The sequence below is a fragment of the Pteronotus mesoamericanus genome, unplaced genomic scaffold (assembly GCF_021234165.1).
Source record: "Pteronotus mesoamericanus isolate MK-2021 breed Mesoamerican mustached bat unplaced genomic scaffold, CSHL_Meso_final contig_1, whole genome shotgun sequence".
NCBI lineage: Eukaryota > Metazoa > Chordata > Mammalia > Chiroptera > Mormoopidae > Pteronotus > Pteronotus mesoamericanus.
Window position 1 is genome coordinate 1894701 of NW_026554998.1, and position 141546 is coordinate 2036246.

A 141546-nucleotide genomic window follows, 5' to 3' on the forward strand; every position below is an offset into this window, starting at 1 on the left:
TTTCTGTGGGGACGCGTGTGTACATAAGTAAATATATAGATAATATATTCTTATGTATACATATAAATATATTCATATACACATAAATATATGCATATACTTAAATATATATACATAGAATTATATACACACAAACCCAATAAATATATTTATATGTATACATTTATTTACTTACATGTGAGTACCCCCACTCAAGATATATGTATTATTCGGGGTTTCTGTTTTTGTTGTCTTACCTTATGCTGTTTTACATATTGTTCAGCAACTAGCTTTTTCTGCTGGCTCTTTGAGAGCTAGCCACCTTAAAGTGGGAGCATTCCTCTTTTTTTTTTTTTTTTCCAGTTCGCTTCACCGTGTCTCTCAATCCGCTTACTCAGAGCTGTTGGAAGAAAGGTTAGGAACCAACAGGAAATACTTTGAGATTTCTGGTAAGGGTGGATTTGTTTTTATGGGTAACATAGTACGTTTCACCTCCTGCTCATGATCCTAACTGTAAAATGACATTGTTAATGGTAAGGCTCTCCCACACTGGTTGTAGGCTGTCAGAGAATTAAAGTAGATGAATCCCATAGAAGAGGTACTTGGTCCATTGAATCTTTCAGTAAGTTTTAGTCCTTGCTAGTATTTTGTCAGAGAGCATTCTTCTGAAAGTAATTTTGTATCTTCCTCACTCATCCAGGTGAGTTTTACAATACGCCTCCCTTCTCTTCAGCTCTGCCCTCTGCTCTTCTCCTTGACACCTGCAGTGCCCTAAGAATATAAAGGGTGGATATGGTATGGTCAAGCTGGGGCGACCACAGGAGGAAACAAGACAGAGGTTTAGAAGGAAGAAGTTTATTATACTCAGAGGTCCCAGAGAGGGGCGTCACTGCATGCCATGCAGAGCCCCAGGGGAAGCACAGGGCTTGGGCCAGGTGGCCAAAGACAGGAGTGATGAGAAAGCTTGAGCCAGAGCCCATGCTGGGGTTTCCATGGAACAGGCAAGGCACGACGGAGTAAGCAATTTAGGGTTGGCTAGTTGGGATAATCCCAGCGGGTTTGGGGCTATAGGGAGGTCTCTAGTTGCCTGGTACCTGGCTCTGATACAATTGAGGGCAGGGAGTTAGATAAGGAAGTGGCTGAGTCTGTGGACTTGGGATTGGCTGGTTTACATTGCTCTATGAAGATCTTTGCTACCTCTAAGAATTGCCTAGCCCTAGGATGGACAGTCTCTCCTGGCCAGCAAACTTTTTAACCTGTCAAAACATCATAAAACATATTTACATACATTTATACATTTATATCATAAAATGTAGAAAATTAAAAACCATTAATATATGCAGATCTCGTTCCTTCTGCTCAGAACACTCTCCTGCCCAAGTCCCCACTTCACCTGACTTCCTGTTACTTCTCTCTCTGGTCTGTAATGAAATGTGACTTGTTGCATTTATATATAACATACTATCTCCCTCTATTAGTTGGCTAAGGCTGCTGCAACAAAGTACTACAGAGTCGGTGGCTTAAACAACAGAAAGGGATTTTCACACAATTTTGGAGGCTGGAAGTCCAAGACCAGTCAGGGTGCCAACAGGGTTGTTTCTTTCTGGGCTGCGAGGGAGAACCTGTCCTAGGCCTCCTACCTGGCTCCTGGTGTTTTGCTGTCAATCTCTGGTGTACTGTGGCATGTAGAAGCGTCACCCCAATCTCTGCTTTCACTTTCACGTGGCATTCTCTGTGTGTATGTGTCTGTGTCCAGATTTCCCCTTTTTAGAAGAACACCTGTAATTGCATTAAGGCTCATTTTAAGGACCTCATTTTAACTTGATTACCTCCATAAAGACCCTGTCTCCGAATAAGGTCACATTCTCGGGCAGTGGGATTAGGATGCCAACATACCTTTGGGGGAACACAATTCAACGAGAACACTCCCCTCCCAGTTTTCCCTGCACCCCTCTAAGTTAGTGCCTCCCACTGTGCAATTCCTAGCACTTCTTTCCATCCCCATAGCACTTAGCACGCTTTATTGTAGATGTTACTTTTTTTGAAACCAATTCCTTTTCCTCCCTCCATATCCTCTCCCCATAGAAACATAGTGGAAACCCCATTAGTACAAGCACTGTTGATATGTCTCTTGCTCGTCATTTTTTTTCTTCTGTATCATGCACACTCTTATGCTCAGAGGACATTCAATGGAAAATTGATGAATGAATGAGAACTGTCTGGGGGAGAAGACGGCCAGTGTGCGTCGCTGCTCTCGTGTCTTAATGTGTTTATTGCCTGGAGAGCATTTACAACGTGTTTGCTAATTTCCAGAAGGAATTCTCTTGGGATTCATTACATTACTCTTGTAACTTAATTAAAAGGCGTTATATATTTGCCCTATAAGCAATTTATTATGTTCTAGAAAGAGTCCCTCTGGAATCAGTTTCATCACAGTTGCGATCTCATTTGGGGACACATGACACCTATTCAATATTGAGCTATAGCTCCTCATTCGGCAAGCCTCCCTCGGTTACGTTTGATCGTGTTCTTCATTTAAGTTCCACAAGTTATTTCAGTTTATTAGTTATTATTTACTATTTTGTTTCAGTCACTAATTATGACATTTTCTAAGTTGTTATCGTTAATACATGGAGATCAGCTGACTTTACATACATATCTTTTTAAATCAACCTTTTACACCCTCATTGGGTTTCTATTGATTATATTGATTCTCTCTCACCTTATTTTTATTCTTGTTTATTTACACTGGCCCAAAAAACAAGAATCATGTTTAATTATTACAGTAATAACACACTTTATGGTTTTGTTTTTGAATAGAAATTATTTTAAATTTAAGATATTTTATCTTTCTTTGTGTGATTAGTCAGCCAGCTAAGTCTTTACTTTTTAGTTAACATGTTTGCACCACTATTTCTCATTCCTCATTTGAAACCTTATGCCATTATACATTGCTGCCGTTTTCTTGACTTTTGGCTTCTGACTTGTGTCATTCTTTCATGTTCGCGGGGAGGCTGTAGTCCGCAGCGCGATCGAAATTATCACTCAACTTCAGCATCTGTGTGGATAACAAAGCAAAGTTACCTTGATACATCATTTTCACCGTTTTTCCAAGAAAGTGGTGAAAATGACGTATTAGAATAACCAAGAGACTAGCGATGAGTGCTCTCTGAACTCTAAAACCCCCCAATGACGCTAATTCTCATATTTTCCACGTAATATATAAGCACCACCTATATATTACCCCAAGCCAAAATGATAGAGTTGGGACCTCCAGGGATGATGTCTTCGCAGAAACACTGAAAACCCTGGTGAAAACTGTCAGAATCAACTTTCTCAAAACTCTGGAAGGTAGTCCAAGGTTTACAGAAACGAAGCAAATACTTAACCACGAGAAAGGTCACTGAAGCAGGCTGGGAGAGGGTCCTGGCATTTAATCTTCTCCCATCCGACCCAGCACAGCGGCAGGAGGAGAGCAGACCTTGACCTGGTCTGTTGTGACTTGCCTAGAGGTTCCCTGAAGGACTGACACAAGAGGCCTGCCTTTGTCCTAACCCAGAGCTCTCTTGGGGCGGAAAACTGGCTATGGCTACATGGAGTCGTTCCTGGAAAACACTGAAAGCCACATGAACAAGCCAATACAGCATGGGGCAAAAAAAAAAAAAAAAGTTGACACAGACAATTGACATGCGTAAGGCTGGGGAGTGAGAAACTTTGAGAAAAGGGACTTTGAAAAATTCCCACATACGCTGAGGGATCCAGAAAGTCAGGTGCATAGCCAGGGAAGAGTGTATGCTCAGGAAGACTTGGTAAGACCGTAAGCTTTCCCCAGCTTTCACTGCCAGTGGCCTTTATATTCTGCAAAAGCAGGAGTGAAGGCTAAGACAGAGATGTAAACAGCCTGGCTAAGTGCAGAAGGAATGCCCAACACAGAGCCGACCTACAAAGAACTGCTTGCTCACATATATCAAGCCGTATTTCAAGTGCTCAGTTACTGTATGTGACTAGTGGTTACTATGTCAGGCAGCACAGGACTTTATCATCATTGCAGAAAGTTCTCCTTGATAGCTCTGGCTTAGAGCTTTAAAGGTATGGATTCTGGCCCTGACTAGCGTGGCTCACTTGGTGGGGTGTTGTCCCACCAGGCAAAAAGTTGCTGGTTTAATTTCTGATGAGGGCACCAGCCTGGGTTGCAGGTTCAGTCCTCTGTTGGGGCATGTACAAGAGGCAACCAATCAATGTTTGTCTCTCACATGAACGTTTCTCTCCCTTTCTTTGTCCCTCCTTTTGCCCCTCTTAAAAAAAAAAAGGAAAGAAAAAAATTTTGACCCTTTAAAACAAAAAGAACATGATTTCTGTTACTTACTAGCTTGTGTGATCTTAAACAAATTAGCCTCTCTTTGTCTCAGTTAATCACTCAGTTAAAATGGAAATGCTTATAGAACCTACCTCGCGTGGTAGTTGCAAGAATTAAACAAGTTAACATGTATAAATTTTTAGAAGTAATATCTGGCATAGAATACCTTCTATTTAACTGCTAACAATACCTCATATTTATCACCTGTAAGCTCTCCTGTGACTTGAGCCAACTATCAGACGTGGATCGTCACCTTTCAGGTCAGAGAAACTCTAAGCCTAGGGGTCGCCTGTTCCTTGACATCCTTTAGTTTGTTCGGCACCTTTGTTGTGACATTTTTCTGATAAAGGTGTGACTTGTTTCCTTCAAATACTCATCAAGGTGGGTTAGCCATTGAGTCCCCTTTTCCCCTCTCGGTTTCCGCTGCCCCTCTGTCCCCGAGTCTCCCTGAGTCATCCCAGTCCTCACCTCACCGTGCTCCTGGCCACCCCTTCCGCAGGGGTCAATCTCAAGGTGCCTCGCCCGGGGAAGCCGCCTCTGAGCATCCCCTCCTCCTTAGCTGCTGTGTAATTCCTCGCCAAGAGAGAGCCCTTCCTGCTGCACGTTCTTCACGTTTATTATTTATTCCTTGCCGTGAAGATTATTTTTTTTCTAATTGGATATTGCTGGTATGTAGATTTCAATTGACATTTTTAAAAAATACTTTATTTCTTTATTTTTAGAGAGAGGGGAAAGGAGGGAGAGAAACATCAATGTGTGAAAAAAACATCAATCAGTTGCCTCTTGCAGGCTCCCTGCTGGGGACCTGGCCTGCAACCCAGGCAGGTGCCCTGACCGGGCATCATGAACTGGCGACCTTTCAGTTCCCAGGCTGGCGCTTAGTCCACTGAGCCCCACCAGCCAGGGCTCAATTGACATTTTTGTTGTGGTAAAATATATATGAGATTTATCATTTTAACCTTTTTCAGGTGCAAGGTTCACTGGCATTAGGTAAATTCACATTCAATTGACTTTTTAAAATATTTGCCCTTTAATCAGTCATTTTCCTGAAAACTCTCAAATGGGCCTCATGTATTTTCTTTTTTCAAATAGATGTATGATAAGCAAATGAAAACAAGTTTGTCTCCATTCTGATAGAAATATCTTGTTTTGATAGTGGCGGTGGGACAAATTTCCAGGATCATATTTAATTATTATTTAGGATAGCATACATTATTGTTCATGAATTGGACAAGTACGGATTTCTGTTATTCAAATTTGGAAGTGACATTTTTCTGTACAGGCTCACCTGGCCAGTTAGATCTATATCTCTGGAGTTTCTCCTTTGAAAACCAAGTCCACTGCATCAGACTCCATCCCGAACCTCCTCCATGTTATCACCTGCATTATCAGCCTTCATTTTTGTGCACTTCTAAGGGCAACAGATTTCTAAGACTGGGACCGACTTTATTTGCTTCTAAATTTGATTTGCTCCTAAAGTCCTGGCATCCCTTTCCTATGCCTTATTTACCTGGAAAAAAATAATTCCATTCAGTCCTCAAGGACCCATTTCAAGTGTCACCACCACCTTCGTAAAATCTCTTCCTGAATGGCGTGTACTTCAGAGTTAAACCCAAACCCTGCCTCCTGAGTTTTACCTTCCTCATCTGGAACGTTGTCACAATGCGGGATAACTCTGTATTCCAAACAAAACGGTATCTGGAAACTAGGTGCAGTATCTCCAATACATGGCTTTTAGGGGGTTCCAAATTAGTATTTTGCCAATACATAAAGAAGTGACGTAGGATCTGTCACCTAAAAATAAACTAGGTCTAAGATTTGGTGGGCCGTGGTCTCAGAGTTCCTTCATAGGAGACAGTGGCCTTCAGAAAATCAAATAAATCCTTCCGGGAAGCCTTTTGGGCTTTATTTAATGCTTTATGTTGGGTTGGCGGGAAGGGGTGTCTGTTATCCCTTAGGATAGAGTTGGCTTCGATAAAGTCAACAAGCCTTTCATTTCATGAGAATCCAAAGAACAAATAGAAGCTGGGGCTCGGATTTATACCTAGTCTGTCTGTCTCCAAACAGCATGCTCTAATGCCTGCGTGTCGGCCGAAGCTGCAGGGACAGCTCTGTTGATGGTGTCACCTGGGCCCTCCCTGTGAAAGGTAGGTACTCACAATTTTTCTTTTATCCCCCTTTCCTCCTCTGTGTGAGTGTGTGTGTGTGTGTGTGTGTGGCAAAACATGGTAAGGGGCTTGATTTATGTTTGCCCAGAGGAGCTCAGAACAAAGATCGACTACAATGCCCTAAGCGCCATTCCGTCTGTGCAGGTGTAGAACTCCAAGGGCTGGAGACAGCCGTGGTGGGATGAAGCAGGTGCCAGATCAGTCCTTGTCCCTTAAGCTTGCAGTAGGCCATCACCAGGACCCGTCCGCTCTTTGCAGTGGTCAGGCTGGGGAGCTGAATGGGCACGCGACAGAGACCACAGCCCTGCATCTTCCGCAGCTCTGCGGGTGGCACTACCCTGGGGCACCCCCCCGGGCTTACTCTCGCAGCCAGGGAGGGTGGTTCTGGGGCTTCCGCCTGGCTTTCTCCACCACAACAGCTCATGGCCTGCAAGTCAAGGAGCCAATGTAAGGATTCTGCCAATGGCAGAGTAAGACCATTTGGATATCACATTTGGGAACCGGGGAAATGACCAGTATGGGCCCAACGGACACACTGAGAGACCCAAAGTACTACTTGACCCTGTGACATGTTCATACTCCCTTAGCAGGAGGGGTCGCGTTAGGCCCCCATCCGCCTGTGTCACCCTGGACTCTGTGTCCGGTGACCTGGGAATGTCTGAGCATTCCTCTTTTTCAGTGTGTGGTTACCACAGGAAGTCAAATGGCCAGAGGTGTCTTTGGGGAAGGGTTTGGAGACTCACTACTGTCCACACTCACCATGATCTCTTTCACTGAGTGAATTTGCGGACGGTCTCCGGCAGGGACACTGGCAGGAGGTCGTGACTTTCCACTGGGACGACCAACCTCAGCCTTCTGCACACCTCCGTGTTATATGCACACAGGACCATCGCTTGATTACATATACTACGCCTTTGTTGACTGCCCCTGTTCTGTTAGCCATCTCCACGCATGTCTGCAAGCCAGGGCCCCACTCTGCCACGCTGGCCCCGCTGCCCACAGCAACAGTGACGCCCACCTTGCTTCTGATGGGTGAGCGTGGGCACCAGCTCCTGTCCCCCCGGAATCCCGTCTCCCACCCCTCACCACTAGAGAGCGCAGTTCTCTGACAGCACCCCTGTTGTCGGCCCCGGCCTACCGATGACAGCCACCACTGACTTTCTCAGCAGATCTGGCAGTGCCCCCACCCCGCACGGCCTTGGTAGACAGAGCGCCTGCCAGGCCTCCTCACGGAATATGGCAGCTGGCAGTATCCACTCGAGCATGTTCCCTTCCCGGGGCCCGTTGGTCCCCTCCTCCACGTGAAGTCATGGCATCTCAACCTCATTTAATACGGCTCATTCCTTTCACCAAGTACCATCCATTGGTGTATCAGAAGCAGCCCACTCAGGGTCCTTGACAAAGTGGTAGGTTGCTATTACGGGAGAGTGTCGCTGTATCCACAAGTTCTCCTCTATTGCTTCCCCTTGATTCAGTCCCTGTGGGATCTGTTTCTGGGCTTGCTTAGAGTCCTGCTCGTGTGGATCAGCCAGATTCTGCAGCTCCCTCCAGGTGCAACTCCCTGCGCACGCCCAACACTTCTCCAGTCAGGCCACGCTGAGACCTAACCTTAAAGAATGGTTGCGTGGCCAAGAGGATTACGGGGCGGATCCCAAAGAAAGCATTGTCTTGTAGGTGCCCACCTCATTTGTGGCTTCTGTATCGTCTTCTGGTTGAGGTGGGAGTGGTCCACGTCAGCAGGCCCAGGTAGTTTGGAGGAGTCTGAAGTTCACTGTAGTTAGATTCTCACCCCCAGTCTCGGGGTCCCACCTCTTCTGTGTCACAGGCCTGATTTCAGCGTCCGAGGTGGACCATACAGAGCTGAGGAGTCAACCGTGTCTAAAGGTTGGCTCCTTTTAAAGGAACCTGAGCGTGTCCTCAGGACGGTCTGTCCTCAGACTGCGGGTGATAGTTACAACAGGCTGCCTGGGAGGCTCGTATGCTTTGCTTCCTATTGATGACTGATTCCCCCGCGTCCTCAAACACACAAGATGGAATAAGCCAATGCACCCCTTCTACCACCTCCCATCCCGGTTCCCCCGGGTGGGAGTCTTACGCTATCACACAGCTACCAGTGCCCTTCCCCCATCGCCCGACCCCTGCACTTGGACTCTGCTTCTTAGGACCACTCCTGGTAACTCTCTTAAGTCAGGCTCCCTAGAAGGAGTGAGAGAGGATTCAGGTGCACCTGGTGCGCCGAGGGAGCTCCCCGGGGAGAAACGGAATGACGGGAGAGGGCAGGGAGAGGAGGTAGGCAAGGTTGTAGCCTCCGTGGGAGAGGAGCTTCATTCTGATCCCAGTGGAGCTGGGGAGCGTGAACTGCACAGGACTAGTCCCAACTTGAGGCAAGGCCTTCCTGAACTGGTGTCAGTGAGCCATTTGCACAGGCAGTAAGGGGGAGGTGGGCATGGTTAACCTCCCCACCAAGCAGCTCCCCTGGAGCCAAGAACAGAGGTCAGGAGAAGGGGAAACACTCAGAGCAGTTGGGAGGGGAAAGATTGTGTCAGCCAATAAGGAGATCTGGGCAGGGCATTACCAGCGCCCACGATAGGCTTCCTAGGTGCCTGGAGGGCCTCGGAAAATCTAACTTATCCCTCCCTCTGTGACACCTTTTGCTCTTTGCTCCCATAGTTAACTGGATAGGAATTCACCCTTAGCATATAGACAATTTTGGTAAAGACAACTGGCTCAGTAATTTCTGTACATTACACGGCTTGTTTAGAGGCAAAGTAGAATCTTCTCCAAACAACATTCACTTTGGGTTAAGCTCTTGTCTGGAGGAAAAGGAGTTCATGGGGCAAGTTTGCTTACTATCTCAGCCAAAGGCGCGACTGTTTGAAGTCAGGGGCTTCCTAATAGCCTTTGCAATGTCTCCATTTATGCTGTCAGTTTGCTATAGTTAAGTGGCACTGAATCTCTCTAGAGGAAAAGGGCCACTACATTTGTTTTCAAGGCAGTGAGGAAGGGGGAGGAGGAGTGTGGTATGGAGGTCGAAAGGGAGTGGAGAGTCTAGAATGGGAGCGACTAGGAAGGAAGCGCCGGGAAGGAGACTGTAGGAATGGGCGTGGCGAGAGGAGAAAGGTCGCCTCGGGGAGCAGGCTCAGGATCACAGCCCTCGGGCAGGCCGGGCGGGTGTGACTTGATGTCAGGGGTTAGGCACCTGAGGCGGAAGAGAGAGGGACTCAGCTGCGCGCAGGAGAGGGCCACGTCCTTAATCAAAGCAGGGAACTCAAAAGTGAGGAGCAGGGTCTTAACGGAGAGAAGACGGAAAAAGGATGAATCAGTTCGTTTTCTGTTGGACCTCGCGGTGGAGACTTCCAATAAGTAGCTGGAAGTATGGACCTGGCACTCGGGAACCAGCGCTGACCTAGGTGCTCCCAAAGGCTGTGCTAATTTATGCTCGGATCCGAGATGAATCGTGACAGCAATGGCTCGGCCCTTTCCTGGACTCAGGTGTAATATCCTCCGCTTCTTGTAACACAGTTTGTGAGAGCACCGCTGGCGCCAGCGTGGCCGAGGAACGAGCGCCGCAGTCGTGGCGGAGAAGCGCACGAGGGAGATTTTCCCGAATTCGTGTCGGTTTGGGGAGACCCAGGAGGCCCGCGATCGGCGTGCACCCGCGCGGGCCAGACCCCAGCGCAGTCTCAGGGGTTATCGCCCGTCTGCCCTAGGGCCCCGCGGCCGCCGCCGGCCGCTCGGGGAAAGGGCTTCACCCGGCCTCTGCCCGCCAATCAGCGCGCTCCTCCCGCCGCGCCCCGGCGCTCCAGTGACGCGCGCGCCAGCCTGAGCCCGCGGCGCTTTGGCGACGTCCCCTCCCGCGCTCTCCTGGCCCGTTAAGTGCGCGCCGCGCCTCTTGTGCGACGGCCCCTGGGCGGTGGCGCGTGCGGACGCAGCCTTGGCGCGCCCCCTGGCGGCCCGGCGGGGCGCTGCGGACGCGGCGCTGACCCGGAGGCGGCGGCGGCGGTGCCCGGATGGAGGCACGTCATTGTCCCCCGCCGGGCGGCTGGGCTGTGTGCGGCGGCGGCGGCGGCGGCGGCCGAGGGGGATGGAGCGAGCGCCGAGCCGGGTCAGGTAAGCTCCCGCCTCCTTCCCGCCCGCTGCTGGCCGGCGTGGGGCCCGCAGAGCGCTCCGCTCGCCTCGGCCACAGCTGGCCCGGCCGGCCCTCTGCCGGCGCGGCCCGCCGGGGGCTGGCGCGGCCCCTCGCCCGCCGTGTCCTCCGCCGCCGCGGGCCGCCCGGGACCCCGCCGTACCGGTGGCAGCGCCGCCCCCCGCCGGCCGAGCCAGGCCGCTGGGGAGGGGGCGGCGGCCGCGACTGCGGGGTGCCCCGAGATCCGGGCTGCGCCGGGAGGCCGGACCCCCTGGTTGCCATGGACACTGCCCTCCCACCCCCACCCGGCCCCAGTCCGCCCCCTCGGCCCGGGGGCCGGGCCCGGCGGGCGGCTCCGGGGCAGCCTGGCCGGCACGGGGCTGCCCGGGGTGGGCGTGTGCCGGCCGCGGCGCCCGGCGTCCCCTGGCCGCCCGCCGCCCCCCGCGTGGCTGCCGCCTCCCGCCCCCGAGCGCCCCTCGGAGCCCGGGACTCGCCTCCCCGCCCCCATTCCACCCAAAAAGAGAGAAACTTTCCCACCCGGTAACCCCTCGGCTGGCCGCCGGCCGCACCGGTCCGCCCTCGCGGGGCCGTCCACCTGGCTCCTCCGCCGGGCGTCCGAGTCCCTCACGCCGGCCGCCGCGCGGAGCGGGCACCTCGGGAGAGGAGGGGCCGGCGGCCCGCGGCGCGTCCCCCAAAGCGTGTGTGTCCCTGGGTCGTGTTCTTTATCTTCGGGACGGGAAGAGCCCGCTTACCTGGAGGGGGTCGGGGAGGAGGAGATCAGTTTCAGATGTTTGCGATGACGACTCGACGGGACCGAAGTTTTACACTGTAGGACTTTAACCTCGTTATAATGAATGCAGTCGAGATTACTTTTGTTGAATAGCGCTTTTATATTCAGGAAGGCCTTAGGGCTTGCTTGTTTGTGGGAAAACACGTTGGTTATTTTAAAGTGAATACAGTAAAATAACAGTAAAACTCGTTCAAAAACTAGTTAACGCCTCTTTTTCAAGATAACAGCAGTGCTGTAGGCTCTCATACATTTTTGTGGCGGCTCAGATTTTTTTAAGAGTTGTAAATTTGAAACAATTCTACTCGACTGTATTCTTCATTCAAAGTGCATTAGGGGATAGGACTGATCAGTTTCACTTATTTGTTTTTATTTAAGGTCAGTTTCACTTTCTTTTCTATGTCATTGAATCGAGTCTACACTGTTCTGTAAAGGTTTAGGGCTTAGTTGTTTTGTTGTCTTAAAAATAACTAAAGTCAAGGTTGTGTCTTCCCTAAAGCTTGTCCAAGAAGGTGGATTACATTGTTTAGGAAGAAGCAGAGAGTAACAGTTTCTTTTTACACGCGCTGGTACTACCTCAATGTGTGTGGAGTGCCCCAGTGTTTAAATAGCACATACTTACGAAAAATAAAAAAAGAAAAATGCATTCTGGCATTTGGAAGGAGTACTAAGGGGGAAGGAGCATGTAAGAGACTGAGAGTTTTAAGACTTTTGAGTAACAGCAAAGGAAATGCTGGTGAAGTCAGTTTGCCTCCTTCCTCCACACACGTGCAGCCTGATTCATGTAGTACTTGGTTTTTTTCCAAACATGCTTTTGTAACTTTTTGTACATCACCAGAACATGTTGAGAGAAACGTTAACTCTTCGCTGCAGTAGATGACAGTGATGAGATTTGTGACACTGATGTTGCGAACTGGGAGTCCAGGGGATGCAGCCCAGCCTCTGCACCGCATTGCTTGGCTCCTAGAAGGGTTTTATCTCTGTAGCAGATGGAATTCCGTTTGATGCCTCATGGTTTCAGGGTAAGAATTCATTGGCGGAAGGTACACATGAAGACAAATGGATGGTTTTGGTTTGTCTTACCAAAATCAAAATGTTGTATAGTCATCGATGACTAAGTTGTATGCATTCCTTAATTTTTTTTTTTATATCAGTGCCCCTCCCTCTCCTCAAAACAGGCAGTTGAGCCAGTAAAATGGTTTTATTTGGTCATTTGTTAATGATTGTCCTGAAGGGGTGTGTATACAGGGAAAATCAAGATTTGTGGGTTTTTGGGGGGGGGAGGGGACTACTTAACATAATCATAAATAAGGCTAAATTAACCTTTCCTTATTACTGTTTTGGCCTTCATCGTTTTCCTCCTCCTTCCCTTCCTCCTCCTTCCCTTCCTCCTCCTCTTGTATTTTCTTACTCTCGTCTCCACACTGCTTTGTAATTTCTTTGGACTCTTTGATGAGGAGAGGGTAAGTTTTATTTGGATAATATGGCTCAAATTTTCTTCCTGAATAAAGGTCCAATATTTTAGATTGACTTAAAATTTCAGTTCAGTTTTTACTTTATTAAGATCTAAGTAACCTCTACGCTTCTGTTTGTATATAAGATTCCAAAAGATTTCTTAAAATTATACTATTTGGGGGGAGGTAATCGTGCCTTAATTGAAAATTGTAATAAAATTTTGAGGCTTTAAAAAAAAACCTTACTGTGAGTAGAAAGCGCATTGTAACATTTGTTGAGGTGGCATGTCCGTGAGTATTTACTGTCCTTTTACTGTATTGAATATTTTTAAAATAAGTTTTAAAGGCTATTTCTACTTCAGAATTTTTTAAGCCTTAAGTGAGATACTGTGTATAAGCCGCTCAGTACAAACTGATGCTAAAGCAAACGCTGGTCCCTTCCTGCCTCCCGAATTCATTCACTTGTTCAGCACGTGTATGGGGAGCTTTCCGTGTGCCCAGTCAGGGGCACAGAGGGATGTGACGGAAGGCAGCCCGTGACCCCGCTGCACAGTGGTTGTGCAGCGCTGCCCTATAAATCAGCACAGGGTGCTGAGGAGCCTCGGTGGGGGGGTGGGGGCCGGTTGTAACCCAGTCTTGGGGGAGGAGGTTGTCAAGGAAAGTGTCCCAGGGGAAATGGATTGTAAACTGAGCACTGGAAGTGTTCACAGGCTGGAGGTGGAAGGATGGAGGAGAGTTAGGTAAAGGGGAACCGCACGTGCAGAGCCCAGAGGGAGCAGGTGGGCGTGGACCATGAGGGGCGTTTGCAGAGGTTCCTAGGTCAGTGCCCAGGCGAGGAGGATGCTGTGCTGGGGGCGGCCGGAGCGCACCCGAGAGGTTCTCTGCAGAGCAGCGGCATTCCAGGTTTGGTTGCTACCAGACAATTTTGGAAACATTCTTAAAAGTAGTCTGTTGATCAGGTTGGTATATTCAGAAGGAACTCCAGCTGGAAAGGTTAGACCGGGTTCCTAGTCCCAGGTGTTAACTAGTTTGGGTCACAATTGGTGCATTTTATAGACTGTGTGGATTCTGTCCAATCTCTCATAGGTCCGTTACAAAATTTAAATAAGTTAATGTGTGTTCAGTGTTTAACACAGTGCCCAGCACATAGAAGATGTTCAATTAGTGGTAGCCCTAAGATTTTAAGATAGGTCTCTGAAAATTATAATTAAGTACTTTTATAAAATGCATTTGTGTTCAAGTTTGCTGTCAGTAGAGTCTTACAGGATTCATTTAATAAAAAGTCATATATACCAAATAAATGAGTCTCTTCAGAAAAAATATGCTTCAAAGGTGAGACTTCCTATACTTAAAAAACTGCAAAGTATTTTCAAACAATGTATTTTGGACTTTATGCTCAAAATTAAAGCTAGATTTTCTGTTTATGTAGTTGAGACCTCCCCCTGAGGAATTATATATGGACTGAAAATTGAGTCGCATGTGTTAGTGCTTTTCACAATCTAGTTTTAAGCAATAGAGAGAAAAATAATGAGTATTTGGCAAATGTATAACATTGGAAATTGAGGTACCTGATTATAAATTGAAATATCAGAAATTTAAGATGCACAGAATAGAATGACAAGATATCATCAAATATTTCATTGGAGGTTTTATAATTAAAAATTGTTGATATATTCAGAATAGCACAATATTAAATGTCCCAAGGAAATGACTACAAAGTGAATAAATACTGTTGCTTTTCTATTTGTATGATTTGAAAATAATTAAAAATGGCTCGAATAACTTTCCGAGATCTGATGGTAGAATAAGTAAATTGCTTTTCTAATCTTATGAAACAAATGTATGTTGTTTGTCTTTTGCAGAGTTGAACAATGACCATAGTTGACAAAGCTTCTGAATCCTCAGACCCGTCAGCCTATCAGAACCAGCCTGGCAGTTCGGAGGCAGTCTCACCTGGAGACATGGATGCGGGGTCTGCCAGCTGGGCTGCTGTGTCTTCACTAAATGATGTTTCGAATCACACACTTTCTTTAGGACCAGTACCTGGTGCTGTAGTGTATTCAAGTTCATCTGTACCTGATAAATCAAAACCATCACCACAAAAGGATCAAGGTACTTTTTAAAAGACAGGAACACTCCAAGAAACTCCTGTGTAAATGCTGTCAGTGGGTTGGTACTTTGAGAGGATGGCTTATTCTGCAAGATGTAGTGCTGCCTGGGAGGCCAGCAGAGCTCGGGGTTGCATTGTGACGGCCTTCGTTTTTCTCTGCTGCCTATTCATGATTAGCATAGGTATCATAACAAGGTAGATTAGTTTTAGTTACTTTATTTGTAGTTTCTTTTATTTCAAATTTTTTGAAGGATAAACTTTATCTTGGTGAGAATTGAGGTGAAATGGGCAGGCATTTTATTAACCTGTCAATTAACTATAGTTTCATAAGTGGATGTAAAGATGTTTTTAAAAATAGTTTAGTTTTGGGGGGTTTTTTTGGCTAGTTAAACTCATCTGTAGGAATAAAACTCTTTGAAAAAGAGCAGATAATGTAAATGTTTTATTGGTTGAAACTCACCCAGATGAATAAGACATTGACACTTTAGTTGGTACTTTCCTAAGACATTTGGATTTGGAAGCTTTGAAATGCAAAGAAAATAGGTTCGCTCCTACTTAGAACGTTGTTCAAGTTAGAATAACTTGGCCCTTACTGTTTTGAAGCCTCTTAGTAAATGTGCTATTGTGACATGAGGGTGAGGGGCGAGATCTGAGGAAGGTGTTTTGGGTGAGGGAGGGGGGAGTTTATATCGAAAAACAAGCAGTTGCATTGACCTTAACACATAGAGGCTTTAAGACCTTCACCAACGAGACTCCTCCAGGACGGCGCTTCTCCGACGGCTGCTGCCGGGCAGCTCCCTCGCTTAGGACTTGGCTGCCTCACCTCGCCGCGCTCAGGGGCCTTTGTTCTACTCTCACAGCCTCATTTCTCTTCTCCTGGCTTTGCTCTCCACCCCTCACCGAGCGGAAGCCTGTCTTTGCGTCCTTACTCATTAACCACTCTGTTAAAATGGAGACCCGTCTCTTGGGCATCTCAATCCTCCGCAGCACCAAGGAACTGGCAAACTTTTGAAAAAGTAGTCTGGCTATAGGTGATTATGAGCTAGCCTAAATAAGTTGTTTTTTGAGCTTCACCTGAGTTTTATGAAAGTATTGCCATCAACAATCTGTTTCTAGGTCTTAAAAATAGATAGAAATCTTTTTGAGACTACGTCTAGCATACACACAAGTGTGCGTCCCGGGGCCCAGCAGCCCGAGTTCACAGCCTGTGGCCTTACTGGTAACACGGGGACCACGCCACTCCCAACTCCGGTAGACAGTGGGGCTCGGCGGGGGGGGGGGGGGGGGGGGCGAGACGGCGCCAGCGGAACTGAACCTCCGCGCCCAGAGCAAATGTCGCCCAGAATCAGCTCACCTGCACTCTCTATTGGTGGTGGTATTTATTTTTTACATTTTTCATTGTGAAAAAGTTTATAGGTATAAAAGGGAGAGTGATTATAATGAATTCTCATGGACCCATCAGTCAACTTGGCCATTTATCAACTCATGGCCAATTGTATCTCCACCCACTTACTCCTTCCCCCTCTTCCCATCATTTTAAAGAAAATCTAATACTTCATATTTTATCTATAAATGTGTTACTGCGTAGATCTAAATTCTTTCTAAAAATTAAAACATCTTTATATTTAAAATCCAGGCAATGTTAAAATTTCTCTGGTTGTCATATAATTTTTTTAACAGCTGGCTGTTGAACACCCAAATGAGGTTTACACTTTGCATTTTGTGGATGTTTTTAAAGTTTCTTTTAATTTGTAAACCCTCCCCCCATTGTCCTCGCAATTTATTGAAGGAGCCAAATCATTTGGTTTCCCACATTTTGTCTTAAATTTTTACATACTGATTTTTTTGGAAAGGGAGAAGAGAGAGAAACACATTGATTCGCTGTTTCACCCATTTATGCGTGGGTCCCTTCCTGTGCGCGCCCTGACGGGTGTGAACCCACGGCCTTGGCCTGTTAGGGTGTTCTGACCAGCTGAGCTAGGGCTGGAGCTGCCCATGTTCTGAGTCCTGTCTGTATTTTTTTTTCCTTTCTTAAAAAAATTATTGATTTGCTTTTTTTGTTGTTTGGGGGGTTTTTTTTTGGTGTCTTTTTTTTCCATTTTTATTTATTTGTTTTTTTTGTTTTTGAGTTGTGTCTTTAAAAGTTTTCCTTTCCCTTCTGTATTTCTGGTTGGCTGGTAGTAAGACTTAGAATCTTGCTCAGATTCAAGTTTGGTGTATTGCTATTTATTTAGCTTAAAAATGCATACAAAGCTTTGTTTTGAAATGTTTATTCTTTATTTTTCTAGCCCTAGGTGATGGCATTGCTCCTCCACAAAAAGTTCTTTTCCCATCTGAGAAGATTTGTCTTAAGTGGCAGCAAACGCATAGAGTTGGAGCGGGGCTCCAGAATTTGGGCAATACCTGTTTTGCCAACGCAGCATTGCAGTGCTTAACTTACACGCCACCCCTCGCCAATTACATGCTGTCACACGAACACTCCAAGACATGTAAGTGTTCTGTGTTATGTTACATGTGCAGTGTTGTGGTACACGAACCTACTTTCATTTTTTTTCTCTGAAATGAAAGTGAGGAATTAAGCCAAGAATTCTATGATCACTAAGAAGTTGGTTTATTCTTTTAGAAACCATACAGGAAGACTCTTTTAAGATTTGTATTCAGAATGTATATGGAGAATTTTGTCCCTGATTTGACCTGTGAAGTTGTTTAAAGAGAAGCATTTTACCAGCATTTGGCATTTCTGAACCCTCTGCTGGGCTTTCCGTGCTTGCTAAAGAATGCGACGTAAATGTCTGCCCCTAGCAGTTTGGGACAAGCGGGATTGAAAGTCCTGCCTCTCCTGGCATCTGTCCTTCGTTGTAAGGCTTGTTCCTTTACAGGCTTATAAGCCTTAGTGGAATGGTAATGGGGAAAAAATACAATGAAGATTAAATAGAAATAAATACACAGAGAATGTGCTTTAAAGAAAAGCCTCAGCGGAGAGGCCCTCGCAGCCCTGTCCCCGGCCTCTGGCAGGTAACGCAGGACTTTCCCGCCAGCAAGTGAGAGCTCAGTTTGGAACCAAAGGGCAGGAAATCAGTTCAAACATATTATGATATCATGGTCCGTAATTAGGTGAAAGCCAACTCAGTGTCTGACTAGTGAAATTCAGAATATAGAACATACCCGTTTTTTCAGGTTTTGACCTTATACTCATATTGTAAATATCCTTCATCCTTTGTCAATGAAATCTCCCTGTTCTTTGATCTACATTAAGCCTTAGATTTGCATATGCATGTTCAGGTGGCTATTCATTAATTATCAGGGTGAAAAAAAGCCCCTTGGTTTCTTTTTGAATAGTTCTTTACAAAATGGAGAATTTAAACTGGTTCTTTTAAAACTGTTTTTCCCCCCAAAGAGCAAAAAAATGCTTATAAAGAATTTGGAAAGTACAGAAAAATTTAAAGAAACCAAAGGAAAATCACCAAGAGTCTCACCACCTAGAGTTGTTTGTTATGCCAGAAGGTTTTAAGTTACAGAACGAACGTTTCTTTTGCCCGCATTTTCTGCCTTCCTAAGGCCATAATTCATCCCCCACAGACAGCTTCCCTGTCACCTTCGTGCTTAGTGAGAGTAGGGTGCGCAGGGGAACCCAGCCCTGACAGCGGGGCAGCAGGAGGGAGGACGAGGCCAAAACGCAGACGCTTCCGGTGTTCAGAATTAGGTGCCTGTCTTTTAGACCGTTGGCAGTTTTCTCTGTTGTCTTTATTTTTCCAGCTTTATTGAGTTATAATTGATATACAGTAAAGTGTACGTATTTAAAATAGACAATTTGGTGCCTTTTGACATTTGTACACACCCATGAAACCATCACAGTTAAGATGATGAACCTATTCGTCGCCCCCAAAATTTCCCAGGGCTCCTTCGAAGTTCCTCCCTTCCACCCTTTCCTTCTCCTCATCTGCTCCGCCCAGGCAACCATTGATAGGCGTCCTGTCTACTCTATAGGTGGTATTTTCTAGAATGTCATATAAGTGGAATTAAATACTGTTTAGGTTCTCATATTGCCTGGCTTCTTTAACTCAGCAGAATTACTTCAACGTTATTTCATGTTGTTGCATGTATCAATAGTTAATCTTTATTGCTGAGTAGTATTCCGTAATAGGGAGGTACCACAATTTGTTTCTGCATTCACCTATATTGATGGACATTTGGGTTGTTTCTCATTTTGAGCCATCACAAATTAACCTGCTGTGAACATTTGTAAACAAGTCTTCATAAGGACGTGTTTTCATTTCTCTTGGGTAAATATCCAGGAGTGCAATGGCTTGGTCCTAAGGTATATGTGTGTGCTTAACTTTAAGATACTTTCAAACTGTTTCCCAAAGGGACTGTGGTATTTTACATTCCCACCAGCAGTGATTGAAAGTCTCATTTGCTCTGTATCTGCATAATACTAGGTGCGGTCAGTCTTTCCAATTTTTGCCAGGTATGGCAAAATTTTAACAGGCATGCTGTTCTGTGATGCCTGACTGCAGCGCTGAGTTTGCACTCCCCCAATGGGTAGTGTTGAACACCTCTCCACGTGTGTGCTGGGTGTCGTATATATTTGCTTTGCTGAAGCGCCTGTTCATATCTTTTGCCTGATTTAAAATTGGGTCATTTTCTAATTGTTGAGTTTCAAGGGTCTTTATATTATCTGGATGGAAGTCCTTTATCAGATATGTACTGTAATTTGCGAATATTATCTCCTAGACTGGGGAAAATACTCTTTTGGCACTGCCTTTTAAAGAGCATGTTTTTAGTTTTGAAGAATTACACTTCACGATTTTTTTCTCATGATCAGATGTGCTTTAGGTACTGTATTAAGGAATCTGCCAAACTGGAGGTCACAAAGGTATTCTCTATATTTTCTTCTGGAAGTTTTATGGTTTTACCTTTTCTATTTAGGTCACTTACCCATTTTGCGTTAATTTTTGGTTATGGTGTGAAAAATGGATTGAACTTCATATTTTTCAATATGGATGTCCAGTTGTTCCAACACTATTTGTTCAAAAGCCAGTCCTTTCTCTATTGAATTGTTTTTTTTACCTTTGTCAAAAATCACTTAGCCATACACATATGGCTCTATTTCGGGACTCTTTATTCTGTTACATTGATCCACTGTTTATCTTGACACTGTAGCACAGTGTCTTGATTACTAATATTTAAATTTTGAAATCAGACAAGTCCTTCAACGTTGCTCTTATTTTTCAAAGTTGTTTTGGCCATTCTTGGTCCTTCACATTTCCAAATGAATTTTGGAATTAACTTGTCAATTCCTACAAAGAAGTTTTTTGGACTTTTGATTGTAGTTGTGTTGAATTTGTAGATCAATTGGAATAAATTGACATCTAAACAATATTGCCTTCTGACCCACAAACAAGGGATGCCTTGCCATTTATTTAGGTGATCTTTATTTTTTTCTTAGCTATGTTGTGTACTTTTCAGTGTATAAATATAATGTGCGTGTTTTAAATTAGACTTATTCCAAAGTATTTCATTTTTTGAAAGTTACTATAAAATGGTAGTATTTTTGAATTTCAGTTTCTGATTCTTCTTGTTTATTGCTAGAATATAGAAATGAAATTGATTTTTGGATATTGATCTTCTATCCTGCAGCCTTGCTAAAACTCATTTATTGATTCCAGTAGTGTTTTTTTTTTTTAAAAAGGATTCTTTAATATTTTATATAGACAGTCATGTGGTCTGTGAATAAGGAAAATTGCACGTCTTCGTTTCTAGTCTGCATGCTCGCTCGCTCTCGCTGCGGCCGCTGGCCAGGGCCTCGGTGCTAATGGATATGGTGAGAGGAGACATCCTTGTCTCTTTCTGGGCCTTCGGGGAGAGGCACGTAGTCGCTCACCTTTAAGTGTGGTGTTAGCTGCTGTTTTTCTGTAGATACCCTTTACCATGTTCACATTTACCTGAATGTTGAACCCACTTGTATTCCTGTGACGAGTCCTACTTGGTCATGGTGCATTATCTTCTTCATGCATCGTTGGATTTGCTAAACATTTTTAGATTTTATGGGAACAAGGTATGTTAGTCTATAGTTTCTTTCCCTATCGTGCTTTCATCTGGTTTTGGCATGAGGCTAACGGTGGCATCGTTGAGTGCGCTTGGTTCTCTTCCGTTTCCTGTAGAACTGCTATTAGCTCTTCCTTAAATATTTGGTAAGTTTCATCAGTGCGGCCATCTGGCTCCTGGAGTTTTTTCCTCTGGGTAGATTTTAAACTACATATTTAATTTCCATCACAGATACAGGCTTTTTCAGGTTATCCTTTTTTTTCAGGTCATTTGACTTGAGATTTTTCATCTTTCCAATTTAAGTGTTTAATGCTAGAAATTTCCCTTTAGGTGCTACTTTAGTTTGCATTCCAAATATTTTGATATGTCATGCATTAATTTTTATTCAGTTCGGAGTATTTTGTAATTGTTCTTGTGATTATTTAGAGGTGTGTTGTTTAGTTGCCAGATGGTTGGAGATTTTCCAGAAATTGTCCTGTTATTGACTTCTAGTTTAATTCCATTATGGGTAGAGAAGGGTTTTTTTTTATTGTTTGAATCCTTTTAAACTTGAGACTTGTTTGATGCACCAGAACGTGGTCTGGCTTGCTAAACGTCCCATGTGAGTGTAATAGGATGTGCATTCTGTTAACGTTTGTGGGGGTCCCGCCGAGTGCCGGTTGTGTTCAGATCGCTGCCGCTGTCTGTCGCAGTGGTGGTCCCCTCCTCGGCTCTCTCCTGCCTGCTTGGCCTCCCAGATGTGGAGAGGGATGTTGAAATACGATACATCGGTGAAGCTGCCTGTTCCTCCTTTCTGTTCTATCAGTTTGGCTTCATTTATTTTGAAGCTCTGCCATTTAAGATTATTATGACCTCTTGATGAACTGACTTGTTTGTAATTTATGAAATGACTCTCTTTATCCCAAATAATATGCTTGGTCTGCAGTCTGCTTTGAGATAAATAGAGCTTAAGATTAATGTTAGCATGGTCTATCTTTTTCTGTCTTTTAGCTTTAACCTATCTGTGTCTATATTTAAAGTGGATTTCTTATAAGTAGCCTGTAGGTTGGTGGTGTTTTTTAATCCAGTTTTAGGGTTTTTGCCTTTTATTTGGGGATGTACATCATTTTTATTTAATGAGATTATTGACTCGATTGGGTTTCAATGTACCAGCTCGCTATTTGTTTTCTATCTTTCCCATTTATTCTTTTTCATGTAGTTTCCACATGTATCCTCTCCATCTGAGGCTTGCCTTTCAAACCCTTAACAGGGTCTTTCACAAAAGTTCCTAATTTTAGTAAAGTCCAATCTTTTCGTTTATGGATTATGCTTTTGGTATGAAGTTCAAGATCTCTTTGCCTAGCCCTGAAGATTTTCTCCCTACTTTTTTTCTTCTATAGTTTTAAAATCCATTTTAAGTTAATTTTGTATAGTGCGAGGTTTAGGTTGAGGTTAGTTTTTCTGTCTCTGGACGTCCATGTGTGGAAAAAGGCTCTTCCCCCTCATCGAACTGCGTTTGCACCTTCGTAAAAGGTCACTGGGCACTTCCGTGCGGCCCGTGTCTGGGCTGCAGGGGCCGCCCTGCCGCAGCGCCTGTCCCCGACACGGCCTCACCGCTGGGCCCGCGCAGCCGCCGTGGCGCTGCAGAGTGGGCTCCACTCAGGCCTCTTCTTCAGCGCTGTTTTAGCTGTTCTCGTTCGTCTTTCCATATAAACTAGAATAATCTTGTCTATGTTTACAGCCTGTCTTGCGGAGGTTAGGAGTCGCGTCACACCTGTGTCAGCCTGGGGAGAGCCGCCCTCTCCGCCCGTAACGATAACTGACACGTCCAGTCCGAGCGCACGGGGGTCTCCCCATCTGTTTCCGTCTCCTTCGTGCTCTTTCATCCGTGTCGTGGAGTTTTCAGCATGTTTTGTCTTGTTTTGTTAGACTTCCACCTTATTCTTTGATTTTTTGAGGGATTATAAATAGCATTGCATTTTTAATTTTGGTGTCCATGTTTATTGCTGGTATATGAAGATAGGTTTGATTTTCTGTGTTGATCTTAAGTCCTGTGACCTTACTGAATTCACTTACTGGTTCTAGACATTACTTTTTGGTAGAGTCCTTGGATTTATTTGCATAGTCATACCATATGCAAATAGGGACATTTTTCCTTATTCCTTACTGATCTGCCTGCCTTTTATTTCCTCTTCTTGCCTACTTCAGTGGCTAGAACTACCATCACTATGTAAAATAAGAGAGCAAACATCGTTGCCTTGTTTCTGATCTTGGGAAAAACTTTCATTTTTATATTAGCTGTAGGTTTTTAGGTATATGCTCTTTATTAAGTCAAGGAAGTTCCCGTCTGTTTCTGTTTTTTTAATTCCTTTGTATTGTGAATGATTGTTGATTTTGGTCAAATGCTTTCTCTGTATCAAATTGATATGATCATGTGATATTTCTTCCTTACTCTGTTAAATAAATATGGTGGATTATATTAAGGAAATTTTTCAGTATTGTGTTGTCTTTGAGTTCCTGGAATAAACTCCCTTTGGTTATGGTGTTTAATTTTTAAAAGTATTTTGCTGAATTTTATTTGCTTATATTTTGTTAGGGATTTTTATATCTCTATTCATGAGAGAGACTGGTCTCTAATTTTCTGTTTTTGTACCATTCATAGGCATCAGGCTCATAATTAGCTTTATAAAATGAATTTGGGGTGTATTGACTCCTTATTTATTTTTTGGAAGATCTGTAGAATTGATGTAAATACTTATTTAAACATTTAGTACAGTTCATCAGTGAAATTATCTTAGCTTGGAGATTTCCTTTTCAGGAGTTTTTAAATTACAAATGCAGTTTCCTTAATAGGTATAGGGCTATTAAAATTACATATTTTATATTGAGCGAGTTGTGGCAGTTTACTTTTTTGAGGAATTGGTCCCTTTTTCTAATTTGCGACACGCATGTGTGTAAGGTTACTCGGTCCATAGCGCCCCTGCCGTCCTCTGATGTCTGCAGGGCTGGGCTGCTCCCCTGGGCCCGATCCTGATGTTGACAGTTGCCATAAATCTCCTTTTCCAGCCCTGTTGTAACTGTGTCTCCACATTTTCATGTTGTCTTTTCATTTTCATTCAGTTCAGTCTATTTTTAAATTTTCCTTGAAACTTATCTTTGATCCTTGGATTATTTAGAAATGTGTTCCTTATTCCAGGTGTTTACTGATTTTCCTGTTATCGGTCTCTCGCTGACTTCTAGCATGATTCTTTCCATTGTGTCAGCGAACACACTTTTTATGATTTCAGTTCTCTTAAATTTGTTAAGGTTTGTTTTGCGGCCCAGGAGATGGTCCATCTTGGTATATGTTCTATGAGCACTTGAAATACTGTGTATTTTGCTATAGAGCGGAGTATTCTACAAATGTTGATTAGATCCCACTGGCTGAAAGTATTGTTGAGTTCAATATCTGTGCTGATTGCCTAATTGTTCAATCAGTTGTTGACAGAAAAGATGTTAGGTTTTCCGGCTCCAGTTGTGGATTTCTCTATGTCTGTTTTCAGTTCTGTCAGGGTTAGATTCATGTCTTTCACAGCTTTCTTGAGAATGGACACATTTAGTATTGCTATGTCTTTTTGATGGATTGGTCCTTTATATAATGTTCCTTTCTCACATAGCTTTCTTTGCTCTGAAGTCTACTTTATCTGCTTTAATATAGCCATTCTTGCTTTCTTTGGATTATTGTTTTCACAACTTATCTTTTTCCATTCCTTTTCTTTCAGCCTGCTTGCATCATTACATTTGAAGTGAGTTTATTATAGACAGTATATAGTTGAGTCATGTTTTTAAATCTTCTTTCCTTTTAATTAATTAATTAATTTTTTCAACTACATTTGTGTCTGCCTTCCCCCCACCACTTTCCCTTGCCCCCTCCCTCCCTCCCACCCTCCCTCAACTCTACCCCTTTGGTTTTGTCCATGAGTCCTTGCTATATGTTCCTTGACTTTCCCCCTTCCCTTCCTTTTCCCCTGCCCCCCTCCCTCCTTCCCTCTTGTCTCTGTAAATCTTCTTTCTTAACCTGGGTCTTTTTGGCATATTTGGAACATTTACAGTTAAGATGATAATTGAAATACTAGGACTGAAGTCTGCCATTTTATATTTTGCTTTCTGTTTTTCATTTGTTTTCTTATCTCTGCCTTCCCGTGGGTTACTTGAATGATTTTAAGAATTCTAATTTTATTTATTTATAACGTTTTCTGAGTGTGTCTCTTTATGTAATCTTTTTTGTGGTTGCTTTAGGTTTGCATTATACAGGGCGAGGCAAAAGTAGGTTTGTAGTTCCAGCCCTGTTGTAACTGTGTTACATACACAGCCCTGTTAGTACTACAATAATTAATAAATAATAATACAAGACTGTATTGCATGCTCACACTGTTCTGCATGCTCACACTGTAAACCTACTTTTGCCCCTCCTTGTATATATATAACTTACCAGACTTTGCGGGTGTTGTCATTTTACTGATTCAAGGGAAGTGAAGAAACCTTACCTTCTATCTCTCTCTACTTTTTCCTAGTTATCAGGTAATTCAGTCATTTTTCTACATATAGCGACATATGTTTAGAACCACACAGTGTTGTAATTTATGTTGGCACATACTGTATTTTTCCATGTATAATGCACACCCTTGGTTTTGTGTGCATTGTGCTCAGGTTTATTATACGCGTTATGATACCCATGATATGTAATCATTATACCCATGTATAATGTGCATCCTTATTTTTCCCTCAAAAATTTGGGCAAACAGCGCATATTACACATGGCAAAATATGGTGATTTAGAAAACTCAAGAGAAAGCAAGCCTGCTTCCTCTTCCTGTAAGCGGTCTGAGGTGGCCTCTGAAAATGGTTTGCTATTCACCTGACCCAGAAAACCCCACAAAACCCTGCAAATCCAGAGGTTCAAGTCCTTGTGTCCCCTTTAAGAACGCTCGGGAAACGGCCCAGGCCGTCACGGGTGTGCGCGTCTGAAAAGGTGCCGAGCACCTGAAGGCGCCGCTGGACAGAAGCAACGTGTGCCCTTCCGTCGTCGCCGTGGAGTCGGTAGGGGTGCTCAGGCCGAACAGTGGGGCTGGAAGCAGGGGTTTGGGCCCCCCAGATTGCTGGATTTTTGCTGCGCCTGCCTAAAAATGCAGAGTAATGTTCAACGTGAGGGTTTAGATGCAGAGTCTCTGGTCATTGAGCACGTCCAGGAAAGCGAAGCCCCAGCCGCGGCACAGAGCTGAGGGCGCCCCGCTGAGCCGGTCCCGCCGGGCGGCCGCAGGCGGCTCGCGAGCCAGGAGAGGCGGCGGCGTGGAGGGCACAGCTGCCCCAGGAGACACAGAAACTTGAGGCTTGGGAGCACATTCAGCATAAAATAAAGGCTAATAAAAATAGAGACGGAAAGGAAGGCTATTGTATTTGCTTATATTTCTGATTACCATGTTTTCTTCCTTCTTAATGTTCTGTCTTCTAAAAATTATTTTCTTTTTGTATAGAGGACTTGCTTTAGTCTGTTAGGTAAGTCTGTTGGTGACAAATTCTCTTAGCTTTGCTTCACCTGAGGATGGATTGACTTCACCTTTATCCCTAGAGGACGCTGTCACTGGGCATAGGATTCCGGGTTGACAGCCCTTTTCTTCCAACACTTGAAAGTTGTGCCGCTTCCCTGGCCTCCGTGGTGCTCGACGCGAAAGCCGCTGCCATTCACACTGCTTTCCTCTGCGGGGAAGGGGGTGTTTTTCTATGTCTTCAGTTTTCAGAAGTTTAATGAAGATGTGTCTTGGCATAGATTTATTTAGTATTTCCTGTTTGGTGCTTGCTCAGGTTCTGGAATCTAGAGAAGTGTACCTTCTGCCAAATTCGGGAAATTTTCACCCTGGCTGGGGTGGCTCAGTGCATTGAGTGCCACCCTGTGAGCCGGAAGGTTTCAGTCTGAACCCCAGCCAGGGCACACGTGCGGGTTGCGGGCCAGGTCCCCAGCTGGGAGCACGTGAGAGGCAACGGATGGATGTCTCTCATCAGTGCTTCTCTCCCTGTCTTTCTCCCTCCCTTCCCCTCTCTCTACAAGTACATAACAAATTTTTTAAAAAAAGCAAATTTGGGAAATTTGCAGCCTTCATTTCTTGTGATCCTTTTTCAGCTCAGCCCTTTCCTCCCCTTCTGGGGCTCTGATGGCATGTGTGTTAGGTCTTTTTTTTGTTAGAGTTTCTCAGGTCCCTGGGGCTCTGTTCATTTTTCTCCCATTCTGTTTTCTCTCTGTTGTTCAGATTAGGCAATTCCCATTGTTCTGTCTTCATGTTTGCTGCTTCTTTCCTCTGTCATCTCTGTTTTACTGTTTAGCTCATCCACTGAGCTTCTTATTTTGATTATTTTATTTTTCATTTCTAAAATTTCTATTTGATTCTTTATATCTTCTCTCTCTTTGTTGAGCCTTTCCGTATTTTTCATTTGTTTCTAATGTGCTCATAATTACCTGTGGAGGCATTGTCATGTTGGCCGCTCCAAAACCTTTGTTTGACAGTTTTGACATCCTTGTCATCTTAGTATGGGCATCTGTTCATTGTCTTTTAAACTCAGTTTGAGAATTCTTAGTATGATGAGTGATTTTCAGTTGGAACCTGGACATGTTTGTGTTATGTTATGAAACACTGGGTCCCACTGGATGTGCTTTAGCTCTTTCCCCGATACCCCTGATACTAGGTGGAGGGTAGCCTGGATCCAGGTTCCCAGGCAACCTCCAGGGACAACAGGAGCTAGTGGCTGGGGCTCCGTGTTCCTGCGGGCAGGGGCCATGGTCCCCACTGACAGTGCCATGACTTTCTGTCACTGGGTGACGGTAGAAGTCCTGATTCTGACACTACCCCAGGGGCTTTGGAGGGATGTCTCTACTCCTGGGTGGGGGTGGAAGTCTAGGCTTCTCACTTGATCTTCCCTGACACGATAGGATGGGAGTGTGGTCATCATCCCACCTTCATGGGGATAGTTTGGGACCTTTTGAGACTTTCAAAGTTGGTCAGGCAGGCTCTGAGCAGCCGTTAGTGTGAGAAGGCGTTGCTCAGCATCAGCACTATTGGGGGGTCAGGGGATTCCTTGCTGTGGGGCCATCCTGTGCTTTGTTGGATGTTCAGCAGCTGCTGGGACCTCTACCCACTGGCTGCCAGTATCGCACTTAGTCACGAGCTAAAAATGGTTTTCATACTTTGAAAAGTTTTAAAGCCCTGGCTGGTGTGGCTCAGTGGGTTGAGCTCTGGCCTGTGAACTGAAAGGTCGCCGGGTTGATTCCTGGTCAAGGCACTTGCCTGGGTTGCAGGCCAGATCCCCAGTTGGGGGTGTGCGAGAGGCAACAGATCTATGTTTCTCTTCCTATCTCTCCCTCCCTTCTCCTCCCTCTAAAAAATAAAATTTAAAAAAATTGTTTAAAAAAAAAGCAGCAGCACTGGCAACAGAGCCCACGTATGTGGCCAGCAAAGCCCAGTGTTTACAGAGAAGTGTCCAGTCCCCAGGGTGGAGGATGGCCATTCACTGTTAGAGACACGTGGGAGAGTGAGGGGAATAATCCTGATTTTTCCAGTAGAGAGAGTAGTGAAGAACACCAGCTTTGAAATTAGAGGATGATTTGATTATTACGTGTCTGCCACTTAACAAGTTTTTGACATTGAGCAAATTTTTTACTCTGAGCTTCAGTCTTCTCGTTTGTGAAACAGAGCCAGCATACTCGTATACTTATCAGTTAGGTTTTGGAAGAATTAAATGAAAATGAAAAATGAACAGAAGTGTATGGCTCAGTGCGTAACAGGTGGCAGCTGTGACCGTTGCTTCACGTCAGGAGTGTGCCCCTTATTTATAACATCCCTTGATGTGTAAATAGAGTCATATTGTGCTAACTTGGAGGGTTATGCTCTATTGTCTTTCAGGTCATGCAGAAGGGTTTTGTATGATGTGTACAATGCAAGCACATATTACCCAGGCACTCAGCAATCCCGGGGATGTTATTAAACCGATGTTTGTCATTAATGAGATGCGGCGTAAGTATCAGCTGTAGTTGTTTATATTAATATTTATTAGCTGATTGGTCTCAGTGGCCTAACTGGTAAAAGATAATAAGCCCCTTGTATATTATAAAAACAAACATTTTATCATACATGGAGATGCCTTTAATTAATAACAAATTTTTAGTAACATTTACTACATAAACAGATTTTGAAATCTCAAAGGAAAAGATGATAATATAAAAAGACAGTATTCGGCTTAATATAAGCAAATTTAAAATTTTTTTAAAACTCAATTTGTTAATAAAATCATTGATAGATATATGATTCCTCCCCAGGTATTTGGATCTCTATGCTGAGTAATAATAACTCTTAATGTTGTCCCACTGGCTTCTTTACATTGTTTTGAATTAGTTTTAATTCAGTTAATGAATATTACACTATACACAGTGACAGTAACTGCCAAAATAAAGTTAATTAAGCTTTTAAATAAAAATTTATACTCATAGCTTAGCAAATTTGTGGATAAATTTTACCTTTTCTATTTAATTTTCAGGTGACTTTAAAATTTTTCTCTTGCATTGTAATGATACTGACAGGATGCACGAAATTTTCCTGTGCACTTTGTGTGTGTGTTTTTGCAGTAAACTTTACATCATCCTAACTAGCTGAGTTGGAATGAAAAATGCGTGCAAATTATTTTTAAAAAACCTACCTCTTAATCTGATATCTAGCTCAGTAATTACAGGGGTGGATAATTACACATTTACAAACTATAACCCTTTTGCCTAAAAAGCTGCTGAAGATGAAAGAGGTGCTACGTTGGCCCTTGGCATCATTGCCAGGCCAGAGCGGACAACCCACACGTTTGTAACATCAGTGCATCCTGACAAAATTTTAGCTGAGGGTGATTATTTTTCCTGTTTAATTACACACACACACACACACACACACTCACACACTCACACACTCTGCAGGCATGATTAATATTTTTAAACCTAGTCTTTAAGAAAATGTCCTTGCTGTGTGTTTGTGTGCATATACATCCATGGAAGTACATATACACCCCCTCGCACGTGAAATTGCCATTTTTGTAGGTCAGAACTGCTAGAATATTGGCAGTTCTACACTTAAGCTAATATATATTTGTATATATTCATATGCATAACATCCTATATATGATGTTTTATTTTTTATTTATACTTTTGATTTTCTCATGTAATTTTGTCTGGCAACTGTTTGTTCAATTAGAACTAGGACTGAAATGTTACTGAGAATATACTGTGTAGGCAGCAAGGATAGGATTTAGATAGGTTTGGACATTGATGTTTTGCATGGATTCTCCATGGGGGATTAGCACCAGATTTCAGATGTGTGCACTAATGTAACATAATGGACATTTTTGAGACAACATAGTCAAAGCTGAATTTCTTCAAGTACAATTTTATTAACTTGCCGAAGCCACGGGCAGCCTCTCTGGGCCTCCCCCCTGAGCTCTCAGAAGCTCTAGCCCCCATGGGCTCTCGTTGGTCTAAAGGGCAAGGTCCCAGCGCTTCCCCGGAAGCTCGTGTTGGTGCTGGCCCCTTGTAAGACGGCTCCAGGCGTCCTCTAACTAGCGCACTGCTACGGGTAGAGCTTCTGGGGGTCACAGCCTGAGCCTGTTATGTGATGGTAAAGCTTTGTCTTAAACTTTATAGGTATAGCCAGGCACTTCCGTTTTGGAAACCAAGAAGATGCCCATGAATTCCTTCAATACACTGTTGATGCTATGCAAAAAGCCTGCTTGAACGGCAGCAATAAGTAAGTACCGTGCGCCCGGGCGGGTCTCCCTGCGTGCCCGTCGCACTGAAATCCAGGGCTGCCTCTTAGGGCGAAGGTGCAGCGCCGTGTTTGCTTCACCTTCCGACTGTACTGCCTTTTCCTCGAGTCACGTGCATTATTATCTTGACACAGCTGTAACGTAGAACGATGTGCTCACTGTCCCAGTTTGGACTGGTGGTCACAGGGGTCGGAGGCGACCGTTGGCCTTGCCGTTCCATAGCTCCTGAGTGCCGGCACCTGTGTGCGGGCCCAGACCAGCCCCTTCTTTCTAGCTCTGCCCTGCGTTCTCTATGTTGACCTCCGGTCTCTGAAACCTGCACTTGGTCCCTGGGCCTTTCTCACTCTGCTCAGTTACAGATTCCTTCAGTTTCTTCCATAAAGTCTAAATGCAGACTCAAGCCCTGGCTGAGTAGCTCAGGTGGTTAGAATATCATCCTGATGCATTGAGGCTGCAGGTTCGTTCCCTGGTCAGGACGCATACAGGAAGCAACCAATGAATACGTAAATAAGTGAAACAACAAATTGATGTTTCTCTCATGCACATCAGTAAATAAAAAAATTAAATAAATGCGGACTCAAGAGGAAAATAGTAGAAACAATTAGCCAACAAGTCTTAACCCGCCCGCTGTTGCCAGGCACACTGGGCGAATCTCCGCTTACTTCCACCGCCGCCCATGCTGCCCTCAGCCGGGCCCCCAGCGCAGGGGCGAGGATGGACGCGGAACGGACGTGCCGTGTTCCCTGCCCTCGCCAGCCAGGCCTGACACGCGGCGTCACGGTCGTGCCCAGGGTGTCCTCCTCCTCTCGCTTCAGGGTCAAGTTCCTGCCTCGACTTAGAGCCCCTCCTCCGTCCTGTCCTGCTTCTTGTCCTGCCTCTCTGCCCTCTGTGCCCTGGTCAGGCAGGGCTGTGCCCTGGGCGCCACCCGTACTGACGTCCCCTTCTCTTGTGGCTCTCCTGCCTGAGTTCTTGTTCTTGTGTGGATGTGCGTGCTTTCACGGCCTGGCTGCAGCCTCGGTGCTTTCTGTAGAACTCTTCTCTCACGCCGCGGTCTCCTGTTTTTCAGATTAGACAGACACACCCAGGCTACCACGCTCGTTTGTCAGATATTTGGAGGATACCTACGATCTAGAGGTAAACTTTTATTTAAAAAATCGATAAAGTGATACGTGCATGGGGTTATAAAAAAGTGCAAACAGTAGAAGGGGTTAAGAATGGACAGTATGTCCTCCATCCAGCCCAGAGCTCTGTCCCCGTTCTCCAGGCCGGCCCCTGCCCCAGTGTCTAGCATCCTTCCCGCAGCTTCCTGTGCGTGGACAGCCTGGGGGAAGAGAAGCGCGCGCTCTTTCATTTCCACCCTAGCATTTCAGCACACATCGGTCTAGCACAGTCTTTCACAGTTATGTAGTATTCCGTTTATTTTAGGCCTTTATCAAATGATACTTAGGTTATTTCTAATTTTTAAAATTATCATCAAGGCCCCATGGAACACCCTTGTGCTCCTGCCTTTGTGTCCGTGTAAAGGTGTGTGCGTAGGGTGGGCTGTCAGCGTTAGAATTTCGGTGTTAAGGGTGTGTGTCTACAATGTGACTCCACCATATTGTCCTTCCGAGAGGTTGTATCAGTTCACATTCCAACCGGCAGTGTACATGGGCCAAATTCATGACTCTTGGGTTCACACTTGCAGTGGTAAAAATTTTTTTTGCCCAATCTGATAGAAAAATGTACCTTGTTTTCATTTTTTATTGTGAAATAGTATTTTTGTTCTGTCACTTTAATAGTTGCTATTGCCATAATAATTACATTTTGCTTATCCTTTGCATTTTGTTTTTATTTCAGTCAAATGTTTAAATTGCAAAGGCGTTTCAGATACTTTTGATCCATATCTTGATATAACATTGGAGATAAAGGTAAGTTGGATCATATGACAGTTAAGTTTAAAAAATCAGATATACTTTCCAATAATTTCATGTGTTTGTAGTTCATTTATAATTACGACTAGCTTGTTAGACAATAGGAATTAAAAAAATGTAATGTGCTGAGACCTTATTTACAGGTGATTATTTAAGCTTTGTAGTAGGCATCATAAAAAACTTAAAACGATCTTTTTACTACCCTTTGACATTTCACTTAATCTTGATAAAGCCAGATTCTAATGCCTATGGTAGCCAAAGCAGATGGTGATTATTATTTACAAATTGTTTTGCTTTTTGCATTTTCTACACTCATTTTTTGTTGTTCTTAAGCTTTATTTTTCTGATTCCAAATGTGATACATGTTTATGGTGAAAATGATGAGCGCTGTGCAGGGGGTGGGGGTGTGCGCGCGGTCCCGTCCCGCAGAGCACACGCTCCTGTTACGCTGAGGTCGTGTGAACTGTTCCGGAGTATGTTGTTTACTGTTCATGAAAATGGGGCTGCACCCGGAGTGTCTTCGGCCACTTGCCGCGTTCGTCTTACTCTGCTTGGGGACCCCTGCGTGTGCTGTGGCGGTGGTGTGGTGACCCAGTCAGTGCGGGGACCACGGTTTCCATGCCCAGTTCCTTGCTAGTAGATGTTCGGTTTGTTTCCATGTTCATGCTGTTTTAAATAACATTTCAGCGAGCAACCTCTTTATGTATTTTGTTCCCTTTAAGCTGCGCATTTTCTAATGGGAGGGAAACAGCGTGCTGTGTCCATGTGTAAACATGAATGTCACAATAAAAGAACACTTTCTTTTCACATAAAAACTCCCCGCTGGCCGCCTCCCTGCGGACCAGCGGCGGTGCGAGGTGAGGCGCCTTGTGCTCTCTCCCCAGGCTGCCCAGAGTGTGAACAAGGCGCTGGAGCAGTTTGTGAAGCCGGAGCAGCTGGACGGGGAGAACTCGTACAAGTGCAGCAAGTACGGCAGGCTCTGCCTGGGGGTGAACGTCCCCTTTGGCTGCGCGCGCGGCCCTCAGGAGACCCTCTCTCGCCCCGGGCCCAGGCCGCAGCCTGCATGTTGGCTCTGCAGATGGCGAGCCGGGGCCTCGCTGCTGGAGCGGGGCAGGGAGGGCAGAGGGTGCGCCGGAGGGTGGCCGCCATCTCCCAGAGCAGCTCTGGCTCTTCCTCTCTGTAGTTCTTTCCTAGCAGTGGGAGCACAATGTGCTAGAAACCTCCGATTTTGATTAGTCATTTTTCTGTGTCCCCCTGCACCCATCCCCTCTGCCCCCCCATGCCAAGAGAGCCTGTTTTCACCCCGGCTCCTGGGTTGTAGGCAGCCTTTCCTGGTCCAGCCAGGGTCCGGGTACCTGTTCTGACCACACACTCATTTGGGGAAGACAGCCTCCTCCTGTCCCAGGCACGGAGCCTGCTTTCTCTCTGGTACACCCCGGGGACCCTGCTGACTGTTGCTTTTCTTCCTTTTGTGTCTAGATAGGGCTTTGTTTCCACAGAATTATACCAGCCTGAAAATCCATTTGTTTTCCAGTTTGTTTCGAAGCAACAGAACCTTGCATTAACCTGACTTAAAAGTGTCAGTGGCCTGCGTGGCTCTGCCTCGTGTGTGAGAACATAGCGTTTTCATTGTTGGTTGAAAAGGGCTGTGTTTCTCATCTAGTGTCCTTCTGGAAACTTAATTTAGAATGTTTCAGAGAAATAATAAGGGAAAGACTAAAATACAAAAAAACCCCAAAACTTAATCATAATTCTTTGTTTCTGTTCATTTCAAGATGTAAAAAGATGGTTCCAGCTTCAAAGAGATTCACCATACACCGATCCTCCAATGTTCTTACACTTTCTCTGAAACGCTTTGCAAATTTTACTGGTGGAAAAATTGCTAAGGTATGTAGATATTAAAACCTTTTACATTGAGCCTTTCAAGGCTAAGTGTCAGTAGTTATTAAGGGTTATAAATAACCTAGGCGAACAGTTTTGTTACCTGGTTTTCTAAGTACTTCCGGCACTTGATAGTGGGGAAAAAATGTCACAGCGTTGAGCTAGTAGCATGTTCTGTGTGTTTATAACTGTGTATTTCCTTCTATGTCCTTTGGCTGGTTAGACTTTCTTATGATAGAATTGGCATCTGTGTTCCAGTTTTGGATGTCACGGTCAGTGAGGCAAGAGGGCGTACGGCGAGAATGTGTGTCGTTTGGAGTCCAAGGAGGCCTCCTTGGTACATCTTGCCACTCTTTCATCCAAGGCTGTGTTCTTGGTTGGTTGTTTTCTGATTGGTAGCTAGTATACTGAGTTTCCCCGTTTCCTTTCCACTTTCTGAAGATTAAAAGTGGTTAAATAGTCAGGAACATGCAAGAGAAAGCAGCAGTCTACTCCTGAGTTACTGAAAACAGAAGTAAGTGGTGGCTGAAGCCAGAGTCGTCGTCCTCGGCTGTCACCTTCGATGGGTTCGAGGGGTTCCCTTCACGTGGGTCGCTGTTTGTTCTGAGAGAACAAAGAACGCAGTGGGATTGCATTGACCGCACTTGGATTCAGCCCTGGCGGGGGGGTTCTGCTGCTGGAGCTTGGTTGTGGGTTCCCGATCAGGGCATGTGCAGGAGGCGGCTGATGGATGTTTCTCTTTCCCTTCCCCTCTCTCTAAAAAATCAATAAAAATATATCCTCAGATGAGGATTAAAAAAAAAAATTTCAGCTGGCCCTGACTGGGTAGCTCAGTTGGTTAGAGTGTAGCCCTAGAGTGTGACAGGTTAACCAAGGTCAGGGGTTTGATCCCCAGACAGAGCACATATAAGAATCAGCCAATGAGTGCATGGATGGGTGGAGCCGTGGCTCAGTGTCCCTCCCTCCCTCCCTCCCTCCCTCTCTTTCTCTCTCTGTCACCTCCCCACTCCCAAATCAATTAATAATTCTTTAAAATAAATACACTTATATTCAGATACGTACCGAGGTAATCATGTGGTTCAGCAAGTTAGGCTTCTGCCAGAAGATCACAGGGCAAAGAGCCCTGCAGACGCCCTGCCCCACACCGCCCCGGGGACCCCACACCGAGCACGGGGGGTGAGCTGCGCCTTCAGGAATGACGCCCCTTTTTCTTCCTCCCGTCTCTGTTTAGGATGTGAAATACCCTGAGTATCTTGATATTCGACCATACATGTCTCAACCAAACGGAGAGCCGATTATTTATGTTTTGTATGCGGTCCTGGTACACACGGGCTTTAACTGCCATGCTGGCCATTACTTCTGCTACATAAAGGTGCGCCGCGTGGGCCGTGCCGATGTCTTTCCTTACCGTGCGCTGTAGGGGGCACGGGCATTCTTGGGGAGGGTGGGACTTTCACAGTTAAAATAGGAAATTTCACTTCTCTTACATTCTTCTAGATGGCGTTCCCTGGCTCCTTAATTATATTGAATATGTCCGTTGCTGGCTCTCTTTCAGGCTAGCAACGGCCTCTGGTATCAGATGAATGACTCCATCGTATCTACCAGTGATATCAGATCGGTACTCAGTCAACAAGCGTATGTTCTCTTTTATATCAGGTATTGTCAGGAAAACAAATTTTTAAGTTTTCTGTTATGTCATTTCTGTTCATCCTAACACATTTAAATTTAATATTGGGTTACTTTTAGAACAGCAGCTTGATGCTTGGGAGAGTGGGGGATGTGGCTTTTGAGTATGGGCCCCGAGTTGGCTTTTGCCTCCAGCTCTTTGGCAGGTCAACCACGAAACACAGCCGGAGGCAGGGAAAGGCCGCAGTGAGGGAGGGCAGGCGCTGCTGCCGGCCACAGGCCGGGGCTGCGGGGAGGAGACGCAGAGCGCCCGCGTGGGGCCCCCCGGGCCCTGGGCACAGGCAGCCGGCCGCCTCCTGCGCCCACCCGGCCGGCGCGCGCCCTGCTCGTTTCCCTCCCGCTGCGGCTGCAGCCCGCTCCTCGCTAATTCCATTGCTGGAGATGCGCAGCCTCGGCAAAGCTCTGAAGTGCGCTTCAAGGGACCTACCTGTACTAGCTGAGACTGACGAACATTCTAAAACTTCCAACAGTAGCGGAATGAGTGTATCAATTGTAGCATATCCATATGTTGAAATGTTATACAGCTGTTAACAATGATCTCTATAAAGTTGGGTTTTTTTTTCTAATGACATAAGAAAGTGCTCAGTATATATGGAGGAAAAGCAGTGTGAAATTTCACACACTGTTGAAAAAACCAGTAAGGCTGGAGTGCTGAGGGTGATCTCCTAACGCTGAGTAGCAGATCCCTCTGAGGGGGCTGGTGACGCACGATGGGTTTGTTTCTAACTTTTCTGGATATTACAGGTTTTCTGTAACAGTATGTGTGTAGTTATAATTAGAAAAACGCAATTAAACTGAAAAGCAAAATAGCTTTCCAGTAGTGGCACCCGCGGAACATACTGTGCGCAATGCCACGGGCCCAGTGTCCCTGCTGCTCTCCCAGCGGGAGCCCGGACGTCGCCCCAACTGGCAGGCGAGCCCGTGCGCGGCGCTGCCCGCGGCAGCCACCACCTGGCACCTGGGCGGCCGGGAGCGGGTCTCCCCCAGGGAGCCGTCCGTGTCACCCTGAGCAAGGCGCTCTCTCCGTCCCCAGGTCCCACGATGTGAAAAACGGAGGCGAACTTCCTCATTCCGCCCACAGCCCCGGCCAGTCCTCCCCGCGGCCAGTGATCGGCCAGCGCGTCGTCAACAGCAAGCAGGCCGCGGCAGGGTTTATCGGGCCACAGCTCCCTTCTCACATGATAAAGGTAACGTGCCCTAGGGAGGAGGCGGCCTTCGTGGCAGTCTTGAAAAGCGTGTCCTTCGAATCCCCAGGCTAGCACTGTACTAAGTTGCCATGGCCTCATACACAAATGAATTTCTTGTCAAAAAAGTACATCCAAGTCATTGATTATAAAATATTTCAAATGCACAGCACATCTCAGAGTGTAGATACAATGGGCAAAAAGGAGGTCTGGGTGTAAGTATACTTAATGCTAGAGAGTTTAGCTTCCACACCGGACTCCAGTCACGCCATGGATTAAGTACCTGGGGGCCCTGCATCAGCGCTGGGCTCCGGGAGAGCGACTCTGACCAGCGGACACGCCCATCGCGTCAGGTTCGCCCTCTCAGGAGAGCGACGTTTTCTCATCTGCGACCAGCGGGGTTTGACCACGCCCCCAACTGGCCTCGGGGGAGAAAGGATGACGTGCCTGGGCCTTAGGTGCCCCACGGCTTCGCAGAGCAGAGGCCCGCCGTCTGTCCACGTGCTCGGGTGACCCCTGTCGTCTGTGCTGTTGTGCCCTAACAGCCTTGCAGTGCGAGTTGAATGTGTTTTCGATCACAGGCTGCCTCGTCGGGTGCTGTTTGGCATGAGTGCTGGGCACATTTGTATTACAGCGGGACCCCCAGACCCAGGGCTCCTCCTGGGTGCTGGGCAGGCGCCAACCTGCTCTTTGTAATGGTGGCATTGGGACTCTAGCCATCGGGAGAGCACGTGCCCTGTGTTGAGGGGTGGCTGTTACTGGTTTTTCAAGCGGCCCTCTCCCCACCCACCTCCATGAAACCTTCCCATGTTAAGATAGGAACTAATTCAGATATTTAAGAAAACATTGTGAAAGCCAAACAGAACTCATCTGTGGACCAGTTTTCACCCAGGACATCCAGTTTGCAGCCTCCGGGCTGTAGAAACCGCAGCTGGAATCTTGAGCAAAATAACTGCATGAGCAGGACTCAGAGATGTCGTGGGGGGAGGGGAGGACCTGGCCCACGGTGCGGACGCAGCTCCTCTGGGCCTGCCCACGTGACCAGCCCCCTCGCCGCGTTCTGGGGGGCTCCCTGCTGCCTGGTGCTGCCTTTGGCCTGCACAGCCCTGGGCTCCCCAGAAAACCAACCAAAGAGGACTCCCGTGACTCCGTGCTTAGAGCAGCCTGTTCATTTCTGGCTGGAGCAGAAAGAACTTGGTCTGGGTGCTGTTCTCTGGAAAAGATGGTGGTCTGTCTATTGATGAGCCACCAGAAAACAGTGGCCTGTGGAAGGGTTGAGGTAGGCCCGTGCGGGTGAGGGGAGGAGGTGTTTCTGGGTGTGGGAAACTTGCTATTTATAAGAAGAAAAAGACCGAATGGAAAGGCTCTGCAGCCAGACGGATTCTGTGTCTGTGTCCTTTTCCTGGAGTGCTCACCGGTGGGCTGTGGTCTTCTTACTTCCAGAGCCCACCTCACCTGAACGGGACCGGGCCGCTGAAAGAAGCGCCAAGCAGTTCCCTGTCAAGTCCTAACGGAAACTCCAATGTCAGCAGGGCGGGCCCTGTTAACGCTTCGACCTCTGTTCAAAGCTGGGCAGTTAACAGGGCCTCAGTCATTCCGGAACATCCCAAGAAACAAAAAATCACGATCAGTATTCACAACAAGTTCCCCGTTCGCCAAGGTCAGCCGCAGCCCAGCCTCCACAGCAATTCCTTGGAGAGCCCTGCCAAGCCCGCCCCCTCTTCTACCATTACCAATTCTTCTGCAGTACAGTCTACCTCGAGTGCACCTGCCGCGTCAGTGCCCCGCCAGGGCCCACTGCCGACGGCCCCGAGTGAGCCCTGCTCCAAGCCCGTGGTGAATGGCAAGTCGAAGCTGAACTCCAGCGTGCTGGTCCCCTACGGCGCCGAGTCGTCGGAAGAGTCTGACGAGGAGGCCAAGGGCCTGGGCAGGGAGAACGGCCTGGGCCCTGTGGAGAGCGCGAACACCCCCGCTCAGGACGCTGAGGAGGACGAGGCCTCCCCGCACGAGCTTCGAGAACCCGTTACCCTAAATGGTGCTAACAACAGTACAGACAGCGACCCGAAAGAAAACGGTCTGTCCTTTGAGGGTGCCAGTTGCCAAGCCCAGCCTGCTCTGCACTCAGAAAATCCCTTTTCCAAGGCAAACGGCCTACCTGGAAAGGTGAGTGGGCGTCGGGCGGGGCTGGGGAAGGCTTTGCTTCGCTCTCGTTCAGGGCGGGCCGCGGAGCTGGGTTTCGGGAGGTGTGGAGTGGCAGCTGGAGTTGAAGCATCTTTGTCTTTTTATTGTAGTTGATGCCTGCTCCTTTGCCACCTCTCCCGGAAGACAAAATCTTAGAGACCTTCAAACTCAGCAACAAAGGAAAAGGCTCAACAGAGGAAGCAAGGTAACGGCTTCGGCTTCGGGGAATCTCAGCAGGGCCTGTGCATGCATCCCTAGCCCACTCTGGACAAGGCTCTCATGGACCTTTAGAATCCTGGGGTGACTGGCATGAGGTGTAGGGTTTGTTCATTTGCCTTTCGGAGAAGTAAAGACAAATGTATTGGGCTGATAGTCCAGGAAAACGTGATGTCCTCGTGCTGCTGTGTTCTGCGCAGCCGTGCCTCGGGGCGGGATGCCGTTGGCCCAGCCGGCGCCCGCTGGCGGGGCTCACAGGTCTGCCGGTAACAGATGTGTGAAGACGTGTTACGTTCATAGGGCGGTGCTTCTCAGCTGTGAAATAGCAATACTTTGTTTTGCCCCTTCTGGAATTCTGAAGTTAAATTTATTGATAAGACAGTCTGCCTCCACTTCACTCTTAAAGAAAAATCAGTATTTTGACCTAAATGTAATGGGACTAAAAGGAAAGGAATTTATAATGCACATGTGCCTCCACACGTGAACCACCGGGCGAGAGCGCATGACAAGGCCCTGTGCGGCCGGGCGGCAGCCGGGCGGGGGGCGCCGCGGGCGTGTGTGTGCGTGCAGGCGTGTGTGGCCTGTGGCCGGGAGCCCGGCAGCACACACGGAGGCACTGTCGAGGATGTCTGGATGGTGCCTCCGAGGGCATCCGAGGATGTCCACCGTAGTGGACAGCATTTCGTGATGTCTGAGGCCATCTCTAGATTGACACAGTAGTTGTGTTCCTGGAAAATCTCATTTCCATGAAAACTGCCAGCTTTGCCACTGGGGTTCCCACCCCTGTGAACACTGGGGTGTGGGGCCCAGGGCACACGCTTGTGATGCGGGCCTACCGGCCCGTCCCCTGCCCGTCAGTGCCAGCGGGGCTCCCCCACCATTGTGACAGCCCAGAAACGCAGCCCGCTTCTCAGAACGACCCTCACCACAGCGCCACTGGGAGGCCCGCGCACTCAGGTGGCATCTCGCTGGGCGCGGGGGGCGCCCGCTCCGGCTTACAGTCTGGGCACAGAAGTGTGAACACTGGGCCGCCTGCGTGCTGTCCTCCTTTCTGCCTCTTCCCTAGTCTGGCCGAGTCTGTCATCACATGTCATGTGCATGATGATCAGTACAGGTAGTTCTAGAAACAAAACCGCGCGTGCATTCAGTGCGCGTTCCATCCCGTGCCGACTGGAGGATCTCACTGCTGTGCTCTAGGTGATTTGTGCATATTGACTTCATATGTGTCCTCTCTGCCAGGGAGTTTCCTACTAAAAAGTGGGGGCCGCTCTAGGGTTTTTATTGTTTCCTGGCAGCTTTCATTAACCTCGAACACATCAGAAGGCTCCCAGCAGGGGAGGGCAGGGTTCACGCGCCACAGGGGGCTTCTCTGCAGCGGCAGGGCTGCCTCACAGACCCGGAGGGCTGGCTGCCCGCCTGTCTGCAGGGAGAAAGGGATGCAGCGGAAACGTCAGGGCCTCTGCTTGCCATTTGACCTGTTTGATTGTTCAGGCTTCGTTATTAGGAAGAATCAGAAGCCCGTCTGAAAGCAGAAGCAGCCCAGAACCACAGAATTATTGTTGTGGAAAAATGGGATGGGAGATAGGCTTGGTATACAATTTCGTATTTTTATTTAATGAAGGAAAGAGAAAATTCCGTTTCCAAAAATGGTAAGCTCACTACTGGATTTCAATCAGGTATATAGAAGGCATAAAACACTTAGCATTGCCAATGGATGAATGTTTTGAAGTGTCTGTCCCTGTGAGTCAATGACAGAAACCCATAAAGCAATGTGGCGAATGACTGACTAGTTTTTTTCTTTGTCTTGGCTGGGCTGCAGCGCAACTGGAACAGGGGGAAGCCCGACGGAGCGCCCTGAGGCAGGACCGGCACCCAGCAGTCCCTCTCCTGACTCCCGGGAGACACTGGAGGCGGCCCCAAGCCCCGGCGTCAAGTTAAAGAAGGCTCTGCCGCTCTTAGACCCCAGCGTCAAATCTACCAAAGAGGACGTCTCCGAAAACATTTCAGCAAGACCTGAGGAGTCCGTGCCCAGTATCGACCATCTTTGTAATGCCAGCAAGAACGCCACTGGGGACGATCACCTTTCCAAACTGTGTGACTCCGAGAACCTAACAGGTGATCAGAGCAAAGCATCCCATGATGTAACAGGGACATTACCAGAGAGTCCCCGGGACTTGGCAGCAGTGGAAGCCACGGGGAGGCCGAGCCTGAGCCCCTCGGTACCTGCTGAGGGCGACGGTGAGCGGGAGCCCTCAGTTTACAGCGGCCGGGACACGGGCGCAGAAGCGGCAGCCACATCCAGCAGCACAGGGGCGCCGGCTGACGAGCGGCCCCCTCCTCAACTGGATAAGGTCACAGAAAACCATTTAGAAGGGGGAGGGGTTCCCGAGCAAAGTCCCGGGGACCAGCGTGAGGAAAGCAAGGCTGGGCAGAGAGTCCAGGATCGTTCTCCACTTAAGGAAAAAATCAGCAGCCTCCGAAAAGTTGACCGAGGACATTACCGCAACCGGAGAGACCGCTCCTCCAGCGGGGAGCGCCCGCGGGACAGCAGGAGCAAGACGGAGGACCACTACCACCGGAGGCGGCACCCCTGTGCACGGGAGCGGGCCCTGCAGGGCCGCTTCAGGCCGGAGCGCTGCGGTGGGGGCCCGCACCACCCCTGCCAGCACCGCGGCCCCGCCAGGCACCGCCACCACCGCCCCCGCAGCAGAGGCCGGTCCGACCAGGACTGGAGCAGGTACCGCCACGCGGAGGGCGAGCACGCCTGGGGCCGGGAGAAGCACTACCCAGACAAGAGGCGGTGGGACAGATGCAGGTACTACCATGACAGGTACGCCCCCTACACGGCAAGGGAGGCGTGGGAGTGGAGGCCTGTGCACGGCGACCGCGACTGTGACCGCGTGGGTCAGCACGGCGGCCAGCCGCACAAGGACTACTATGGGGGCAGAAAGGGCTACGAGCTGGGAGCCAAAGAGAGGGAGCGGCACCACTTCAGCGGCCCCCGGGCGGGCCCGCCCCACGCGCTGCCCCCCTGCCCCGAGCGGCGCTCCCACGAGAAGATCCCACTGGGGCCTGAAGGCAGCGGCTGTCCCCTCGCCGATCAGTTTCATGAACACAAAAATGCAAAGTCACGAAAACGGAGGTACGATAGTATAGAACATAATGACACGTATGCAGAAAAAAAAGCCTGGAGAAGCTTACAAAGGGACCTTTTAGAAGAACCGAAAGTGAAGAAGCACAAAAAATCAAAGAAGAAAAAGAAATCCAAAGACAAACACCGGGAGCGAGATCCCAGGTGAGGGTGCGGGCCACGCGTGTGCGCGGTGGGGGCGGTCACCAGCCACACAGCCTCCTGTCCTCGCCCGGCCCAGCCTAGGGACAAGTGAGGGCTGTGTTGCTGGGCTGTGCTGATGGTTTTTGATAGCATCTCCCATCTCTCTGTGGGTTTAGAGATTTCACTGTCTTTCAGATGCTAAAATTTAGCTCTACTTTTAAGCTGTATTTCAACAGTATCATAAAGCGCCTAAAAACATCATTTTCCAAAAATTGCCATTTTGATTAATGCTTTGTACCTCTAGGAGTAAGTGTGCAGTACTCTGTAAATGGAAACTGGGGTCGTTGACTTCGCAATCGGTGCTAACGTTCACAGCGGTCAGGCGGACTGCTAGCGCCGTAGGTTCGCCTTTTCTTCAGGCTTGGTGACTGCCTGCGGCGGGGCGGGGTGCAGAAAGCAGGAGGCCCGTCCCTAAGTGGGGGCCTGGGGCGCATCCCTTGGTGCCTTCTTCTTTGTCTGCTTTTCTGTCTCCATTTCTCATTTTGGAATCTAACTGGGAAATGTGTTTTTGTATTTTTGTTTATTTTTTACACTATCACAGTTCCAGTCCCCCCGCCACTCCCTCAGGCCGCCTGCACCGTTGGCCGCCTCCATGGGCCGTGCATCTGTGCCCTTCGGCTACTCTGTTCCCTGCCTGTACTTTACAGCCCCATGGCTATTCTGTCACTAACAGTTTGTACTTCTTAACCCCTTCACCTTTTCGCCCATCCCCCAACCCCTCTCCCATCTGGCAACTGTCAAAACATTCTCTGTATCTATGAGTCTGTTTCTGTTCTGCTTGTTTGTTTTGTTTTTCAGATTCAATCGTTAATATGTATTTATTGCCATCTCATTGTTCATATTTCTGATCTTTTGAATAAAGCAGACCCTTTAACATTTCATGTAACACTACTGGTTTGGTGACGATGAACCCGTTAGCTTTTTGTTGTCTGGGAAGCACTTCATCTGCTCTTTGATTCTAAATGACAGCTCTGCTGGGTAGGGTAATCTGGGTCGTAGTTCCTTGCTTTTCATCTCTTTGCATACTTCTTGCCGGTCCCTTCTTGCCTGAGGTTTCTTTGGAGAATCCACCGACAGTCTCACAGGAGCTCCTGTGCAGGGAGCAGCTCTTCTCTCGCTGCTCTCGAGAGTCTCTCTCTGTTTTTTAACTTTTGGCATTTTAATTATGATGAGTCGTGGAGTGGGCCTCTTGGCATCCATTTTGTTTGGGCTTCTCTGTGCTTTCTGGTCTTGTATCGCCATTTCCTTCACCAGGTTAGGGAACTTTTCCGTCACTTTTTCAAGTAAGTTTCCAATTTCTCTGTCTCTCACTTCTGGCACCTCCGTGATGTGAACGGTGGGCCTCTTGGAGTTGTCCCAGAGGCTCCTTACGCTGTCCTCGTATTTTTGGATTTCCTTCCTCCTCATTGTTCTGATTGGTGGTTTCTTGCTTCCTTACGTTCCAAATCATTGATTTGATTCTCAGCTTCCTCCGCTCTGCTATTGATTCCCTGTAAACTTGTCTTTATTTCAATTAGAGTAGAGTATCCTTTGTTTCTGACTGGATCTTTTTTATGCTGTCGAGCTTCTCACTAAGTTCATTGAGAATCCTTTTAGGCGGTGTTTTGAACTCTGCATCTAGGAGATTTCTTGTCTCCATTTTGCTTAATTCTTTTTCTGGGGTTTTGTTCTGTCCTTTCGTTGGGGCCATGGAGCTGGCACTGGAGCCCTGGGCTGGGACCCCTCACTCCTGAGAGATCCCTCCCTACTTTTGTCGGCCACAGGTGAGTGTGGGACCAGCCCGTTCCGTGTTTCCACCCCTCTTGCCAGTCTCAGCGAGGTTTCTTTTTTAATTCCGTGGTTGTAGGACTGCCCTTCAGCTTGATTTCTGGTGGTTCTGAAGGATGGTGGTTCAATAGTTTAGTTGTAATTTTGATGTGGTTGTGCGAGGAGGTGGGTGCTGTGCTTACCTGTGTTGCCGTCTGGACCAGAAGTCTCTCCATAAAATCTGTTTGTATTTCTAAAAAGCTAAACTGGTAAGCGACTGTCTTGAAAATGATCCTCGATGAGACGGATGAGCACACACGGCCCTGTGCACGTCTCACACATGTGACCCCGCTTGCCATTGAAGCCTCGGCGAGCGCGCCACGCGCCTCGGTAGAAGCAGCGCTGCGGAGGGCGCGGGGCTCGCTGGCCACTCCCGCGCAGCTTTGTCTCCCGCAGGCGCTGGTGCCAGGAAAGGCCGCGCAGCCCTCGCCCCGGCGCCGTGGCCGCCGCAGCTTCCGCGCCGAGCCGGAGGCGGTGGTGGGCTGGGGTTGAAGTGGCTGAATTTATGGCCCTGGGCTTAAAAACATTGTTACAGTGTGTTTTGAATTAGACAAGAATTGTACTTGTGTTTTTGCAATAAGGAGTGTCCACAGTGTGGGTGTGAAGGCCGAGGACCAGGCTCTCTTTGAGGGGTTGTCTTCCCGGCGGTTTGAGCTCTGGCCGCTTCTCCCGCAGGCACCGGCAGGGCTCGGACCTCTCCGGCGCGTGCTCCGACACGGACCTCCACAGACACAGAAAAAAGAAGAAGAAAAAGAAGAGACACTCGAGGAAACCTGAGGACTTTGGGAAAGACGCAGGGCCGCACTTAGCCAGGGCCGCCAGCTCGGAGACCGGCGGCCGTTGCCGGAGGACTGAGGGGCCCCCCCTCGTCGACAGCCTGCCTCTGGAAGGTGTGGGGCCCTTCCGTGAGAAAACGAGACAGTTCCGGATGGAAAGCAGGGGCGACAGGTGCCATCTGTCGCAGTGTGGCCAGGGTAAGAGGGGATACTTGGAATTAAAAATATAGACGCGGGTCTTTTGGGAACAGGTGATTAATGCACGGGGAGAAAGCCTGCGTGGTGCGCGGGGGCGCGGTTCAGCGGGGGCCGCCCACCCTGCCGCCTCCGCCCCGACGCCCCACGGAGCGTGCGCCCCATGGCCTGTGCGGGGGTTGAGCGCTGAGCCCTCCGCGCGCGGGAACCCGAGGTACGTGGGCCTGGCCTGACAGAACCTCTGGGATTTAGGGCTCCAGGTGCCTTGACTGTTTGCTTTGTGAAGGACCAGAATTTTTAAACCATTTAAAAAATATTTCTTCCCTGAATCCTTAAACCTCCAGCATCGTATCACGTCACCTGGAGGGGGCCGTTCGGTGGCTTGGGTGCTCAGGGACAGCAGCTGCCAGCCACCAGCGGAGTGAAGCCTTTCAGGGGCGCGGCCCGTGGGGCTCTGGCTCCTGTGAGCTGACTGGCTCTGGGAGTCCTGGTTCTCGTCTGCCTTGTGCTACTCTGTCCCCTGGTCATTAACTGTGTGGTCCTCTCTACTTTCTCCCTGTGCTTGAAGCTGCCCCGCCCTGTTGCCACCTGCTCCGGTGACCTTTGACCCTGGAGAGCAGCACTGAACGTGCGAGCAGCTGTGACAAGGGGCAGTGGGTCGGGGCCGGGGCAGAGCGGAGCCGCGGGCCTGCCTTCGTGTGCGTGGCCAGTCAGGAATGGTTTCAACGTTTCAAATGGTTGGAAAAGTCCGAAGGTTTTGCTTTCCATGGAAGTTATTTAAAGTTGAAGTTCCACTGTCCAGAGCTGCAGTGGAGCGCAGCCCGGCTGTTCCGGTCTTTTCTGCAAAAAGCTTGCTGGCCGCTGCCTGGACACCGAGGTGCGCCTCTGTGACTCTGGCCGTCCCCTGGAGTGTCCAGAGGCCTCTTGGTTCCCAACTGTGCCCTGGCCTCAGCTGAGCTGTTGTACGTGGGTGTGGTCAGCCCGTGGTTGTTGACAGAGGGACGCATGGGCCCCGCTGTTGGCTAGGACAGCGCCGGACACTGAGGCACGGAGCGGTCCCGCGGTGGGGGGAAGTGCATGCGAAGTGCGGCGGGAACTCTGGCGGCACATGGCAGCCAAAGCGTGGAGCTGAAGTGGTATTTGCCACTTTTAAGAGATTAACGTGTGTTTTCAGATTGGTTTTCCACAAACCAATCTGAAAAGGTCAGTGATCGGGGAAGCGGCTCAGTGAAGATCGAACCCCTTCTCTCCTCAGCCTCGTGTGGGCGAGGCAGTGAGAGGCCCCCGTGCACGGTCCCAGGGCCTCGCGGTTGCCGCCGGCCCCCCCGCCCGGGGCTCTGGGTCTCCCTCAGGAGGACCGCAGCGCCCTGGGCCCGGCGAGGGGAGCCTGCCCCGCCCTCAGGGGGCTCCAGGTGCGGGGGCGGAATAGGTGGGGTGTGAACCGCGCTGGCCGGCCCGAGGTAGCTCTGCTCTGTGTCTCCAGGGGCTGTGGCCAGGCTTAGCCTCCCGGTGGCCCGTGGTCCTGTGTCCCTCAAGAAGAGTCACTCAGCCTTCCATGACAGGCATCTGTGTCACCTGGCTGAGGATGGACCCCGTTGTCTGCCTGGTGCCTTGACCACTCAACCTGTTTAGACTCCTGTTCTCGGGCTCCATTAAAGGCGCGAGTTCTGCCGTCCTCCTGTTAGAAGCTGCTCAGCCCGCTCGGCAGAGGCGGTCTCTGCCGGGGCCTGGCTTCCACCGCGGCCTGCCGGCCTCTTGTTCTCAGCGGCTCGGGAGTCACGGCTCCTGACGGCACAGTGTGCCCGTCCCGTGCGGGACAGCCTTCGGGAGGACGTGCCAGGCTGCCCAGAACCGGCTGCGCGTGTCCTCGCCCACCGCTCCCACAGCCGAGGCCCCGAGCGTGTGTGAAGCCATTAAGTTGTTTCTTAACCTTTGCTTCCGTCCTAGGTGACTGAAAGCTCGGCCTCAAAACCAAGAAGTCACTAGTCCCGGTAAGCTGTTTCCACGTCTGTCTGCGCCGTAGCTGTTTGTAGCGGCCTGGGGGGCCCGAGGCAGTTCTGGGAGGTGGGGCGCGGGGCGCGGGTACAGGAGCCCCTGGCGAGGGCGGCCGGCCCTCCTGACCCCCAGGCTGGCACCGGGCTTACGCTCGCTCCTTTGAGTGCTGCCAGGGGGCGCCGCTGTCCCCAAACACAGGCTGTCGCTCCATCCCGTGCCCCTGCTCACTCAGAGAACAAGGGTGTTCAGCATGTCAGAATGAGTCATTTGGCAAACATTTGATGGGATGGAGGACCCAGACCTACCGCACGGCCTGAGCGTGCGCCCCAAGTCCCCCTTCCTTCACACCCTCCGGTCCCTGTGCCCCAGGAACAGGGGCGCATGCCCACAAACCAGAGGCATCAGGCCCCGCCCCCATCTTAGCCAAAAAGGACTTTGCTTTGTTTGAATGAGGTTTGGGTGTTTTCTAGCAGATCAGAACCTTCACTGTGCCACGCAGTTGACTTGCTGGAACTTTCTTCAGTGGCTCCGGAAGGCAGAAGTCACATTTTGTGCCCTGCCCTGCCCTGTTGCTGAGGGGAAGTGGACAGGGAGCCATTTTGCCCAAATGTGTAATTTTTTGGCAGCAAGAGGGATTAAAAAATGAATTTCAAAGTAAAGTGTCTTCAGAAGATTAATTTTCAGTTAACATGCTTTATCAATGTGTCCTCAAGGGAAAGACCTCAGCCCAATTAAGAAATTACATTCTTCCCTTTAGAGGGACGCTAAGGATTGCGAGGGGTCAGCCACAGTCAGGTCGGGAGCGCGCGGCCCACGCCCGGCAGAGGGCGCCGCTGTCTCTTTGCTGAGCGGGCTGCTGGCTGGGCCCTGCCGCCTGCGCAGCCGCCCTGGACCGCCCAGCTCCTGGCTCGCCCTTCAGGAAGGCAGAGGAGGTGGGCTTTAAGGACGGCGCGCTTCCCCGTGGCCTGGGGAGCCTGCTGGCGAGGGGCCCCTGAGTGAGGGGCTGCTGTGAGGGGCAGGAGAGGCCCCACCTGGGCCTCGCCGGGCCCTGGGCTCCAACGTCCTGCCTCTTGTTTTTCAGATTCAACATGTTCAACAGAAGCCATCCCCAACCCAGCTTAAATTATAAATAGAGAAAATAACCTTGTTCAAATCTGCGTGGTGCTTCTTTAGTAAATACTGTACAGATTTTACCATGGACAACTTTTTTTTTAGTTTTTACCTTTTCTTAATTACCCTTATTCCAAATGGACGAACACTTTCTACAACTGCTGAGCATTGTAAAATACCGTGTATATAAATCACATTGAAAATAACGCCCTGGACTAGAACATCTCAAATGCTGCTTAATCCCAGACTCAGGTCGATCACTGTATCCCACGTGATGCTCCTCCAAGTCAGACAGCCGGTGCGAGACCAGCCGGGAAGCCAGCGCTGTTACACGTACAAGCAACTGACAGCATGTGTATTTAATTTAAAGACTTATTTAAAGCTTCACCAGCTCTCAACTAGACTTTTGAGAGCAGTCTGTTTTCTGTAATGTCTGATACTAGAAACTAATTTGCTTCATATTTTAGTTGTATTCAAGATTTGAAGGTGTATTTTATAGACAAGTTCTGTTTTTGAACTTTGTGGAACTATTCCAATCAATTTACCAGTTATGATGAGTATTTACATTATGAATGTATAACCCAAACATTATTTGTAAAGCCTACAGTACGTTTTTTATTACATAACACTTTTTTATACAGTGTCTCTTGTCTTGACTATGATATTGGAGTCTGAGTTGTCAGCTTGGTCCCTTAAAAGTTTCTAGTTACAGACAAAATCATACTGTGATTTTATTTTTAATATGGATATGCTATCAAACTGTGATACACTTATAATTCACTGGTCCTGCATCAGGAGATGGGGTGGGGAAAACTGTATTTAATACAGTTTGTATCTGAATAATCTGTATGGTTTATACAGTTTGTGTTGTTCAGAGATGTCTAAAGTTTGATCTTTGTTTTTTTAAAGATTAAAAAGCACTTGCCCCACTGTAAATATACAGCATGTAAAATTTATATAGTATATAAATGGCAGCAAATTAAACATTTTGCGTCTTATTTACTGCTGTTCGCCCCATTTGCTTACAGACCCGTCTCATGACGTCTTCCTGTCGCCTTTGCTCCCCTCCCGCCACCAAGCCCGAGCCACAGGCGGGCGGCGAGGGGTCGCTGGGCCCGGCGTCCCCGGCGGAAGAACCAGGTCGTGGACAGGCTTGTTTTGTTGAACAAGGCGTTTGGTTTTTATTTAGTGAACATAGTATTTTCAATTTGATAGCCACACACCCTCTGATTTTACTGTTTACAACAAAATACCGATATAGGATATTTTTTCATGCAAGTTGTGGGAGTATATACACTGAATAAACACTCCAGAAATCAATATATATGTACATTATTTACATATTAACTATTTACTGTAAATAGAAATGTCTTCTAAGAAAAAAATAAGAAAACGAGAATCACTTGTGGCTTCTGGTCTACAACAGACCTAACTTTTCAGCAAAGCACATCTATGTAGATATATGCATCTTAACTTTAAAAATATGCATTGCTTCATATGAAGCATTAAATGCTGCTGCGTCTACAAATAGCTTGCATTTGGACTTAGCTTGGTACCACGTCACACTGCTCAGAAATGCTCCGTGATCCTGAGGACACTGCTTGTCTGGGTCCAGGGCCATCCAGCGCCGCCCCGCTGCTGACCACAGCCAGCACCCCTCACTGCCGCGTGCGCACACACTCGCTCGCTCTCCCTCTCTCGCGGGGAGCACGTCTTTGGCCAGAACCAGGATAATTCAGCACCGAGCACAGGCGTGGGGCTGGGGCGCGGACGAGCGGGACCCTGCTGGGGCTCCGGCACCAGGCCCGCCGGAGGGTGTAGTGGGGGTGACGGCTACATGGCTGCGAGATTAATACTGTCACAGCGAAACCTGGCCTTAGAGGATCTCACGGAACACTCTGGTGGCAAGAGACGTAGCTTCTAAGCACCACGGTGCTCTGCACCGTTCCTGGGCTGCGGCCATCGAGTGAGTGTCCTTCACAGGCGACCAGGGAAACACTTCGTGTCGAGCGTTTCCTTAGGTTCGCTGCTCCCAGCCCCACTCTGAGGCCAAACCCAAAAGACAGAAGAGCCTTGTAGCCCCAGGATCCTACCTGGGTCCCACAAAGGACAGAGAGAATGTCCACGCGGGAAATACTGATCTGTCAGCGCCGAGGGCCACCCTGGGGGCGGGGCCGGCCTGGGGGTCGCGCTGTCCTCAGTGGCGTTCCGTGGGGGGGGCGTGGTCCAGGCGGCGTCTCTGTTTTCGCAGAAGACGGGAGGCCCAAGTGGCACACGTACCAGTCAGGCATTTCAAGGATGACTGGTCTTTCTCAAACACCGAAGTTCTGAATTTGAGGTATCAGTACAGTAACAAAGCCTAAGCGCCTGGGAATAAGCCATGAAAGCCAGTTTGACAAGCATGTTGGAGAGTCGCGGACTCCGACCCTTCGCGGGCTAGTGGGACTGAAAGCTACGTCCAGGGCAGCCGCACCGAAGCCAAGAGCCCGCAGCCGCCAGCCTCCGCAAGGCGACTCACAGGACAGCGACTTCTGCCACTGGAATCTTCGCCTAAGTGCACAGGTCAGCCTGAGGTTTTCTTTCTTGGACTTTGCACAGGGGTGTGAATTCAGGGCGTGCCCGCGGCCAGGGCAGGAGTAGGGGGCACTTCTGCGGGGCGAGGGGCCCACTGCCAGGACAACCCAGGCAGGCGGGGGCGGTCCTGGTGGCAGAAATAAAGCCCCCAGCAAAAAAAGGTGCCGTCACGAGCCCTGTCCTGAGGCCCAGAGACATCCTGGCCCTGCACGCGGGCCCCGGCCCCGTCCACTTGCAGCCTCAGTCCAGCTGGGGATGTGCGGGGGCCCCGCAAACGTGCTGCTGACGGCAGCCTGACCGCCTGGCTGGGGGCGTCCCCCAGCTCCCCCCGACCCCGTGCAAGCTGGGGGCTTAGACTAGTGTTTACAGGAGACCCCAAGGGCCACACGCTTTCCCTCCACATTAAAGGGGAGCAACTCTGAAAAAATGGAATAAGATTATTTCTAGTTACATACCTACTCGTTATATTAAGAAATCTGGTCAATCAGATCAGTGACAGAAGCATCCATTTTGCCCAAGGGTTTTGAATAGTGAGGACAGTGGTCATGAGCTGGCCCGGACCACGTGTTCCGTTGAACCGTGTGAAAGTGCTGCTTGTAGGGGAAGCAGTTGGGTGTTGGCAGTTTCCTACGGTTCGACAGACAGACATCTCGGCGGGGGTTCAGCGGTTACGGAACAGGCACCCCAAACTAAATTTTAATGATCGGTCTCTATGAAGTATCTGTGGGGCCACCCAGCCTGTGCTGAGGAGGCCCCAGGGGAAGCGGACACCTCAAGGAAACAGGTCACCCGCCTGTCCCAGGAGGGACGAGGGCCCCCACGGAGCAGCGGCGCGGGGAGCGCGCCCCGCCGGGCGCCTCACCCCCACAGGGGGGCCCCGCACCAGCGCCTGCCCCCGGCCGCTGCACCTCTGGCGTCTGCGTGATTCTTTGTCAGTGCACAGTAAATACTTGTGTCAGGAGTTAAATTTATAGCTGCCGTTCTAAAAATACTACTGTTAGAAAGTATTTCTCATTATAATTTCAAAATAGAAAAAGGCATATAAAAGCTATAATCCTATACATCTGAGAAAAAAATCTGAATAAAAATGGTAGCTGTTCCTTCCTGTTCTGATACGAGACAGCGGCTCCCAGAGCAGGGACTGCGCGACAAGCGGCGGCAGCGCGAGCGAGGGTCTGGGGACAGAGCGGCGGGCGGCTCGGCTCCCGGCGGCAGAGCCGCGCTCGCAGGCGGGCAGCGGCGCGGCGCACAGAGGCTCTGGAGAACCGGGGGCCTCGAGGCCACGGCGCAAGCTCTGGCTGCAGGAGGCCCCACGTCCTGGGGCGCCTCCTGGGAAAGGCTGTCGGGGGTCCGGGGTGTCGCGGGGAGGCCTCCCGGTCACTTTCTGCTGCGGGTTTGGTGTTTGGTTTTTTACCTGCTCAGGCCAGGAAAGCTACTTTTTATTGGCAATCCTCCGTTTCCGCGTAGCCAGCATGTCATAGAAAGGGTCCCTGCTGATGCTCGCTCTGGGGAGAAAGGGAAGCGACGCGGTTAGGAGGCTCCCTGCACAGCCCGCAGGCCCCCCGCTGAGGATGCGGTGGCCTCGGAGAGCGGCCGGGCCGGCTCCTGCGCAACAAGCCGTGCGCACAGCACATGCGCATACGCGTGTGCAGGCTCTCCAACTTCACACGTGTTAGCCCTGACCTCTGCGCTTTTCCATTCCACACCGCGAGTGCCCGGCTGCCGCTCGGGTTGCCGAGGACGGCCGCCACGGCGAACACAGGCCAGCGCGCGACCCAACACGGAGCCCGGCCACCCACACCGCGCCCCTGGTTTTGGAGATCTTGGGGGATCTTGTTGGATGGCTATGTAGGCTACTTGCTTTCTCTTCCTGCGCTTTAAATTCATCAATAAAGAGGGAGCCCTCCAAACCCTAGGCTCCCACCCCCACCTCAATAAAAGCAACGCCCGTACCCTGGCTGGGGAGCTCCGTCAGTTGCAGTGCCACCCGACATGGCCAGGTCACAGGCTTGATCCCCAGTCGGGGCACACACAAGAGTCAACCAGTGAACGCAGCAGTAGGAGGAGGAACAACAAAGCTGTGTTCCTCTCCCTTCCTCTGTCTCCAAAAACAACAAACAGCGCCCAGGCGTGCGCACGCTGCCCCCACCGCCCCGCCGGTTTGCCCAGCCCCAGGCGCATGGAGTAACTTCCAGATCTTTTAAGTAGTAACTCTGCCTCTTTTCAAAGTTTTCTAATGGCTACTGCCAAGGGCATCTAGCGATCCTTAGAATCACATGGCTATTTTCAATAACCGATTATCGATCGCCTGGAACAGAACAGGGGCCCACCCGGCGGACCGCGCCCCTCACCGGATGGACTTCATCCACTCCTCCTTCTCCTCGGGGCTGGGCGCCGAGATGCGGTACACCACATGGTTGCCCTCCACCACTCGGCCGTCCGCCTCCGTCTTACAGGCTTTGATGACCTGCCCTTTGTGGCTCGGGTTATAAAGCTCGAAACAGTTCTGGGGACAGAGAGGGACTGTCAGCGAGGGCATGGGATGCTCTCACGCCGCATCCCTGCCACCCTCCCCGCCCCAGGCTGCGGGGAGGACCGCGGCGACAAGAGAAAGGCGGCTCACGGGCTTCCGCGGGTCCTCCACCTCCCTGATGCTGAGGTTCTCCAGCGGGATGATGCCCCGGGGCTCCTTGTCCTGCAAGGGAGAGCGCACGGCCAGCTCACGTGGGCACGATCCGCGGTCCCTCGGACGCGGAGGGCGCCCGGCGGCCCCCCTCGCTTACCGTCGTGTACTCAAAGTAATAGAGACAGTTGTCGGTCAGGATGAACCACCGCCGCTTCCAGGTCTTCACGCGCCCGCCTGGAAGCAGAGGAGCAGAGAGAGCTCGTGAGTGGGTCTGCGCAGGCCGGGAGTCTGGGCCCCAGAGGGCGGGGCCAGAGCCCGCAAACTGCTGCGTTTGCAGAAAAGCCACCAGGCGCCACGCTCGGTTTTAAGTTTCCTTCTTTGTAAAGATGCCGGACCGTCTGACACTTAACCAAGTCCTGGACGACAGGTGGGCGCCCGGCCCGGCACTCCACTCGGGCCCCACGGGCAGCCCCGCCCCAGGCCCTGCGCCTCGGCCTCGAGCCAGCGGGGCGCCCAGCAACTCGGACGCGCCTCCTGCCAAGCCGGTCGTGATGAACAGGCTTCATCTCCCCACACTGAACGGCAACCGGGGGACACGGGTGCTGCCCGTCTGCCCGGACTTCCTCCAGTTAGGTCCGGGCCCTGATCGCATTACCAAGGGCTCTGGGCGGCCCCGGGACCCATCCATGCCAGCGGCCCCCCGGCCCAGGGAGTGCGAGGCTGAACTGCCCCCGACCGGCTGGGCCGCTCGCCTGCGTCTGTGCCCCTCACCGCGGGAGAGGTGGCCGTTCCACCCTGAACACTCAGCAAAGTGTCGCCCCTTCTGCTGGCGAAGGTCACAGAAAAAAAGAACACGCGCATGGTCACTGACTGAAGGGACCCGTGGGCACAGGCAGGAGGCGGCTCTTCCTGCCCGCTGCTCCCGAAGTGACAACGGTGACACTCGGGGTAGGGGGCAGGTTGGCCAGGAAGGCCTCTCGCTCCTCCTGGCGCCTGCGGGCTGCTCCTGAGCTCAGTGTGTGCGGCTCCAAGCGGGTGCGGGAGGAGCCCCGCCCCGGCCTAGTTCTCAAGGCCGAGGGTGCTGGCGGCTGGCTCTACAGACGACAGCTCCTCCGAGGCGTGTCCTCCGGGTCGGCCCCCCTGCAGGTGCAGGAGCGGTGCCAGCCTCACGCCCGCCGACCCGCCGCAAGGAGGGCCTGCTGTGCCACAGACGACGGACCCACACGCCCCCCTCGGAGCTGCAGAGAGGGGCCCCCCCACCCCGGCCCCAGGCCAGCACAGAGCAGGCCCTCCCGACGCGTCCCTTTCTCTGCGTGACAGGTCTACTCTGACCCACATTCCCATGTTTTTACACCAGATTCTCTCTCAAAACTCGTGACTACGAGGTGTTCTTTTGACAATGGAAGTGACACGCTGACGCCGCCACACTCTGGCAGAGTCCTGGGCCGCGGCCCCGAGGATGCATCTAGAATGAGAGGCCACTGAGCGAGCCTCCTGCTTGAGCCGCTCGAGCTGAGTGAGGAGCCCACGCTGCCCTGTCTCGCCGCCGGGGGCCGGGCCACTGTGCCCAGGCCGCGGGGGCCGGGCGGGGGCCAGCCTGGCGCATCTCCACCGCTGCCTTGCCGGTGACTGCCCACCTCCTGAGCCTTCAGAGAGCGACACCCGCCCATCTCTAGTGGCCAGGCCGGCGTCACCACTGCCAGGAGGAGACCTGTGGGGGGCAGGAGCGTCCTGGGCGGGACAGCTCTCAGCAGAGAGCAGACACAGGCTGCCAAGGCTCTCGGGGACAGGAGCTCCTGGCTCTCACCTGGCCAGTGGGCTTGAGGACTGAATAGCGCCACCGTCACGAGCGTTGTGGCTTCTGACGAGAACACCAGGGCCGTGGCTTCCCTCTACACAGACACAGGCACGTGGCCGTGGGAGCATGGAGGGGGCAGGCTCCAGCCCCCCGGGGGTCCCCGGTGCTGAGGCCCCATCCAGCCACCACATCAGGCCCCTGGGGCCCACTCAGCTCCTGGCGGCTAGGAGACTGCTCTGCGTGTGGACGTCCCGGCCGCTCGCCTGCTCAGCTGCAGGACGAGCCCTGTCGGCGGTACTGGACCGCACCGGCCGCCTGGCAGGTCTGCGCTGCCGCGGTCCCTCGGGGCGCGCTTGCCAACAATGCGGGAGCGGGAGCACCCACAGGCAGGCGCTGGTGCTTTGGGCGCATCCCTCCTCCCAGCCCCCCGGGGCCCCAGGCCGGATGGGATCTGAGGGTCCAGTGCACCCTGAAGGCCATTCAGGACTTCAAGTGCAAAGGCTACGCTTCCAGGTTTTAGGCGAAGATCCGGAACCTCCCCAACCTCGACACAGCCTGAGGAAAGTCGGAGGCGGCCCCAAGCCAGAGGCATGGACCTGTGGCGCACTCCCACGCCCGCCGTGCTGCGCCCGCGTCCCGCCTCGAGTAAGAGCGGAACCACCAGAACCCCCGTAAGCCTCGGTGTCCCACCATCTGTTCGCGTGCCTGGAGGAGACAGCGCTGTCACATCTCACAGGCTCTAATGTCACTGGGAGGCAGAAACCGCCCCCGATTCCACCCGTCAAACACCCTCCCAGGCCCTCGCATTGCCCAGCAAACATAAAAGCTACTCTGCTTCTTCGTCCGTGGTCAGGAAGCCTTTCAAACATTCTGGACTCTTTCCACGGGGGTGCAAGCACGTGCGGCTGCGGGGTTAGTGTGAAGGTTGGACGGCAGGGACGGCAGGGACGGCAGGGACAGGGCGCCACGAGCCCTCTCCCCGGGGCTCAGGCCTGCAGCGTGGGGGACAGGCTCAGCCCCACGCGGCATCCCCATGCGCCGGGCGAGGACAGCTGGCACTCAGGCCACTCCTGCCCAGCCCGGGGCATGGCTGTCACATTCACCGGCAAGTCCAAAGCCACATGGGTCAGATAAATGGCAGCCGCAAACCAGAGCTTCACACACACCGACCGGGCGCAAAACCAGGAGGGACGAGCAGCTGGGGAAGGGAGGCAGCCACTGGGTACGTACCTCCTACCGCAGGACAAGCAGGGACAGCCTGTCACAGAACAGAAAGGTGGGAGCCACAGGCAGAAGGAAAACAACAAGAAGGCACATTTAAACCCCTCGTTGAAAATCAGCCACACTGCACCACGCGGAGGCAGGCAGCGCGCAGGGAGAGGCACCTGCTCCTCGTGCGGAAAGCGGGGGCCCACACGGACCCTACGCAAGCCGTTTTCGGGGACGTTCGTGCAGCCCGACTGTCCTCCTCTGCCGCGGACACGGACAGACGGCCCCTTCGGAGGGCGCGATTCCCAGCAGTGGCCGGCAAGCCTGTGGCGTGCGGCCAGCCGCCGAGCGTGGCCCTTCCCTCATGACCTTCTCTTTAACGCTCTGCCTTCGCTTGGGGCTCGCGAGCGGGACTCGGACGGCACTTGCAGGAGCGGCTGTGGGGACCGCGAGGTCCGGAGCGTGTCCTGCCGCCAGGCGCCACTCACCCAGCTTCAGGAGCCAGCCCTCGCGGTCCGGGTTGAAGAACGTGTGGGTCAGGTCGTTGCCGTCGTCCTCCGGGATCTTGAATGGCTCATTCTTGATGCTCTCGTACAAGTTCTGCGAGGACAGGACACTGCGCTTCAGCGGGCGAGCGCTCTGTCCTCCCCGGGCGGCCGCCCGCCGGGACAGGGCCAGCGGCCTGGGCAGCGACCGAGGGGGCGGGGCCGGGAGGGGCGGGGCCGCAGCTCACCCTCAGCAGCTCCTCGGGCAGGTCCCTGCCCTCGTTGATGCCTCGGTTCATGGTGACGAAGCGCTCGGCCGTGGGCTTGTCCCTCACGTTGTGGTTGTGCAGGCTGGTGTTGAGCATGATGATGGCAAAGGACAGCACGTAGCACGTGTCTGAAAGGGGTCAGGGGGCGGGGGCTCAGCCGCGGGGGGCCGGCGGCTGGTCTGGTCGCTACGTCAGAGGCGGCCTGCGCGCAGGACCGCGGGCTCGGGGGCCACGGCCAGGGCCGTTCCGGCTGTGACACATGCCGGGTCGCACCCTGTCACCCACCTGTGGACTGGAAGACCCCAGGGTTGCACAGGCAGTAGCGGGAGGCGAACGCCTCCATCATGCGGTCGATTTTCTGGGCCTCCCCCGGAAGCCGGAAGCTCCACAGGAACTGCCTGGGGAGAAACGAAACCAGGGGATGGCGGCCGCTCCCAGGGTCCCGGCCCTGCCCACGGCCCCGGCAAGACGCCAGGCGCACGGGCAGGCGTGCGTCAGCGCAAGCAAGGCGACGCTGCCTAGAGACCCTCTGACCCCACAGCCCTCCTTCCGCTGTGTCCTGGGAGGTGACAGGTGACAGCCACCCACTGACACCTGCAGGAGTGAGTCAAGGCCTGTGGCTCTGGCCAGAGACCAGCCACGCCCGTGACGTGTCCCTGGACGGGCCGGCCCGCCCTCCTCTGTGAGGCCGAGTTTTCAGAAACTGGATCTAAACTTCGGAATTGGGCGGCAGCGTCCGGGACTGGCAGCGCTTGCTCAGCCCTGGGCGCTGCCGAGCACAGGGCGCGACACGGCAACGGCCCCGCCCGTGGGAGGGAACCGGCAGAGCTGCTAGATCTCCTTTAAAATGAAGACGGCAAAGGCCCTGAGAACAGCACGCAAAACCAGGGGCCCCACGGGCGGGCGGGCACGAGCCGCCCTCCCGGCTCACACACCGGCTCCAGCTCACACAGCCCGGACAGGCCAGGCCGGGGAGGGGCGCCGGCGCCTGCAGGGACCCGCGCGCCCCCTCGGAGTTCCCTGGCGTGGATTTCCGGCCACTTCTGCTCGGGCGCCAGCCCCTGCGGCCGCCGTCTCTATGACCGCATCCGACAAGGTACTCACCTTAAGGCCTGGACCAGGTTGAGGTCAGCAAACTCATGGAGTTCGACAAAAGCCTGAAGAACTTTAATGTTGAATTCATCCCTGGAAAGAAAGTAAGCGCCTTCCAGCCGCCGCAGACGTCTGCAAGCATTTTAATACATTGCGTACCGCATAGAAATCTCTAAGATATACGCCAGGGTCGAATGACCAAAATACAATGTAACTGCAATGCTTTATGGGTTAGTGCAATTACATAGTTTTTTGTAGATTGACCTGCACAGTTTCCACCAATGAGATCGCTTCATTCGATGTGGACAAGACAGTATGTTGACATCTAAAGTCCATAACAGATGGCGCATGAAAAACGAGAAAACTCGTGGGCGGTACGCGATGTGTTAAGACACGCGTTTCCCAAAGCCCATTCTCGTGGCTTCCATGCGTGTGACTGAAGGTTCAGGTTCTCCTTGCACATTGGTTTTTGCCTCAGCGCCCAGGGGGCTCCAAAGGGGGCTGACTGGACGTCACAACTGGTAGGAGTGAGGACGCAGAGACCACCATCTGATCCGACAGGAGCACGACCAGAAGGCCACTCCCCCGCCCCCGCCCCATCTCCACCTTCACAATCTCTGGGAGCGGACCCTCCAAAAGGCTGCGGACCTCATTCCAGGTCCGGGAGCATGTGGGAGGCAACCGATCGAAGATTCTCTCTCACACTGATATTTGTTTCTCTCCCCTTCCCCCACTCCCTCATTCTCTAGGGCCCACAAACATGTCCTCCAGACCCCAGGGCACAGAGATGTTGACGTTCAGGGGGAATCACCTCCCAGGTGACAGACCCCGAAGGGAGGTGGCCCGGTTGGTGGCACGCTGTCCCCAGCCTACCTCTCCCCCAGGTAGTCCCCGATGACGGTCTTGTTGAGGCCTTCCCCCTTGTACAGGAACCGGGCCACGTCCTCTGGGGAGCTCTGCAGCAGGTCGTTCTCGATGAGGAACTGAATGCCCTGAGGTGGGGCAGAGGCAAGGGAGTGCCACTTAGGACAGCGGCCGGTCCTCGCATTCCACAGACGGAAACGAGCACGCTGTTTGGACGCGGCACTGATACCGCCAAGGCCCCATGGCACGCTGACCCCGCAGAGCAAAGGACGCGCATCCTCCCTGGCCATTTAACAGGGGACGGGACAAGTAAGCGGTTAGTAGAGACTACGAAGTCACAGTAACACCCCGTTCCCAAGCTGAGGAGCGCGGCGCCCTTTGTGTCTGGGAAGACATGGCTCCTGTGGAGGGCCAGTCCGGCTCCCGCTCCCCACCAGCTGCCCTGGCCGCCCTTCCCTCCCAGGTCACCTCCCGGCCTCCTGTGGAGGCGTCCCCAAGACACGGTCCAGTGAGACAGGCAGACAAGCAGCCTGCAGGGAGACCTGAGGACGCTGCTGGCTTCCTGATACAGGGCACCCGTTAGCAGACACCGCCCCTTCCTGCCGAGAACACAGGCGTGATGACCTAACGGCTATCATAGGATGGACAGGCCGGGATGCACACAGGACCTGGGTCCTGCCGCCTGGAAGCCACGGGACCCCGTGCAGCCACCTCTGCTGTGTGAGAGCACAAGAGCCCTCCTGTGAGCCCTCTCCACGGGATTTACTGTTACCTGAGGCTGAGCATGTCAACAGGCTGCCGAGCTGCCGAGCCACACGCTGCCCGAGTCCAGGCGCACGGGAGGGGCCCACGGGACAGAGCGGAGCCCACGGGCCGTCCTGGCGCAGCTGGCCGGGCTCCGCCTCCCGGGAAGTCCTAACCACAGCCCGCGCTCGCCTTGGACACAGCTACCGAGCTGGCTTCAGGGCTTGCGAGGGGACAGGGGCGCTGTCCTCCACTTGCCTGGGGGCACTTTGCAAACTCAGAGAGCATCTTCCAGCTGAAACGCAGTGCCCCCCATACTCCCTCACACCCCGACCCACCTGAGAGTCTTTCCATTGTTTTTGGTTTTTAAAAACATGGATGTCTACAGCATCCCTATTTAGGATTTCTAAAAACCAGTGACAACCCACCCATCAGTGAATGCGAGAACAGACAGGAACACTGGTGCAGCCACCCACCGGAAGCCACACAGCCAGACGGAACACGCGCTCAGGCACGGGCGGACCTGAGGCCATGATGTGGAGTCACAGGACTCAGTGTATTTCCATTCATTTACGCAAAGTGTAAAAGGCCACACTGCCCTGTGGTGGAGAATTCACTCCCCCGGGGGAGCCACAGAAGGCACACATGTCCTGGGCAGTGGCCACACGGGGCTTCAAGAGGGTCGTGCATCCCTCCAGCCGTGTGAAGTCACCAAGTAACTATGCAGTCACAAGGCCCCGGGCACACCACCGGCCTACACGCCCCAGAGCCTAACGGGCTGGGGCACGAGGCTTTCATGGACTTCTCTGGATGCTAAGGCCGGCTCCAAAATTCTAAGCTCCCGAGACACCAGGGGGCTTTGGGAGAGTGATACGCAACAACCCCCACGGGTTTGAGAAAAGCAAGCCGGCTGGAGTAAAGCAACGTCTTCTGTGCTCGAAGGTTACGCTCAGAAGGCGGAGGCGGCCCCGCACGAAGCTCCAGGTCCCTCTGCGGGAGCCTGGGGCCCTGGTCTGAGAACACGAGGCGTCTGGGGGACACCAGGCGGGGGCTGGAACAGAGGTCGCAGCCAAAGGCCACAGGCCAAGCGAGGAGCTTGAAGGGAGAGGGGCCACGCCTGTTTCCTAGAATCTCTGTCACTCTTCCCTGTTTCGGACCATGGATAGGGAATGTCCTATCGTATGGCTTTGATGATATTTCTAAAGTAAGAGAATATCCTGTTTTTAATGTTTCCTTCTGCTGCTTCTGCTCGGCCTGGCTCCTCCCTTGTCAGTCCTGGTGGGTGAGCTTCGTGCCTCGCCCACCTGCCGGTTCCTGTTGGCAGTTGCCCACCTGTTTACGGTTCCCCCGGAGCCTTGCTGACTGGTCTGCCTCCAGGACTCGGGCCGCGGGGCAGGTGACGCAGCCAGGTGGTGAGCTGCTCCCAGCGGGGAGGTGTTCCTCCCCTCCCCCCTCAGCGATGTAGCCCAGAGGGCGCAACCTGTTTTCATGGGCCACGTGCCCCTCACTTTCTGCCGCCCGAGGGACACACTACCGCTCGCTAAACTCGCACAGGTGGCCTCCTCCACCCCCACCCCCACCCGCTGCTTCTGGGCGCGCTGGCCCCTGCTTGTTGCAGGTCCTGCATCTTCCAAGGCACGTCCGGGAAACCAGGCACACAAGGAAGGGCCCCCTGCTCTCGGCAGCCTCCCCCTCGTCCCGGATGAAGCCAGCGCTGCTTCTGGGCGTCCGAGCACCTGCACAGCCAAAGCTCCTCACTCAAAATGTTATCGCTGTGACCTAAGCAATTTCCTGCTGGCCTGAAACGCCTTTGCTGGGACAACCGCCTTGGGTTGCACAGTGTCACATGGTTTGCTGGGTGCATGGGATGGGGTGGGGGGTGGGGGGGATATAACTGAATTGTGTCTGAAGGACGGGACATCATCTGCTGCTCTGGACTGAAGGCCTGTGTCCCCTGAAAACTCAGGGTGGCTGCCCTGACCCCCGTGGGGACGGAGCTAGGAGGTGATTTGGGCTCAGTGAGGTCACGAGGGCGGGGCCCTGGCCTGACGGGACTGCTGCCCCTGCACACAGAGACGCCAGGGCGCGCCTGGTGCCAGGACGGGGGGTGCCAGGCCCGGCCCCGCGGGCACCCTCGCTGCCGCTTCCCCCCGCAGGGCTGGGAGCACAGTCATTTCCGCCTGCGGCGCACGCAGGGCGGCTGCCGCTGACTAACCCGCACGCTGCCACCGCCAGGCCTACGAAAGCGAGAACTTCAACCGTTTTTCCCGGCAAAAGCAAACCTGCAGACGAAGCACACCATCCGCTTTCAGCGGCACCATAGTGACGAGTAAGTTGTCGAATGACACTGATGACCGACGTTCTGAGAAAATCTCTGCGGCGAGGACTGCGAACGGGGCTCCCTGCCTCCGCTGCCCTGGCCCCTCCCGCCGTGGGCCACCTACACGCACCCCCCAGCCCCCCGAGGGCGCAGGAGCCTGGGGGCAGTGGCTCGGGCATGAGCGGCAGAACGGGCTCCGGGCCCAGGACAGTGGGAGCTCCTGCGCCTCGGTCACCCCCATCGGTGAGGCGGTGCCTGCAAGGACGGACGCGCACCAATCCAAGCACTTCCTTCCTTAGTACAGTTCCCCGTAAGCATCAGCCCCGAGGCTGCAGACCCGACACGCGGCGTCCGTCCGTCCGTAAAGCAAGCCGACGGCGGGCCTGGCAGGCACGGAGGGGCCTCGGGGGCGGCGGCGCCCCCCCCGCTCGCCCGCCTACACCACGGAGTCCGCACACCCTGCCCCCACGCGCCATGCGACGCCGTGGCCTGCGGACTGGCTCAGGCGGGAAGCAGGGGGCTCACTCAGCCTGGCTTCGCTGCAGGGCTGGCTCCGGGTGGCCTGTCCTGGCCCAGAACCGCACCTGGAAGAAAGGGCCTTTTGGTCCGGGGACCAGCCCAACGGATGCTTCTGCTTCGCCCCGTTCACGAGCAGCCTGTTTCCTGATAAAAACCAAACACCGGCTCTCTGCGTTTCAAAGGCGCCACATGACCACCTTAGTCCAAAAGGGAGAGGCTGTTAGAGTCGGCCGGCCAATCAACGCCTCGCAGGCCAGGCGCCGAACGCGTCCGCTTACCTTTTTGGGGTCCATGTTGAACTTCTTCCTCCCCATGGCTATGTGCTTGTTCCTCTGGGAGGTTTTGCTGGGCATGGAAATAACGAGGACACCGTCACCAGTCGCAGCACACGCCCCCAGGCGCCCGCCCTCGCAGCCCTGCTGAGGCCCAGGGGGCCCTGCCTGCAACTGGCAGCTTCTTTGGAAAAAGCCGACCGAGAGGGCGGCAACTTAAGACACGCACAGCACCTTGCTGTGCAGGAAGTCACCTGTGCGAGGCAGTTCCCAGATGTGAGCAGCTGCACTGCTCCCTGAACCGAGATGGACTAGAGGAAGCCGGGGGGGGCCCCACGTCCCTGCCCCCCACCCGCCCTCCGCGGTGGGTTTACCTCTCCTCCACAGAAGTCAGATTGTCGATCTCGGTCATCACTTCAGCAATCTCATATTTCAGTCTCTATCAAAAGAGAAGGGATGCTGAGGCGGGGCAGGGCCTTCCCCTTCCTCCTCCCAGGCTCAGAGAAACGCCAGCCCCCGAGGCCTTGCCTGGACGCCCCGGGTCTGGACAAACCCACGCCTGTGCACGCGGACGCGGACGCAGCCGCCTCGTCAGCGCTGCCCGGCGCAGGAGGAAGAAACGTTAGGTCTCGTCCCCCCGTCGTTAGGAGATCGGGGCGTCCACGACGCGGGTCCTTGAGTGTGTGTGTGTGTCAAACCAAGAAGGGACCCCAGGGAGGACGTCATGGGGCTCGGTGCTAAAGCCGGGGGGCGCTCAGATGCACGAGAAACACCACAAGGGAACAGACTTCCCTGTCCCTCCACGTGGCTCCGCCACGCGCTGGCCAAGTACTTTGTCAACCCTCCTGACCCCGCTAGGCCTCGGCGTTCTCAGCTCGAACACGAGGAGCACAGGGCTCCCGGAGGCTCCGCGGGCGCCATCATGGCGGGTGTCCAAACAGACCGCCGACCTGAAAACACAGAGTCCCGCCAAGGCTGCGCCTGCTGGCGTGTGGCTGGGAGGGTCGTAATACGGTGTGGTAACTTACAGTTTTAATTCGAACAGTTCACCTAACATGTCCTATGATGTGCTTGGGTGGGATACTGTTATGTTACAGAATGACATGCTTATGACTTTGTAATAAAAGAGTTTGTTATAAAAGAGCGTCATGTGTGCCAGACCCTGTATATTCTTATTCCTCCAACCAAAGCACCTCGCCTGGGCATCTGATTTTTCCAAGCACGAAGGGTAACCTTAGAAGAAAAAGTTCCACGAATTATCATTCAAACACAAAGAAATTTTTATCAGAAGCCCTTTTATTTTGTGTGCCAAGAAACTTCAGACTTAAAATGCGGCTCCTAGAAAGGAGCTATTGTCTGGACAAGGCTCGGTCGCGCAGCCAGGGGCCCGTGAGGCCACGTTTACTTTGGCACAGCAGCGACAGAAGCTTCTCCAAGAAGAGCCACACGTCTGACAAGTTCCCAGGGAGGCCCGAAGGGCAGCAGCGAGCCACGGGTCTTCTGAACGATTTCGGCAACAAGTGCAGGAAGGCGCTCCTCCCTGGCGCCTCCTGGGGGCCCCGCCTGCCCTCTGCACACACAGCGTGGGGAGCCCAAGGCTCAGCTACCTGTGCTGCTCGCCCCGGCTGGCGGGCACCTGGAGCCCAGCTGGGACCCCACTGGGGCGCAGCCACCGACGGCAAAGACGCCTGCGTCACCGAAACGGGACAGCAGCGCTCTAGGTGCTGGGGCTGCTGCTACACAAAACCAGGCCTCGCCACACAGCTGTAGAGAGCGATGCGCCTGCAGGGTGCTGCTGCTGTCTACAAACGGCTGCTGGGGCTCGGGAGGCGCGTGCCACCTGCAGCTGACTGCAGGTCTGAGCGCGGCCCCGCCTCACCCGCCCGAGGCTCCTGCGCCGTCTCTTCGGGCGGCTGGGAGACACACACACTAGACACCCATGTTTTTACACTGTCACGAAGCTGCTTGATTTACTCTTTGACCCAAAAGCCAATAGTCAAAGATTTTTTTTACCTCGATGTCATCAATAAGTTCCTTTTTTCTTCGACGGATGTCTAAAAGTTCTTCCCTCTCTTCTAAGGAGAGGTCTTCAGGCACTGAAAGAAAAAGGAACCAAATTAACAACTGAGGCAGCAGCCCGGAGGACAAGTCGGCACTGCTTGGGGACGGTGAGGCTGGCCCAGGACCGCGCCGGCGACGTGGCGCATAGGCACAGAGCCCTCAGGCGCGCGGCGCTGCTTGCGATAGGAAACCAGCCTAAATCCTACTCGTAAGAAATGAATAGATTATCGTATTTATGAAACAGAAGCCCACACAGTTAGGAAAAAAGGGCTGAACTCAGTCTCTCGATACAGAGGAGCCGCACAAATCACACGGAGCAGGCGAGAGCAGGCTGAGGACGCCGGCCGCACGCGACACCTGCGGCCGAGGGCCCGGCGGACGAGGCGCTCTGCGCCACGTCGGACGTGCGCACACCTCACAGCGGGGCACAAGTGAATACGCAGGAAAGACGGACGCTAAGGTCCTGACGGCGGCCCCTGCGGAGAAGGCTGGGGGAGGTGGAAGCACATCCCAGGGGGGTATCGGGGCGTTTCGGGGCAGTGGGTGAAGGGTGGCTGGTATGTGGGTATTTGCTGAATTTTTTTTTTTTATTGGCACAGTTGTTCATGATATCCTCTTACTAATGATTAACCTCTGCAGTATTTTTCATTCCTACTAGGTCTATATTCCCTTTTCTCTGGTCCGAGTCATACACTGTTAACGATGGCGGAGTCCTTTTCCACCGTTGAATCCAGACTGGCTTTGGGACTTCCTTTGACCAAGAGGACAGGGCCCAGGTGACACTGTGCAGGGCCCAGAACCTCCGCTCTCCTGGATCCCTGGACCACTGTGCTCTGGAGAAGCCCTGGCCAGCAGCCCTGAGAATAAAATCTGTTGTGCAAAGAAACCACATGCAGAGGGGCCCCGGACCTCCCAGCCGGTGCGGCCCCGCGGCGAAGGCCCCGGACAGGTGGGCGCGGTCCTGGGAGGCGTGCGGCCCCGGACCCACTGGCCACCTGCGTCCGTGTGAGGGACCGGGACCCGGGTAGGCCCTGGCCTGCTTGCAGGGGCCACAGCTGAGATAGCAACCTGGTGTTATTTTAAGAAGATCACTGAGATACTTTGTTACACAGTCCTAAGTAACTGATACATTTACAATGAACACAGATGGAAAAGGGACCAAGGTTTAAACCTGGACATAAAGAAACACACAAAAAAAATTGCAACAAGCATCTTTAAAGCATAGGAATACCTAGCAATCGAAGGTAAAAGGGAAGAGGGTGAACTACCAGACAAACCTTACTAACAAGAAGTCGGTCCTGCTGCATTAATACAGGCAAGACAGACGGAGAGAGTCACTGATTAATGACCTAATATTCAATTAATCACACAATTAATAAGTCTGAGTTTATGTATCTAACAAAATGGCCCTAAAAATACGTTAAAGCAAAAATCAGCAGAGGTACATGTGAAAAAAAGATACAGTTTTGACTAATACAATGAACAAGCTTGAACAGACATAATACACTTCATCAATTTAAAGATGCACATGTAGAACAGCACTGAAATGAATCGTGGCGTACACAGGTCACTGCTCCATGTCTGTGAACATGCTTATCACTGCCTGAGGCACAGCAGAACTGCTACTCCTTGACGTTTTTGTCAAAAACACAACTTAAGAACCAAGCACCGGATGAAGCAACATGAGCTGGTTACTGCTTCAAACCTTCACTGACACCTTCCGGTAAGATCGAGAAAACCTCAGCTGGCCCTGCCTGGTGTGACTGAGTGGACTGAGCGCTGGCCTGCGAACCAAAGGGACGCCGGAGTCAGCGCACAGGCCTGGGTTTGTGGGCCAGGTCCCCAGTAGGGGGCGCACGAGAGGCAACCACACAGGGATGTTTCTCTCTTTTTAACATAAACTAAACACTTGTTGGCAGGTTTACTGAAAGGCAAGTAGTTTTCTCCATTACTAGAAGTAAGCAAAAGTGAGTAAGAATATTTCACCACTTCTCCACTTGCATGGCAAGTAGGTATTTCCACACACACTCCCCAGAACGGCAAGAACCGGTAACGCACATACCTGCAGCCGTCAAAACCCTCCACCTTGTGACCTCCGCGTGGCAGGCCAGGACGGTCTTTTCGGGTTCCACACACAGGAGCCTCACCGACTCCCAGCTCGGCCCCACTGGCTCCTTCTTGACAACCTTCTGCACAAAAAGCAAAAGCATGCCCACGCAGGGAAGGGCGACGAGACACAAAGGGCCAGAAAAAGCGGCTGCAACCCCCCACCACAGAGACTGTCGCAGACAACGCTTCAGACCCAGCCCTTCCGAGCGCGCACGTGCACGGTGTCTAAGAACACCTTTAACAGGGTGATGCTAATGCCAGAGACTCCGATGGGGCAGGCGGCCTGGGGGCCAGGCTGCGTTTCAGGGCCACGTACTTCTTGTAATTGGTGCCTCACCCTGTCACTTCTCCCCTTGACCACGCAAACCGGCGCTTTATAAAAGACCATTCCTCCCTTTAAAACAACTCTGTGAAGATACGGTAATCAGTAAAAACTAAAGAAAAATCTCAAATATTATAGGACCAAGGCAAGTCTTACATGAAAACTAAGTTTCTTAGGTCACAATTTAACCTCGATCCTTCTTAGTTTATTTTAAATCGAAACTCACTCCCAAAGGGAAAGGACTGTACTCATTAATGCAAAAGTTAACCTAAATAGCAAGGCCTAAGCGAGAAAGGACGGCTAGCTTTCTCATACACCCACTTCATTTTTTAGAAGATTTTATTTATTTATTTTTAGAGAGAGGAGAAGGGTAGAAGAGGGAGAGAAACATCGATGTTAGAGGAAAACATCGATCGGTTGCCTCTTGCACGCCCCGACCTGGGGACCTGGCTCACAACCCAGGCATGCGGCCCGACTGGGACTCAAACCAGCGACCTTTAAGTTTGCAGGACGACGCCCAGTCCACTGAGCCCCACCCATCGGGCCTTCCACTTAACTGCCAATGCTTACATTTTAAGCCATCTTCAAGCACTCCATAATTAGCTGACAAAACCGAAGTGTGACCGTGTTCCGCACCCACTTTGGCCGTCTGTCACCTGTCACAGGGGCGGGCAGCCGGCACTGAAGCGGGGAGAGGCTGGGGTTGAGTGCAGAGAGGCCTACGCCCTCAATCTCCCACAACCTTGTTCCTGAAGCCACGCCCTCTCTTATCTCTAACTGCTCCCTTCCTACCAGCTTCCTTCCCTCAATCCATAAACATAAACACATCCAGGTCGCTGGGGCCCATCCCCCAGAACCCACATTCCTCGGCGTTATCGCACGATCTCTCGTCCCGTCCCCTCGCGTAAACCGTGAGAGAGGTCTGCCCTTGCATGCTGCTTCGTAAACAAAGACAGATTATCTACATATCATTAATAAGCTTGAGTCAGGAAGTCTGCACTGAGTGCACTGAAGCCCCAAGGCCGACAATGTGGCACCGATGCGAACACAGGTGGACAGACCAACGGAACAGAACATAAACCCTTAAAACAGAACCACGTACACGGAAGACTTCAGAGAGCAGTCCCTTCAACGAACAGAGCCGGGACAATGGGGTGTCCCCGTGTAAAGATGACGCTGAGCCCCTATCTCATACCAGCTACAAAAAGTCACTCAAAATGGATCAAGGAGCTAAACAGAAGAGCTAAATCTACAAAACTCTTAGAAGAACACACAGGGTCACACTCTCATGATGAAAGGTTTGGCGATGCATTTTAGATACGACACCAAAAGCAAAGGCAACAAAACAAAAAATAAACTGGGCTGCAAAATTTAAAACGTTTGTACATCAGACCCTGTCAAGAAAGTGAAAAGACAACCCACAGAATGGGAGAAAGTATTTGCAAATCATATATCTGATAAGAGTTTAGCATCCAGAATATATGAAGAACTCTTAAAACTCAACAGTCTAAAAATCTGAAAGCTATGAACAGACATCTCTCGGAAGGTAGAACACCCAACCAGCACGCGAAAGCTGTCCAGCACCTCAGGAAGTGCCAATCAAAACCGCGATGAGACTGCGCTTCACACCCACGGGACGGCTATACTAATATTTTTAAAAGAATATTAACTTGGCAAGGACGTGGAGCAATCGGAACCTTTGTACTTTGCTGGTGGGAATGTAAAATGGCACAGTAGCTCTGGAAGACACCTTAGCAGTTTCTCAGGAAGGCAAACACGGAATGGCTATGTGGCCCAGCACCCCTCAGAGCAGGGGTTTCCACAGGCGCTGCGCGCGCGCGTGCTCCCAGGAGCACTTCGGCCAGGAGGGCGGAAACAAGCCGAGGTGCACCCGCAGGCGAGTGGGCGGACGAGCTGTGGTATGACCATACCGTGCAGTTTTATTCTGCAACACAAAACGCCTCCTGAAACCTGCTACCACACAGAGGAGCCTCCAAAACATGCCGCGTGGAGGAAGCCAGATGCGAAAGACCACACACACTGTCCGGCTCCGCTGCCGTTAAATGCCCGGAGAGGCTACATCGGCAGAGGCTGGGAAGTCAGTGGTGGCCGGGCTGGCACAAGAGCGGGCCGTGGACAGGCTGCGGGTCCTGTCGGGCGACGGAAACGTCCTGAAACTGCCTGGGCCACGATTCCCCAGCTCTGTAAATTCACTAGAAGTCCCTGAAGTGTACGCTTTAGGTGGGTGAGCTTTATGGTGTATAAATCGTACCTCAGTAGAGCTGTTAGAGAAGGTACAGGTTGGGCCAGTCTACTGGTGTCGGCCTCGGTCCCCAACCCCGTGCACGCGCCTGCTTTTCTTCCCCGCGTCCTGTTTCCCAGCGGAACCGGAAAACCGGAACACACAGCACGCAGTGGGCGGCCCCGGGCAAACCCTAAACCACGCTCAGCCTGTCAGATCCTGAACAGGACGCCTCATACTAATAAAGTCTGAACTACAAGATACACCAAGGCTACAATGGTATTTCTGTCAAGCTGTCCAGCGAGATGTGTACACAGGCCCCATCACACAGACAACGAACTGTTTACAGAAGCTGCTCTGGGTGCAAAGGCCAAGCTACGGATAAACAGTTTCCAAATAGGCCTCACCTTACTTACCAGGAAACTTGTAAACATTACACGTGGAGAAGAGTCTATGGTGAAAATATGTTTTAAAAAGAAGAAAAGGAAATGTCTCCAGACGAAGAAAAAGCAATCTGAGATGCCCATCATGAGGTGGCCAGAACCGCAACCTGCATCACCGGCCCGCCAGACCCTACGTCCCCAGTGAGGGGCTGGGCTCTGCCAGGCAGCGGGGCCCAGCAGCGTTGGCTAGAAGCGGGGAGGAGGGGCAGCCTCGGAGGAAGGCCCCAGCTCCTCCCGTGCCCCCCCCACAGCCACACCTCCAGGACAAAGGAGGCTGCTGGCCACATGGGTTCACTCCTGCTGGGAGCGGGGACCAGACTTCCGTCTGCAGCGGATTAGACACAGCTGTACAACATCTGATGCTGCCCTTCCCATTCACGAACATCTAAAAGGGAGAAAGCTGAGGAATTTCATGTTGCGTGGGGGCGGGGGCGGGGGGCTGCTATTTTAGGGTGAAGCCGGCAAACCCAGCGGAACGCATGTGGTTTTTATCTCGCAGTCCAGGAAGAAGGTGAGGCCAGCCGTCGGCCGAAAATCCCTGCCGGAGAGGCTGAGGGCCTTGGGACCCGGTGACAGGATGTCTTGAAGGGCCCAGAGTGAGGTGGCTGCTCCAGGGCAGAAAGTGGGCGGTGGGGTGGGGCGAGGTCCAGGGCCGCAGTCAGGTGGGCCCGCCCCGCGCCGCCCCCACTCCCGGCCCCTGGGACAGGACCAGCGAGGCTTTTAAAGTCAGAAATCACTACCAGTCTAGAAATGCTGAAATCTCTACCGAAAAAGAAAACGGGCAGGAACCAATCGAAGGAGGAATCCAAGCGCAGGCACCGCCCAGGAAGGTGCCCCGTGCACACGCCAGGGGACGCGCTGCGGGCAAACGGCTGGAGGCTCGAGTGGCACCGAGAGACTGGTAATGAGAACCATACGGCCGGCTCGATGGATGGAAAATGAGCATTTGATAAAATTCAACAGCCCTTCCAGATTTTTTTTTTTTTTTTTAAACTGCAGCGAGCTAAGAATAGCAGATCTGTGAACCTAGTGAGGCTCTGCGGCAGAGAGCGACAACAGACGGCAGACTCGGAGGCGGCCCCTCAGGGGCTGGGACCGAAGGAGGGGCCGCTGTCACGGCCGCTGCGGACACGAAAGGCCTGGCAGGCCTTCCCAGGCCGGAAAGCCTGGGGCTGGGGCCCCACTGAGGGGCCCGAAGGGAAGCACTTACATCAACTGAGTTTTCCATAATTAGAACATTTGTATTTCCCCACCCACACGGACTATTGAATTCTTTGTGTATCTTCCAAGCCAACGGTATCTCATAACCTTTATTGAAAATGCTATCATGCCTCAAGCAGAAACTGGCACCGTGAACGTGGACAGCATCCATGCGGGACCCAAGCAGAACCAAGGCATGAACGCCGCCACTTTGGGGCGGTCGCGCGAGGAGCCCCCACCTTCGCTTCGGGCCTGTTCAGTCGCGAGACTGTGGCGGGCGGGCTAGGTTTCAATGGCCAGGTCGCCACGCGTGTTCACTGCGCTCCGCCTCTCCAATTTAGAAAGTTATTTGTAAATCACATGCGTGAAGATATGATGCTTCCCCTCATTTTCTATCCATCTTGTTTAAATGTTTCACTCTGCTAAACAGAGGCTCACAGAGGATCGTCCCAGGAGCGACGGTCCGGATTCTCCGCTGCCTTTCCTTACCCGGAACCCCTGCTGCCGCCTCCGGCCTCCTGCCCCGCCGCAGAGGCAGGTGGCAGAGAGCAGGTCGCACCGCACAGCACGCGCGGAGAGCGAGCAGCGCGCCCCGCCTCACCGCACGGTCCCACTCCTCCGCGCACCGGCTTTGCGGCTCGATGGGAGAACACGCTTGACCTGCCGGAGGGCCGGGCTCTGCGCGGAACCCTTAGCTCGGCAGGCGGCGGCGGGGGGCGGGGGGGGGGGGCGGGCCTGGAAAGAAGTCTTTGTGAGGGAAGAACGACGCTCCCTGGCTGCGTGGGAGAGTGGGATTCAGGGGTCAGGCCACAGCGACAGGGCCAGGCGGGTGGCAAAGGGACACCCACCCCCTCCACCAAATGACCTTCGAAATAAAAAATGGACAGCTTTAAAGCGAGAGGAGAAGGAAAAAGGACTTCTTATCTGCACCCAAACCACGCTCAACTTTAACATTTGGCTTCGGGAAGTGCGGCTGTTCCCTCTGAGGAGCGCTGTTCCCTCCTTGTCCACCCCTCCCACGGGCCAGAGCCACAGAGGGAGGCCCTTGCGCTCGAGAACACTGGGTTTTTAAGAGTGCAAAACCTCTCTTTTCTATAGCTTTCCCCCTTCCACGCTGCCTTATCTTCTTTTCCTTTATTTCTGTGATGGGGAAAAAGTGCCTCATCTGTTAGACATTTTCTTGGTAAGTGGTACGTCGCTGAGGACGCGGGGACAAGAAAACACGAGACACCGTGCAGCCGGCGTGAGGCCCTTCGTTCCAAAGGCTCTGGGGCACCTCCCGACAGGACGCGGGGACCGCTGCGCGCACATGCCCTCGGAGCAGAGGCACGGCCGTGGAACAGCTGTCCAGCACAGGACAGAAAAGAGGAGCAGAAAGTAAAGCTTGAATTAGCCAAGGAAAGTGCAGGGGAAATCCAGGGAGGAAACAGGCAGCTATTAAAGGAAAGTTGGCCAGGGCCCCAGGCTGCCCGGCCCATTCAGATGTCTGAATTTTAAATACGCCCCTCAAATGATACAACGTTTCTGCTTCTACTTTAAAAAATACAGTGTTGCCAAGCAGACCCCAGGAAAAGGCAAGGGTGGGGGCTTGGGGGGCGGTGCACAGCTGCGCTTTACCCTTACAGGCCCAGTGCAAGTTATTTAACCCCAGGAAGGCTCGGCTGCCTCGTCTGTGGGGGGCGGGGGCGCATACGCACAGTTCCTATCGCAGGGGTTCCTGCGAGAGTTAAAGGTGAGCTAATGCACCAAGTGCAAAGTGCTTAATGCAGCCTCTGGCGCGTGGCGGACGGCAACAGCTGGACTGTTGCTACTGTTACTATTGTATCAATTGCTATTAACATGCTTTACCTAGAAACTTAAAGAAGTACTTTTTCCCCCTTAAAGTAAAACCTCAGGCACCCCTAAAGCTAAGAATACCTGTTGCCATTCTACTAGGGGTAAAAGGACTTTTTCTGGAGGGTTTTTTCCTCTTTTAATCTATGGAAAGCAGCAAGTGACTAATGCAAACCCCAGGCAGAAACTGTAAAAAATAAAAACTTGGAATCCGAATTTGCATTCCACTCTATTAGCCACCAGACTTAAGGAAACTTCTGTGACTTGGAGGAATGAAATTACAGTTGGAAGAATGTTCATCACCATGCAATTTACATGGAGGAAAAAAAAACCAAAACCCAAAAACCGATGAACCTGCATTTTCCCAGCAGGAGACCAGGCATGCAGTCGAAGGACAGACCACCAGGCTGCCACCCAGGGACACAGGGCTCGGCCTCCCAGCAAGAGGGGGACAGGGGGCGCTGCCCGATCTCTGCCCTGTGCCCCTGCCTCCCGCCCCTGCTTCCTCTTCCCCAGCTGCCCTTCCCCTGCCCCTGCGGCGGCCACCAAGAGCGCAGTGGCCAGGAGCCTCACTGCCCATCGTCGCGGACCCCCTGCCGTCAGGGAGCACAGGAGCCCTCGCCTGCTCTCCCCTAGCCCAGGGCTCTGACCAAAGGAGCACGACCTAGAAATGGGAACTCCAGAAATCGCTCTGGCGGCGCCAGCAGCCCCGGCGGCGGCGGCGGCCTGGACCAGACTGCTCCTGCGGCCGCGGCGGCCGCCCAGCTTCCCGTGGCTCCCCCATGTTCTGGGCATGGCTCTCCAGGCTGCTGAAGGTTTGTGGCTCCCCCACGTCTTTCCAGCGACGTCCTTATACCCTTAACGTCGCCAGTCACGTCCTGTGACCGTCAGGGGTCGGCCGTCAGTGGCAGCACCTGGCGACTCTCTGCCCCACTCCCCTTGCCACCTCCCCAGCTCAGGTCCCTGGAAACCGCCCCCCCCCCCACCGCCTGCTCCACTGCGCGCCCCTGCACCTCCGCCCCCGCCTCATGCCCAGGCGGCCCTCCTCCTTCCCAAGCTCCTGAGCCGTGCTGTTCCCTGAGAGCCGCCCTCGGCCGCCCCCTTCCCTCATTCCGCCTTCCCCGGGGCATCTCACAATGTGGCGCGTCCCCAGGCAGGGCTCCTCCAGGGCAGTTATCTGCCTGCCAGGCAGCTTCACCGGGCGTCCCTGCAGATACATCGGTGGGTCCAGAAGTTAGTCGCTTGCATCTTGTCCCCTACACATCCTGTGTGTCCTGGTCTGTGCCTTGATTCAAGTCTTCACTGTGCACCCAGTTAGGCTTAAGCTGCCTGACCTCTATCTAAGGAGGCACCAAATCCTGTCAATTCTACCTCGGTAACAAGTTTTTATTTTGTTGGGTGTTTTTTTTTAAGATAGTAAATCTGTCTCTTCAGCCCAGCTTCTGCCCTATTTCAACACGTAATCGCTAATCCAACCTTCACAGGACAGTTATCTTTCTCAGCCCCAAAGCTGAGGGCCTCATCTCCTGCGCTGAGCCCGGGGTCTCCGTGTCAGGCCCCGCAGCGGCGAGGGGCGGCAGGCCTCGGAGGCCCGGTCCACGCTGCGCGTTCTCGGAATCAAGCTGCTCGTCCGCAGCAAGCGGCAGGCTCGTAGGCACACGGTGCCCTGGAAAAAGAGTAAACTGATCTTCAGAGCCTTGACCAAGGTTTGCCTTCCCGGTGATTCAAATCCCGCTGCTGTCGTCTGCGCCTGGACCACGGAGCCTCCTGGAGGAAATGGAGGGAGGTCCTGATTCCTTCATGTTAGACGTTCAAAGGAAACCGGAGGCGGTGCACGTCCCTGACTGAGGTCTGCTGGCGAGCGAGGACACCAGAAGCCCCCACGCGGACGTCCCCGTGAGAGGGGGACTGAGGCTGAACGTCGAGGCCCGGACGCTCCAGGAGAGGGCTGGACTCGGCCCAGGGCCCCCGGGACCCAGGGGCCGCGAGCGGCCGTGCTGGGCCGAGCACGTCGCGCCCACGAAGCGCTGCGGCTGCGAGGCCGCCAGCCCGCTCAGCGCACGGCCGGCTCGCCCCCCGGGAGGCGCTGCAGGCCAGCCGCCAGCCTCGGAGTCGTCCTGGGAGGGGCTGGGGGCTGCCTGGAACGGCGATGAGGCAGGTAGGACGACGTCGAAAAAGGGACGGGCCGCCTGGCGAAGGAGGTCATTCCGTCACCAGCGGCTCTTCCCTCGCCGCCTACTCAGCCAAAGCGGGGGAGGCTCGGCTGCCTCTCAGTGGCTCTTCTCGGGCCCCCGACGGCCCTCCCACCTCATCTCCCAGCAGGCCTGCCACCCCTCAGCCCCTCCGCGGGCAGCCGCTTCCCTGCTGTGCGCAGGGACCCCGTCCTCCTCGCGGAAGGCCTCCCCTTCCCTCCCCACCGGAGCCCCCCCCTCACCCCTTAAGGCTCGCCCGACCCGACCCCGGCAGAACTGCTGCTCCCGGGGGCTCGCCCAGGGCGGCCGCCTCTCCCCTCAGCACGCGCCCCGCGCTCCACGTCTCACGGGGACGCTCGTCCCTGCGCAAGCTGCTGGAGGGCAGCCACTGCGTCTTGGGTCCCTCTGCGCTTCTCGGAAACCCTGCACGGGTTCTTTCTTGTACACGGCACTGACTTCACAGCTATTACTCCAAAATGGAACATGAAATGCCACATGCTGGTCCGGGGATACAACAGCTGGGTAGTTTCTTGATGCTAATTTATACACTTTCTTCATCTCCGGAAACCAAGGGCATCGGAAAACCTCCGGGGCTGTTGGAGGGAGCTCCACGTTCGCAGTCTCCTGGTCGTCTCTCCAGGACTCTGCGCGACCCAGAGGGCCGAGCCTCCCAGGACAAAAACACGACAGACAGCGCAGCAGAGACGAAGCCGGCGCTGCCCAACGCCGCTGTGAGGCGGCTGTGCAGGCTGGGCTGCCGCCGATGAGGCTGTGGGGGACCGGCCGCCCCCACGTTGCCGCGGGGAAGAAAAACCGGGTGGGGAGGGACGTCTGGTAACGCCTGCCAACGCTCCAGGTCCGTTCCCCTTGGGGCTCGGGGACCTCAATTTTGAAAATTTCCCAGAGAGACTCGCGAGGAACAGCACAGTCACAAGGCAACATGCTACCAAAAGATCAGCAACGTCCCCAGTGTCCGTCAATAAGGGGCCGGTTAAAGGAAAGGGTACATCCACGCAAGGGACTACTATACAGCAGTTTAAAAAGAAGTGAGAAAGCGCTCCGCGCTCCAACACGGAATGTCTCCCAGGAGACGGTGGGAAAGGCCAAGGACCCACGGAAGCCGTGGTGAGAATTTACATGTCCATTCCAATCGCACATGCAAGCACCGCAAGGCCAAACCAGAAAGCAGCGAGGCGCTGCTTCCCCAGGAGCGGGGCAGGGCGAGGGGGCTGCCGCGCACCCGCGAGGGAGGGGGCGGAGGGGGCTGCCTCCCAGCCCGGCCTCAAAGCCGCCAGCGCTCAGGAGCGGAGAGGGAAGCTTGGGTCAACAGAAAGGCCCAATCGTGCTAAACCCGCCAATGCCACTGTGCCCGCTGGCCCCCAGCCCCTCCCACCCCTCCTGCCGCAGGGCTGCCTGTGCTGTGACCCCAGAGTGGACCCCGGCGCCACCTGGCCCCGCCCGGGCTGCCGCAGAGGACCGGGGTCCCCAGGAGAAGTCAACCGTCGAAGACCCAGGGGAGAGAGTGCCGGGTCCAGGCAGGTCCCTGGCGGCCCACCTCTGTGCCCGACTTGCAACTGCCAAGTGATCGCCTTAAAATTGTTTGAAAAACAAAACCACTACTGATACTTGTCTAATTTTCAAGGTCAAAATAAAGCAGCAGCGATGCTCCGCGGTGAGAAGACAGGCGAGGCTTCCCTCCCTCCCGACCGCCACCCTGACCGGCACCCACTTCTTGGCTTCTGTTCCAAGAACCTGGGCCCTGTCTGTCGTTGCTGCTTTGGGATTGGATAGCTGGGGTTTGCTCGTTTCGTTACAAGTCTTCCCTGTCAAGAGTCCGTCGCGACACTGGAATTTTGATGTGCAACCAAGTTTATAATGGCTTAGACTTAAGTTATGTTTAAATGATTTCAGTTCAGTATCGGTTTTATTTTATAGCCCAACTTTCCCCTTCCTGAGTTATTCCAACTCATCTGGTAGTGCACTGGAATGCATCTTTGAAAACGTCCCCTCCCCCCACCCCCTCCGCCCGGAAAAATTCACAGGTGGTATTTCAAACGCATTTCAGGTCCAAATTGCAGATAAAACCTCAAACGGCCTTCCTGACCAAGGACTCACAGCGGAGCTGCTGGTTCCTGCGTGCAAAGCAGGGGGCTGCGTCGGGCTTCTCGTGCCATTAGAGGACACCTTCCCATTGCCCCCACAAAGGAACAATTAGTACAATTATTTAATTCCTGGTTTCAAACCTTTTACCCTCAAAACTCTGCCCCTCAGCTCCACCGTCTCGCGGCAACACTGCAGGAAAACCTAGAGCCACCCTGGCTTTCCTTCTCCGTAACTGGCCCTGTCATTCTCCTTCCACTGCCTGCTGTGGCGCGGGGAGGGGGGGGCGGGGGGCTTTCTTTATTCCTGAAATTTAAAAATTGCCCCAGCATCCCAGCTGGCTCCACCAGCTCCATTCAGTGCGGCCTGAGCACTTCGAACACCTGCAGGCAGTGGGTAGGTTAGTATTTGTTTGTTTGTTTGTTTCAGCTCAAAGATACTTTTTTCCCCATTGTATCTATTATTGTTTCTATTCTATTTGCTTTGGAAGCTTCTTCCCGAACAACACTTATTTAGATCACAACACTAATTTAAGTTTCTACATTGTAATTTTTGCTCAGGAGTTTAAAGTTCTGCAGATGCGGTTAGTGTCATTGTAGTTTCTTTCAGCTCATTCATTTCACTTTATCTGCCTCTCAACCAACTAGTTTAGCCCATGCCTTAGACTCATCTTTCAATCACTTCAGAGTTTTTCTTGAATTTTGTTATAAACAGCACGAAGCAGATTCAATCTGACATTTATTTCTAGTTTCTATAATCTTTTTCAAAATTATACTTTTCCTCTGTCTCAGAAAGCACGCCCCTCACCCCTTATTTTTTGGTGACACGCTGTTCTTTTCCTTTTATTTATCACTGAACATCGCTACCCCAGCCCCTGGTATTTCTACCCCCCGAGCCCATCGCTCATGATTCAGTGTTTCTCACCGTTTTCTCCCCCAAAACCAGAATGGCTGCTCGCAAGGCGCTCAGTGTGGCAGCTTTGCCAGCTCCATGTGTAAGCGGCAGGTCTGGTGCGTGTGTGACTTTCACCTGTTCACGGGCTGGCCAGCTTCACAGGGACACCCCTGCACGCCCGCCTCTCCGTGACTCCGCCGCGTTCGTCCTGTGACCTGGTGTCTGGAGACTGTCTGGGACACCTTCTGCCCCGGAGAGATGGGGGCGGCCTGTTGCCCCAGAGAGGACGGCGCCCAGCAGGGGGCGCCCCATCCCCACCCGGGGTCGAGCAGGCCGAGGCTCACGCGTCCTCTGCGCGCCCCCCAGGCCAGCTGCTCGTGGGTCTGGTGGCAGCACAGGAGCAAACCTGCCCTCGCCCAGTGATCCCTGCGGCCACTCAGTCTCACCAGGCCTCACTCGCCCCGTCTCCCCCAGATCTGCAGAGCCCAAAGCACGCCCCCTGGTCCCCTCACACGCCTGGAAACCCTGCTCCGGGTTCTCCTGAAGCAGCGATGGGTCAGCCCCAGGACCCCGTCACTCCTGACCCAGTTCTTCGCCTGTTCTCCTCCGTCATTCCTGCCAGGTGCGCTGATTCGAGGAAGGAGGCGGGGCGGGAAGGAGGCGCTGGTGCTCGGGCGCCTTCGCTCCCCGGGTCCCACTACCTTCCGAATCCTCTTTCTTCTGGGGTCAGCACTATTCCTCCGAAAGCTCTGGGCTAAACTGTCGCTCTCACGCTGCTGAGTTCCCACCTCCGGGGGCCTTCCCCACACAGATCCGAGCCGGGCTGCCTGTGGGGGCGGCCCCGCTGCGGAGAGCGGTGTCCCCTCGCCAGGACCCCTCTGCGGCGGGGGGCTCACGCTCTCTGCCCTGTCCGCCGCCGCAGGCTCCCCTGGGGAACAACAAGTCAGGGAGCCCGCCTGTGGCTGAAGCGCAGGTGACACAGAAGGGAAAGAGCTTTCCTCAGGGGGCCAGTTCACGCCCGCGGGGGCCAACCTGTGAAGAGTGACCTGCCTGAGGGCAGATGCCACAAAGGTCCGGGCGGTGGCCTCCAGCCCATGAAGAAGGGGGGCGGGGACAGGCAGAGAGGACCCCGGCCCAGCGGCCACCCTGCTCAGAGAGCGGCCCGCCGGGGCAGCCAGGGGCCCTGCCCCTCCCTCTGAGCCTGTTTCCCACTTTATCTGTTAACAGGTGTCCAGCCCCTTGTTTATTCCAAAGTTGATAAAACCCTCTCCTCCCCTACAGGCCCCCGCCGGCCTCCCTGCAGCGGGCGTCCCATCGCTCCCTCCCCTACCGCGGCCGAGGCCGGGGCGCAGGCTGCGTGGCGGTGCACCTGCCCCTGGGCTCCCGCTGGCCAGGGCTCGCGAGTCCCTGGGAAGTGGGGCCTTGTGCCTCTCTGAGCAGATTTCAGTCCTGCCCCCTGGGAAATCTGGCTTCTTGAACCCACATACTGGTCTTCAGAGAGAGGAAACTTTCCTACAGACAGTGTGGCTCTGCTCCGGATGCAACGGTGCCTGACATTGTAAACTAAGGGCTTATGACAGCGAAGGTTCAACTCAGTCCTCCTGCAAATAACGAGGCTGGAAATCAGCACCAACTTTCTCAGCGGGAAAAAAGCCCAGGCAAGCCTAAAATCCTCCAAGGCAGCACACAAGCGAGACAAGAAGCGAGAGTCCCTTGCTCGCTTTGCAGACGCAAACTGGAATGAGGGTCTCGTGGCTGGGACTTACGGGCATCCTCCAGAAACCGAGAGCGACTCCCACCCAGCAGCCGCGATGGAAGGCCTGACTGCAGCTCCACAGCCGCAGGGGAGAGCTCTGCCAGCTACTCGCGCACTGGGGCAAGGGCCGCAAAAAGCAGGTGCCCTGGCAGCCACGTGAGACCCTGGGCGGGGGACCAAGGTGACCCACACCTGGTTCCTGACCCCAGAAACGATAATAAATATGTGCTATTTCAAGCAGCTACCGAAAAAAAGAAAAAAAAGGAAGAAGACAGCACACAACCACAAATTCACCCACGTGACAGAGGTGAGTAAACTCTCTTAACCACCAAAACCGATCCATGGCCTCCGCTCCACTCACAGGGAAAGCGGAGGCGTTCGGGACTGTCTCCTTAGTCATGGTACGACGTGGATGGACCTGGAAAGGTGAATCAGGCTACAGCATGGATGGGCCTGCCAGGGGAAAGAAACCAGACACAAAAGGCCACACGTCCGACGATCCCATTTACATGAAACGTTCAGATTCGGCAAATCGCAGAGACAGAAAGCAGACGCGAGGTTGCCAGGAGCGGGAGAAGGACTGCTAATGAGGACAGGGTTTCCTCCCGAGATGATGAAGACGCTCTAAAATTAGCCAGTGGTGATGGTCGCACAGCTATGAATATACGGACATCGTAAAAACCACCACACGGTACGCTTTTCAAGGGGGGACTATTATGTTCTGTGAATTACAGCTCAATTTTTAGAAAAGAGAATCGGCACCTTGTTACCAGGCCGGACCAAGGTTCACGGCGCCCCATCGTCACGATAACCGCGGATCAAGCCTTCTCCCAGAGAGCAGTGTCTCTACCGCTAAGCAGAGCAGCAAAGCGGTCGTGTGTAAATCTAAGAAGCTCCCAGACTGCTTTTAAGTTACAAAAGAAAATCTGTGAGTAAAAATGGGGCAGGACAGAGTAGAGGAGACATGGAAGGAGTTTCTCGAAGGGTTACAAAAGGCTTCCTTCAGTGGGAAGCAGAAAATAGTAACTTGTGAGAACCCAGGAGGCTGAACCGGCCTCGCAGGAAACAGGAGGGATTCTCCCAGCGGCCGCTCACACCGCACTCAGTGGCGACCCGTGCGGGGGTCCTTGTGCGTTACGGCCACGCGAGTGGCGCTGGCTTCCTTTCCCTATAAAGTTTAAACAGCCTCAAGACATCTGGCAAGATTTTGGGGCCGAACAATAAGGGCAGTTACTACCGATGCCGTGGAGCCCAGAATTGCAAAGAGACCATCTAAAAATAGAGCGTGGGATAGCGAGGAGCCCTGCCGTCTCAGAGGAGCGCCGCGGAGCAGCACCGCAGCCCGGCAGCCCTGGTCTCAAACAGCCCCCAAACAGGATGTCTGGCTGCAATTAGGAGGAATCTGAGAAATGTGACCTCCTCAGCAGAAAACACGAGAAACAAAATGTTCAAGACGGACAAGAATGTGAAAATCACCGGCCTTGTGATAATTACATTTATCGCAAAAACCATTTCGAAGTGCGTACTCCATCTTCGGCTCCAGGGCGATGATGTGTGTGTGCTTGGTCCCCGCGACCCAGGGCTGATCCCAGACGCCAAGCTTTTAGAGCCGTGCGCCGAAGCAGGCTGCAGCCCCGAACTCGAGCGTGAGAGACCTGCCGATCCCGTCCGCACCTGCTCCCGGGGAAACGCGGGAAGGTCAGCACTACTGAACGGGCCGGAGGAAAGTGACGTCGGCTCCCATCCACAGCTCGCGGCCACCTCCACGCGACACCGGGCAGACGTCGATGAGCCCGACGTTAGGAGGGTTCGATTCTCACCGCTGCTATTTTCTGCTTCCCGCTGAAGACAATACATCAGCCTCATGTATATTCTCTGGTTCCATGGTTCTATGCACAGTATGATTCAAAGGGAAAAACCAAGACGCCCACGAGACTAGTCACAAACAAAATGAGTGCTTCAAGGCGGACTCTAAATCAGCCGCCTGAGAGGGAGACTCCCAGGTCCGGCTGCTGTTCCTTGGATACTTTCACAGGGTGTCATTTCTTTCCCACCCTGCCCTTTCCTTTATTGAATGTTCGTACAATGAGTTTGCTATAACCATCACCGGATGTACTAGCAACAACAACAAAAGTTACAGCTGGATCCTGTATAGACTCAGCTGCAGCTAAAGTTTAAAAATGTTTAGGGCCAATGGGAAGGCACTGAGTGAGGGAAGAAAAAGACAGACTCATTCCTGAGAGATTTAAGGTTTGTTCTTCGTCCAAGGGTCTGGCAGCAAAAGAATCTCTTTTGTTTTATGTAAATGTAGTTTGTCTTCCTACATTTTCCAATTCTCAAGCTCATTTCTTTATAAAGCCGTGGCCAAATATTACAATGAAATCCTTACTCCATTAAGCCAGATAACGAATCCCCTCCATATGCGGTAGGACTAACAAACCACTGTGCGCGTCTGTTCCAGGCCCCCCCGCACACGTATCCCCACGACACCGGAGCCGTTCAGCCAGTCCTTCTGGCTGCCAATCTAATCCACAGTCACCAGAGAACAAGAAAAACGAATGTGACGCCGACCTTGAGTCAAGTAGAGGATGTTAACCTATGTATAAAAATTAAAAATGACATTGAATAAACAGAGCACTTCTCTCTCCTGTTTTTACATGTAAATCTAGACCACAGGAAGCAAAGCGCGTCAGGCCGCGAGCCTGGACAACGCTTCGAAACAAGTCACTGTCCCGAGAAAGTTTTTTAAGACGGAGGGGTCCTAACTGCATGCAAGGTGTAAACCCTAATCAGGGACAAGCTAATCGTCTCTAGTCAAGAAGAGAGCTGAGAGACACGCGGAGGCGCCGGGGAAAGCAGAGTGCGGACTGCACGCGCACCGCTACCGTGGCCCCTGCCGTTTTCTCAGGAACGGCCACGGCTGCGGCGAAGCAGGACAGTGTCCTTAGGAGATGGACGGTAGGCGCCGTATTTTGCCGTGGACAACGTGCTCCCACGTGCTCCCACGTGCAATGGGCACCCGCGCTTGAGTGCTGCCCATGTAAACGCGCATCCTTCTCTCCCCCTCAAAAACTTGGGCAAAAGAGTGCGCACCATACACAGCAAAATACGGTATTTAGGGATAAACTGTTATGATGTATACAACTTACTTTCAAGTGGTTCAGAAAAAAAATCACAGTATGTATTGGAGATAAAGCAAATGTGGCAAAACGTTAGCCGTGATGAATTTAGGTGAAAGACACATGGGTATTCATTGTCCTGCTCTTCCAACTTTTCTGTAGATTGGACAATTTTCAAAATACAAAGTTGGGGGGAATGCACTGCAGATCCCCAGTTATCCCTGAACCCAAGCACAGAGCAGCTCTTCCAAGTAACTCTGGTTAGTGCACAAATGTGCATAAGGGGCTTAGCATGGTGGCGCCAGTTTTAAATGCCCACTAACTGTTTGGGATTTTAGATAAATTCTCCATTCAGTAATTTCACTTGGTTGTTGTATTTTTTTTAAAGATTGTATTTATTTATTTTTAGAGAGAGGGGAAGGGAGGGTGAAAGAGAGGGAAAGAAACATCAGTGTGTGGTTGCCTCTTGCACGCCCCCTACTGGGGACCTGGCCCACAACCCAGGCCTGTGGTCTGACCAAGAATCCAACCGGCAACCCTTTGGTTTGCAGGCCGGTGCTCAATCCACTGAGCCACACCAGCCAGGGCTCACTTGGGGTTTTTAATGTTCCCTTTACATGTGAGGAGATTCAGCAGTGTACACAGTGACTCAAGGCTGGAAGTGCTCAGAGATACATATATTTACTTAAAAATATGTCAACAACAAATAAGTCAGTTCGGATGTTTAAACGAACGTATGTAAGTATACAAATTCTTAAGCTCGTTTCTTTATAAAGCCGTGGCCAAATATTAAAATGAAATCCTTACTCCATTAAGCCTCCAAAATGAAAGGAGAGACACAAATTCTCAGAACAAACCATTAGCATTACAGTGGACTGGGGAAATTGAACTGGGGGATTATCTGAACCACCCTTCAATGGCTGACCTGATAGAGCCAACAGGCAAAACTTCTGAAATCCTCATTCCCAGAGACCAGAGGGAGCCAGGGGCCCGCCATCCCGCCGGACGAAGAGAGCCTGGGAAGGAAGGGCTCCGTGGCTCTCACCGGCTCTCACGACTCATCCCGCCGAGGCCCGCATGCGAGGCTCCGGCCCAGAACCCGAGAGGCAGCCCACCGCGGCCGCAAGGACCCCGAGTCCAGATTCCAGGGAAGGAACGACAGTCGCAGTCAGTCTCTGGAGGGCGGGAGGACAGGTCTAGAGACGCCAGGGAAAAGGAGCTTCAATAACACAGGCTGAACAGTCGCATAAAATCAGTAGCTCGTACTGACAGACTCCCCTTTCTAGTTCTTGGCAAGACGCTCGGATTAGAATCACCACCCTAAGCCTGGCCTTTTCCTCTTGGTAACCAGTGAAGGCCGGACTGCTCTTGACTGTCGGTAACTTTACAACTTTAATTAAGGAAATGGCTCTCCAGTCAAATCTGTCTCTGAAACGCCCAGTCACCAACCTTACTGTTTCTTGATTGCGAAAACCAAGCCAAAGTGATTAGAAAATGTCTAAATGTTCTCTCCAGAGGGAGACAGCCGGCAGCTGGCAAAGCACCCCTGACTCCGGCTGCGGCCGAGGGCAGGCTCCAACCCCAGCACCCGGGCGGACCTGCGCCCAGTCTCCCGGCGGCCGCAACAGCCAGGACGCAGGCATTTCCCTCCACCGAGCACATGTCTCTTTTTCACCCTGCCCTGACTCTTCACAGGTAAAATGGAAAAAGGAAGTAAAATTTCTAATGTAGAACGAGCCAGAAGACTTCTGGAACAGTCTTTGTTATCTCTGCATGCAGCACAGATAGCTCTCTGACAGGATATAGTACTTGATGGGGACATGCTAGAGGGTAAGACAGGCAAAGGGGCAGGGCCCCAGACTCCTCTCTGAGGGAGGGAAAGGGTGGAGGCGGTGAAGGCGGTAACAAACGGGGAGGCTTAAATCCCCACACCAAATGTCTAAGCACTAATAGCAGCAGAACGCCGGGGAAATATGTGTTTATGTTCTTTCCAGATTTTTTAAAAAATTAGTCATGTTCTGCATGTCCAGCCAAATGACTGGGCATCTGTGAGGCAGAAGCACGAGGGTGCCAAACAAGTGTGGGACACACACACACACACTGGGACTCCGCTCCCACTGCCCGCTGCCACCAGGAGGGAGCGCCAAAAGGAGAGGGTCTAGTGAGCAAGGTTTTGAGTGAAGGCCAGTCTGACCACAGGAAGGAGGGGAGAAGGCCTCTGAGTTTCTTCTGTCCAAATAAAAACGTCGTGATAACCATGTGACTAGTCAACAGCTTAACCACTGTTCTGAATGAAAAACTTAAGTTTCAGAAACATTACTCTGGGGAAGCCACAGAAGACACTGTGATCCCCAAGAAAAAGCAACATTTTAGAACACTCATCCAGTATTAGGATTCTTTTGACATAAGGCAACAAAAGGCATCAGTTCACTCTCAAAATATGTCATGTTTCATGCTTCAGGGGTGCGGCCAGACACCGAGCCAGAGCCCGGATCGCCGCCCTCCCGCACTCGGAGGGGCAGCCCCGGCCTGCGAACGGGCGCACAGCTGAACAGCGCCAGCGCCGCCCGGCTTTCCCACACTCCGACACAAACAAAAGTGGATTCATTTCTGTCTCAACTCAAAAAATTTTAATCTAATTACTGAAGCTTGGGGAAAAAAATGTCCTGATCATTTTATTTCCTCTCTGCTAAAAGCTAAAAGGAAGTCCTGTCTTCTAACGGAATATTAAAAGGCTGATGGCGGCCACTTTCAATGGCTGCATTTCAAACAACATTTGTGTTAACTCAAAAAAAAAAAAAATATATATATATATATATATATATATATATATATATATATATATCTCTCCTACCTCGGTCCTTAAAGTGATAAAGATACAGGAGTGGGCAAAAGTAGGTGTGACTCCAACCACCTCAGGAAGCAGTGGGGCAGAGCCAAGCAGGTCCCCGAAACTCAGGCTTGTTTAATGATTTTCAAAGACTACAAATGTTAAGTAATGAAGGCTGGCAATTCGAGCACTTCCAAGACTGACTGAACCCGAGTGCCCTGGGCCACTGTACAATCCGTTGCATTAACAAAGCTATTGTAATAATCATAATGCATGTGTTTTTCCACTCGAACAACTGTGAACCTACGTTTGCCTGCCCTATGGTTTAGGAATACTTAGAGCAGAGAACAGAGGCTTCCACTCTGCATTCTATGGCAGTGAGATTCATAGTGAGTGAATGTGAACAAAACCTGCCCTGGCTGGTGTGGCTCAGGGGTTTGAGCGCCAGCCTGAGGACCAAAGAGTCGTCAGTTTGATCCCCAGTCAGGGCACGTGCCTGGGTTGTGGGCCAGTTCCTCAGTAGTGGGCGTGAGAGAGGTAACTGCACATTGATGTTTCTCTCCCTCTCTTTCCCCTCTAAAAATAAATAGATAAAATCTTTGGGAGGAAAAAAAGAGAGAACGAAACCTGCTGCTGCTACAGCCAGTATCAGGCAAGACGCGAACCTCTACCCAGCCACGTAAACAAGAAGGTATTTACTGTCCTGGACAACAGGAAGCGTGGGGGCTCCTGGGAGGGTGAAATTCAGCGACTCAAGCACATGGTCAAGGATCCAGCTGGTCGTCCTCAGCCGGCGAGCTTGGAACCGGACCAACTTGAGGGACACTATAAATGTACCCTGGCTCCCCAGCTCGGCCTGACAGAGCCCATCCTAAGAAAGGGAACCATTTCTCTCCCGTTTACTTTTTTAAGAAGGAAGATACCTTTCCAAGAAATACCCCTGCAAAATGCGCTTCTCAGCTTGCCGGCCGGACCAGGGTGAGGTCTGACAATGGGCTCCTCCAGTTGGTGGCAAGAAAAAAGGATGACCTTGCCTGGTCACACCATTCAAGGTTCGCTCCTTGCGGGGATAAGGTCCCCTTCCCCACGAGCAGACGTCTGGACAAACAAGGATTCTTTGCAAGGAAGATGGGGGACGGATCTGTGTAGGGGACCCACATGTCTGACACACAGAGCCCAACACAGCCGTGACAATGCCACCAAACCGCCCTGCCACGGGCCGTGGGGAATAAGCCGGTTGGCTTAGTCCTTCCCCCCAAAATGTTTATATCCCACTTTACGGTTTAAAATCAAAAGCTGTTATTTAAAAGTTACATTTTATACCAAAAAAAAAATCAGTAGTTAAAAACATATCAGCCTAGCACTTAATTCAATTCCAGAAATAGCTAAGCAGTCGCTGCTCTGATGCACCCTCACTCTATCAAAGTTTGGCTTTAAAGAACCTCGAAAATGTAAAATCATAAATGCAACCCAGATGTTCACTCAAAAATGAAAACAAGATTGTTTTTACTTCATAGCAACCAAATAGGTCAACCCATTTCCTTCTTCAGAGAATTCTCAGAGGACCACAAACTCCACTTGACGAGCATGTGTTTCATGTGTGTCTGTCCGCACAGAAAGGAAGCTCTGCTGTCCAAAGTAAACGGAGGGCGCTGCACGTTCCCATGGACGTGCATCCGAGAGCTGCAGCGAGACTCTGCCTGTGCGCTGCCAAACATCTGGATGAAAACGGGGGGAAAGCTCCCTAATTACCTCGATATTGGGAAATACTTTTCAATCATCGTTAAAACGTCCAGTTTCATAGCAACCTGCTGTTTTTATATATTAATTATAGGAATAAGGTTTACAAAAAGGGGACAGTAATTGAATATAGCTCTGCCTGGAGTTTCAGACAGGAACTTACTGTCTCCTGTTCGCACAGGGCTCCTTCCGGCTTACTGGACACGGAGTCAGCGCAAAGTAAATTTGCTCTGTGACAGTGAATTACAAAATCTTCTTAGCCAACTAAATTGACTCAGGTGAGTCCTTTCTAATATTTGCATAACGCTGAAAGATAGGTATCCCTTCCCCCCAAAAAAGCTTGCTGAGTTGTCTCCAGCCAAATTATAAGACCCTACAGAATCTTATGTCTATTCTATTCTATCAACGGATAGAACAGAATAATAGGGGCACTGACGTTACCTAGAAAAAGTTTATAGAAGTTGAGCTTCAAAAATCAGGGTGGAGACCCATGAATTTTCTACTGTCAGATAAATGACTTACTACTTTCCCCCAACTTCAAAATACTACATTTTATGCAGCTTTTGGGATACTTTGGTAAAACCTATTTTTTCATTTTTCTTCGAAAGTTTCAATACCCTAGATTACAAACTGATAAATCTGCTTCCTAAAGGCTCCACCAGTAACTTCTTAAAACTGATCTCTCCCCCCCGAAGTTATTATACTCTGAGTGTGCAAACAACGTCCCTGTTCTAACCCCGCAATATGAAGTACTGGTCCCCTACGGAAGCGGCCTTACTGAGAAATGGTTAGTTGCCTTTTCTCCACCAAGCCCCCACCACTCCAGCTTTCTCGGTCCCTCTTCTCCTAACAAACTCCCAGTGAGGGGCCAGGGCACAGGCTTTGCCTCCAGCGGGAACACCCCTCCCCCGCCCCGTCCCTCCTTTGCCCACTCCAGTCCCGCTCGCTCTCTTCCTTTCATGGACCCGAGCGAGGTCTTCTCGAGTCACCAGGTCCCGGAGACACACTCTGGCCTCATCTGCGTCCACCTGTGCAGGCACCGAACACGGCCGGCCACGCTCTCTTCTCAGAACAGGCCTCCTCCCTGAGCGGCTGCGAGTCCATGCACAGCAAGACTATGGGTTCCTCCGCCCCCTCCCCGGGCTGCCCTCAGGCGGGGATTTTCCCCGGCTCCCAATGCGCTCCCCTAAGTCATCTCACTCCTCCATCCCCACGAATTCAGGTCTCCCCAGTGCCTCCCTCCTACCCAGGCCGGCCCTCTAAGCGGCAGCCACACACGAAGCAACTGCCTTCCGACTCTCTCCACAGGGTCCCGCGCAAACAGGTCCAATTTAAATTCCAAAACAACTCCGAAGATTCTGCTCCTAGTAAAAACCGACGAGTTTGTTGCAGACCAGTCCTCCTGCCAAGAACTTAAAAAGCTGAACAAATTATAAGCAACAAGGGTTTGAAGGCATCAGAGAGCTACCAATGCAGAGGGGGCTTAGGCGGCCAGGATCCCAGAGAGGCGAGCCCCATAACCTGAGCCACTCCTCTCCTTGACACATTTGCCAGCTCTCGGCAGAAGGGGAGAGGTCAAAAAGCTAAGCAGAAACCAGCGGGCGAGAATGTGAGTGAGGAGGCCGGCAGCATCTCCAGCATTCCTCGGGGACCGGGGCGGGGGCGGGGGGGGGGCAAAGACGAGGAGCTGAGAGACTGCCAAGTAGAAGAGGCTCCAGGAACACCCTGGCTTTGAGCGAGGACCACCAAAGAGCTACACCCAAGGAGAAGGGTAAACCAATCCTCACAATTTAAAAGTGATGTTTTCCTACCTTAACTGCCTGCCAGAAGCCTCTCTAGAGGGAGACGGACAGAGTCCCACATTCTCTCTACAATTTTTCACGCCCATGGTGTGCAATTTAATTAAAGCTTAACAGTGACCTAGAGTCAAGACAACATGACTGAACACCAAGGGTAAAAGGGATCACAGAATACACTCACAGGATATGCAAATAACAGACACAGACTTTACAATAACTGTGATTAATGTAATAAATTAGTTAACAAGATAAAAATTTTCAACTGAAAGTTGGAATCTGAAAAAAGGGGGCTCGCCCTGGCCAGTGTGGCTCCGTTGCTTGAAGCGCTGCCCCACAAACTGAAGGGTCATGGGTTCCATTTTCCATGTGGGCGCACACCTAGGTTGTGGGCTGAGTCCCAAGTTAGGGGGCAGGTGAGAAGCAACCAATCAACATTTTTCTCACATCAGTGGTTCTCTCCCTCTCTTGCTCTCTCTCGTCCTTCTCTCTAAAATCATTAAGCATATCCTTGGAGAGAATTTTTTTAAAAAGAATCAAGAAAACTGAAAAAGGCAATAACTGAAATTAAAAAACTGAATAGATTTAATCACAGATTAGACAGAGCTGAAGAAAGAATTAATACACTGGAATATAGGTCAGAAGACGATGCGCAGAGTGAAGAGCGGAAAAATGGAGGCAGAAGGGAGTCTGAGAGACATACAGGACATGACAATAAGAGAAGGAGAAGAGGTAAGGAACATGACCAAAGTAACAAAGGGAAGAGAATGTCTAAGAACGCCCCAAGTCTAACGGAGGATCCAGTCTTGTCGTGGCACTACCAAAAAGAACCACCACCATCCCGAGCAGGGCAGATGCAAAGAAAACCACAACTGGACACATCACAGTAATGGAACTGAAAACCAGACGCAAAGAGAAAACTCTTCAAAGCAGCTGAAGACACAATACCTTCAAAAGAACAAGACGTACAGCTGATTTCTCAACAGAAACAATGGAAGCCAGAAGGCAAAGAAATAACATGCCAAAGCACCACAAGAAATTAACTTGGTAACCTACAATTGTACACCCAGTGAAAATATCCTTCAAATGTGAGGACAAAATAATGACATTTCTGACAAAAAAGCAACAATGGACCCTCTGAATGATTTTCTCCTAGCTCCGCCCCCCAATCACTAAGCATTGGCATCTCCCATGCAGCCACACAGCCAGAAACCTAGAAGTCATCTTTGATTCCCTCAGTTCTTTTGCCTCCAACGGACCTCCAAGCTGTGGGGTCCATTTGAGTCTCCAAAAATACATCTCATCACTTGTAAAGCAATGCAAATTAAAATAATGCAACACTTCTTATTCAGGAGACAACCGCCAAGAGTTGATTAGAACGCTGAGACTGCCCTAGGAAGAAAGCAATCTGTCAGTATCTAGGGAAACCGAAAGCAAACCGATAACCCAGAATTGCGATTCCAGAGAGATACACTAGAGAAAAACTTTCACACGGTTGTAAAGGAAACAAGCCTAAGGAATTTACCTTATTGTTTGTAACAACAATGTATAACCAACACAAAAGTCCAACACAGGACGAGCTCAATAAAACGCTACGGCAGTTCCAAGACATAAACAGAGTCTATAACTCTCACCTGAACCCCCGCAACAGCTTCCTCACTGGTGTCCCCATGTCCCCTCGTCCCCCTCCCTCCAACCCATTTTCCACTCAGTAGCCAAGAACATTATTCTTAAAAAGGAAGGCTGTGCGGTGGTTACTATGGCCTCTGAAACCTAAATGCATGGGTTCAAATCTCAGCTCCACCACCTACTAACTGTAAAATTTGAAGGAAGCTACTTAGCTTCCCTCTGCCTCCATTTTCATCTGTAAATAGTGACAATATTAAGTACCTAATGGGGTTACTTTGAAGAGTAAACATTAAAATATGTAAAGCACACAGGACAGAACCCAACACTGAGCATTATGTAAATATTAGCTCAAATTATTGAAACATAAATCAAATGTCATTTCCCTGTTTAAGACACGTCCTTACTCCGAACCAAATGTGAATTCCTTACTCACTGAAACGGCCTGACAGGCCCCGGGCCCCTCGCCCCACCGTGGTGCACAGGCTCGGCACACGAAGCTGCTCTCCATCCTCAGGTGCTCTCTGACCTCGGGACACACTCAGCTCTTCCCAGCCCGGGGCCTGTCCCTCCTCCGGGTCTGCCACACCCCCTCAGCTGCATCTGAAAGACATGTCCTCGGAGAGGCCTTCCCTGGCCACCTGGCGGCACCCACACCTCTCATACCCTCTGCCCCGCCCATCCTCACTTACTCTCCACTCTGCCCATAGATTTCCTTCAACACACTTTGCATAATTTGCGATCATTTTACATATCTGGTTTCCTTTTCTGTCTCCCATCTAAACATAAGCCTCACAAACACAAGATAGTCACCTGCCGTATTCACAATTCGCCCTTGTGCCAAGCACAGGACCTGGCATTTGGCAGGGACACTATCAGCACTTGCTGAGTAAATAAATACTCTAGAAAAGAATGCACCCTAAGCACACTCAGGGAGCGCCGACCGTGCCACCTGGTAAGCATTCAAAAGAATGGTGGTTATTAATTTCCTACGCATAGGCACTGTATTTTATAACTTTTGATATTTTATATTAATTGTGTTATTTTAAATATACAAAAATTCTCTCGGAATGGGTGTTTTCTTACCAGCATACTACTGTTATATGAAACTGTGTGCTCATTTTGGAAAAAGTAAAGCCAGACTTAAACCTTTTTTCAGTTAAAAAAATATTGCTATATGAAGGCACCGAGCAGAAAGTTTCCCCTGCACCCCCACCTGCCCCACCTGCCCAGTTCCCACCGCCCTCCCAGACAGGTCCATACTTCCTCGTGTAGCCTTCTCAAGAATTTGCATGCGTGTGCAAGCACTTCCTTTAAAGAAATGACAGCACACAGTGCACATTTCCTGCATTTTGCTTCTGTAACTCAGTCAACATTCTGGAGATCTTTCTAAATTTATCAATCCATAAAGGGCCTCCTGGCTCCTCTCTACAACCTCGCAACTTCATTCGCCACCTGGATATAGTTAAGATTTCTCTGACGAGTCTCCTGCGGAGGGACGCGCGGGTTATTTTCCACCTTTTACTATTACGAACAATGCGGTGAATGACCTCGTGCCTACGGTATCTCACCCATGCACAAACACACCCGCAGGTTAAATTCCTAGCACTGGTACTGCTGGATCAAAGGATTTATTCACTTGTAATTTTAAAAGCTGCTGCCCAGCGCCCCTGTGTTTATGGGATCCACCCAGAGAAACAGAATTCCTCTAAGGAGCTGAAATAGAGGGAATTTCATACAAGGAATTGGTTGCACGCGTGATGGAAAAGCTGAGAAGTCAAACAGGATATGGTAAGGCAGCCCACGCAATAGCAAAAGCAAGATGTGCCAGCACTTCTAAGTCGGAGGGTCGAAGGAGGAGCTGTTTCCAAAGCTCAAGAGCTGGGTCAACAGGCTCTGGCGCGCCGGAGCCAGCAGGAGACCCCACGGAGACACCAGGGCAAACCGAGAGGAGAGGAAGCCTGCTTTCTCCTCCTCCTGCCGTCCAGTCTCCCGTGGAGGCTCCCACTGGCCAAGCCTGCCCCAAGCCAGCAGCCCCCAAGGGTCTGCTGGGGGATCCCCTCGGCAGGGGAAGGCAGGCAGTGGCTCTGAGCCCACAGGACGCAGGCTGGCGCTGCCTCCTTAAAAGCCTGTGACTCATTTACACTCCCATCACCACCAGATGGTTTCAAACGTGGGGGTTATTGCTTGCCTGGCAGGTGAAACCCGGGATCCCAACCTTGGGGTGATTTACATTTACTTCATGGAGGGAGGCCGAGCATCTTTTCACGGGAAACGCGGACTTAATCCTTGTTTGCAGCGGCTGGGCTGGGAGGTGGGGAGGGGGAAATGGAGGGGCAGCCAGCAAAGTTACTCCCTTCACCTGCCCCAGACGTCCGTTCAGGAACATCGATCAGACAAGATTCCCAAATGGAGCATTAAGACTGTGGCCCTGAGCCAAACCAGCCAGTCACCTGCCAAGGAGAGACGCGTCTCAAGAACTGTTTTACAAAAAAAGAATGGCAACGAAAGCTGCAAAGGAATGAACCATACCTTAACTGCCCCTGCACACAGGGTAAGTAACAATGTGCTCTTGTAATCTCACTCCCCACCACTTCCTCCTCGGCACTGCCTTCCAGCCATTCACACTGCCGTCCCCTCTGGCCTTATCTTTCATTGAAAGAACAAATAATACCCTGCGTGAGTATTACATTATAAAAAGAGCAGGGAGGAATCATGTTTAAGTCTTTTAACACAACCAGCACATTAGGAAAAAGCTTTTAAATTATCTTTCACTCCTGCCATAACTAAATAGATTATCTACCCTATCTTGTAAACAAGCTGCAACTGACTTCCCCTTGTAGAGTTTTGTACCATACCCTGAAATATACCCCCCTAAAAGTTATGTTTTACAATTGGCTGGCAAATAACTTTATGGTCTTTCCAAGGGCCGAATTTTATTTTTAAAAACATGAATTTTTAAGCAAAGCAGTCTGTTTTAGAAATATAAATGGTAGCAGTAACTAGAGAAATGTAAAGAGGTATGTTAACTTCAAAACCTCCAGCAATCACGCGTTAAATATAAGCACACCAAATTTATACCATAATCACTACATGACATTTCAAAACTCTTAAGATTTTTACTTATTCAAAAATGCGCTTATTCTAAGATTGCCAAATATATTTTTATGTGTCTTTCACAGTGCAAGGAAGATCTTAATAAACCCCATCAGGAAAGGTTAAACATTGTTTTCCAGCACCCAGCATGCTGCCTAGCATCTTAGGAGACAATCAATAAATATCTGTTCATTACTGACTGTCCCAGTGAGGTGAAGTAAATCATACATTCAAATAATCATGCCCTTCTCCTACTGTACGGTAAGTGTTTTATAAGTTTTTTGGTTGTTGCTCATTTTGAAAGTAATACACATCGTTCCAGAAACTTGGAATATACAAAAACTAAGAAAATAAAACACAGTGTCACCAGTTTTGACATTGTTTAGACCATGATGTATAAAACTGCTTATTTTTAATGGCTGTAAAACAATTCATCCAATAAACCGCCCATACTTGACCTCACCAGTCTCCCATTCGGTGCTGCTGTTTCCAATTTTCTACTATTACAGTGTAATGCACATCTTCACGCATGAAATATTTTTTTGAATTTCAAGACTGTATTCCCAGAAGAGATATTAGCTGCCCAAAGAAAGCCTTAAGACTTTTGATACTTAATACCACCTTTTGTTCTAATACTCAAGGTCTATAAACGGCTGGGGCACGCTGGCTTCCTTTTTTTGATCTTTAAACCTGCTTTTTACCTTCAAGCCTTCTACATGTCTCTGCTCAAAGAATCAGAAACACCTCCCAAACAAAACGGCCAGCAGGGAAGACAGTCTGTAATACTGTAATAACTATGTACGGTGCCAGGTGGGGACTAGAATTATCAGGGGGTCACTTTGTAAATTATATAACTGCCTAAGCACGATATTGCACACTTGAAACTAGTATAAAATACTGAATGCCAACTGCAATTGAAAAATAATTTTTAAAAAAAATATATATTTGGCATCCATCACAGAAAAAGCATAAATGGAAATAAAAGTCATTCATAACATACTCCCCCCCCCCAAAAAAAAGACATCGCCAAGCCAGCGGGATACGTTGACACAAAGGTCCAACGCTTAAATACAGGGTCCGGCACAAATAACGCCCCTTTTATTACAAAATCTTTTATTACTAAAACATAAGCGTGTCCTTCTGTAACATAATATCAGACTCAAGCACACCATATGACATTTTAGGTAAATGTTCAAATTAAAACTACAGACTGTTACACCCATATTATTACCCTAGCCACCACAGTCAAGCAGGCGTCACTTCTGCCGGACCCTGTGTCACACAGCTGTTTGTCTTTATTTTCTAACAAGGAGCTGCGGCTCCGTCGGTTCTGCTCCCCGAACCCTGAGCGGCAGGCAGCCCGGCGTTGACAGAGCCCGCGACAGCCTCGGACAGGCCGCCTGGCCGTGGCAGGGCTCGCCGCCGGGCTCCTCGCCACCGCGCTCTCTTGCACAAACAACACACCCACTCGGTGCCACCGTGCGAGCCCCAGATCCGCGACAAACGAGCTCGCCGAACGCCGCCGCGGCGGCCCCCCGCCCAGCCCCGGGGCCGCGGCGCCGCCGCCGCCGAGCGGCGCAGCCGCCCCACCTGCGCCGCGCTCCACAGCGAAGGCGCGCGGAGGAACCACTCCATCCAGAAGCCTGCGAGGCGGATGCTACGCACAGGCAGGCGGCTGCGCCCGCAGCCTGTAATTAGACTTTTTTCCAAACGCTCCCTTGTTCCAAGGGGTTCTGACGATTCGGCCGGTCGGCAAAAAGGAGGTTTCTCGGCACAGCAGAGGGATCCTCAACTTCGGGTCTGCCTGTAAAATTGGGGGGTTAACCCTTTTGCCTCCCAAACCCTCGACCCCGCTCCCTACACCGGCACGTTCTTCGGATTAAAGGCGTAACTCGCAGCACAACAGTCGTGACATTCCACTAAATAATTGACAACAAACGCGGCGCTGCCAGCGACAGGGACCTGGGCGTCAGCCAGGCAGCCGGTCCTGGGGTCTCGGGTCCGGGCGGGCAGCTCCTGACTTATTTTTCGCTAAGTCGGTCACGTTTCCTTTTTCATAAAATGCGTGCGCTCCAGCTGCGCCCTCCTCGCTCGAGAGACCCCACCGACCACTTTGGACCCCACGCCAAGGAAACGGGCACGATTTCCAACCCTCTCCCCGCATCCTCTGCTCTTGGACCCGGAGGATCCCCAATTCCAAACTTTCCCCTCCCATCCGTCGTGGGCTCCCCCACTTCCCACCACCTGAGAAAGGCGCCGAGGGTCCTCCTGCGGTTGGGCTCTGGAGGGCGTGGACGCCCTTGGTGACTGGAGGCGGAGAAGGTCGCCTTCGAGGTGCCTCGCCCCAGGAAAGGGACCCCCGAACCCGACCCGAGACTCGGAGTGGCCCCAGCCGGCTCGGCAACGACCCCGCCCGCCCTTCCCCGGGGCCCCCGGACCCCGGCCTCGGTCCCGGGGCCCCGCGGGCCTCCGCGGTTGCCAGCCGGCACCGGAGCTGCCCGGACCCTGTCTCCTCAGGCGGACCGGGACCCCCGACCCTCGCTCTCGCCCCGCGCGCCCGCGCGCCCCGCCCCAGGCCGCCAGCCCGGCCAGCCACACCTCCGACACTCACCGCCGCCACCCTCGCCGCCGCCGTCTTCGTCCATCTTGAGGTCGCTCCCGCTGCCGGCGAGCCCGGGGCCGGCAGGCCAGGGGCCGCGGGCGAGGGGCGCCGCGGGTGCAGAGCGCGCTGGAGGCCGGGCGGCTCCAGCAGCGCGCTCGGGCCGGGTCGCTGCCCGGGCCTCCTCCCGCCGGGCGAGGCGCTCGTGCTCGCTGCCGCCGTCACGTGACGCGCAAGCCTCGCCCCTCCAGGCGCGGTGGGCGGGGCTGGATGCCGCGCGGCCCCGCCCTGACCCGGCGCTCCGGGCTCCGCGGGGCCGAGACACGACCCTGGAGGGCAAAATGCACGTGGACACCTGCCCGGCCCCCTCGTTGGAGCAGCCTGGTGACGTTGAGGGGTCGGTACACGGGGACGCCCACTCCACAAAACCCAGAGGTGAGGGGTCCTCCTCACACGTGCACTCAGGGAAAAGGATCAAGACGCGCACGTCTTCCAGATTCAGGCCTTCCCCTTCGGCTCCGAGAAATTTTAGAGTGATTCCAGCCTTTCAGCTTTCTGACATGTAATGGAGACTCTCCTTTCCTGCCGATGAGTGCACTTTAAAATTAACAAAGTGTAAGGCTTATAAATGAACGTCATCATGAGGTCCCAAGCCGGCACACCTGGGGCCCACCCTCTGCGGGCTCCGCACGCATTGGCTAGTGTGGCCTCAGATGCCCTTGCAGTTTCGATCCAGGCTCTCTTGGGAAGCTGCCAGCTGCCCTGGATTTATGATGCAGAAGGAGCTCTGAATTCAATTTCCCGTGGGCACAGCCACGGTCCTTGGCGCAGGCCTCCGGGGCAGAAGGCCTCGGCTTGCCCCTGCTCCAGGTCTTCTACGAATCACCTTTCTCGCTCCGCAGCTTGCTTCCAGTAACTCCTCGGAAGCACTGAATGCCACCGCCCCCCGCCCCCGCCCCCTGAGCCTTTCTGTTCCTTTTGCTTGAACTAAATTGCATTAAAGAAAAGGAAACATTGTAATGGAGGAGATAATTTATCTCTAATATAATTTTCCAGCAACTGTTTTATATTTACAAATGGCCCATTGAATGGAGGGGTCCTTCTGCTGTCATTTATCAAAGTGGACGGTTTTCACCTTTTTGTTCAAGGTTGCGGGATGATTCCCAAGAATTCAATCTCCTAAGAATCTCAAGAATTAAACGCCCAGCATTCTGGTGTTTCTCAAGTCACGGGGCACACTTCTGGGCGCAGATAAAATGTTTGGCAGCTTATGTGACAAATCTGCAGATAAATGTTTGGCAGCTTATGTGACAAATCTGCAACTGAAAATGGGTCTGGGTTTCAGGAGAAGTCAGTTTAAGATTTGGCTTCCTGATCTGGTTCCCATAAGCTTGGTTATCTTGGAGATAACACTGTAGTTACTGGGAAAAATGACAGCACACTTGGAGCTTGCCAAAACCTTGGCATATCGGGGCAATGCTCTCACCAAATGAGCTACCCAGCCAGGGCGGAACTTGATAATGTGATATGTGGAGCTTTGATGCTATCAGTCATAAATGCTTTTAAATGTCAATTCCTAATTCTTTCAGTTCCTTACAAGGTGATCCGTAGGTGCTTCTCTCAAAGTCGGAATCTGAAAACTGCTTCTCTGATCTCCACCTGAGCTCATTGCCACACGGATACAGCAGAGCCCAGTTATTTGCGGACACAATATTGTATTATCCCCACCGCTTACCCTGGGCCTCCATTTCAAAAAAGCCTGAAAAAACATTAGGAGAATGGGGCTTAGCGTGTCATTTCTGCACTTGAGTGGAGAAATGGGAAGACTTCAGAACCCTCACTACGCAGTGAATTAATGTCTAATGGAAAATTTTTATATGGTTTTTAAAGAGCCGCTTTCCTGTATCTCTTAAATCCCACCGAGACAGTTACGTCGTCTGCTCACGCGCAGCTGCCCGGACTATTGCAACTCCAAGGACTCTCGTTCTCTGCCAAGACTGGCACTCACTTTCTGTCCAGCTTATGAGGGGTTGACTCAGATATTGAAAACTTTGTGACTTTTTTTTTTTTAAGGAAAACAAGTCATGCAGGAGACATCACCCCAAGATACTAAGTATTAAATCCTTGTTAACAAGCGTTCAGTTAGGAAAAATAGTTAGGCGCCTGTCCCAGGTGTTAGGAGTACAATAATGAAAAAGATGAAGATTCAGTCCCTCTCCTTAAGGGACATTTGGCCTAGAAGGTATACAGCCATGAAGCAAATGATGACACAAATAACTATTTAACTGAAATATTCATATCCGACCCTGCGTTTAGACTTTCTCGCAGTTTGCTGTTTCCTGTGTATTGGCTTTGCAGCCCTCATACACCTTCGGACACAGGCTGTGGCTGGTATTTACTCTTTCTCCGTGACCCGCCACAGGGCCTGGCATGTTACAATAGGGGAGAGAGCAACAGCATTTGTCACCACTGCTGAACGAACAGGGCAGTCAGAAACAGCAGCCATCTTAAAGACATGTCCAAACCCGTTTAGCAGCCCTTTGACCACCGCAGAAATAGTGTTTTAAAAAAAAAAAAAAAAAAAAAAAAAAAGCGAGACCGTGCACGGCATGCTGGGCAGGCCAGAGGACTTCTTTTTACCTTCATCTCCCTCTTCCGCGCGAAGTGTGAACTCGGACAGAAGTGTCCTTTCCCAGTGCTAAGGCCACAACAGTCCACACCCTGCTGAAGCCCGCTTCTGCGCGCTCGGCCAGGGAGAGGCTGCCCGGGCGGCCTGAGCTCTGGCTGCTCCCAGGCCCTGCACGGAGCAGGTCCCACCTCCCCTGATACTGGTCAGGAAACGCGGAGACAGCAGTGACCGTTAGCAGATGGGGGCCCTGACTAATCTATCACATCTGCTCAGAGGCCTGATCTGGGCCGGGAAGGCGCACACAGCAGCCGGCTCACGGTCGGCTCACGGTCGTGAAAGGAAAGCAGTGTTTTCTGAAATCTAATTTCGCCTAGGACAGAAAACATCTCATTGGGATAGAGAGGCTCTTGGGCAGATCAGCATTGTCCACTCAGCCCAGGAAAACAGCAGGGGTCCAAGTGTGAGGTCACATCCACGTTGAGTTTTAAAAGGCCCAGCACCGCGTCCTGCCCCGCCCCGTGCTGCGTCCCCCCCTTCCAGTCCTTGGGTGCAGGCTGCCTCGCTCGGAACCCACACAATGGACAGCAGGGCTCTGGCATCACGTTACCAAGGGCAGCTTAACTCCTTCTAGATTGATTAGTAACTTTCAGTTTTGCAAGAACAAAGGATGTCACATTTCTCAGTAGTGGTAAACTTGGAAAAAATAAATTTGGCCACCATCTCGAGCTCTTTGAGTTCAGAAGCAAAGCACGACACCCACTTGCAGCAGCATCGGTATGAAGAGTTACTGCACACACGGAGTCTTCTATGGTAATAAAAAACGGCGTTATTTTTATCTAGCTCTTCATTTTTGTTGGATGGCCCTGGCCTACTAAAAACAAAACAAAAAACTTTTTTGGGTTCCATTTAAAAACATCCCCTTCGGAAGCAGACCGGAGCCTGCAGGCAACGGCTTCAGCCATCAGGAAAACCCATCTGGGGCTGCAGAGTGTGCCGTCAGACAGGCAATTAAAGAGAAAAATGGTGAAAATGACCAGCATGCGAACAGAGAACATGTGTCTGTGATCACGGTCCTCTGAGTAGAAAGTGTGCTCCCAGCCAGCAACCAAGGGACAGAATGGCCTCCGTCCCGAGGCACTGTGTGACCCACAGGGCCCAGCTGTGTCCAAGCCAATGTGACCTGCAGTCTGACTGGTAGGATGGTGAAGGTCAGCCATGAGTTCAGATCACGCGCTGCCTGCGTAAAGGGGCCACAGGTCAGCCAGTAAGGCCATTAGGTCCCAGCCCGGACGCAGCTCAGCGCCCCACCTCCGGTAACTGGATAGCACAGGCTCTGCCGTGACTTGCCTGTGTGACCGTGGGCAAGTGACTTCACCTCCCTGTGCCCCAGTTTCTGCCTCTAGAATGGAACCAACAGCTCTCCCCCCCACCCCCCGTGGCTCTGAGGACCAAGACCCGAGGCCGTCACCGCGAAGAGCGTGCGGTGCACAGTAAGTGCCCGGTCGGCGCTCCCCAGTGCTGTGCGCGGAAGGGGCAGCTGCTCCACTCCCTCCTGCACAAGCCAGACAGAGCCCACGCGCCAGGCAGACCTCAGCGAGGGCTGCCCCGGTCACTGCCACCTGCCAGCCGCTGTCTCTTCCTCCAGGGTTTCTGGAACGCACAGGCTCCGCACCCTCTGCTTATGAGTTTTTCCACATTTCATACCTCGTCAGGCCCTCTGAAGAGCTGGATGCTCAGGGCGACGGTCACACACGTGTGCATTTCCAAAAGGGAATCTGTACGCCTCCTTTGATGTTACTTTATTCATTCAACAACCTGTTTCTTAGCACCCCCACCATGCAGGCCCTGGGGATTCGACAGCGGCCCGCAGTCAGTGATTCCGTGATGGACGGGCCGGGCCTCAGCACCCAGAGGGACTCCGCCAGCCCCAGTCCTTCACCACAGCCCTTGCGGGGGCGCGGTGCCCTCTCTCAGGCAGAAGAGGGAAGGGAGGGGTCAAGTGCGCACACCCACCCAATGCTTCTCCCTCGACCCAGAACAGTCCTGTGCATTTACACTGTGGAGACCTGCTGTTTGGTCAATACATTTTTAGCCTTCAATAAGCATTATTGAAGTTCATCGCTGAGATTTCAAATATGTAAACACACTATTGAGAACTCTAATTCGTTGGATAAAAACATGAAATGATTGTACATCTTCCAATCACAGCACCCAATCTCTCTCGACACTGCAACACTGTTAATTAACATTTTTAACAACAGTTCAATCTCTCTTCCCCTCCCTTAACAACCTACGGGGCCAATTCCCAGCTTCTGGATCCCTTTTGCTGTTAAAAACAATGTCGTTTAGACAGACTGCTGGTTCCAGAAAGATAGAATGAATGTACTGTTCCCGATTCCTCCGCTAAGTACGATGAAAATCCACGCACATTATATACAAGCCAAATATATCAGACTCTAAGGAGTAGAGGACAGACGCAACAGAGCGGGGACCTCGGGGCCCACGAACGACACGGTGCTAAGTTCCCAGATTTAATGCTGGAGGAGCCAGACCCCCAGAGACACTGACGGGTGCAGACAGAAATAGGAACCCCCCCCCCCCCCCCCCCAGAAGCCTGCTCTCTCTAGCCAAGGGGTCAGAAAAGCGCAGCCTAGCAGACAGACAATGTTGAGACAATCAGGCTCTACCCAGCCCAGCCGGGCCCCCACCACCATCAGCCAAGGGGTGAGAGGGCAGCCTGGACGCCGCCCCCCCCCCCCGCAGGCTGCAGGGCGGTGTCCCAAACCAATGCCCCCCTCCCTATACGGTGTCAGAAAAGGCCAAGTAGGGAAGCTGGACTCTCCTTCCAGCTGGGGAGTAATGGGGCGCCTCTCCCGCCCCACTGGGGCCGTGCAGGAGGAGGCCAAGCAAGAGGACACTGACACCCCCAGCAGTGGCAAGGCTACCTGTCCCCTGTCGTCCCGGAGCAGGCCATGTGGGGACAAGAAAAGAAGCGCCCCAGCCCTCCCCCCCAGACAAGGTGGTAGTGGCAGAGGCCTGGGGGCCCGGACGCCCATCTCCACTCAGCAGTAATGGGGGGCCCTCCCCCCACCTAGGATGCCCACAGAGGCCAAGCGGGGACCTCTCGGGGCCCCCCGTGGGGCTGGCCTTCTCCTGCCCCTTCCCAGGTGCCTGACCGCGACCCCTGCTCCTTCAGCACCCCCGCGGCACCGCCGGCCGAGCAGCCCTGTGCCTCCCACTGCGCAGTGGTCACCCGGGGCCGCCTCGTGCTGCCTGGGGAGGGGCACAAGGGAGCTATAGCAGTTTTAACCTCAAAAAAGAAAAAAACCCTACAAAATATAGCAGCTCTTAAAAGAGGAGGAGGGGAACATAGGTGGTCTGGCTCTGAATCTGTGCTTGTGCGGCTCAGGCGTGTGCATTTAGGACTTTTGGGTCATCGCTATCATCTGCAGCTTTTGTTTGTGCGCCGAGTTGAACAGTGTACCTCAGCCCCAAATTCACGTCCACCCGGACCCTCAGAATGGGACGGTGTTTGGAGGTAGCGCCTTTGCGGATATAGTTAGTGCACACGAGGCCGCGCTGAATTAGGGTGGGCTGCCAGTCCAAGGGCTGGTGTCCTGATAAGAAGGGGAGAGGCCACCCACAGGGCGGAGGGAGGGCCGGGAAGGCGGAGGAAGAGGCTGCAGGGATGCGACCGGCCGAGGGCTGCCCGGAGCCCCCCAGAGCCGGGACAGCATGCGCAGCCAGGCTGCCGTTGTGATTTCAGCTCTCTGGCTTCGGAGCAGTAAGAAAAGAAATGTCGTTTCTAAGCCACGCAGTTCATGGTGGCTTGTTTCCATAGCTCTAGGAAACCGGTGTGCTGGTCTTGCGTCTATGGCATGGAGTCTTGCCCAGGTTGCCTGGAGCACGGGAAGCCTGTGCCATCCCCAGGATCCCGGATCCTGCTCGGTTGCAGAAGAACGGTCTCCTGCACAAGGACAATAGAGACACACCTTCAGACAGGCCACATTCTTCTGGGTGGGGAAGAGCCCGGAGACCAGCAAACCCAAGTCCAGTTGCATTCTTGCAGGGTCACAGAAGGAGCTGCTGGGGCAGGTTCTGCCCCAGGGCGCCTGCCCCCGGCTCCTGGCTCCTGCAGCTGGGAGCTGAGTCACGGCCTTCCCAGCCCTCCTCCACAGCCTCCAAGTTCAAAGGGGAGGAGAAGCAAGGCCCTCCGGAGGTCAGGGAGGCACCGCACAGAACAGGTGAGTCAGGGACGCAGCCTGGGAATTTCCTAAAAGGCCTTTAAGTCCCCTGGCTTCCCCTGAGTTTGGAGGCAGGTCCCTCCAATGTCTCTCCTTCACTCTTTCCCTGACTGCTCTTCCCTCCTGGGCTCAGGACGACCCCAGGCAGTGGGCACTTGGGTTTCCCAGCATCTCCATCACCGCCACCAGCCTCATCCTCACCACCACTGCGGTCGCCATCTGCATCCTAGAATAGGTACCACGTGCAGGAACCACCTCTAGGCACCTACTGTGTGCGAGTCTCAGCACTAAGCGCCCTCACACCTGCCCTGGAGCCCGCCCAGCACCCGCTCAGGTATGGTCAGCCCCCCCTTAGGGACTCGGAGGCTGAGGCTCAGACAGAAATGAACTTGCCCGGGACCACACACGTAGAAGGTGGAGCAGGCGGCCACCATCCTGCCGCCACTGTCCCTGTGTTTGGACACCATCCGGCCTCCGATACAAAATGTGGAACACATTCCATTTCCTTCGGGGGCAGCACAGGCCCAGGAGGCCCCAGCCTGTGCCCGGACACATCTGAATGTCCTCATCTGTCCACCCCCCTTTCTTTTCCTATCTTCCGTCCCGTCTTTGCGGGGCTCCTCCCACGACGTGGCACAGGGGCCGATCGGGGGCCAGCTTCGCACTAACAACTGAAGTTTCCAATGCCCCCGGTCGAAGCGCTTGGGTTGGGGAGGGACTGCGACATGGGCGTGGGGTCCCCTTCGGGGTGATGCGAATGCCTGGGAGCCAGACGGAGGTTGTGGTGGCACAGCCATAGGAACGTGCTGAACGCACACGTTCAAGGGGCCCCGTCTGCACGAGGTGGATTTCACCTGCGTACGTGAGAAAGGCCTGGGAGTCTGCCGGCAGAGGGGCCCCACGACTTGTGACGTGTCCCAGCCTGAAAGCCCACCACGCCCTCATCACACGTGTGCGGTCACCCCCAGGACCCCCGTGCTGTGGCAGGTTGTCAGGGGGCCACGCTGGGGCAGAACTTCGGCGGCCGTGTCCGCCCTGCCATCTCGGTGTCCCCACGTCTCACACCGCTGCCACCCTAAAGCCGAGGCGAGGCCGGATTCTAGAGGCTTGAGGTGAGGCCTGCCAAAAGGTGACTCAGGGAGATGGATTCTCGGGCGCACCTGTCCCTCGGAGGCTGTGATTTCCCTTCTGTGGCGCTTTGAGAAAACCGATGATGGGTGGAACTGCCCGCCCACGTCCCTGGGCACCCTCCCCAGGGAGCATGACAAGGCGGCTTCCTAATTGCTGGGTGGCCTCTGAATGCTGTGACCTTGTGAGACATGTCGCCCAGCAGGTTCTCCAAGAGGTGCTGCCTGCTGCGCAAGCTGCAGGAAGTCACGGCAGGATCAACCTGGCCACAGGTGAGGAGGGGCAGTTTTAAGCCTTCTGGACAAGGCGAGAAAAAAAACAATGGGAAAAGCAGCCCGAAAACCCCAGCGGATGTGCCCAAAAACAAATCCGCATGCACACACGTTCACGGCAGCGCAAGCCACAGTCGCCGCGGGTGGAAACATCCCAGGTGTCCATCAGCAGGTGAGGGGATGAGGAAGTGGAGGCAGATGACTCCGGTGGAGTATTACTCGGCCATGAAAAGGAACGAGGCCCTGACACATGCCACGGTGAACCTGCCAACCATTAGACCCTGAAAAAGGCCAGACTCAAATGGCCACATTTCGCATGATTCCAGTTATGTGAAGTATCTGGAATAAGTAAGTTCCTAGAGACAGAGGTATGGGGCGGGGGGGAGGGGTGGAGTGAGGAGTGACTGCTAACCAGGTACGAAGTTCCCTCGTAGGAGATGAGAGCGCCTGGAACTAGTTCAAGGCGGTGCTTACACAACATTGGGAACGCACTAAATGCCAACGAACTACGCACTTTCAAATGGTGAGTTTTTAAAACTGTGTAAGTATTTTTGTGGTCACATATACATACAATGATAAATGTGCCATCTTACACACGTTTCAGTGTATATAGTTCAGTGTATATTCCCAAATGGAAACTCTGCCCCCATTAAACACTGACCCCCTCTCCGTCCCCCAGACCCTAGCGGCCGCCCGCCTACTTCTGTCTCTGACTTTGGCACCTTTATGTACTGCATTCAAGTAGAATCCTACAGTAATCTGTCCTTCTGTGACTAAACTGGCTGATGTCATGTTATGTGAGCTTCACCCCTGTTGAGAGGGAGAGAGGGGCAGGGGAAGGAAAGGAGGGAGGGAGGGGAGGGGAGAAGCAAGGAGATGGGAGGGGAGAAAAGGAGGGGAAAGGAAAGGGAAAAGAGAAAAGACAAGGGGAGAGAAGCCACCCCAGCCACCTCTTCATCCTGTTTAGCCAGGACTGAGCCGGAGCTGAAGTGATCACAGCCGCACATGCTTCATTCACCCTCTACCGTCGTCCCCAGGGACAAGGCCCACCTGGTAGGAGGTCAGAACAAACCCCCGGGGGGCCAGCTGCAGCCTCAGGGGCTGTGAGAAGCCGGTGGGAGAGAACCCGTCCTGGGCCTCGGACCAGGAGCCACGAGCAAGCCTCACGTTCAAGTGCGCGAGCACAGCGGCTCCACTCTGGCTTCCTTTCTAAGCGTCCCAGGCCGGACGGCTCGCTCCTGCCCATGGAAAGGCCTCTCCCTGCTCCCTGGATTTTGTAAATGGGCTCTAGACCCTGGAGAGAAAGCTCCTGCACGGCGTCCCCAGTGGCACCGCATCCGTTTGTTTCCTGAGTGTCACGTCAGGTTAATTATTGATGACGAAGCTCGGAATGAAGTGTTAGCAAGAGCTGGCTTCCTCTTCTAATTGCCAGGCTTCTGAGAAGGAGCTTCAGCCCGGAGGGATTTTGTGATTAGAATGAAAGGGAATATAAAAAAGCAAAGTATGCTTTGGCCTGGTCAAAAAAAAAAAAAAAAAAACACCAAAAAAAAAAAAAAAAAACCCAGCCAGAGGACTGGGAATTAAAAGGAAAAATTAATTGTTAATAACCAGAACGTGGAAAGAGAGAAGAGACGGGAAAGCTGGTTTCCCAGAAAGCTCTCTGCTCCCTGGCCTCACCTGAACCTCCAGAGCAGGAAACCAAGGCAGGCCTGGGGAGTCGGCCTGGCTGGGAAGCAGCCGGGTTGTTAATTCTGAAGGTGAATCGGCACCCACCCGCCTTCTAGGGGGCAACCCCAGAGCCAGGGGTCTAAGGCAGGGGGGCCCTGCCCATGAGATCATTGAAGGCTAGCCTCCGGAAGACGGCACGTATGACACACTCTGGTTCACTTCTTGCCCCTCTTTTCTTGTAAGCTCATCTTCTATCATTTCTGTAGTTGCTTCTCACTTGGGCCATCCATGCCCAGCCCTGGGATCACTGGCATTCACAGGATGGAAGAAAAAAGAAAAAAGGAACCAGCTTCCAAATAGTCCTGTTCTGCTACGTAAAGAAAACTCGGCAGAGGAAGAAATTATAACACCAGCTACAAGGCAATTTGATTGCTACCTGTTTCTTGATGCGTCACCCTGGCCCCCCAGGCGACAGTGGCAGTAGGAGTTGACTCACTTCTGAGCTGGAATCCCAGGTGTTCTCCTTCGGCAGCAAGAAGTGGGGCATCAGGACACGGTGAGAAGGTTCCGTGGCGACGGCACGACCTGCAGCCAGGCCGCCGGAGGGCTCTGCCGCGCGCGGCGCACGGCCGGTCTGACTTTCTGCGAATTCCGAGGACGTTTTGCGTCCCCCATGGCACTCCATGCACCTCCGCAGGAATTATTCACTAAGGCGTGGAGTTTACTAAGAGACACATTTAATTATAGACGTTGCATCTGCTGGTCCTGGAGGACTGAAGAGAGTCTCCTAGGAAACCCAAGACAAGGAGGGAGGAAGGGGCTGGAACCCACAGGCTAAGAAACACCACCGGCTGTTGGAAAGGGACGGCGATGAGGCAGGGAGAGGCCGCGTGCGGTGGCCGCGACTCGGCAAGGCTGCCCACCTCAGGCCCCCGCCGAGGCCCCGGAGCACAGGGCCAGGCTGGAAACGCCGCTGCGAGGTTCCCGTGCGGGCACCCCTGCTTCTCTCCCCGTTGACTCGACACCCTCGAGGTGCTGCCCCGGCCCGCGGCCTCCGGGGGCCTCCTGTGGACGTCCACTTGCAGAGAAAGGGATGTCTGCTCCGGACGAAGCAGACAGCTGTCCAACAGTGCTGCTGTCCAACGACGTAATCGTGAGCACCCTGTCCCAGGAAGCATCTCAGCAGAGCCCGGGGAGTTACGTCTCAACTATGGTTCTTCCCAAGTCCCCGCCAGGGCCGAAGACTGTGCGGATCTGCAGCTAGCAGAGTCAGAGGTCATTACCAGGTCACAATGGCTGCTCCTCAGCCAACATCCCGTCATGTGAATCAGCAGTAAAGGTTATCAGAGCCGACGACGGACGGGTTGCTGAGAGGGCCCCCTGGTTTCAAGATACGGTCCCCACGGGAGGATGTGAGGACCTGGTCTGCCGGGGGGAAGGTGGGGTGGTGCGGCCGCTGTGGAAAGCAGTGTGACAATCCCTCGAAAAGCTAATCCGCTCCTAAATATACAGTATACCCAAAAGAATTAAAAATAGGTATTGAAACAAATATCTCTATACGAATGTTCATAGCAGCATTATTCACAATAGCAAAAAGATGGACAGTCCAAATGTCCATCGATGCATGAGGAGATAAACAAATTGTGGTGTACATACACAGTATGTTAATATAGTATACGCTATGTGCCTAATTATGCATGCATTATATAATATTATTATGTGTTATAGGTGTTCCTATATACTGATACTTAGAATGGACGAATTTCCAGCCGTAAAAAGCAGCACTGATACATGCTACGTGGATGAAGTTTGGAACCATTATACCAAGTGAAAAAAGCCAGACGCGAAGGGTCATGTGGCGTATGAGTTCATTTATGCGCAATACCCAGAACAGGCAAACCTGGAGGCACAGGCGCGGCGCTGGATGCCAGATGCCGGCGGGAGGGAGGGATGGGGCGCAACTGCGTGCGGGCTCCAGGGTGTCCTCCCGGGGCGATGGAGATGTTCTGGACCTAGACAGCAGGGGAGGTGACGCACCCCTAGGAATGCACTAAATGCCACTGAGCTGTCCCGAGAAAATGGCTCATTTCACGTTACGTGACTTTCCCCTTGGTGGAAAAGATGTGTGCGGTCCCCAGTCTAAGCGCAGCACGAAGACGGTCACCGCAGCCGCCCCACTGAGTGACTGGGCCCAGGTCGCTGAGCTCTCTGAGCCCCTGCTTTCAGCGCTGATTGACAGGTGACAGGAGTGGAGACGCCAGGCTGGAACGCAGCGCGTGCCGTGTGCCTGCTGAACGCCCAGCCCTTTCATTGTCAGTGTTCACGCCTCTTGAGACTTGACGTGCGTGTTGTCACCCCTGTGGGTCTTAGAACTAGGCAAGTCCTGGGTCGGGGAGGCCCAGAGCAGGCACTGGCTGCTCAGTCACCGAGTTCAGGAACCCCCAGGCTCCTCGTGGGGATCCCTTTCTGTCTCACCAGCATACCAGGAAGGCGGCTCAGAAATTTGTTAGAGCCCTGGCTGGTGTGGCTCAGTTGGTTGGAACATCTTCCCATAGACCAAAAGGTCATGGGGTCAGTTCCTGGTCAGGACACACACCAGGCTGCGGGTTTGTCCCGGTGGGGCAGGCGCAAGAAGCGACCAATCGCTGTTTCTCACTCCCATCGACGTTTCTCTCCCTCCCTTCCCCTCTCTCTAGAATCAGTAAGCATGTCCTTGGGTGAGGGGAGAGTTTAGAAGGCAGAAAAATCCTACATGAGATTTGAGATCTGACCTGGAGGACGTGCAATACACACAACTGAAATGCGACAATATGCCCCCAAAAGTCAGTGCACCTGTGGAATTATCTATCGGAGTAGATACATCTTAACAGGCTTAGCTATCACTGTCCCCAAAGTCATGTTCTGATTACACACAGGCCATTCACAAGAGATAAGTGACTGAAAGTAAATAAATAAATAGGTACACCCTCACCATCATTTAACTACCAAAAAGAGGGAAAGGACAGAGGGGAGAGAGATATATTTACCTGTCCTGGGAAGATCCGGTGACACCAGGGGCGTGAAGGGACAAAACCCTTCAGGAAGAGTAAACAGCGTTGTCTTTTAACAGCCTTTAAAACATTCACACCCTTTCACCGGGTAACTTCCCTGCAAGGAATTCATCTCACAGCACAGAGAAGTGCAGATGATGTTTTCTGTCCCAAATGCGAATGAAAGCCTCATCTATGACAGAAAAGTAGAAAAAGCCTAGAAATCCAACAGTCGGGGGGACAGTTAAGTAAATCACGACTCCAATCCACACGATGGAGTCTTACGTTGCCATAAAATGATCTTAATCATACGGAAAAGCACTTGCGAAATAATGTTAAAAACGCAGGATAACAAGTCTATGGAAACAGAAACTGAGGGAGGGGGATGGGGAGCGAGTGTTTCACAGGGACAGGGTCTCAGCCGGGGAAGGTGAAAGTTCTGGAGGTGACGGTGGGGAAGGTTGCACAACAGTGGGCATGTGCTTAACGCCGCTGCCCTGGACACGTAACAGTGGCTGGAATGTTAAGTTTTGTCATGTACAGTTCACCACAATAAAAATATAGGATAAAAAATACGCATATGAGATGATCCTAACCACAGAAGGAGAAAAAGTCACATAAAATATTACCAACGAAATAGACCGAAATAGTAGTATTGCTTGCCTTTCGATAAGAGATCCATAGATGCCTTTGATTTTCCCGTCTCTATTTTTCTGTATCTTCTAAACAGTCTATTGTGTGGATGTATATTGCCATATTCAGGAAGAGATAAACTTTGATTTTTAAACGCACGCTAATCGGACAGAGGAAGAATGGGAGTTTCCCCGGGGCTCTCCTCAGCGGCGAAGAAGGAAACCCACCGCTGCTCACAGACAGAGCAAACGTGCACGCCCTCGACATGCTTTTCAGGGATGAGCTACTGTTCTACGAAACAATTGTAAAACCCAACATTTCAGAACAAGAGCTTATTGGAAATAAAGTCCGTGTGCGTTCCTAGCATCTCCATTTGTCATCATGTTTAGCCCATTATTCTCTTTTTGTTTCTATATATTTTTATTTATTTACTTATTTGTTTATTTATTTTCTTGGGGGGGGGCACACCATTCACTGTTCCACTTACTTATGCCTTCACGGGTTGCCTTCTGCATGCGCCCTGGAGGGGGTCGAGTCCGCGGCCTTGGTGCGCTGGGACAGCACTCTAAGCAGAGACCGGCCTGGGCCCCGTTCTTCTCTTTAATTCCCCATGAACTCAGAAAACATGGCCACAGTGCAGCTAGAATTTTGCCTTTGCTAATAACTTAGTTTATGAAAGCTATAAATATAACTGATTTGTAAGGGAGAAAGCACATTCTTGGCAAAAGCCATGTCTCTTAAGATGGGCTTAATTAAAACAAAATACGCTCTAAATAGACTACCTCATCAGGGTATGTGCGCGCTTTAGAAGCTGGACATGACAAAGTAGGTTTACAGACACCAGCTTCCTTACAGCGAAACATTCTTCTTTGTAAGAGTCCCAAAATATGTCTCCGGGTGCACAGAAAGTCAAGAAGGCAGAACAAAGACTCTGGGTTTGAAACTTTAATATGCACATTAAAAAGACCAAGAAATATGACTGCAATCTGGGCGAGATTAGACAAAACCAGGAAGGTGATAAAATAACAGAAGGAAGTGCCTTTCAACACAAGAATTTTAGGCTTTTACACAAGAAGCCTTGGCTCTAAGGAATGACAGTGGCCAAGAGCCGGACTCAAGGCAAAATTTCACAATCAGGAGACAAGAGGCACTTTTATTTTGTTAATTTTAGTTTTTTTTATTTTCTATTATTTGTTAAATCCTCGCCTGGGGACATGGTTATTGATTTTAGGGGGCGGGGGGAGAGAAACATCCATCGGTTGCCTCCCATACACACCCCGACCAGGGACTGAACCCTCAACCTCCCGGTGCACGGGACGATGCTCCAGCCAACCGACACCTGGTCAGGGTGACAAAAGGCATTTTGAAAAGTTATCGTGTCCATTTTCTTTGAAAAGGCCTTTTTTATGGGTCAGTTTGTTAGGCAGTTTTACTGCGCTTCCCCAGGGTGGCCTTGGCCACACACTGCACTCGAGTCCTGAAGCAGCCACGCCTTTGCGTGACACTGAGGGCCCTCACCTTCCAAAGGGTCGGTTAAAAGCAACCCCTGAAGACCATCAGCCTTTCAAACGTCTTTGCCAAAAAGCAGGCGGCCAGTCTCAAGTTCCCAGTTTTATCTGTTCTGTTTGCCGACACGTAACAAGGCGAATTTTGGGGGACACGCTGGGCCGCTGAGTCTCGTGGGCAGGCATTTCTCAGGAAGGACCCCAAACGCCTCGACCTGCTCGTGGCCTTCACTGTCCCAGGGCCCCCGGCCCAGGCCCGGCTCTGGGTCGCTGACCCATTCATGAACGGCTGTGCAACGGAGGACTAAATTAAACTTCATTTGTCTTTATGCAATTCAATTCCTAACTCAAAAATTTATCCTTGTGTTACCTTTACGTCTGGACTTCTCAGGGCTTTAATGTCATTTTTCATAGATAGGTATTTACATATTTCCTAAGTAAAGAGGCTTCCCGTTTCCAAAACATCAAATGCTCTGAGCACATTGCACTCTTTGCCTGGTTCCCCCAGGCGGGGTGGGAGTGGGCTGGGGTAGAGTCAGGTCAAGCACAGTCACGCCTCGGCTCTTGAGCGCCTTGGTTCTGGAACAATTCCATTCTTGACCAGGCTGTTCACAGGAAAAACATTTCAGTTGTCCCACAAAACTGCAGTTTTTGATTCTCCACCTGAAAACCTTTTCATGCTGATATCTGTGTGATCAGGCACACGTCTCTCAGGTGACAAACAAAGGAGATTCGGTTTTTGGACAAATTGCTTCTCAAACAGATTTCTGGAACAAATTAAGTTCGAGAACCAAGGTGCCACTGCACCTCCATACAGCAAGTGACATTTCCCTAAATCATGAGTCTTTCAAGGTTGTGGTTAGTCCATCCAGACTTTAATTATAGGAAACGAGGAGCCAATTGTTGCGTAAGGATTGGGCAAGGGGACAGGGCCACATTTATGTTTTAGGAAATATCAGTGTGGGGGCAGGAAGGTTTGGAAGGTCAAGACAGGAGGCAGAAAAACAAGGCTGGAATTTGATGCAGGTAAAAGATAAGGGCCCGCTGAGGTGGTAGACGTGGAAATGGACAGAGAGAGGGAGCCAGTTCAGACACCAACAGGTACAAGGAATGGACTTGGCAAGACAGCATCCTTGTTATTGTCTATTGTCGTAGCCACTACAGCTGCGGGACACACCCGCCCCAAACCCGGAGGCCTCAAACCACCCTTCTGCTCCGCTGATGGATCCTGCGGGCGAGGAGTCACCGCCAGGCTTGGCCCTGCTCCGGGCCGCCGAAGCAGCAGCCGGGAAGACTCCAAGGCTGGCAGGGGTGGGGGCTCCTTGATCACCGAGGGCCAAAACCACATGGAGGCATCTTCACTCACGTTTGCATCCGAGGTTGGTTTCCGGCGGGGACCTCAGCGGAGGGCCTGCGGGGGCCTCCCGGGTGCTCCAGGCTCGCTCGCTCGCAGCGTGGCGGCCTCACGTCAGGTCTGTGACACCGCGGTGACACAGGGCTCCGCATGGTCCAGCGAGCACGACAGGAGTGCACAGCCTCTCCTGACCCAGCCTTGGAGGTCACTGAGTGTCCTTTATGTCACATCCTATTAGTTACCAGTGAGTCACAAGTCTGCCCTGATTTAAGGGGGGCGTGGGTTTACACGCCATCTCGTGACGAGGGGACAAGGTTCCAAAAGAGCATGTGGGAGAGCAGACATTACTGTGGCCACCCGAACACAATCTGTCAAACCTTAAGCATTTTCTCTGCACCAGTCATGGGGCTAAGCGCCTCTGCCTCCCTCCTGTAACCCGCACAGTGGCCAGGAGACACGTTGTCCTCAGTGATACGGAGATGGCTTGCCCGCGGGTAAGGGCCAACAAGCAAAAGACCCAAACCCAGATGGTCTGACTCTGCGGTCCCTCTCCTTGTCCACTCTCCGGCTGTGGGTGATGGTTGAGGGCTGGCCCTGGGAAAAGACGTCAAGGACAGCACACTGGATGACACAGGGGGGCGACGAGGAGAGGCTAGGGTTAGAGTCCTGGGCAGAGACCCAGGCAGAGCCAGCGTCTGGAGCCCCGAGAGCGAGGATGAGAGCTACAGGCCAGGAGAGGGCGAGGAGGAGGAGGGAGAGGAAGCAGCCAGCACTGGGGGGCCCATAGCAGGGAGTGACGGGAGCCCGGGGCTGGGCTGCGACGGCCCCGTGCGACTGCCGCTTGGGTTCGGAAGGGGGCAGGGCCCCGAAAGCACAGAGGTGGTGGGAGGGGGGCGGACGGAGGACCCACCAGAAAGCAGACTGTGGCTGCAGGGTCGCGGGTCTAACCAAAAAATCTGTCCTCTGAAAACTCCATGCTGAGTGAAAGAAGCCAGACACAAAAGGCCCCGTATTGTATAAATGATTCCATTTATCTATGAAATGTCCGGAGTCAGCAAAGCCAGGGACAGCCGGCAGGCGCTGTGGGGCGGAGGGATGGGCACGGGGTTTCCTTTCGGGCTGATGACAACGTTCTGGAACTAGACAGCAGTGATGGCTGCCCAGCACTGTGAGTGTACTCCATGCCATTAACGGTAAATTGTGTCATCTGTGCTTGACTACCAAAAAAAAAAAAGGCCTATCATCCCATTCATATCTAAAAGGAAAAATTAAGTTGGACCTCATTAAAATGAAAAACATTTGCTCTGCGAAGGACTCTGATAAAAGCATGGAAAGACAAGCCCCAGACTGGAGAAACTATTTGCAAACCGCGTAGCCAACAAAAGACTTGTATCTAGAATATATAAAAAAGTGTCCAAACTTAACCGTGGAAATGCTGTCCAGTGGGAAGGGGAAGGGGGAGAAATGTCTCCTGCCGCCCTCGTCCCCAAGACGCCTGTGTGCTTATCTGACCGAGGTCTGCGTGGCCCCGAGCAGAGCCCAGAAAAGCAGGGCCAGGGCCTGGTAGTGTTCACCACGTGTCCCATGTCTGGTCTAGCACATGGTAGGAGCAGAATAAATATTCAATGAATGAATGAATGAATGAATGGAGTGAGAACAGCCCTGGCCTGGAGCCAGAAGAGAGCAGCCACTGAGTGAGTGTTGGCCACATGCAGCCTTGCGCCTCTGAAGCGTGAGGGCTGAGCGCCTGCCAAACTCAGCTCCCAGCCTCGCCCCGGACAACAGGAGAATGTGCATTCACTCAGCAAATGTTTCCCAAGCCCCTACGATGCACCAGGCTCTGCTTTAAACAAATGGAATGGGTTAACGATCAAAACAGACAACAATCTGTGCTCTCATGGCATACAATTTTATGGTAAAAGACAATAAGGTATTATTCACAATAGCCCAAAAGTGGAAGCAACCTAATGACTGTCACGAACAAATAGATAAATAAAATCAGTCCGTCCATACGATTATTCAGCCTTAAGAGGGAAGGACATTCTGACATAGCTACAACATGGGTGAACCTTGAGGACATCATGTTAGATGGGTGCGCGGGTCACAAGAAGACACTGTCGTGGGACTACCTTTACAGCAGGCATCTCAAGGAGTCAGATGCATAGAGACAGGAAGTGGGAGGTGGCCGCCGGGGCTGGGGAGCCGCCACTTAATGAGGTCGCAGCCTCAGCGTGGGGAAGATGAGAGAGCCTGGGGGTGCTGGTAGGGACCCCAGCACAGCCCACGAAGGTGCTCACGGCCACCCAGCTGCCCGCCTAAAAATGGTGAAAGTGGTAACGTTTATGCTACGTGTATTCTACCACAATTTTAAAAATGGTAACAAGGCCGCGGGGCGGGGGGGAGGAAACTCGCTGGTCAGATCACCATGTTAACAAAGGCAGGGCGAGTCCTGTTGGTACTTCCACGTGAACTCACTCGGTAAGAGGATTTCGAGCTGCTCTTTAGAGATGGATTAGGTTATCAACAATCGGGGAGGGGGAAATGTTTGTTCAAAGATCACTTAACTTCTTCTGTTAAACAGAATAAAGAGATGAGTATTCTAGACTTTCAAGAGCGATGGCTTCCATTGCCGAAACATTTTCCCCAAACTTTCCTAGTGGAAATATGTATGCATTGGGAGATCATGGCACTGACCTACCTTAACAAGTCCACTGTACTTTCCTTTTTTTTTTTTTTTTTTTTTAAACAAGAGAACAAGCCCATTTTATTTATTTACTGTTCAGCAAGTTTAAATCCTTGAGCGGCACGGCACCGCGCGGATCCTCTGTCCAGGTGCTTCTGGACGTGGCGCGAGCCGCCCACCGTTCCCACGCGTTCCCTCTCCGCGGGCCACTCTGGCTTTGTTCGGTTTACCACTCGGAGTCACCGTGCTGCTCTGCGCTTCGTGCACAGGAGCGCGTCTCTCGCCTGGATGAAATTCGGGTTCATCTCCAGCAGAAGCACCTTCAGTTTTAAGAGCTGTGCGCTCCCTCGAGCTCCGGAGCCCCGCCGAAGAGCCAGCAAAACCGGCCTGGGACTGACTACCGCCTCCCGGACGGTGCGTCGTTGCGGAAGTCCCGTCTCCCGCAGATCTGCGCCTGCGCAGGCTCCGAGACCGCGGAAAACGGCAGGCCTAGGGTCTCTTGTTCTTGTTTTATTAAGAAGGTGATCAGGAGAAAAGGCTTGAAGCGGAGAGAGAGTGAGCCACGGGGCGTGTGTGTCTGTGCGTTGGGGGGCAGCCCCAAGGAGCGCAGAGCGGGGGCGGCTGGCAGCCGGCCCGCAGCCCCGCGGCCCGGAGCCCGCAGCCCGCAGCCCGCAGCCCGCAGCCCGCAGCCCGCAGCCCGCAGCCCGCAGCCCGCAGCCCGCAGCGGGCCTGGCCTTGGGAGGTCAGGAGGCAGGTCAGGGAAAAGAGGGCACAGATGACATAGGGCCTGGGAAGCACAGGGGCGGCTGACTTTTAATCTGAGTCACAGGGAGCGGCCGGAGCTTTTGTGCCAAATATCAGATCAATTTCCAGAAAGGAGCAAAGAAAAGGTCCCAAAGCTCTGTTCCCAAGGCTGACTGTAGCTTGACACCCAGAGCGGTTTTTCCCTGATGCTGAAATCACAGCAGGATCGCAGGCTCCCGGGAGAGCTGGAGGGGTGGCGAGGACGGCACGGCCACCCCCCCACCCCACCCCACCCCGCCCCCGAACCCGCTCACGACTAGGGCGAGGCCTGTGCCGCAGCGGCAGGGGGCTCCCTTCCGCGGCCTGCATTTCGGAGGCGCCGGAAGGTGAAAGTAGTGAACATGTATCATCTCTGTAATTAGAAAAGGCGGTAAAGAGATTTTAATGGAGTATCTAGAATCCATAATCTCTCTTAAAACTCAACAGTAAATAAACTCTCTACATAATAAAAAATATGCTAATTTTAAAATGGGCAAAAGACATGCACAGATATTTCACCAGAAAAGACATACGGATGGCAAATAAGCATGTGAAGAAGTGTTCAGCATCAGCCCTGACCGGATGGCTCCGTGGGTTGGGTGTCATCCCACAAAGCAAAAAGTCCCCGGTTGGATCCCGGGTCAGAGCAGCTGCACCGGTTGCAGGTTCAGCCCCCAGTTGGGGCACGTAGGTGAAGCCACTGATCAATGTTCCTCTCTCACACCGATGTTTCTCTCCCCCTCTTCCTCCCTCCCTTCCTTCCTCTCTAAAAATGAATAAATAAAATATTTCTAAAAGATTCATTAGTCATTAGGGAAATAATGCAAGTTAAGACCACAGTGAGATACCACTATACATCTATCAGAATGGCCAAAATTAAAAATAGCAACAATACCAAATACTGGTGAGAAACAGCTCACACACACACTGCTGGTGGGAACATGAAATGGCACAGCCCTTTGGATAATAGTCTGGCGATTTCTTACAAAACTAACTCTTCATTTACTGCATGACCCAGCAATCACACTGCTGGGCATTCATCCAGAGAAAAGAAAATCCATGTACTTAGACAAACCAGTCCATGAATGTGCATAGCAGCTTTATTTGTAGTAGCTCAATCTGGAATCAACAAAAATGTCCTTGGACAAGTAAATGGTTAGACAAACTGTGGTATATCTATACCATGGCATACTATGCCTCAATAAAAGGAATAAGTAGCAATGCGGTAAGGGAATAAAAGGAATAAAGCAGCAGCTCGGATGAATCGCCAGGGAATTATGCTACATGAAAAAAGCCAAACTCAACAAGTGACATACTGTATGACGGGAGAAAACAGACCAGGGCTAGTGGGGGCCAGAGTGGGGGGGCGCGGGGGGGCAAGGAGAAGGGTGGGTGTGGCCGGAAAGAGCAGAGAGCCGCCCCAAGGGAGCCTAGTGGCACTGAAACAGCTCTGTCTCGGCTGTGATGGTGTTTACAGGAGTCTACATGTGTGATAAAATTGCACAGAGCTACACACGCACACAAATGAGTAAAACTGGTGAAATCTGAATCTGCTCTGTAGATTATGTCAACTTCCTGGTTCTTGTAATGGATATCATTTTTATATATTACACATATTAAATAGAGAGAGAGAGAGGATGAAGGGTCCAGGGACTTCTCTGTGCATTTTTGGTAACTTCCTATGACTCTGTATTTTTTAAAATTAAAAATCACATGGGGATAGATACAAAGTTCCTCTGGATTAACAAAAGCTACTTTCATAGAATATGTCTAGCTATTTCTTCCATATATTTTATAGTGATGTATTCTTTGGGACCTTAATGAATTATTTTCAATGCATCTTTTGACTCGTTGCAGCTATCAAAGTTTCAGCACCCGCTCTGACAGGCTTGTGTTGGATAACTCAGACATCCCACTGTTCCACAAAGTGCGGTCCATGAGCCGCGTGGGGTGCGTGAAAGATGCTGATTCCAGGGCCCAGCCAGCCTTTCAGAATCGGGCTACCTGAGGGTGGGACCTGGCCATCTGTGAAGTGTGTCCAGTCATTCTTACAACCCATCCAGCTTGAGGGCTGCTGACGCAGCTTGTGCAACAGGAATCCAAGAGCTCCAAGGAAAACACATTTTTTGCAGGTTTAGAATAAAATACTAGGAACTGACCAAAGTGACAACGAACTTTTGTCATTTTCTGCCATTAAAAACAGCACAAAGTCTTCCAAACATCAAATATAAAAGAGAAGCCTAGGTGAATGAGAGTCCCCAAAGAGTAATAATCTACAAAACCCAGATCTAGGGACTTCACGGAAAGTCATTTTCAGTCACTGCATTTCATGCACCTCAACTGTCCAGGCACACAAGAAAGGAAATGCAGCGAGAGGCGGCGCTCCAGCAGGGTCCCGGGGCCGGCCGGGTGGGCCGGAGACAGCCCGGATGTGCGCAGCGGATGAACGGATATACCCCTGTCATGATGTGTCCGTGCCATGGAATATTACTCACCCATTAAAAAGGATGAAGTCTTGAGTCATTCTGTTCTATGGATACATCTCGAAAACCCTACACTAAGCGAATGAAGCTGACCACAAAAGCTCACGTTATGTGGTTCCATTTATATGCAATATCCAGAATAAGTAAATCCACAGAAAAATAATGAAGACTGAGGGCGGCCAGTGGGAGGAGGAAGTGTGGACCATCTCCTTGTCGGGTACCAGTTTTCTTTTGGGGGATGGAAATGTTCTGGAACCAGACAGCAGTGGTGGTTGCACAACAAGATGAATGTTCTAAACGCCACTGAATTGTTTATGTGAAAATGGTTCATTTATGTTATGTAAATTTCACCTCAAAAAATTTAAACAACAATGCAAGGGGAAATAGCTTGGTAAGCAAATTAATCTGTGTATCACGATCAATTGAAAAAATGTTTTGTGGGCAAGAAGGAATTTGTTTAAGGAAAACATAAGCTAACTAACTAAACTAAACTAAATCCTCCCAAACTAAAATCAAGCACATGCCTCTTGCCCTAAATAATTCTATCAGACACTGAAGCTCAGTTTAAAATAATTTCCCCCAATGTCTAGCTTTATTGAAATGTAAAATGGATAGAGTGACAGACTGACCAAACTGGTCACTTATTAGAGTGGCGTTCTTTACGCCGAGGTAGCTGGTCAACTTGAAATCCCTCAGGCACGTAAGCCCTAGTGAGCGGAAAGCAAGAACACAGGCTCCATTTTAAGTAGCCTTGGGGCCTTCTGGGAGGCCCATATACTGTCCAAATAAATGCAGTGGACCTTCTTCAGGCCCGTTTATCCATCGCTCATGACCTTCAACACAGGAACGGATCAAACCGACTGAGCTAAGCCAACAGAGACACAAGGTCGACTGAAAAGAGGGTAGGGGACCATTTCTTTACCATTAATTTTGGGAGGATGCAGTTTCGGGTCAGGTATATGCTGTTTATCATTGATGAACGTCAGCTTCCTGGTTAAAGAAGAAAGGAAAAGGAAAGAGAAGAGAAAAGAGAGAAGAGAAGGAAACCCAGTACTGATTCCAGCAAGGCCTCCCTAGCGATCCTCAGTTGTTCCTCTTTCCTTTCTCACCCCAGAGAGGTTCACGGAACAGAAGTAGCGCCTGCCTTTCCCAGATTCTAGCTATTTAACAAGCAGCTATTTTTGCTAATCTTTTGGATTAGTCTTTAAAACTGCCAGAGAAACAGCGCCTTAAAATGGAAATGTTTGTGCCTTGGAACCAGTTGAAAATAGTAAAGATCAGTTTTAAAAAATAATGCTGCCTAAGTACCCAAAAGATTTACCTCAAAACTGGCCCAGCTGCCTAAAAATAACCTCTAAACAAATAACAAAAGCTGGGCAGGGCCTCGAGTAAGAAAGCGGCGCTGAAGACCCCTTCAGAAGTTGCGAACCTCTGCGTCTAAGGACAGACCCGCTCCGGGTGTGGCTGCATCTGGTGCAAGGTCAAAGCTGACGCAGGACCCCAAACACAAAGGCAACAAAAGCAAAACTCAACAAGTGGGGCCACCTCGACCTCATACGCTTCTGCACAGCAAAGGAAACCACCAACGGCACGAAAAAGCAACCTCCCCACTGGGAGAAAACCTCGAGAAGGGGTTAATGTCCAAAAAAGATAAAGACCTCAAATAGAAAACAAACAAAGAATCTGATTAAAAAGTGGGAAGAGGAGCCGAAGAGACAGTTTTCCGCAGGAGACATACAGATGGCCAGCAGGGACGGGAGGACGTGCTCCGCGTCGCTCCGCGTCGCTCCGCGCTCACACCCTCGCCGGAGGGCTGGCCGGGCCGTCGCCGCCGTCTGAGACGCGTTCGTTCTCACACCACGCGTTCCTGGTCGTTTGCTGTCCAATTTGGTAGCAAGACACCCACTTAATAGCAAATTCAGTAAATGTGGTTTCTCCCCATTTATCATCTTAAGTCACTAGGGTTTTGCTTACATTAGGACTTACAATAAATTACTTCAAGCAGCAAAGCAAAATCTGACTCTAATTTCTTGTTCTCTGTTTGTTTTCACACTGTTTGCTTTGAACAATTGGATCGGGGCGGTAAGGGTCTCTCCGGCACGAAGAACAGAGGCGGGCAAGGCCCACCGCCAGGGCCAAGGGCTGCGGCAGGAGCTGGCCATCGGGCACGGAGGGGAGCGGGGGCCTGGCTGCGGACGATGCAGTCGGCGCGTGGTCGGGGCACCGGGCAGAGCCAGGCCCTCCGTCTGTCTGCTTCTACAGGGCAGAGGCTGAGCGGCTGAACCCATCAGAGGCCCGAGGTTTCAGTGTCATGAGTTGGAGGGGCAGGAGCGAAGAGGCCCTCAGGTCTCCGTCCAGGGTGGGCATGTGAAATCGCACTCCTCCTGTCCCGGAACGGGGTCTCACACGTGTGCTTGCAAACCGCAGCGCCGGGGGCTGGCCTGGCTGGACACCGCGCGTGCCTGGCAAGCCTGCGTGGGCTGCTGAGCTGGGGCTCGGAGGAGACTCCTGCCATAGCAGCCCCCCTGCGCGGAGCAGGGCGTGCAGTGCTCAGGAGGCTGAGAGCCGCGTCCCACGCCTGGGGGACGCCTCCCAGCCCCCGGGGGACAGTGCAGCTCTCGCAGGTGGTCTCACGTTAGTGACTGGTCAGTGTCGCTTTCCTCCCCAACCTGTGGATGCCCACGATCGAGCCCTAGCTTGCTCACCTGTTGACCCCTAGAGCCTGCCACGCAGCAGTGACAAAACGAAGACGTTTGATTCTCACTGCGGACCCTGGAAAACCGAAATGGCTGCGGCCACACATTTCCAGCTGCGGCCTGCCTGCTTTGGTCTGTCGCACGATTCACATTCCCAGGTCGGGCCCACGAGCCAAACCCTGCTGCCTGCCCTGATGGTGATAGGAGTGTGGTTCCCCGGCGAGGCCCCTCCCTGCATCTGTGAGCCCACAGCACCCAGGCAGAGTTGGGGCGGTGCGGGGGATGGGGCATCGGCTCTCACAGTGGCCAGCGCTCTATTCACAATCACCGAAACCTAGCCAGTCAGGCCTCTCCTGCTGCCTAGTTCTGTGGCACATGCTGCACCTTCGGACTAAAGTAACCTGGACGTCGGTGCCCTGGCATCCTATTGTGCAATAGGAGAGAGGAGGGACGCGTTCCCAGCCCATCTCCAGGCAGGAAAGCAGGCACTTCCTGCCTGTGGCAGCGAGAGGCATTATGTCACATGGGGAAGACGTTCCAAATCCTATTTTTGGAGGCGACGGGGGAGAAGGCCAAGTCCAGCCTCCAGCTGGAAGCATCTCCAGGGTTCCCTGCTAAGCCTGCAGATCTGGGGGGACAGCCACTTCCAAGACCTGCCCCGACCCCTCGGACCATCCTCCCTGTGATTCAAGTCCCCAAGCGGCTCTAGAGGGGGCAGTACAGGATGTTCTCATGAATCACTTCAAGTCCAGCGAGCCAAGGTCGCGCTTTAAACCTGACTGTATTTTCTTTGGAGGGAGCTGGGTTGTAGCACACCCCCCTCTCCTACAATCACCGGCACAGGCGACAGCCTCGCAGGAGATGCGATTTTCCTACAGGTGCCAGATTAAGAGACTTCAAAACCAATTGCTACTCAACAGTAAAATGCTTAGAACTTAACTCAGAGAGTTCAAATACTCCCCGTTTTAAAATACATTTTTAAATAGTACATTTTAAAAATATATTTTAAAATATACAAAGTCATATAAAATAAAGATGCCTCTCCCGCTCCCAGAGGCCTTCCACGTGCCTGGCCCTGTGCCAACCCTTCCCGTCTAGGACTACGGACGCCTTGGCACAGTGGTTAGGTCTGGCTGGGCTAAGGGGAGCCCGGGGCGCTGGCAAACGCTGTTTCTGGGTGTGTGAGGGCATCAAGAAGAGGCGAGCCCTTCCATCAGTAGGCAGAGCAAAGGTGCGCCTGCTCCAAAGGGGGCGGGTATCATCCAACCCGCCGAGGGCCTGAATGGGACAGAAAGGTGCACGGAGGGCACATTCTCTCCGGGAGCTGAGACATCCCTGTCCTCCTGCCCTCGGACACGAGCGCGCCCGCAGGGGCGGCAGAGCATTACCGCCGCAGCCCTCCTGGCTCTCAGCTTGCGGATGGCGGCGCATGGCGGCACAGCTCAGCCTCACAACTGCACCGGCCGATCCCCAGAGCAACGCTCCTCACGTGTCTCTGCGGTTCCTCCTGGTTCTGCTTCTCGGGAGAACCCTGACGGAGACACTTGTGAATAAGATAAAACGCGGGGCTGAGACAATTCCTTTTTGTTGAGCCAAAGTTTACAGAGAATCATGTGCAAGCTCGTGATCTCTTCTCCCCACTTCAAGAGAATGGGGTTTTGTCTTATGTTCATGGCAGTGGGGGGTTAAAGTAAAAATATCTCATGGTCTTGATACAATAAAGATCTCCAAATCCAGAGGAGGCAACATTGTCGCAAGTATAACAGGCCATCCACTGGGATTTTCTCCAGGATGGAAACTTTCTTTATCTCGCTGTCCAGTTCCGCAGCCAGGAGCCGCCCACTGGAAGGTGGTTAGTGTGACAGAGAAACTAAACTGTAAACCTTGCTTATGTCAGTTCAAACGTAAGGAGTCACAGGAGGTTAGTAGCTGCTGTACTGGAAAGGTCGGGCACAATTTTTGTAACTTTAGAGTCATCAATCTGTTATCCTTTTTTAAGCCTGGCCCATGAGTGGAAAAGTCTGGGGCTAGAGCGACTGACGCACCCTGAGGTCAGGGAAGGTTCAAGTGTGAAGGGGAGGTATACTTTTGTCCCTGAAGATCTCGCCAGCACCAAAAAGCTAAGTGTCATCTTCTCTCGACAAAACTTTGTCTGGAGTAACATTTTACATTCTTCTTTAAAAAAGATTTTATTTATTTTTAGACAGAGGGGAAGGGAGGGAGAGGGGAAGAGAAACATCAGTGTATGGTTGCCTCTCACACGCCCCCTACTGGGGACCTGGCCCGCAACCCAGGCATGTGCCCTGACTGGGAATCAAACCTGCAACCCTCTGGTTCACAGGCCTGTACTCAATCCACTGTGCCACACCAGCCATGGCTCACATTTTCTTTTTTTAATTTTAAACTTTACATTTTATCCTATCAGGTACTTTTTTCTTTATTTATTTAGAGAGAGGCGGGAAGGGAAGAAGAAAGACAGGGAGAGAAACATCAATGTGGGAGAGAAACATCGACTTAGCTGCGCCTCCTATGGGTCCCCGCCAGGGACTGAACCTGTGACCCAGGCCTGGGCCTTGACTGGGAATCGAAGCGGGGACCTTTCACTTTGTGGGATGATGCCCAACCCACTGAGCTACACCGGTCAGGGCATTTTACTTTTTGAAGTAAGTTTGAACATATCATTTGCAGTTGACATAGGCCGGTTTCAGGTGTACAACATCACCACTTCTCACGTCTGCAGTCGGGAAGTCAAGGGTGCAGTGTCGGTACGTTTGTGACAGCAAAGGTGCCCCCAGTGCCCCACTCATGCTCCGGGCGCCTGGACCCCTTCACTGGTTGCTCAGTGAGGAGCCCATCGTGACGGCCGGGCTCTGCAAGGGCAGGGGGCTCTTATTTACTGGCCTGTCTCCAGCACCTGCTAGCATGTCTGGTACACAGTGGTGCCCAATAATGTTTGCTGGTTGTTGAATGACAAGGGAAAAAACCAAGATGGCGTGAGAAACCAACTGTCCAGATCACGGCCCTGCCGTTACTAGCTGGGCGATCCTACCTCCATGTCCTCGGGCCTACAATGGGCGCGACTGCTCTGCAGGATTGCTCTGAAGAGGAGGGGGTTCCATGGCAGAGTCAAGGCCACATGGTGCTGTGGGACCTCCAGGAATGGCCTCTCTTAGCTGTCAAAACGGTCAATTATCTGATGACCGTTGAAACTTCTTAGAAGTGAGGATGTTATTGTTAGTTTCTCTTTTAATGGAACATCCTCATTCTAAAACATCAGGAGAGAACGGTAAACCCGGGTGGAACCATGTGCACAAAGATACGAACTTCATAACATGAAGATGGGAGTTTTGTAAGAAATTCACGCCAGGCTGTGTGATCTCGCGAAGCGTGCCTGAGGAGCTTTGGACATTACATGTCAGGCAGGAGCCGGAATGACAGCCTACCAACTGGCTCCCAAGAGACTAAAACGGAAATATCCAACAAAGAGGAAGCCCACAGTTTATTCTAACAGACTGTTTTATTTTAATAAGTCCTAAGTGGTACTCAGAACATTTCCAAGAAATTAAATAGCCTGTGAGCTATTTATATATATCCTATTATCACAATTTATCATTTAAAAAAATTTCCTGATAAGATCTTTTGCAAAAAAAAAAAAAATCTACCGGAAGGAGCAATAATTCATTAACATTACAAAACAATAGCAGTCTCCAGTATTTTCAGATTCCAGCATTTTAAGTACCTTTCCCTACAAGCCACCAAAGAACTCTAAAGTTCTGATTTCCATAGTGAGAAACTGACTGGTCTGTGTGGCAAGTTTCCTATAAGGTCTCCAAGGGGCTCTGAGCCACGGGGCGGGCTCCGGGCGAGCCCCACACGATCCCCAGTTGAGTCAGCACGACCGGAACCCTTCTGCAGGGAGCCCTCGGGGTTCGGCTGCTCCAGGAGGCTGTGCCTGTCCCCACACAAACCAAAAACATTGTGTTTCCTTTTGTTTGGCTTGGTTTTTTTGTTTTGTTCTGTTTTTAGAGGGGAGGGAGGAAGAAAGAGACAAAAAGAAACATTGATATGAGAGAGAAACATCGATGGGTTTCCTCGTGTACACGCCCTAACCCGGGACTGAACCCGCAACCCGCATGGGCCCTGACCACGAATTGAACCAGCAACCTTTTGCTTTACGATTTGCCAGATGACCCCCAACCAACTGAGCCACACTGGTCAGAGCAAAGAATTTTTGTTGTTGTTGTTGATTGGTTGATTTTAAAGGGGGGAGGGGAGAGAGAGAAACATCAGTGTGAGAGAGAAACACAGACCAGTTCCCTCCCCAGGCAGGGATCAAACCTGCAATCCAGGCATCTGCCCTGACCGGGACTTGAACGGCGACCTTTCAGTTCAGGGAATGACCCCCACCCAGCTGAGCCACGCAGCCAGGTTCCAAAACCACCATTCTTGCTGGTACAGTGTGAAAATGTGCTTTCATACTGAAAGTCACTCTCCGAAACAGAAGACAAGAACCACCGAATTTTTTTTTTGAACACATCTTTTTTTAAAGCATCATCTATGGTATTAAGACTCCTGTAAGATTTGACATATCACACTCGCTGAGCTTAACAAACAACGGTGAACTAATTCTAGCATTTTTATGTTAACTGTTAAGATTATGAATTTGCTGTAAGTGGAACCTAATCAACAAAGCAAACAAATGAACAAAACAGAACCAGAGTCTTGGAAATAAAGAAAAACTGACAGTGACGAGAGGGGAGGGAGGAAGGCGGCCACACAGGAAAGAAGGGGAAGGGGCAAGCAAAGGAAGAGGAGCAGAGGACTCATGGGCACAGACAATGTGGGGGGACCGACTGTGGGCGGGTTTGCAGGGAAGGGAGAGCAATGGGGGAAAAGGCAGGGCAACTGTAACTGAACAATACATTTTTTAAAAGAAGATTAAGAACTTGGATAAACAAAATAACTAGAAAAAACAAGGCCTTCCCTGAAGCAAGACACTCCCGAAGTGAACACGTGGCTCCCCCTCGTGGCAAAAGCAAACCTCACATGCACAGGCCTCTAGGGCCTGGCTTCAGGCCTCGCCCATTCCCCAATTCAAGCACTACGTTCAAATCCTGCTGGCCCCGGCGGGGGTGCTCAGTTGGTTGGAGCCGCATCCTGTACACGGAAAGGTCGCGGGCTCAATTCCCAGTCAGGGAGCATATGGGAGGCAATGGATTGATGTTTCTCTCTCCACCTTCCTCTCTAAAATCGATAAACATATCCTCGGGTAAGAATTTAAAAAATAATAAAAAAATAAAATAACCCTGAATTACTAATGTTACCAAATACCCTCCGGGCAGTAGCATCCTATCCCCTGGGGCTTCATTCAGCCCCCCACTTCAGGAGGAGGCAAGGAAGCTCCCCTGAAATTTACCCATACAATTTAAAAATTTGCCCAGATTAATAAAGGCCGTTTAGTAAACTTCATCTTCTCACACTACATTTCACCTCATCTGCCAACGTAAAACAACACACGTCTCCCATAGCTTTGAAACTAAGCATGATCTTCATAAAAGCCTTGTACTGATGAACCAATTTTAAAAGAAAAACCGGGTTTCTTCGGTCAAGCCAATGGCCACGTCACAGTCCTGGGTCTAGAAAGGAGGCAGCGCGCTACCGGCACGGAGGAAGGGGCCTCCGCCCCTTCTGTGAGCGCCAGCCTTTCGGTCACCTGGGCGGGCCTCCGGGCCGGGACAATTCTCATCCAGAACCAACGAGGCATCTTCATGCGCTTCTCCAGATGCCCCCGTCCTCCCAACAAACTAAAACCAAAGGCGCCACCTGTTACGCATCTGAGTAGAGAAGGCAAACTCCACACATCATCAAGGTCAGGTCTGAAAGCTGAGTCCGAGGATTTTACCAGATTCGTAGCCCAAAGACAAACTCACTGCTCCCTACAGGGAGCCCACGGAAAAATAAAAGCATCTTTTGGTATCATATTCACCATATTAAATGATGCAAATATTAACAAAGCGGCTGACCCTGCTCTCCCAGGACCCTTCCTAGACAGCATGACAAAGGCAGGGATAAGGAGCACAGGAGGGATTTGGCCCAAACACAGATGCCCCTGGGGTACAAGGGGGCTACCTCCCAACACACCCGTTACAAGTTACAAATATTGGTAGTTGGAAGTCCATTCAATACTACGCTGCAGAGTGCCGTTTACTCAGGATGGGCAATGCTGGCCCCGGGCCGCGCTCCCGGCCGCTGTCCAACACCAGAGAGTAGCTGTCCAGCACCAGGAGGGAGTGTTGGGAATAGCGCTCACCCAGGAACAGACCAAAATCCAAAATTCACAGTACAGTTTCCACTGAACGCGAATCTCTGTCGCACAATCACAAAGTCAAAAGATGGCACACGAAGCGCCCTGAGTCAGGGACCCCCTGTACCCAGTATTTACATGGAACCGAAGGGAGGAGTCTGGCCGATACTCTCATTAGAGAACGCCTAATACAGGGGTAGGAAGGAGAAGCTGATTCTAACAGAAGCTCCAAATGTCTCAATGTTTTTAAAGCCACGCACCGTCAAGCCTTGCTCTTCCACAGGGGAGTCAGAGATGTGAACGTCAACGTGACGAGCCCTGCCTGCTGCCCCCGGGTGCAGGGAGCAGAAGCCCGCTCTGCCGAAGGCAGGAGGTGGAAAATGAGCATGTTCCCCTCGCTGCACTCGCAGTTTCTAAGTGAATTCAGACGTGTGTGTGTGTGTGTGTGTGTGTGTGTGGACTCCCCACCTATAGATCAAAGCACCTGCGTTAAAAATTAACCAGCTCCCCTCTTTTCTCACACTACTCTCACGCAATAGGCTTTTCTGAACAGGTGGGGTCACTATCAAGTCTTGGGGAGAGTGGTAGGGACAAGAAACAGTGCTACGTCCTCGATGTTCTGCCCCTTTGGATGTCTGGCAAAGAACGAGACTCTTCAAGGCATCCGAGGACTCAGCGAAGAGGCAGCTATGCAACTGGGATGGTTCCTTTTACATCAACCTGACCGGGCTAAGGGGCGCCCAGATACCTGGTACAACACTATTTTTGGTTGCGTCTGTGCTTCCCGAAGAGGTTAGCACTTGAATCAGCAGATGGAGCAAAGATGGCCGCCCTCAGCAAAGCAGGTGAGCACTGTCCAGCCTCTTGAGGGTCTGAGGGAACAGAAAGGCACAGGGAGGGAGAATTTGCTCATTCTTTGCTTCAACTGGGACATCCATCTTCTGCCCTCGGACATCGGCACTCCTGGTTCGCAGAATGAACGGCATTCCCTAACTCCCCTGGGTCTCCGGCTTGCTGAAGGCCAAATGTGGGACTTCTTGGTCTCAGTAATTGTGTGAGCCAACTCCTGTAACACATCTCATATCTGTACCTGTATCTATAATCTCTCTATCCATCCATCTGTATCCAATTGGTTGTTTCTCTGGAGAATCCTGACTGATACAGCCACTTAAGTCAGAGGAACACAGAGACAGGCTGCTTTTGCCAAGTCACCGTAAATAAGCCACAGTGCAGAACGCTCCCGAACCCAAGTCCTGTGTAACAGAAGACAAGCTTCAGGGTTCAAAGGCAGAGCCCGTTTCCCAATCTCCAAACCGCCCTTCATTCTCAGACAGCAGAAACAGAGCTCTTGGTCGGCCGAGAGAAGGGTTAAGTCCACTGCCTTAAAAAAAGGCGAAAAGCATCAAACCGTGTGGTAGAACTCCTCTACATACACCGCAGTGAGGGCGGCGCCCGCCAGAGTTCCTGCTCCTGTCACACACCCAGAGGAGGTTAAAAGCGAACTGTAAAGAGCTACTCAAAATACAGCCAGAGCACAAGTGCAGCAACGCCCGCTTCCGCTCCCCTGGGTAAGTGATTGGTTTTCTAGAAGCAAGCACAGCACTCAGACCCCTCAGACCAGGCCTCCGCATAAGACGACAGCACCTCTGGTCCAGCAGGGCTGCCACACGCCCTCCTGGACTCGACCCAAACTTCTTCCCCTCACAAATGTGTTTTTTTATGTGTCACCATTAAAAGTCTGAATTTTCTTGGGCTGGGTGCTCATATCCATCAGCTCATTCAACGCTCAAGTCTCATCCCCCGTAGCTCTTCCTGAACCTTGACCATGAAGCTCCGTGAGATTTCCCATTTCAAACGTGGGCCTCGTCAGCATCTTGAGTTTTCTAACAAAGACATCATGGAACAAATAGATTGAAAAGACTTTTCTATGTCTTTTCCAACACTTGTCTGAACTGCATGGATTTTTTTCCTTCAAGAAATAGCATTCTGTATCCCTGAGTTTCCTGTTCACAGATTCAACCAACTGCAGATAGAAGACACTCTTTTGGACCCAAAGTCGGGGCTCCGTGGATGCAGAGGTATGACTGGTGCATTGTGCTGTGCTATTTTATACGAGAGACGAGCATTCTCAGATTTGGGTACCTGCAGAGAAGGGGGTCCTAAAACTGGTCCCCGCGGATATGGAGGAACAACTGCAGTCATGTTTTGGGAGAATCAAGCTATACACAGACGTCTGACAGTGCCGGAGCCAGCACGCCTAAGCCCCTTGTTCTAGGATCAACTGTACAGTGGGTGGTCCATGTGAATTTTAGGACATACTGGGATTTACACCAAGCTCCAAAATACATGTCCTGCTTCCTATTTATAAAATCAATAGTCATCTAAGAATGAGCTATTTAAGTACAAGAGTTTAATTTTTTATTGTGTAAGCCTGCAATCTCGTAATTGCTTCAAGACCTCAACAGTAATTCTCTTAAAAAAAGAAATTATGATTTCCAAATGTAAATAACTAAGTCCAAGATTTTGTTTCTAAAATGATTGTGCTATTCAATCCTTAAGAGCAGGAATAGCATATAAAGGCAAAAAAGGAAATGCATGTAACTTAAGAACTTTTAAAACAAGCTTCCCATTATATTCATTGCCAGAATTAAACTAAAATACTTCAAATGAGTGATTCTTTTTATAATTCGACCATGAAACTTAATTTATCCAAAATATCTTATTTCTGTACTAATTGCCTCAAAAATAAAAATGTTTATCAAAGGCCTTATTTTGCAAAGTCATGAAACTTCACACATTTATCACCCCCCCCATCCACCCCAGAACTTGCCACCTACAGACAGTAACTGGACACAAGACCAAAGGGAAGAATTTCAGCAAAATATAGGTGTACTAAGGAATTAATGTGAAGAAAAAGTTATTGTGAATGTTTCCCCAAAACTGCTTTTAGGAAACACCTTATTCTAACATAACCACACAAAAAAACATTTCAGATTTATTAATTTAGCATTTGAGGCCAAATAGGAAATTCCTGTTTTTTCTTTACAATTGGTTGAAAATTTACATACTTACAATTTATAAAACAATGGCAATAAAATAGTTTGGGAGTCATGGAAAGTTCTTTCCCAAAGGAGCAGACTTAGTTTAAAACCAAAAGAGGAGGAGGCGGGGAGAAAGACTTGGTAAGAAAACGGTTCCCACTTTAAAACACTGAAGTGTGTCCTCATCTGGTTTCACAATCCATCAGTTACCCCAAACGGAGTGTCCCCGGGCCAGGACTTCAGTTGCTCAATCATGACGGTGTCCTTCTCGACAGGATGACAATCGCTTCTTCACAAGGACTCTCGCTTTGGGGCTCCACGAGCGGCACCCTGAGGGGCCACACAAGACACGGCCTCATTACAGCCCAGGAGAAGGCGAGAGCCGAGTTCCGACCTGGCTTTACGCTGTTTTTCAAGCTCTGCTTCTAGTCTCCTACTCAGCAACTACTCCCAGGCGTAAGTATTAGGAAAGCAGCATAAATGAAAAGACAAGGTGAACGAAGACTGTACACATAAAATAAGACATTTATTATGCTAAATGACAGGCTTTATTTTTCATTTTCCCAAAACACTAAAATAGTGCATGGCATCGTACTCTAGCACACAACATAAACCAATATATGCAGCCATAATCCTGAAAAGGGTTGTCTTACTTTGGGACTCCTTAAAAACTTACACTCTTAAGTGACCTTTATCAAAGTTACCGACAAACAACAAAAAAGGAGTTATCTCAGAAAAACCTTAGTGTAAGAGATACCTCAATTCCTAGAAATGGGAGTCTCGCGCTCACTTCTGTTTCAGGCAACACCGTTTGAGCAGGGTTTATTTTAAAGGTAAGTTCAATATTGCAACTTTCACCGTAGGGCCTCCATTAAAATTGCATTTCAAGTGGTAAGGAAGGAAGGTGAGAAATCAAATTTTGATGCAGACCAAAATTATTCCACAAAATGCAGAAATGGTAACAGCTCGTCATCAACTCAGCAAGGCTTAGAGCAAGTATAGAGGGGCTGGCACTTGCAAACACCCACTTTCATCAGATGATCAGACAACCTGGAGAGACAGCACCCAGCATGGCCGCCCTTCAGAATGTGTGCTGAAGGTCTATGAGGGGCTTTATGTTAACTCTTTATGGTCTAATCTCATATTTATGTAGGATATATTCATATTCTCCTGGAAATGGTCTCCCAATCCTGAATGTCTTTCAAAAGACATTCCTCAAAAACTTCCTTCCACATTGGCCAGCTCTCCATGAGGTTAAATTCGACTCCCTTGAAGTCTGCCTGGACTCACAAGCCAGAGCAGGAACGTCACTGCTGCACTGTCTGCATCAGACTTAATGGAAAAACTACCTTAAGACAACTTTTAAAATCAATCAATCAATCAACCTTTATTGTTCAGCTTGTACCTTAATTGTGGCGTAATGGCTTTGCTACTTGAAAAGCTCGCACAGCCAGAAGCCCCAGTGCTGTCTGCAGATCATTTGAGGTACTTCTCATGCTAGGGAGCATCTTCCCGTGTTCTCCTGTTCGCCCTGAAAGCGCGGGCTCTGAGCGGCCAGGGGACGCACACTCTGTCTCAGCGTCGTTCGAGGAAACGTGGGGATGCGCATGCAGCGGGGGCGACGACACAGGATGCGGGAGACACAGGTCTGGCTCCAAGCCTCTCATCTCAAGAAAAGCGCGTGGTTCACCCTCAGAAATCTCCGTTTCCGACCGCTTCTGATGGCATGGCAGCCCCGACCCCGCAGGCCCTCCTCCCCGGCACCGTCCCCTGTGGCCGCCAGTGGCCCTGGGCCCTCCTCCCAGCCAGTCCCTCACCAGGGCCTCCTCGACGCCACAGGACCCCCTGCCAACACACTCTTCTGCAGGAGCGGAGAACAGATCCACGGTCTTGCTCTGAGCCACTGTGGAAGCGCAATTCCTTCTTACTGATCCTTTCAAATACAGAAGCACTTTGATGCCGTTGTGACGCAAGAGGCTGGCCTTACTCAGATCGCCTTTCGTTGCCACTGATGGCGTCTCATTGTGTGGGTTTCCATGCAGATCAGCTGCAGGCTTCCTCGCCCAGGAAGGTGCACCGGACGGGCGAGGGCTCTCCTGTGTCCAAAGGCCGCACCGTAGCTTGTCCAAGTCCTCGCCCCGCGCTCCCGAGAGGCAGGAGCCCAGAGTCCCTCTCCCATCCCTCATGCTGTGTTCTCCGACGCAGTGAGCCCGCAGACACACCTGTGCTAGTCGGTGGACAATCTTCAGTGGATCTCAATATGGACCTGGAAAAGATAACCAAGTTATTCTTTCCCATAAAATATTTCACTCAAAAAGAAAAAGATAATCAAATTAAAGTGTTACAGTAAAGAGGTGTCTAGGAGAGTCACACAGAGCTATTTGATAACGAACATGAAGACGTATCTCTCAGCCTCTCATACAGAGCCCTACTTTTGAGAGAAAAGAGGATGACAACCTGCCAATTAAAGATGACAACAAAAAGAATGGTACTTTACTAATGTAGTTTCCTAAAATTACTTAAAAATAAGAAACATATTCTTAGGTTTGTATTTTTCACAGCAATGCAGTTATTTGCATAGGTTCAATAAAAATCTGTCCTCCCTTTAACCAGTATATAATTGGATGTTGCAGTTACGCAAACAAGGCCTTACCTGCAGTGTCCTACTTGAGAATGACTCTCAACGACCAGCCACGCATTAGGAATCGAGGCCGACTTTACTCATGAATCCAGGATTCACAAAGCCCCCCCAGGAAGGCCAGCCTGGGGGGCCCTGGCATACAAGATCCAGCCCTAGGCGGTCAGGAGCTCACTTGCTGGCAGGTCAGGAACCTCAGCAAATTTTGGAGCCTTGATAAGAGAAGATTTCAACTGAATTTATAGGCACTGCAAGTACAAATACGGTGAAGTGGAGGGCACTGTCCCCCACTCTCAGACCAGCGAATAATAGAAGCTTTTATACGCCCAACCTGAGATTTCACATGAAAACTTCTGGAGAGAAGTTGATTTGTGACCTCAGCGGCTGTTCAAGAGAAAATGCAAGGAGGCCCATCAGTTAACACTCTTGCTGCACTCGTTAACCCTAAAGAGACCAGCCTTTTCCTGTGACCAAGAATAACCTTTCTTTGACGTTACTGTGCTCCAAATGGGGATGATGTCAGGAATTACTGTGAAAGGTTTTGAAATGGACCAAAGGTGAGATTACCAGATGTGCTCTCCAGTGCATCCTTCGGGTTATCTAATTTCACAGGGCCCTGCACCTTAGTCTTTGAGCTGCTTTACAACAAAGTTGCAGAAATCTTAAAAGGAAGGCAAATGATTTCTTATCCAAAGAAATGAAAGTTAATTTCATCTGGAGGAATGCAACAGATTTATTGTCCTGTGGATATAAACCACTTTTATGCCTATTTGTAAATTCACTTGAGCACCCCTGAATATGTGCATGTATTTTGTCTAAATTCTCCTTTAAAGTCATTACAACATCTTACTGGTTCCCTTATTAACGGACAAGTTTAAAAAAGCTTTGATCCATGTTCCTTTAAAAAATAACCATAACCCCAGGATTTACTACTGTAAATGAAACATAAAGGGATACATATATCATGTTCCATAATGTTTCTAAGAAGCTACCACCCTAAGGAGTAGCCACCTCACCAAAGGACAGTAACCGTAATGGGGAGAAGGCAGCAGCTGGGGGCAGAGCGCTGCATCTGTCTCACCCCGCGCAGGGAGGCAGAGCCTACAGCCTGGCAGTGGAAGAGCAACTCCCCCCGCACCCCCCACACCCCCCGCACCGAGACAGAGGGCACCACTAGGAGCAGTGGCAGCTGAGCGTGGCTGGCAACGGGGACGGAGCGATGGAGCCACGGAGGCAGGAAGCTGCTATTCCTCTTAACCAACCTTGTCGAACTAGGATACTCTTTAAGCTATATGACTACACAAGAGTATGAAATTTTTTGGAACTGTAAAGAGAGTACACTGGGAAGAAAACAAAGCAAGTAAGTCTTATCAGAGGCTGGAGTAGAAAGCATGAGGGCTAAGGATGGAGAGCCAACCAGGGGCCGATGGCAAGGCACGGCCACTGGCACCAGGAGCCTGGACTCCATATGGCAACGGATGGAAAGACACAGGCGTTTCTAGCCCGGAAATGTCGCTAGGTTTGCCTTTAAGATCAGTCTGGCTGCAGTGTGGTGGCTAGACTGGGAAGGGCTACCATCAGGCCAGTGAAGAGGCTGTTCCAACGGTGCCAGAAAAAAGACAAGTGGGGCTGTCAGAGCAAAGGTGAGGGGGAAGTGTTTTCTTTAAGTCAGTGGCGACCACATGTAGAAGAGGGTGAAAGGACCCATAGGTTTCTTCGGACTCTCAATTCTGGGCGATGACCGTGTCACTGACGGAAAACGGGGAGGAATTCAGGCGGAGACACACAGAGCCTGCCTGGGGGACGCCGGTGAGCAGCGGGGTTCACAACAGCACATCTCGAGCAGCGGCAGCGCTGGCGGCTCAGCCGCAGCGGAGGCCCGCTCTGGGGCAGAGGCGCGGCGCACCGAGAGCGCGCAGACCCGCTGAGGTGCAGCGGGCCAGGACCTGCAAGGCCTGCAGGCCAGGTGGGCAGGAGCCCAGCAGGGCCACCTTCTCAGGGAGGAAGCCGCCCCCTGCACTGAGCGCTTCACAAGGAGGGGGTTAGATGTGTTTCCTGCGCAAACCCCTAGTTCCAGGTAAACTGCGAACACCTGCACATGATCTTCCAGCCCAGCAGCCGCCAAATGGGGTGACCCCACTTCAGGGAGCGTGGGAGAAAACATCAGAGCATCTTTGACTATTCCTCTCTCATCCTCCTTTTAACTTTTTCTATGTTTTATAACATATAAATATTCTGGTAGAGCAATACACATAGTTTATAAACATGTCTATGCCTGTATAAACAGGTATGTGTATATACACGTGTATGTAGATGCGTGTATACATGTGTGCATATATACATATATAGGTGAGGTGTGCTCAAAACATTTGCTGGTAAGTATATATGTATTATATACATATACATGTACACATATATACCTACATATATACATATACATCTATCAGGTGTGCTCAAAATTTTGCTAGCAGTGTGACCATTACTCTTATCTAACAACTGAAAAATATATTTGAGCAGTATAAAGCAATATACAAACATAGGGTGCAATCTTTTTAATTGAGATATAAATGACATAACATTATATTAGTTTTAAGTATACAACGTTCAATATCTATGTATTGCAAAATGATCAACTCAACATACACACCACACATTGTTATAATATTTTTTCTTGTGATAAGAACTTTTAAGAGGTGCAGTTCTTATAAGTGTGGATTCTGCTACAATTCAAAACAATACTTTCAAAATTTACTAAATTGAATACAATTAACTTCTCTTGACAGTCTCTCTCTCTCAAATTAACTTCCCAAACCATATCATTTTAAACCTAACATTTATTTTACTAATTTGAAATGTACTAAGAATGAACATTTTTCTAAAATGGAACCATTCCCAAATACACTTTTAATACATATTAATATAGGTTTTTAAAAAATCTTAAGAAAAACAGGCCATTTAATATGGGCCAACTCTCAGGAAAATTAGCTTGTAATTACTTTTATTAAGTCCTTGTACAAGGACGAGCACTATTCAGAAAGATGAAAATAGTCCAGAATTGTGTTAAAACATTTTAAATAAGGCAACGTTACTGGAATCAATAAAGTAATCACGTATTTAGTAATAATAGACTAAAGTTTTTTGCTAAAGATTGTCTGTTCTATTCTGTTCACAAAGAACTTCTGGGCAGTAAGAACAGTGGCCCTGAGCCCTCACCAGCCAGCCCTTCTGGCGACAGCCTGTGACACACACTTGCTCAGCGCTTGAGAGCCAGAGAGAACTTTCCTGCAACTTCCAAACATGTCACTACATTACACATACATTGGAACGTGATGCTGTACCAAGTAAAGTGTGCGCAGCTATATAATAAACTGTCCTCGGCCCCGACTAGGTCATCATCGCCCACTCCACTCCCATGTGAAGCCCACAGAACAGGCACGTAAAGTTATGGCACACAATCTCATCCACCAAACTGCGGCCACTAGAATGAATGAAGGGGTCTATTTTGAAGTTCAAGACAGTATGATTCAGGAAAAACACAGTGCAGGACTGGGCGCAGATTCCTGAACTAGTTCCCTCACCACCCCCCACCCCCCAAAATATAGCAAAGGTTCCACTAAAGCAGAGAGGCCAGAGGGGGTGATGTGCACAGAAAGCAAGACTGGGTGTGTCCAGTGAGATATGAGAAGTCACCTTCCACAAAAACCCCTGCCTGCCAGAGGCAGCTGCGTGACAACAGGCCTGACCCAGTTCGGCGGCTGCCACCCTCCTGCACTGCTGTCACCTTACCTTCCCTGACCTGAGCTATTACTGGCCTCAGGGACCTGCTGGTCTGGATACCACTGCTCCGTAAACTAAAAATATCCTGGCCGCGATGCCGACAGGCAGCCAGCAAGGCTGCTCCCAAAGGGCCCCGGGAGGAGACACGCTCACACGAGCAGGGGCTGCTCGGCCAGGTCGATGACAAGGGGTCTGGGGTGGGGTCTGCCTTAGCGTGGCTCCCGAACACACCGCAGGACACCTGGGCCTCCTCCAGTTTTCAGATGTCAACACTACGCACCTTGACACCCTTGTGCTCATGACTCAAATGACCGGTCCGAGGAAGTGGCTGAAACTAATTCCTCAGACTGCAGCCCAGCACAGGGGAGAAGCAGGAAGGACTCGGTGCCCTCTCCTGGAAGCTGAGTCACAGCCGCACGCAAGACCCACGGTACTGAGTTCTCCCGCTGATCATTCAGCAGGTTCCCATACACCTGCCCTTAAAGGGCCAGCCAGGCAGCTCTCATTAGCCACCTGCTTCCATCACCTGGGTGCCAAAGGCGCATTTGCTCACACGTGGAGGGCGGGGGGAGCCATGTCCCAGCTGGGGACCTCAGGCAATCCCCGCTCCTCACGATGCTGAGGGCGCAACGTCTCACAGCAGCTAGCATCTCTTCTGACCAGCGTCCCATGGGTATCCAATCAATGGCCACTATCACCGTCGTCATCATCATCATCAAGATGTTTTAAGGAACAAGTAACCAGAGGCTGCTAAAGGGTTCTGTCAAGCAGAGGACAGAGAAGCAATCACTGGACGATGTGGGAGTGGCCATGTTTTCATGGGTTTGCTGGTCATCTGTATTATATCTTCTCTGGAGAAATGTCTTTTCAAGTCCTTTGCTAATTTTTGGATTAAGCTGTGTTTATTATTGTAGGAGTTGTAAGAGTCCTTATATTCCTAGATATTACTCCTTATCAGATAAATGATTTGCGAATACCTTCTCCCATTCTGTGAAGTCGCCTTTTTCACTCTCTTGATACTGTCCTTTGACACCCAAATTTTTAAAATTTTGATCAAGTCTAAATTACCTACTTTTTTTTGTTGCCTGTGCTTTTGGCAAGATATCATTGCCAAATTCAATACCATGATTTTCCCATTTTCTTCTCTAAGATTTTTACAGTTTTGATTCTCAAGGTTAAGTCCCCGATCCACTTTGAGTTGATTCCTGTGCGTGCTGTAAGCTTAGGCCTGCTGTCACTCTTTTGCACGTGAAAGCAATTCCTTTTTAGCTGTCAGGTGGCGCTTGGCCTAAATGTCTGCATCCCTCCACAGCCATAGGGTGAACCATCAAAGACGGTGGCATTAGGTGTTAAGGCTTCTGCAGGTGCTTAGGTCATGAGAGTGGAGCCCTCAAGAACGGGATTAGTGCTCCCTATAAAAGAGACCCCGCCCCAGAACACCTAGTCCCTTCCACAACCTGCAGACGCAGTGAGAAGGTGCCGGCCGGAACAAGGAGGGTCCGCAGGAGGCCATGACCATGCTGGTGCCTCGGACTTCTCAGTCTCCTGAACTGTGAGAAACAAGTGTTTGCTTATGTTACCCGGGTCTATGGAGGTGAAGCAGCACTGGTTCTTCTCCACAGAGCACGTGAGAAGCCATACCCTGGCTCCTCTTGAGTTAGGGCGGCTCCCCGGTCCTGGAAGGCTCCCCCCCACCCCCAGGTACTGACAAGCATGCTTAGGATTTTTTTTTTAAATGAGACAATGCTAACATAGGTGGTTTTTTTTTAAACTTAGTTTCTTTACATTTGGCGGATATCTTTTAACCTGAGTACATGTAGCTCTAACTCATACATTTTAATATCTGCTTGCACTTTCAAGACTAAAAACTTGAGTCAAGGATAGCACAGCTCACCCACAGGGTCTTCTCTGTGCAAAGTGAAATACTCTTCTCACCCAGGCATCTCTAAGGCTAAAGCCTTCACCTCCTTTTTCGTTTCAGAGGCCACCTATGCCCCCCTCTGACTGCTGTATTAGCGGGCAACCAGCTTCCCCATCCCTACATGCCTCCCTGAAGTCTACCTGATGGCAATGAATAAACACAGTTTCCAGGCGATAGGTGAACCGACCCATGTGGAGCGATGGATTTCAAAAGTCATTCAGAAAAAGACTAGGGAAGAGCAGCTGGAAACGAGGGGAGGGAGGCGCCACCGCAAGGTTCTCGTTCTCGGGCCGGGGCAGCGCAGGGCAGTGGGGCTGGCGGTGATGTCATAGGAAGACAAGGACACCTGACAATTATCATCAACCTGCACAATGTCTTCTTTTCTCCAGCTGTTCTTTTTAGTCCTTCTCTTTGAGTAGTTATACAAATCTGGGTGAGCTGAGGCTAGGACACTTGATTCTTCCCACAGGCCACATAACCGAGAAGGTGTAGGCAGGGCTTGTTAAATCACAGGAGATTCTCAGTGCAATTTTCAACCTTGCTTTGACTACATCTAGTGGTTGGTACGGATGCCCATTTTTTATCACCATGTATTTCAGATTCTATATGAATAAGTAGGATGCTAACAGCTCTAGACTAAGGCAAGCTCACGAACAGTGCCTCCAAATCATAGCCCTTCTCAGTTTACAAAACCCTCTTCTCATTTAATCATCTTTCACACTAGATACCAACCTCCTTAAAATGTCCTGCTGCCCTACAAGTGACTTGGGGGTTCTAAGTAAACGTGCGGGAAACAGGGTCCTTCATCGCGGCACTCCTGCCGTGGAAAGGACGGGGACGGAGAGTTCTGACTAAAAGGAAGACGGTGAGACGGGGCCTTTGAGCAGGTTCTCTCCTCTGTTGCACTTCCCTTTACCA

General features: G+C 51.3%; 3 protein-coding genes across 5 annotated transcripts in view; 1 reads left to right on the plus strand and 2 right to left on the minus strand.

The window, feature by feature from the left end:
• Positions 1–10549: 10549 nt before the first annotated feature.
• Positions 10550–49844, plus strand: USP42 (ubiquitin specific peptidase 42). Its single transcript, XM_054569845.1, has 18 exons — positions 10550–10614; positions 14734–14983; positions 17270–17470; positions 28940–29050; positions 30712–30814; positions 31900–31967; positions 32673–32743; positions 33631–33713; positions 34522–34633; positions 35859–35999; positions 36183–36283; positions 37347–37500; positions 38941–39660; positions 39789–39883; positions 41714–43189; positions 45710–46008; positions 47953–47996; positions 49082–49844. The coding sequence occupies exons 2-17, from the start codon at positions 14743–14745 to the stop codon at positions 47958–47960; spliced, it is 3984 nt and encodes a 1327-aa protein (XP_054425820.1). The 5' UTR covers positions 10550–10614; positions 14734–14742; the 3' UTR covers positions 47961–47996; positions 49082–49844.
• Positions 49845–50263: 419 nt separating this feature from the next.
• Positions 50264–98020, minus strand: CYTH3 (cytohesin 3). Of its 2 annotated transcripts, XR_008528782.1 has the most exons (14): positions 97853–98020; positions 65896–65978; positions 64257–64321; positions 63889–63955; positions 60037–60155; positions 59176–59256; positions 58357–58469; positions 58051–58199; positions 57806–57917; positions 54468–54544; positions 54308–54379; positions 54036–54190; positions 52140–53189; positions 50264–51477 (listed from the first exon to the last, which is right to left on the minus strand). XR_008528782.1 is itself a non-coding variant. In XM_054569970.1 (13 exons), the coding sequence occupies exons 1-13, from the start codon at positions 97884–97886 to the stop codon at positions 53117–53119; spliced, it is 1200 nt and encodes a 399-aa protein (XP_054425945.1). In that variant the 5' UTR covers positions 97887–98020; the 3' UTR covers positions 50264–53116. The 2 variants fall into 2 exon arrangements, 1 of the variants encoding a protein (XP_054425945.1); XM_054569970.1 differs by having other exon boundaries at positions 50264–53189.
• A 34797-nt stretch (positions 98021–132817) lies between these two features.
• Positions 132818–141546, minus strand: part of LOC129067834 (small integral membrane protein 10-like protein 2A) — an 11643-nt gene continuing 2914 nt past the window's right edge. Inside the window, exon 2 of one of the 2 annotated variants that reach the window (XM_054570131.1) lies at positions 132818–134558. In XM_054570131.1, the coding sequence (XP_054426106.1) occupies positions 133699–134478 (780 nt within the window). In that variant the 5' untranslated portion in view covers positions 134479–134558 and the 3' untranslated portion in view covers positions 132818–133698. The remainder of the gene's footprint in view (positions 134559–141546) is intronic. The other variant, XM_054570193.1, reaches the window with a different exon arrangement.

Excerpts from the sequence above, each read along its gene's own strand:
- USP42 (XM_054569845.1), top strand. The coding sequence starts at position 14,743 with ATGACCATAGTTGACAAAGCTTCTGAATCCTCAGACCCGTCAGCCTAT. Across the intron at positions 34,634-35,858 it reads CTGGTGGAAAAATTGCTAAG|GATGTGAAATACCCTGAGTA; the intron begins GTATGTAGATAT and ends GTCTCTGTTTAG. Across the intron at positions 36,284-37,346 it reads TATGTTCTCTTTTATATCAG|GTCCCACGATGTGAAAAACG; the intron begins GTATTGTCAGGA and ends CTCCGTCCCCAG.
- CYTH3 (XM_054569970.1), bottom strand. The coding sequence starts at position 97,886 with ATGGACGAAGACGGCGGCGGCGAGGGTGGCGGCG. Across the intron at positions 64,322-65,895 it reads AACTTATTGATGACATCGAG|AGACTGAAATATGAGATTGC; the intron begins GTAAAAAAAATC and ends CTCTTTTGATAG. Across the intron at positions 54,545-57,805 it reads GGGCTGGCTCCTGAAGCTGG|GCGGGCGCGTGAAGACCTGG; the intron begins GTGAGTGGCGCC and ends CTCTGCTTCCAG.